The sequence below is a fragment of the Molothrus aeneus genome, chromosome 15 (genome assembly GCF_037042795.1).
Source record: "Molothrus aeneus isolate 106 chromosome 15, BPBGC_Maene_1.0, whole genome shotgun sequence".
NCBI lineage: Eukaryota > Metazoa > Chordata > Aves > Passeriformes > Icteridae > Molothrus > Molothrus aeneus.
Genome location: NC_089660.1, coordinates 12939968 through 13084146, shown reverse-complemented (window position 1 = coordinate 13084146; position 144179 = coordinate 12939968).

The window sequence follows — 144179 nt, the reverse complement described above, 5'->3', positions numbered from 1 at the left end:
AAGGAATCACAATTTTCCTCCCAAGTTTTCTTCTTCTCTCTTAGCTGTTCAGAGCAAACCTACTTTAACTCACAGGATGACAAATGGCTTTGGTTACTCAGTCAGTTACTCATTGTGTTGCAATATGCTCAACTAAGTTTCTCTTCTCTGGGTTTAACTATCACATAGAGATATAGACCACTCATTCCTGCTGCATAAATGATTTTAGGAAACCTACCAAGACAGTAATAACATCCCTCTTTTGCTAAATCAGATTTTACTAATCTCTACATGATCTCTGATTCCACGAAGAATATTGAGCATGAGACAGGGACTTGCCTACCTCTTCTACTCCAGGCAACTGTGTCAGACTAGGAAACACAGCTGGCAGAACAACCTCAGGAAAAAAAAAAACCAAAAACAAACACATAACCACCCAAAATAAAAAAGCAAATAAATAAATGAGAAAAAAAAAACAACCCACAAACCCCAAACCAACAAAAATCCCAACTCAAACTCCAAAGTCCAAATCCACCGAACAATGCAGCACCATCGATGTTCTCATGGGGCCATAAAATGGGCAGGCAACTTAGAAGGGGTCAATAACTCCCCAGGGGTTTATGAAATTTCATGGACTCCAGTGCTAAGTTGACAGGTTTCAGACAGACTGATGAGCTTTTAAACTATTTCACAAAGCATTTCTGTGCAAGAATGAACCCTGTGGAAACATCCATCATCGATGGTCCTTGGAAAGATTTCTTCAGTCTGATGGTGCTCTTTGTGATGAGAACAGACATTTTGGAAGTGGAGAAGTCACACAAAGTTGCAGAGCTCAGAAGGAGAGAGGAACAGATGGTTTCACTAATGAGTTTTCTGAAACACACCCCCTGTCCTTGGTGGACGCAGTGCAGTAGCTAAAATGTTCCAGTGATTATTTTCTTAAATAACTTGACCTTTTCTAAACAGATATACATAGCAAAATTGTATTAAATTTTAGATATCAATAAGCAAAAGTTCTGGTTTGTTTTGTGGTTTTTTTTTTTCTTCATGCCATAACCGTCTTAAAAAAATCACGAGGCTGTATTTTCACACAGTTAACAGTCATAATTTATGAAGCCTGAGCTCACTCATGTTAGGCATAAATAAGTAGGTATTATCATGTCAATAAAGGCAACTACAGCAACTTTTGGAGGCTGTATTTTTAAAAAACTTTTGGAGGCTGTATTTAAAAAAAAAAAATTTAAAACATGCTGAAGAGAGGATAATTTATTCTTATAAGAAATGCAATCAGCTGCTTTGTTAAATAAGTATCATGATATGCACTTGGTGACTTCTAGAAAATAATTAATTTTATAGGATTTAACTCCCTAACAACAAGACCAAATTAATCCCAATTTACACTTGTCTTAAATTATTAAACGTTATTTTTAATTTGAATTATGGATAAATAAGATATTGAAAAGTAATGGAAAACTTTTGAATTAATTATCTGATTTGTAAGAGAGTTCCTGAAATTTTCTTTCTTCATGTGCAATTTTCTTTCTTTATGTGCATTTGCTGGTCAGTTTTTTCATGGTATCATATCAATATGAGCATTTTTAGGAAACAAGAAAAAGAAAAATCACCAAAAAATTAAACCATGATTCAGTAAGCAATCACTGTATCTTTCAGAAAACAGAACTACTTGGAGACCAAGCAGCTTTAACTCTTTAATGTAGACTCTCACTAGCATATTCTTGCTCAAAGTATGACACTGATTGCTATTCTTTGCTTTCTCACTAAAAAAACCATAAATTGTAAAAATAAATGCAAGAAGACATTGCTGTTATGTGGTAACCACTCCTTGTATTGCCTTGGAGATGACCCCGTGCCTCTAGGGTGGAGCAATGACACTGACAGCCCTACAAATGGAGAATTCCCATGACAAAGGGAGTTCAGGGCTGCCCTGACTCCTGTCTGCCCAGCACAGCTCCTGCCAGGGTGGAAACACTTGGAAATACTCCTAAAATTCTCAGTATCCAGAGTTCCAACACGAGCCCAAGTGTCACAGCTGAGAGAGGCATTCAGCAACACCACTGCTCTGAATTCTCTGGGACAAATCCCTACCAGCAGAATGTTTGGTACAAAAAACCCTTTTTACTGATATTATTATTTTCTATCAGTTTTGAAAGAAAGCTCTGCCATAAAGAAATATTAATGAAATTAATATTAATGTTAAAATCTGTTAACTAGCAGCCAAAAGGCAAATCAGCGAAAGCCAGGTTCCACAGTGGATGGACAGCTGGGTTACCTGGCCTCACCTCCAAGTGACAGGATGATGGAAAAAAAACAAACCACCCACCAATGATGCTGGATATGTGTCCAAACTCTCCACTTCTATATCCTGCCTATTAAATATACAAAACAGCCATTGGCACTGCCAAAGGCACCACAGCTGTTTGGGAATTTAGAATATTCCATACTTCATTCAAAAATCATGACAAATAATTAAGGTGTTATTTTGGCTCTTGGAGTTATTTGTTTTTGTTTTAAAATAATAATAACAATAACAATAATAATGATGATGATGATAAGTAGCAGTAGTAGTAGTATTAGTAGTAGTAGTAGTTGCAGTGTTTTGGAGGGGAGAATCTGTTGTTTAAAAGTAGATAATTTGTATAAGTCCTTAGAAGGATAAAAGCAATAAACACTGAAGAATCATCTACACAACTTTAAAAGCCCCAACACTTTCTACAGTACTAGACTGTTTTCTGGGTAATTTGCTCAGTCACTATAATTCAAGTAGGAAATAGTTGAGCATTTCCTCAGGACACTGGCTATCTGTATGGTCCATACCCATGGTTAAAATTTCTAGAAGAATATAAGTTTCTCTTACAAACACAGACTAGTCAACTTTTGGGAATTAAGTTATTATCTGGAGTGAATACATCTCTAGAAGTTAAGAGTGCCAAAACTTTCACAATCACTTAAAAATCTAAGTGGGAGATAGTACATTTCTGAAAGAAAGATTAGTTTGACAGCATTAATCATGAATCAGTACATCATTCCATTTGTTCTTACAAATGCATTGTAAGAACATAGTGATTATTTGGGATCAACACACTTATTCCTACAGGAAAAAAAATTTTCTGAATGTTTAAACTATGATTTTCTCTCTTCTTTGATAATTGATTAATTTTACTTGATCCATTTCTGCTAGTTATTAGTTTAAAGGAGATAAAGGTTCTGATGTTATCCCAGTCTCCTCTAGGAATTTAATTTTCATTTTTTCCATTAGTCTTAGCTATGGTGAGCAGCTGACACTCATTCTCAGAGATCTCCTTTGAAAACAAATGCAATCCAATTATGAGGTTTCCAGAAAACCTCCACAAATGCAAGACAAGAACACACAAGAATATTTCACCTCTAATTAGAACATACTTGTCAAAAGAATTTGTGCACTGAAATAAAACCTCCTCTTTCCTTACAATACTTTTTAGATGTGCCATTTAGGAATGTCTCAATGTCTTAATACAAAATATGGGTTATGTTTACCAATTCATAAACAACTCACTGTGGTTTTTTTGCAAGTCTTGGAGAGCAGGCATTCTTCATGACTGTCAAAGAACCTGTCTTGGTTAAAGTACAAGCTTCTAAATTCATAAAATTTTCTACATTAATTATTATTTTATCATCCATTATCTTCTGTTGGATTGCTCTCATTTTATATAAAAGATAAAACAAAATGAAAAACAATATTTAGAACTTGAATCTCTGAAACTCTCAAGCTACAACTTAGAAGTACTGACCTAAGTTGCAAGTTTTTAGAAGTCACAGCTGTGTGTAATTTATCTGTGTAAATTATGTGCAATCTATCACTTGGATGTTATGGAAACTGCATGAATAAGTAAAATTGCATGACTAGAATGAATGAATGAATACTAAGAGAGAGACACTCCATTCCTGAGCAAGTCTTTATTGCATGCCTCGAGTATGGCGAGGAAGAAGCTGCCAAATGTTGTGTGAGTTGAACCACTGAAAAAGTAAAACAATCCTCTGAAATGTACTGCCTAGTGTCATATCATTATTGTAAAATGGAAATTACTTTTTTGGAACTCTCACATCTATGCATTCAATAGACTTCATTACATCAAGGGTGACATCTTTGACAGATGATCTGGCAGCACCCTTTGTGTCAAAAGTTCAAAAGCTATTTCAGAAACTTCTCTGAATCCTGCGCCAGCTCCTTTTGCTAACCAACAACTCATAAAACAGAGACTAAAACAAAGACTGCTGTTGCACTGAGGCTTTTACTGAAATAAGCTGCTATATTGATGGTGTTTAGCTGTAATTAGGACAAAATAAGAACTTGCCACTAGGTAGCCAGAGCAGATATTGGAAATGTTTTAAATTCACACTATGCAAAGAGGTCCAAACTCAGATTTAACCTTATTTAACACTCACCAAAAAGAGAGCATGCAGATATCATAAAAATATAGTTACTGTGAAAAATATGGGATTGGATTGTAATTGGATTAGAATCTGATGACTCTTGTAAAGGTCCTCTCTCCCTACAGTGAGAACAAATATGGAGGGCATTATATATGGATTTTTCTGCTTGCTGTGAACACTAGGCTTTGTCAGCTAAGCAGCTGCAGCAGAAACTTTAGTTAAAAGCAGTTCTGATAGCAGCTGGTTACACACAAACTTCTGTTGTGTATCTACATCCTCTGCAAACCTTAAAAAAGCACATGAAATAACCTGATTTCAGGTCTTTAGAAAAGCCCTCTTGCCAATGTATAGCCAAACTCAGGTCAGGTATGAACAACAGAACTGTTCATATTTTTGCTTAGAGTCATGAGATCTAAAAGTATAATCAATGATTTAAGAGCACTTTCTATTCATACTTTTGAACAGTTGTATTTTAACAGCAGTGTTGTTGATTTAAGGTTCTATGTGTGAAAATACCACACAGGAATTTCAGAAAAGGCCTTCAATGGATAAACAATAAATTAATTGGACTAAAGGGTCAATGTGAAAAGCTTTATAAATTGCTAAATCCATTGCCCTGGGTGAGGCATATGGATGTCTTTGTCTGTATTTGTTATTGATCTGGAGAATTGCATGAAATGACTGAAGGAAAAAACAACATTTATGTGATTTATTTGTGTTTTTCTTAATAACACAGTAAAGAAAGTTAAGCTGCTTATGACAGCTATTACAAAAATGTCTTCATAGGGAGCCCATTGCAGCATCTGATTGCTTTATGAATTAGCTTTTGATAATATCATAATGGAAAATGAAATTTCTTACATTTTTGTTTTAGATCAAACAACTATATTGATTAGAGTGAGAAGTCCAATCAGACCAAGATAAAATAAATTACAGCTTATGTTAACAATACTCTGGACAAGAATAGGAAGTTACTTTGCTGGTTTTGGCTGGGATGGAGTTAATTTTCTCCCCAGCAGCTGGTGTGCGCTGTGTTTTGGATTGTGCTGGAAATGGTTTGCTAGCACAGGGATGTTTTCCTCACTGCTGGGCAGGGCTCACACAGCGTCAAGGCCTTTCCTGCTCCTCACCCCACCCCAGCAATGAGGAGCCTGGGGGTGCCCATGGAGCTGGGAGGGGACACAGCAGGGACAGCTGACCTGAGTGACCACAGGGATACCCCACACTGGATGGAACCATGCTCACGCTATAAATTAGGGGGAATAAGAAGGAAGCAGGGGCACAGGGGATCTTCTTAATGATGGTGTTTGTCTTCCCAAGTAACTGATGCATGTCATGGAGCTGTGCTTTCCTGGGAATGGCCAATCACCTGCCTGCTCATGGCAAGTGGGGAATTAATTCCTTATTTCGCCTTGCTTGCATGTGGCTTTTTCTTTACCTGCTGAATTTCCTTTATCTCAAGCCATGATTAGGTACACTTTTATCCTTCTGATTCTCTCCCCCACCCCACTGAGGGGACAGCTCTGTGTGCCTCATTCACTGGCTGGGATTAAACCACTACAATCACTTTTACTCACTATTAGTGCTACCCCAAAAATTTAGATTACCAAAATTCCTAGTGACTTTTGTTTCTTAATATGAACAAATTTTTTATGATCATCTCTGGGACAGGCTAAGAAGTTATCAAGATCAAATGCCACATTGCACTAACCAAGGAAATGATAAACGTAATCTCAGTGGATATCGCAGTTGGACAGACAGAGATGTATTTGGTAGACTGTAGCTGAAAGAGACTCAGAAAAAAAAGAACAGAAAAAGGAAATTTTGAACAAGCATAATCTGTCCAAGTCAAGACAAAAAGTCATTTGGTTTAACAGCTTGTCCATTGTAATATCACTATTTAAACATCCCCATGGAGAAAAAAAAAAGAGACAGAGAATCACCATTATTTTCTCTCTAAAAATAAAGTGATGAAAATTCAAACAGTTAAATAATACCTGCTCTGGTCATAGCCCTTCCAGTTCACAGCCATTCCTAATAAAACTAAGTATCTCCTCTAGTATTACTGGTAGGAAATTAATATTTATGGTTTAGCATATAAATAGTATCAAGCTAACAATTGCTTATGGTGCAAGAGACAGAAAATGCAGTGAAAGAAATCTAGTTTTCCTGAACAATAGTTCATACGGAAAAACACAATTTAAAGTAAGACTGTTCAAGCAGGATGGAAACATATTCATTATGAAAGTCTGCATAACATTTGGGAGGATTCATTAATTTCCTTTCAGCTTTGAAGGCAGTACATCCTTCTACTTTTTCCTGTGGGAGTGAAGCAGTACCCACAGCAGAGGAAAAGAAATCTATAGATTGCTCAGCCTGCTTGGACATGGAGAGATTCATGGGATGATGTGAGATGTGCTGAGGGTGCTGAAGGATACCCTGGGAAGGCTTTTGGCCAGTGTCCCAGGGCTGTGCTGTCACCCAGCAGGTGAGTGACAGCTGGAGATGTGGACAAGAAGGCAGGTGGAGAATTGATCCAGGATGCCCAGTGCCTGGAGTCCAGCTGACAATCCACACAGGGATCTGTGTGGGGACTAACACTGGGAATTGCCTTCATTAATGCAGGACATGAGAGAACAAAGTGCACTCCCAGCAGAATTGTGGGTTTCAACAAATTGAGGGGCATCAGTGGATATGTGGGAGCAGGGCTGCTGTCCTGAGGGATTGGGACACACTGCAGACATGGCTTTGAAGGAAACCACAGAGGTTTAGCAAAAGCCTTACCAATAAAAGATACTGACACACTGGGATGAGTCCAGTGGAGACACCCAGGATGGGAGGGGATGAGGAATATGGAACACATGGAAGGCATCAAGAGGCAGGTTTGTCCAGCATTAAGAAGAGGGCACTAAGGAGACACATTATTGCTCTCTGCACCTTCCTGCACTCTGAGAGATGCAGACTGACAGGCAAAGAAAACTTGTTGGAAAATGGAAACCCTGATTTGATATTAGGAGAAAATTATTCGGTTTTATCCTGAGGGTGGTCAAATATACCCAAAGAGGGCACAGAATCTCCATCACTGAAGTTATTCAAGACTGTGATTCTGTCTGACTCAACTGGACAAGACCTGAACATCCTGGTCTGAAGAGAACAACTGTAATAAATGGGTTAGACTTCTTAACCTCCACAGGTCCTTCTCAAACTAAATTGTTTTCTGATTCTGCAAGAGCAAAGGATCTTAACAAAAAGAGAAAAAAACCTAGTGAATCCATGATACTGATCTACCATTTCATTTCTGTTTATTTATTTTTCTTTTCCTCCAAGTCAGTATTGTTATACTAAACATTAGTCTGAGCCTTTATTATTACATAAAACATTCCTGTATTCAAATGTAATGAAAAGCTCATTACGACTTCCCTGCTACCAGTGCAAACCATGTACTTAGCCAAATGGTAATTGTATCGGCCTTCCTTCTATTCCAACACTGCTCTGAAAGTTGTGTCCCTCAAATGAATAATTACCTACAGAATAATTAAATGTTGCTGATATGGTCTACTCATCCCACTTGTACATAGAAACAGCAAAGTCTGTCTTCCCTGAAATCTATCTCCGTCATGTTGGATAAGCTTACTGCCCATCACTCGGCTGGCATCGATCCCCACTCAATTACAGATGAACATAGCACCATATTAAAAGACAAATAAGGTTTAATTTTAATCACAGACAGCCTGTAAGTCCATGTTCCATTATAGATTAAAAGAACCAATTATTTTTAAAAGTAAAGATTTAATGAAAGGCCTTACTAATATATAGACACATTGCTCCCTCTGCATTCTAAGTCAGACTCTGCAGTAATGTTGGACATTGCTGCAAGCAATCCAAGCAAGGCATGGGGATGCAACTTGGAGAAGAATAGTTTTCCTTGAGATACAAATACACTTTCTCAATAGGGTTTCTTTTCCAAGATTTCTCTTTCAAAAGAGTAAAATCACAGACCATTTATAGTCAACAAATTAACTCTGCGGCCAGAATTTTATTGTTACTAAGACAGAGTAAAGGCAAAATAATTGCATTGAAGCAGGCAGAAATTCCACACTAATGACACTGAATGCTGCTGAAATCACTTTATCCCAGACTCAGAAAGGTAGTTAGGAACCTAATTCTCATCTGAATTCAATGGGAGTTAGACACCTACACATCTCTGAATCCAGACATTACAGCCTTCCATCTGTAACAACAGGAGCTGGCTTGCATAATGAACTCCAGAATCAAGGGCATCAGAATTCTTATTTTCTTACTATTCATTCTTTAGTACTAGTTTCCATTCCTCCCTGTTTATGGAGGTAGTATAATGTTTGTGAGACTGGGAACTAATAAAATTTTAGCTCTATAATGTTGTTGATATTAGCACGGAGAATGCAAAGATAAAAATGTACATTTTAGATGTAAATCTACAAACTGGGTAATCTGAGATTGCTGCTAATACTGCTATGAATGTAATTCCACTTGTACAGAGAAAGCACAAGAGGTTATAAACATAGATATGTGTATATATATATAAAGGTAACATCCCAATTTTTAAAGCTGTTTTTTATATAATGCCATGCTTTTTTTAGGAATTTCACATATACCGTTCAACCAGAAATGCTTTAATGCATGGTAAAGTCTCTTCATTTTTCTAAATTAGATTTAGAAAATTAGAAGGAAATTTAAATTTTCCTTCTAAATAAGACCTTCTTTAGAAGGAAAAAAAAGTTAAAGCAATATTTACCAACAGACATCGTTATATCAATCTTACAATTATCGTTCACGGTTAAAAATAAAAACCCCAAAACAAAACAGGACTCCCTTAACTAGAAAGAAGCTGTATTTTATCTGCCCCTCTAACCTTTGAGGACAAGGGTACCAAATAAAACACAACTCAGGTCTGTAGAATGAGGGTTCAGAAAAGAAATGCAGGGATTTCTGATATATTTTAAGGATCTCATATCAAAAGATCACTTAGAATACCTCTGATGATGAACAAAAGAGTTGGGAAACCTTCTCATCTACTTATACTCAGCCTTTGCTGTTTTCATCCTGCAAAATTCTTTTTGGTTTTGTCCTCACTGATCCCTGACGGAAAAAAAAATTCTCCAGCTTCTCTCCCCTTGTTAGATATTCACAAAGAGAACAGGGGAGAGCAGCAAGCAGGTGCTCCAATGGAAACAGCTCCTCACAAGGCAGGTGCACTGCAAGGATTCAGTTCAGAAGACAGCAGCTGTGCTCTGGGAGTGCTCCCACCTTCCTTACTCTTACACACACACAATTAACAGAAACGAGACACTCAGTTTACCAGGCCTAGGGATAACCAGGATTTTGCAGAACTGAATCTTTACTTTCAGGCTGGAATCCTATGCTTTTTCATTTTTAATGTTCTTTTGACTAGAACAAATTCCAGTTTTTAGGTACACCACCAAATTCGTCCAGCCTGTTCTGTGAAATACTTTAAAAGACACATGAAATAAAGATTTTTTTTAAATCTCTGCATAAAAAAAAACTTATGAAAACAAAATAAAACAAGGTACACACTGAAACTTCTGTCTTAGCATATATTTCATTAGGATATAACATGAGGATATAACAGTTCTTCAACAGAAGGAACAGGTTTCACAAAAATCATTAGAATATGCAAAGCTACAGATTGTTCTCTAGCTGATCTAATACCAGGTCAAGTCAAGACAAAGATTACTGGTCCAACTATGATTTTAAATCAGGACCATTATTTTCCTATAGCGACACCAAATATATTGCACATTAAATACATTATCAATGAATTCTGTAAACTTTCTAATTCACTGTTATGTATTCTAAATTCTGTCAGACTTCTATAAAGAAGAAACACATTTTATACACAAGAAAAATTAGTGAATATTTCCAGGGTTTTCAAAAACCACTTATGTGCTAGCTACACATTCAGAAATAGAGCCTTGTGTGTTGGAAATGTAAGCTGATGGCTCACACTGAAAATGTCACCTGCTATTTATTGTCATGTTTTCTTTTCCAGATTCAAAGGCCTCACCAATACGTTGTAGCAGAAAATTATTTATGGGCATATTGTCTGCTAAATCCTCATATGTATCTCTTCTCTGTAAACAAAACACTCTCCAAAATCTGCACACTGGGTTCTAGATTAAACTATTATAAAATGCACCTTTATAGGGACCACTGAGTACTTTTCATGTGCTGGTTTTAGCTGGAGATGATCTAAGGATTTTGCAAAAGCATTAGTCCTCCTCCAGAGTATTTGCAGCAGTGACAAATAAGATTTTCTGTTATTAGCTATCACAAAATCTGGCACAGCATTATGTGCAGAGTAATAAATGTCTTCATTCTCTTTGTGGCACACAGCACTGAGACATTTACATGAGATTGCTGTTGTCACAGACAGTAATTAAGTGCTTGATTCTGCCATGGCCTTTCAAAAGGTCTTGGGTTCCTCAAATTCATGCTATGGTACATCATATATATTACTCTGAGAAAATTTTACAAGCATGGTACTGTAATATGCAGAGATATGCACATATGAGCTTTCTTCTGAACAATACCTCAGTATAAAAACCAGTGCACTCAAAGTCTGAAATACTTCATAAAAATAGCCAGTTTTTATAAGCATAATTTTAAAATTAACGGAGTAATTTTGGCTGCATAATCATACCCCTGAAGGGATGCAATAAAATATAAATTGAATCAAATACATTTTTAGAACACGCTTCAAGCTAGGGCATGTACAATTTTGATCCAAATATCTAGTCATGAGTATAATATCAGACCTTTAATTATAATTCCTATTATAATTGTTCTATTGAAGAAAATGTAGCCAGTGCCCTTACCTGCAATTATGCACACACAGTCTGTGGAAAGAGTAGATAAAGACTCTCCTGTGAACCATTCCTTGCTGAGCTAATTCACCCAACTGGTTTAATTTCATTTGCCCTCAGTCTGCCATTGCAGTGATTACATCTAAATGAAAAGACAAGAAACACCAAAATGGAAAAAAAAAAGTCATTAGATTTATTGGGTAAATTTTCAATTTGATTTCTATTTTTGAACAATCAGGAAGTCTGGGTCACAGAAGGCATGTTGCAAGAAAAGCATTTGGTACTTTCTGATGGTAATGTGTATGAATATCTCATCTAGTGGCTAAAATGTGTGGCCTCCCTGAGACTTGTTATGGTGCACACCTGGTGTTCCGTGAGAGGTGCCCTGTAATTTACTCCTAATATATTGAGATTTATAAACCCATCAAGAAATGTCTTTTTGGGAATATCTAGTGCTAACATTGCAGGCTGTTCTACAAAGTTAGGTACTCTTAGGCCACAGTTATAAAAGGTTTTCTGTGGCACAATGATCTCAGGGAATGCCCAAATGCTTATTATAAATATCTATAGGCTAATACATAATTTCCAATATTAGAATAATATAGAAGATGATGTGTACATCATCTTCTAAGATTTATTTCAATGTAGCTTCTGCAATGCACATGGAGTTTTGGAAACTGCACTGCTGGCTGTGTTAGCAATGTCCAAAGGATGGCAAAGCCTTGCACAGGAGGGATGTGTGGATTCAACAATTCCATGTGTGAGACCCCACTCACAGGAAGGACCTAACCCTGGGGATAACTCAGTCTCTCATACTCTGTGAGTTATGGAGTAGCAGGATTACATCTCCACACAGTGCACCATGTATCAAAACCAGTGCTGTAAACACACTGAAGTTATTCCAGAAACCAAGTAAGCAGAGGCTTCTCTCAAATGGCCCAGGACTCCCCTCCACCCACCTAATGCACAATATAGGTACTTCTCTGGAAAATATCAACCCCCTGGCACATTTTACAGTGCTTCATCTTGCCCAAATCATTGTTGACAAGATTTTTTTACTGTTGTACAATAGAACTCAACCCAGTAAATGGTCAAAAATCTTATTCAGGTGAATTCCAAGCTACACAGTGCACTGTGTGGATACAACGTAAATTCTTTTGAACATGAGCCATACATTGAATTTTACATGGATTTTTCTCCTCCCTCAAAATCTACCTTGACCTTGCAAACTATGAAGTTGTTAGCTTAGTCTCCTGGGGAAATCACAGTGATAACTGCTAGGCTGTTGAAAAGTACCATGCAATAAATTTCAATCCAAAGACCACAAATAAACAAACAAAACCCTGTATGACTTTCCAGCAAAGCCCAAACAAACTATTCTATCAATTAGCCCAAAAAGCCCACTCAAAGAGGGCCTGGGGTGGTGATTATGCCATGTATCAAGAATTAGATTAATTCATTCAACTGATCAGATACATAAGCATGAAATAAAGAAAAATGAAAAAATACAATAAGCATACACAACCACATTGGCCTCTCAGGCAAAACAGTGTCATGTAAGGATTTTTTTTCCATCATGTGACTCATTATGCAGTGCTAATTACATCATCTCCCCATCTTGCTGCCTCTAGACACTCAATTGCTATGGATTGGTTGCTTTCCCTGAGGCTGCTGATACATTTATAATAAGCATGGACTAACCTCAAAGTAATGAATCCCACCCCCTTGATTAATTTATCTTAAACAGAAAATGTTAGAGAAAACCCTAAATACCTTAAAAACGAAAAAAGCAAAGATGTTCAGCTCAGCTACTGAAACAAATGTTTTGCAATTGGAAACTGGCTTGATCATGCAGATGTCTGTCCTACACTACTTTATTTTTTATATAGGGATTTAAGCAGTACAGCACCTTTTACACAAGTCCATCTAAATGATTTGGGCACCAAGCCTTTTGATTTCTGAATTAAACTTTAATATGTGACCACTTCTGATAATGCCATGGATTATATGTAAACTTTGATCATACATATTTGAGTGGACAGAGCCAGAATTTAGTCTTGTTCTGTCATTGTTCATGTAACTTCAGATTTCGAAAGAGAGATTAAAATATTTGCTCTTTTTTCCAAATACTTGCCAAGGCAATCATTGTAAAACTATAGAAACTTATAGAAAATGGAATTTTTCCAGACTATGTACAAGCACATGCAGCACAGTGATTTTAATGAAGATATGCTAATTGTCCAAGTTCTGTATAATACCTCCTAGGACTCTTGCTTGCATTGGTGCTTTACACAACCTTAAGTACCAAAAACACATTCTGGATCATTCCCCTCTTCACCTCAAGACAGAAAAAAAGCTTCCTGAAGGAATGGATGTCACAAAAAGATTCTCTGCCTTAAAATTGGTCTCCATTTTGTAATGATATGAGTCAAACCCACAGTCAGTTATGAGCACAATATTCAGCAATTTATCCATGATTACCACAAAGAAAGTGCAGACAAATGAGATCTTCAAGGTTTGAGTAGAAAAACACAACACAACAGCCTCAGAAATGTTGTCTCCTTTCTATAAATGCAAGAGCTTCATTTAAATACAACCAGGTCTAAGCAGTAGCTGCAGAGGTGGAGGAAGCTCAGAATTATTAGCATTTCTGAATATTACAGTCTTAAAAAATGCAAGTATTTATGAGGAAGAATACAGGGGGAAATGCCTGCTTGTGTGCCTTTCATGACACACAGAGAATAGATCCATAGGAACAGGAGGATAGTAGAAACTCAAGGATGTCAGTGCCTGACAATAACATAAACAAGGGTGTACAAAAAAGCAGTGAAATCAGACGATAAACATTCACCTCTCTCGGGCTTAGAGTTATCTTGCTATTAAAAGAGTGGAAAATAACTGAACTCCAGAGATAAGCTGAAGGTTTGGTCATTTTCTCTGTAAAATTTGTATACTCAAAATATTTCACACACACTCTTACCTTTTCTGATTTTTTTTGGGCTGTTCCTGTTGATAAAAGAAAAGGCTAGCAGTTTATCTGCAGCAAGAATTTACAGCTGTAGCAACACTTCTAGGTCACCAGCTTGCCAGGCTGACACTGTAAACTTCTGAGTGTCAAAGGCATGGAATCCAGAAATTCCCATATTTAAAATTTAAAAAAAAAACAAATAAAAGGAAAAAAAGGAAAACAAAAGCAGAAAAAATAAGGGAGTGGAGCATAATTATCATGCCAACTCCTTTAGCTACCAGACTTGAAATTTTGCAGGAGTAGGAGCTCCACCCTCTTCTGAAACTTTCACAATACACTGAAAATTTATGAAGATATAATAGGAGAGAAAGAGGGAAGCTGACAGAGGGAAAAATACCTTTTCAGTCCACAATAGCTTCACTGGGGAAGCCTGACAGTCTGTGGTCCATATTCAACATTACATAGTCAATATAGATTTTGAAAAGGGAGAAAAGAGAGAAATCCCCTATCTTTAAATTAAAATTCAGCTCCCTGGGTCCCAAAATTTCAATGATTTCAAGTCACTGCAATCTGAAAGATTGCAAGGGCCAGAGCAGAAAAGAAACTCCAGATCTACTGAAAGGATTTAGAGCTGCTACCAACAGCATCAAAGATATTTTGGGTCCAGATATTAAATATATAAATGATGGATACTCCCAGGGTGAGTTTTGCAGTATCTCAGTCCTTTATTTAGGTAGTTTTGACCATTTATGGAAAACAGAAATTTAATAATGGAGATTTCTTATCTCCATGATGGAGCCATCAAAGATTAAATGATTTTTATGAGCCTAAGTATCACAAATTCCATCTAAAAATATTCACTTTTAATACTGTAAATGTTTAACCTCTCCAGGCATTTATTGAGTGGCACCAAAAAATCATGAACTCCAGATATTTTAAAAGCCAGAAATTAATTTTGATCAAAGAAAAGCTCTAGATCAAAAAAGAAGTTACATGCCTGTGGTTCTCAGCATGAGAAATGCTGAAAGATAAACATGGCTGTTCAGAAATTGTTATTATATAAATTCAAAATTGATCTACACAGAAGGCCATTTAGAACACAATAATGTTAATAATGCAAAGAACTGAATAAAAATCCATAACCACTGTAAAACTTCAGCTTAAACTGATTTGGCTGATGAGCTTCAGTGGCACTCTGAAAGGATAAGTTACAAATGAGTCAAACCAATGGGCATGAAAATTCCTAAGAAATGCGATTTTTTTCTCTCAACTCTGTCCAGTAACAAGGAGGTGATTCAAATTATTCAGCAGATGGCTCAGATGCAAGAACAGCTTGGTAGAAGCAGGACAAGGCTAATTAGAGTATTATGCCTGTGCCTCTTTATTTTCTACCTCATTCCTTCTTCCCTCCCAGAGAGTGTTTCCAGCCTCTCCATTTATTTTTCAAATATCCCCTGAAACCTCAGCAATGCTCTTGTGCAGCAGCAGAGAAGGGCAGAAGAAGCAGGAGGTTTGTGCTGAGCAGGAGCCAGGACTTCCCTCGGGGCAGGGGTGCTGCTTTTCCAGCTGCTGACAGGGAAAATTCTGCACTCACAACTGCTCTGGTAAAAGCACCTGGAAGTACCTGGAAATACCTGTCAGTGCCCATGCAGATTGGTGACCACAAAAAGCACCTGGAAATAGCTGGAAATACCTGTCAGTGCCCATGCAGATTGGTGACCACAAGAAGCACCTGGAAATACCTGGAAATACCTGTCAGTGCCCATGCAGATTGGTGACCACAAAAAGCACCTGTAAATACCTGGAAATACCTGTCAGTGCCCGTGCAGATTGGTGACCACAAGAAGCACCTGTAAATACCTGTCAGTGCCCATGCAGATTGGTGACCACAAGAAGCACCTGTAAATACCTGTCAGTGGCCGTGCAGATTGGTGACCACAAAAAGCACCTGGAAATAGCTGGAAATACCTGTCAGTGCCCATGCAGATTGGTGACCACAAGAAGCACCTGGAAATACCTGGAAATACCTGTCAGTGCCCGTGCAGATTGGTGACCACAAGAAGCACCTGGAAATACCTGTCAGTGCCTGTGCAGATTGGTGACCACAAAAAGCACCTGTAAATACCTGTCAGTGCCCATGCAGATTGGTGACCACAAGAAGCACCTGTAAATACCTGTCAGTGCCCATGCAGATTGGTGACCACACTCCCGTGCACTGCTACCTGAGTTAGAATCATACCAACATATAAGATTGGAGGCCATAGATTTCACACACCTAGAAAGATGTCAAATGGATATTTGCATTGGAGTGGATAAGATTATTGACACTCACAAGGTTGCACATCTGTACCAGAGAATGGGAAACCATTTTGTCTTGTGATCTAAGTCAAACTCATACAAGGAATAAATACTATCCTATTTTGAGGGGTTTTTTTTTCCTTTTTAAGTTTTTAGAGAAATAAAAGCAATGCATTTGCCCATGTGAATGAATGACTTCTCTATTTTACAAATAGACCAATTGCTACACATGGCAGGAATTACTGTCCACCTAATGCAGAAATACAAATAATATGAACCCTGAAACCCTCTATTAATTTATTTCTTTGCCCATACAATTTCAAGTCTGATTATTCATTTTCTTTCTTATAAAAATTGTATCAAGGAAAGGGATGGGGATCCTTTCTACAAATCCTTTATATTTAAGATAATCTAAGTATGTATTGCTTAAAAAGACTGCCAGCAACGCTATCTTAGCATAACATAAATGGGCACAAAGATACATCAAGGCCATTTACTGTTGTCTTTTTCTTTCTCAACAGAACATACTACAATCAGATCTGTGCAAAGCCATTGTGAGATATGCAATCTTACAAGATTTCTTGACTACACATTGGGAGAGCATCAGTAGAGCTGAAGAAAACACCTGTGAACGAGGACACCTGGATGGCAAACAGGATTCATATATGAGAGATGATTTAATGGGGCATACATAAGTGAATTAGTAAATCAAACTATGTGAATTTTTAGAAAGCAAGTTTAATACAATATTTATTACTGATTAAAAGCTTGAGCTCCATGTTGACCTGTGCTAACAAATTTTCTAAAGCTTTCTAAACTAAATGCAGTTAGATCTTAAAATGTCCCCAGCATCACTGGACAGTAACCTGGAGGTACAGAAGCCAGCCAGGTATCACCTACCCTGACAATGCTTTTCCATAGGAGAAATTGCTAAGATAGAGAAGTTAGCAGAGTAGTGACAAGATGTTCAGATTTCTCTTTCCTGCACTCATACATGAATGCAGGAAAGAACCACAGTCATACATGAAACAGGGACTGGATGCAACCATCATAATAAAGATCAATACAAGAGTAGTTTTAAACTGTTTTTTGGATTCTGTGGATCTCAAAGAAGAATAAACATCTTCCCTTTTCTTAAAGAAGTTGTTTCTGACTTAACAAGATCAAAATCTAAGGAAGATTTTTCTTTTTTTTTTTTTCTTAAAATGTATGCAAGTGTTATAAATTACCCCAACTCGCTTCAACACAACCAAGCCCCTGCAGAACTTTACCACAAACAAAAGCAGTTGTAACAGGCCCAGTGAAATAACCAAATCCACAGTTCAGACAAGGTACACACTGATGTGAAACACTGATATTGTAAATGTGTTCCAACTCATTATTTTGCAAAACTTCAACCATCATATTCAGCAAAAGTGTTGTTAATTACATTCACTGTTTAACCTGCAGCCATGCTCAGCTGGGTCAAAATAGTTTTATGCATAATCTGAAAATTTACATAAAAATCTCTATATAACATATAAATAATAATGCAAATAGTCCAGCCAACTTTACCTTATTTTACATCAGATAATATAACTTCCAGCAGTGGTTGTGTTATCACACTGCTTTTAGGGACAGAAACTGTGAAAGCCACCATGTAAATGGAAAGAGTTTTATACCACTCTTTCAGTAAAAAAGCTTCTAGAGGGCAGGCAATCAGTACAATGCAATAATTTGGAGGTGTTTTAATCATACCATCTGGGTTGTAGAACTCATGATCTAAAGGGTGATCCTATTAGTGCCTCTAACAGTAATTGTTATTTTAATTGGCTGAAATAAACTCTGCTGCCCCCAGGCCAGTCATAACACCAGGATGGTGTAGACCTGCTTTCCCTTCAGAAGGTACAAGTGCAATGGAAAACTGCCCTGTGAATAAGAAGCTGAAATTGAGCAGCTACTCATTTTCATAAAGATTGTTTGGGGGATAAAAAAAATAAAACAAAAAAAACTCCATACCCTAAAAATAAAATGGAATACGATATCATAAATGTTCCTGGGCACTACAGCTTTCTGTCATTACACAACATTTTAATCATGCATCTGGAATGTAAATTAATGGAGAAAGGATGGTCTTGTACCTCTTGTACCTACTTCATCTTCTGGCTCTTCTGACAAGAGTCCCATGTAGGTGATAATTATAATGTATAATTTGGGTGATTTAAAGTTTATTGGAAAGAGAGGACATTAAAAATAATTTTAGAAATAGATATTTTACAAAATATCCTTGACCATCATATTCAAGGTAGAATCAAGATCCCTAACCAATTAATCACAGAAATATTGACTTAAGGGAATATTTGCATCTAATTAAGCAACATCAAAGTCTTCAGCTGTTAATAAAGGAACCATTTTTGGTGCTTATCTCACTTTGCTCTGTAGAACACAGCCACAGAACAGCTGTGCTGAAATGACTCAGGGCCCCAGTTCACACCTCCCCAAGAACATCCCAATCCCAGATTTTGTGAGGGATTTCATGTTTCACCAACCCCTTGAAACTGGAGCACCAGACAAATTAAAGATTCCCTACAGATCAGAAGAACATGAAGGTAACAGGAGGAGTGAATTCAGATTTTGTACCAACAACTGATGTCCTTCCACAGCCAAGTCAGGCTCTTTGACACCTGGGCTGGAATGGACAGTGTCCAAACGAAGGAAATCTGTAAGACACTGCTCAGCATTTCCAATAAGATATTCCATGAGGCTCAGCAGCAGGGTTGCTGCTTTGTTTTCTATCCAGTGATGACTGACTGTCCCCAGGGAGTCCTGCAGTGCCCTGGGTTGTTTTAAGCACAGAGTTCTTTCAGGTCCAGCCTTGAAGTTCCCTGCCTATCCCCAGGCCAGGGGCTTGGTCCCTTTGTAGGCAGCAGTGTCTCATCATGTTCCAATTGCTTCAGACTTGAAAAGAGTTGGGATGAGTTAATTCTGGGTACGAAAAAATACACCAAAAAGAAAATATACAAATTTTTTTGTATATTTTGAGCTAAGGTGTCCTTCCTGCCCCTGTGTCTAAAAACAATTGTTTACACTAACTTCACTGACTTCTATATTTAACTGTGTCCTGGTCTCTTCCTTGGGGATAATGATCCTAAAACACCTGCAGGATTTTGGCTAACACTGAAACACAGTGTCTGATTTACCTGTTGAGAGAAAAAGCTTTTTCTGCAGGAGATTTGAGCTGTATGAGGCCTCCTACAGACTATACCCTCCTGAAGGACTTCAGGACTTCCTGCTATTTCATTTGATATCTTCACCTCCCAATGCTTAATAACAGTATTTTAAAGGATCAGTAAAGAAACACAAGTTGTTTTTTTTAAAATGAAATAACTTTAGTAATGTCACCTTGCTGCTCATTGGCTTTGCCATATTTTAAGGTATAGAATAGACATATTGTGCTTAGGCAATTAAAAACAGGGAACAAAGATAAAATCCTTATAGTTATATATATTATATCCTTGTAAATAGATATTTTATATTTTGAAAGATGGAGTCTTGTTATCAAGGAAATAAAACCAGAATTTACATCTTAGAGGATTGAACTTTGAGATAACTGTGGTTGAAGGTCTCCAATGTTATAAAAGGTTTTTACAGTCATTATGTTCTGCCTTTATAAAACAATAGCAGTGACCATTTACAAGTTCAAGATTTGCCAGATTTTAGCAACAGTAGGGACCTCCACTTATGTTTATAGCTTTTGTTTAATGGACTTACATATATATTTTGGCATCATGCTTCCATGATAAAAAAAAAATAAAAATCCAAGAACAATTGTTTTTCGCTCTATTGGAAAGACAAGACATAGCTTTTCTCTGATTACAGGCTTTGTATCATGCAGACAGTCCAGGGTCTTGCCTGGCCTTGTTTAGCTCTGGCAGCAATTGTCTAGCAATTAGGTAATTGTTCCTTGAATTAGCTTTAGTTAGTTTGAATTTATAGCAATGACAGGTACTAATTCACCACGGAGTGAATGAAGAGCATTCCAGCACAAGTGTGCTCTGGAAGAGGGCTCAGGCAGCACCAACAGAGGCTCCAGGACATACCCACAAACCAGGATCTGTCCAGGAGGACAACATTCTTCCACTCCCATTCTTCCACTCCCATGAAATCAGTTTTAAAGGAAACAACGTAAACTAAAAGACTGAACAATGGAACCAATGGAAAGTAAAAAAAGAAAATAAATACATAAGCAGAAAAAATTGTATAAAAACCAACCAAATTCACCCTAAAACAGGGAAGGAAGAAAATGCCAATATCAGAGTTCCCAATAGAAAGAAGGAAACCTTCACTTTCTCACAGCCCTCCCAACAAAGGCTTGAGGATGCTGACAGCTTTTTGTCACCCCTGTCCTCCTGAAGGGGGTCACTGCTGGTACCCAGGGGACACCTCTGGTAAAGTTTACCCTAATTTAACAGATTTCCACAAAATAGCTCTCAAAATAGGAAAAAAGCTGAATTTAAGTTACCCTTGCTCTTCTTATGGATGCTCATTTTTAGACCAGTGCTAATTTACCCTTTTTCATCTGGAGCAGCTTCTTTACTCCAGTCAATGGTGTCATGTGGAAACATTAGGAACAGATGTGGGTGATTAATAACAGTAGAAAAGCTAAATTTTGTATGATAGACCACATAAATCTCTCCACTGTGAGATGTCAGCTCTTCAATCTGTAGCCTTTGTATAGTTTTTCTGAGGTGTTTGTTGCTTTTTCTCCTTTGAAGTACTCAGATGATAAGATACTAATTATGATGATGCACTAATTATCAGAGACCTGCAGCATTAAAGACTGATGTTTATTGCCTTTTATAATTTCAAAACTCAAAAAAAGTCCTTATAGTCAAGTTACCACGACAGTAAATAAATAAGGAATACTATTTGGAAGATGTTATTTGCAAAAGAACCCCTTTTTTAAACACAAAACTTTTATGTAAGATGTTTTAAGCTGCTGGTGAAGGAGGGAATTGTCCTTTGATAGTATTCTAATATGCCCATAAAGAAACAACTTGAGAATATTAAGCTGAAAGAAAATTCAGCAAAACTACTAATTTTAAAATCTACTAAAACTTATCTTCAGCTTCTCTCTAACTATAATGGTATTTAAGCCTGTGCTTAAATCATACTGAAGTTACCCTGTGGCTGAATATATCCTTGCACACTTGCTGAATGAGCCTGTAGGAACTAATATCAATTGAACAGATCTTGAGATTCAGAAAAATTATTGGTGATAGATTGCTGCAGTCAGCACAGCCCCATCACATCCTCTATTAATCTGAAGCTATGAAACACTATATGAACTACATTTTACAAGAATAACCCTACAAATTCTACTCCTTTACCTTTGTAAACAAAATCTTTTTTTTTTTTTACTTAAAAAAGAACCATAGTAATATCTGTATGTAAAATGTGAGCTTCCCAGAACCCATATTAAATTAAATATTGACTTAGCAAGTACTATGCCATTCATTATTTACTTTATCCCATCTGTGGGATTTATTAAAAAATTGATAAGAATGGCTACTGGTAAAATCCCTCCAGGTGAGCTCCCTAGCCAAGCCAATTATGAATTAAGTAAAGCTACAGTTACTACAATAAAATGACAGTATTGGATTTTAGCAGTTGGTGATATTTTAAAAGGACGCTTTGAGACACTTACTTGAAATGAATTAGGTGCAGTTTCATATAGAAAAATTTAAGATTGCTTTTATTCTGTTATTTGCCAGACCTTTCTGTTCCCCTCTGCCCTTTTCTAAAAGTTGATTTCTCATTTTATTAAAAGGGTTTTTCCCCCCCTGTATTTCAAGAGTTCTCTTCCTCCCCCTTATGCTCTCTATTTTAAAGCCACTCTGTATATCTGAGGAGGGCTCATCAGAGTGCTACAGACCAACCTGCAAGGAGCTGTGAAAATACTTTTAAGTGTGAAGACAAGTTCATAGGGAAAAGGACATTCCCAGCTATCTTTTCCATTGGTGCTAATGGTCAGAGCGCTACAGTGTGAGCAAGAATGAGTTTTGCATACAATTTGTTATGCATGCAATTCCACGCATACACAGTTCAGGCCTGCATAGGTTTCAAGGTCCTTAATTCAGATTTCCCATTAAACCCTAAACAGTGCACATTAAAGGAATAATCAAAAGCATTCTCAGTATTGTTAACTACAAAAAAACACAGCAGGGGAGTGAGAGGTACGGAATCCACAAGCATCCTTTTTTGGTTGGTGCTGGTTTTAGTTAATAGATTGTTTTCATTATTAAGTCAATGGATAAACTTTAAAGTTATGAGGGAGCACAAAAATGTTGCGTGATACATTCCCTGTCCTCCAACCTCAATTTCTTTTATGTTCTGTGGGCCTGTGGTTGCTTTCCAACAGGGATACACTTCACCTGGTTTTGATCCCCAGACAAGGCCAATAACTTTCCAATATAAAGAACCTGTAAATCATACAGGTAAAAAATATTGCAGCCTCAGATGGTAACTGGTCACATCCTTGCTTTGAAAGACTACAGGTAGCTTGGACACAGAAAATTAAAGTTCATAAAATTTAACCACTTAGAAGGTTTTGATCACAGAGAGCTCCTTAGACCCTGAACCAAACCAACCCCAATGTCTCTGATTTACACATCAACGCACTGAAATATCCTGTGGAAAAAAACACCTTAATTCAGGTCACCATTAGAGACCTCCTTGAACATCAGCCTCTACCTCTAACACCCGTGAGTGTTCCTGGAAGAAAAGGAACTTCCATTCTCAAACGGATCCCTGTGGGACCAACAACCCAGGCTGAAGTCCCCAGGCAGGATGTGGTGGCATTTTGACAGACAGCGCTGGGGCACGGGGCCATCAGTAAATGAAAATTACCTGTTCCTGACCTTCTGCTCACTCCTAGAACCAGTCTGGTCAGAAAAACTCTGTTTGTTCTGGCACAAAAAACTTTGCTCAAGCTTTACAGAGATCCAGAAGAAACCGCACAGCATGAGAAGCTAAGTTCATGATTTTTCATTATGTTTGGATGCACTACTAATAAAGATTTCTCAACAGAAAATCCTCTGCAACATCATATCTATCAATACCAGCACTCAGACACTAAGTCTATCAACAATAAAGGAGTGATCATAATCTTGCACCTGCATATAAAGAGCTTATGGGCTTTTATTTGATAATGAGTTGCAGAGGTGCTGTGGAACTGCAAAAAATGTCTCTCCAGGAGACAGCTTAAGAATTGACACACCTGTAATCATAACTGGGGGAGATGGTGCTTCTTTTTAAATCAGTGTGTGTGAAGGAAAGAAAATGAAACCTGACATATAAATACAAACACTACTCAGATAGTAATTCTGGGTCTTGATACAAAGTGGACAAGATCAAATATGTGAATTTTAATAACTACTCAGGTAATTTTAAAATTTTTTGCAAAGCTCAATATTATTTACCATGTCAGCATCTTACAACAAGGAGATGAGGACTAAAGCTTGGCCTTATGCTTGCACCAGCATAAAATCTACATTTTAATTTTCTGAAGGCCGAGAAAAGGAAAAGGAAAGCAAACCTATCCTTTCAAAATTTTGATTTAACCCTTGTGATTTCATTTTAAAACATCCACATGAGTTATGTTCTTTAAGAGTAGTACAGAGCTTTTATAAGATATAATCAAATATTTCTTAAGCCTAAGCAAATTATTGAACTTAGGGCTGAAGCATAATTGAAGGATGGGCATAAACAAGAATCTTGCTAACAGGAATTGGGAATGTTGGGAGTCCTTCTCATTAAATGAGCCAATGCACTATAGGAAAAAAAAAAAACAGACTGAATCCTCTTCTGTAATATTTCATTTTGCTTGTGAGAAACACTCCTTCCTTCATAATTTCTCTTTCAAACCTTTCAGAAGCAGAAACTGCCCAACATCTTTCTGTTCTTTAGGAGAGATTTGCAGGAGGGGGACCTCCATGCTGATCTCGTGGAGACACGTTGTCTCATTTACACTCTTTGAAATGCCTTTTTAAGAGCTTGGGAAGCTTCCAAAAGAAATCTAAAAAGTTCCATCTTAAGAATTATTAAGGTATGAAGCAAATGTTATGGGAAGAAAATGTTATGTGGCAGTTTGCAAAATAATTGGATTTTATAACCATTGTGGAAAAAGGATTAGCTTTTAAATTCTCTACAATACTTGTACGAGCAAACAGCAGATGTTTCTTATATTATGAAAAGGATATCTTATACATACAGTTTAAAATATTCATCTGAGACATAGGACTGTATTATGTTTAAAGCTGTGGGTCTTGACTTGAAAATTTTTAAAGGTTTTTTTAAGATTTGAAACCTTTTAAATGTATTGAAATGTATTTTTTTATAAATTAAAGTAATTGAAGGAGCTAGTTCCAGACAGCAAATGAAAACACCGTCATTTAGCTGACATTAAGTTATGAAAATATTACATTTTTCTGAATGCTGTCCCATGTGTTTGCTACAGATGGGTGCTTTGAGAAAAGATCACTGTGAATTTTTACATCAGAATCATCCAAGTACCCCAAAGAATCTCTTTTCACAAGGAGTCACATGGGAAAGTGGAAGGGTAATGGATACAAGTGACTTCTGGAGAAATTCTGATTACACACAAGGAGAACACTTGTATCAGTGAGAACCATCAGCCATTGGCATAATCTCCCCAGGAAAGTGCTCAATTGCCCAATATTGGACACATGCAAGATTCAGCTGGGCAGGGTGCTGGCCCATCTTATCCACCCCATGTTTTTACAGTACTTTTGCCAAGAGAGCTTGAACCAAATTATCCCTGAGGAACCCCCTCCATCCTCCTTACCTGTCCATGCCGTGCCATTCAACTTCTAAACACAAAGAATGCCACAAAGGACTTCCACTACAAGCATGAAAATTTAATTAGCAGATACAAAGGGAAAGGAAATAATGCATGATAACTGTTTTTCCTCCTTTAACCTAGAAAAATCCAGGATATTTAAAAAATCACATGAGTAAAAAATTTAAACCTAACTTGTTCATCTAGGGATTTGTTTTCTAGTTTATGTTTTATGGAAGTTGGAGTGATGGACATTTACCCTCCAGATACAACCAAACAGCCAGACAATGCTTCAAAGAAAACCACCACAGACACTAATTTTACCTAATGCTGACATAAAACCAACAGCCCAAAACACATTACCCCATTTTCCTGTATTTTCTGTGAGAATACATTGCAGCTTGTTCAAATATCAGTCAGAGAAATATCCATTTTTTTTTAATATATTCCAATTTTTTTTCATCTGGTTTAGTGAGAATCCAGTTTTTTCTTGCATCTGCATGTTTCCAGAAATTTATGACATGCATGAAACATTTGCTCTTTTTGTTTGGCTCCTACTTATCTTAGGGGAAGGAGAATTAGGGAGACCCACAGGTATTTAGAGTAGATTGAGACTGATATTCCCACTGTGAACATTTTCATTAGGTGTGTAATAAAATGAGAGTGAGAGAGGAGGGAGGGAGGGAGAGGTGACATCCTTGCTAGGATGGACGCTGCGCATTCCCAGCCAGCCCAGGGGCTGCAGGGCTGAATTTCTGACCTCCCTGGGATAGTGTGGAGCTGGAGCTGGGATCCAGGCTCTGGCAGAGCCCAGCCAGCCCAGGAGCCTCTGTGTGAACTCCTTGCCAAGCGCCTGAACCTTCCCTTCCCATCCCAGCAGCCCAGGTGTGTTGTAGATCAGCACAACTTACAAGCAGAGTGTGGAAATTTAGTATGATAATTGTTGCTTTTATTTTTTATTTCCCTGAACTCAAAGATAATTAATGCCAGTATGTGTCCTGGTGTCTGACTCCCTTAATTGGCCCTATGGTGCCTTGGGTGTTTGAAAATTCACTCACTTAAAGCCTTTTTTTGTTTCTTTTTTTTTTTTCCTTTTGACTTGTTTTCCTGGAGCTGTTCATTAGTGCCTAAAATATTTGATTACATTTAATTGTAATGTCTTCAATTCTGTGCACCTGCTGCAATTTATGCAGTGGGGGAAAATAAGACCTACAGAAGCTAAAAAGTGACATGAGGAATTGAATGTTAAAAAGAATTCCCCTGCAAAGGGTAATTGGGGTTAAATATGGAAACAAACCAGGTGGGGTTTCCTACCTGCTACGGTAACACCAAAAGGATTTATTGCACAATGGTTTCCTTTTCAGTGCTCACATTCAAAGGTTTCATCTCCATTTGAACACTCCTAATTATTTTAAGCCATATCTCTAGCACGACAAAGACCACGTGGTGTTGGTCTTGCAGAGCTGCAGGCCTGAGCCCCACTCCAACGTGAAGATGTGCTGCTTTAGTACATCTTTTTACAGTCCTGCCATCTGTCTTTTAACAAAATATGTACATTTTGCTACCTTTTTTTTCCCCTTAGACTGACTGAAATTGTCACAATTTTCCTGGCTGACGCTTTCGTTTTCAAACACAACTTACAGCATTTGCAAATCAGTCAATAATACTGATACAAATTAGCATCACTGAGTACTCCAATTCCCCTAACATCACCGGAGATGGAATAAGGGAGAGGGCAAAAGAGAAAATTCTTGTGTATTTTTAAGAGGGAAATTACAAAAGAAGGTATTTTTAAAGCTGTATCATGATTCCTCATTTACTCCAAGGGGTGGTATAACAGGTTCTAAAACATATATTTTCAGAATAAAGCCAATTAGATCAGTTTTAACACTTCAATGTTAGCATGATATGAGAAATTCTTATTTCATCACTGCAGAGGAGAAGCAAAGAACCAAACTCTCACCTGCTGATGTCTATGATAGCTTGGAGCACAGAGCTCACTGCTGTGACCCATTAAGCACTCTTTGCCAAGGGAATTCCACAATTCTTATGCAGTAGCATCCCAATGCTTTTATTTGTTTCTCTGTTTGGTAAATATTACCTGGGGCATTTTAAAGCAACAGTTAGTGATCCAGACAGATCAAGGTCAGAAATAGATTTATCTCTGCCATCTCTTACTAAGCATGGCACAGAGTGAAAAATACAAGCACTGGTATTTCTGCTTTTAGAATAATATTAGTGATAATAGTCACAAGCTGCAATAAACTGTCGGGGCTCCCAAGAATGTTACCCCACAATGAACATTTTGTGTTAATATCTACATTTCACTCCATTGGGGAAACCACAGAGCTGTCAACAAATGCTAGAAATTAATCTTAGAGCAAATCAGAGGCAGCAATACATTGATGAGAGATGTGATGACAAACACCCCTCTCTAGTCATTCCCAACAAGCCTTTAAACAAATGTTACAGCAAATGTGTGGCCTATTTTTACCTCAATTCAAGAACTGTCCCTGACGTCAACCACAGAAGACTGCTCTGCAACTGAAGGCATGGGACCAACAGTGAGCAGGATGCTATTTTATTCCCTAGATTCAAGACAGATTTCCTGTCAAGACACTTGATTTATGTTTCCCTGACCTCCTGTGTAAAATGGAAATAAATGATGCTTTTTGCCAGTTTTTAATCACAGCACATGTGGTAGCCCCAGAAGCCACTGCTTTTGAACTTGCTTACAACCACACTCCCCCAGTCACACTGTAAATTACAGGGCTTCTCAGATGAGAGTATCAATCCAATGTTTTAATTCTGTTTTTGCAAACAAGCCTGAGTAATTACCTCAAAAGAGGTGATAGGATGAATTTGATGGATTATGATCAGTCTCATTATTGCTATTTTGGAATATTGAGATTGGTTGACACTTAGAGGCGAAAAATGGAAAAGTGGTCAGAGCTGTAATGTCCAGCAGTTAGGGATGGCACAGAACCGTGACAACCCTGGTACATAAACAGGATCTCACAGCAAAGTGCCTGCACATGCACAAGCGACATCCAACTCTTACTATTTCAAGTAAATATTTTCAATTTTAGACTTTACTGTATCTTGATAAAGCAAGAAAAATTAGATTTTTGGGATTCAGATTCATTATTCAAATAACAACAGGATGTAAATACTGTCTACAAAAGAACATTGGTTTCAAAAAAAGCCAGTAAAACAGATATTCCATGCAATTAACGGTGAGGGAAGGAAAACAAAACAAAACACCCAAAACAGGAAAACCCAAAAACAAAATGTATTTTCCTCACATGATCAAGTAAAATGAGAGACAGGCATGTCTGATTTACAATCATTTCAGAAAAGACCAGGAGTTTCCAGCTCAATATTGAAGCAGGGCAAACCCCAGGCTGTGAAACATCACTTTCAGGCACTTGGTCCTGCATCAGCCCCTTAGGTCTTACAGGACTTTGGGTGTTTCTTTGTAGAGAAGGTCATGCTTATGCTGGATCAGACATCACATTCAACATAAATATAGAATATAATCTCTGCCTAAGACACTGCACTGCAGTCTTCTGTCTTAGCTATTGAGAGAATCTGAAGTTTATCAGATTTAGGAACTTTGTGCTGCTGGGCTTGGGGCCATTCAGGCCCCACATTTTTCCTCTGCTCCCTGCAGCCACAGGGCCAACAGGCAGCAGGGCTGGCACAGCCCCACCCAGCCTGCACTTCTGCACATCTGTGACAAACACCTGAATAAAAAACTGCGTAAAAACAAAATGGACAACAAGAGTTTAAAGCTGAAATAGAAAAAAAACACTAAAGGTTTCTTGCAGAAGTGAGGAGCACAGTGACAGCTGAGAATATGTTCCTGCTGAAGCTGCAGGTGAGGCTGGCACAGAGGGGAGCACATTTACACACAAAGGACCTCTCCATTACTTGCAAACTACCTGGAATGTAGCAACAAGGTTACATAATGAGTATTGGTAGGAAAGGTTTAAATATATGTGCATTGTCACAGCTAGCGAAGATTTTGGAGCTTTGCTTTTCAAACCCTTCTATTAAACTCATCATGATGGCATCTTCTGCACAGCTCATTCTACAGAGCTCTCCTCCATGATAAAAAATTTCAGATTTCAGCTTTCTCATCTGAAATATTCCACCCTTTTGACCCAGTGGCTCACACAAAACTCACTCTATGATAAAGACTTAAATAAACATTGCTGTATATGGCTGAGAAAAGGAGGATAAATTCCATCCTGTGACTCTGCCTTCAGGTTTTTCTCAGTTGCAAATACCAGCAAGAGTTCTTATATCTTATTTTTCTAGCTTCTCATGAAACTTTGGCAGAATCTACAAGCCCTTTGCAACAATCAGTGAATTATTGATTTTTCAGACCAATGCTCTTTTAAAATATCCTAGTGCAATTTTATGATAATCAAACTTAACAACAATCAAAATAATTTCAAAGATGCTGTGATCTTGAATATTTAAAAGAGCATATGTGCTATTTTAACACTAATATCCCTCTAGCATATAAAGCCATGATCAAGGATTAATGAGGTTTTTTTATTACAGCTTCTGAGTTTTGAAAAAATATTCTTACTAACATTTCAAAGTGAATAAAGAACCCAGTAATCTTCTTTTGTGAGCATTATGAATATTTAGAGATGCAGAACAAAAGTCTTTCCTACATGAAAAAACCTGAAGGCTGTTAGACTCCTCCCTTGAAAACCAGGTTCAACCACAGAAGTTTAGGAAGAAAGGAATAAACATAGTCCAAAACCAATCCATTACTGATCTAATTATAGAATGTCTCTATGCATTCTGTTCTTTCTAGGTAAATCAGCCAGATCTTTGTGTTGTTTTATTTACTCCAAGTATTAAAATAATTAAAGAAGAAGATGCATGAGACACAGAGCAGTGAATGTCAAGAACACTTGATACAACACCCTAATGATGATTGTTACAGCATGCTCAAAGAAAGAAGTTTCTCTAGAGATTGTTTGAATGAAAACAATGCAATGGCACAAATAGCATAAGCTGAGTGTGTGTGTGCACAAGAGAGAAAAGGAGAGACAGGCAGCAGCCATGGTTTTTTTGTAGCTGGTGGTGTGTGGTGAATAATTGATCATCCCTTCCCTGCCTCTGATGAGCTCACTAATTCTCCCAGTGCCACACTCCTGCAGGCGTCACGAGCACTATTAAACCAGCAGAGGAACCCAACAAGCCCCTGAGAATCCCTTCTGTCTGGGATGCCTTTTCAAGCACCAACTGAAAAATTAAATGTGAAAAGCAAGAACATTATTCTGGAGTCCCCTTCACCTTTGCTGTGTGCTCTAATGCTGTACTTGATAGGCACTGTGCCACAGCCCAACACTGAATTTATGGTGCCTGCAATTTGTAATAAAGGAAGGGAGAGTAGATAGAGTCATTCAGTTTGCTGAAAAAATGGCATTAACTGCTTATTTTATATGCAGTCAATTAACAGCACAATTTACAGACTTAAAAACGATTTGTGAGTTAATTTGCACTTTTGAAAACGATGGGCATATAACAGCCAAAAGTATTCAGTATGATTTCATACTGAACAAATTCCCTTATGAGATAATGAATTAAGGACATTGCTCATTTCAAAACCTGAAGACAAAGCTGCCCTGTGCTTTAGTCTGTGGTTACAGATATTGCAGAAGATAGGGGTTTTGTCTGCTTTCAGTCAGCCATAGAAACTACTCAAAGGTAAATTCTTGTTCTTGAACTCAGTAAGATGATCACTGCCTTGTTTTTCAAACTGTAAAGGAATCCAAGAGCTCAGATGGACAAAGCTGTGGGTACACACCTGAGCCACCTAATAGGATTCCTGTATGAGTAAGGGCAGATTTGCCTGAAAACACTTTGGTAAATAAAATACTCCCAGCAACAACAGCAATTATTGTTTACAATATTTTAAAATATTTTTACAATATCAGCCCTCACATAACTGGAGGCAAGAAAGCTATTTTACAAATAAAATGGGAATTAAAATCTACAGCACTGCTAGGTAGGTACCCCATTCTGTTACAGGAGTTCTCCAAATACAGAAAGAAACCAGATAAATCAGGAAAATCAAACCCAGAACTGGGTTGACAAACAACAATATGGGAAACAACCTGCACAAAAAATAAGCAACGGTGAGCAGAACAATGACAGTAAAAAAATGTGCAGCATGTGTACAGTCCATGTGCAGAACGAAAAATATGCCAGGTTTTGAGTGAAAGGCATTCACCTACCAGTCTGTCAAAACAGAGAAGCATTGTCCTCTAATCTAAAGCCTGGCAGGTCACTTTGTCAGGAAACAAACCGAATATGGTACTGCTGAGTTTATTACTGCTCAACATCATCCCCTTCTTGTTGATATGAGTTATGTCCCTTTTTGCCCATGGAGGGTTTATGGCACCTAACCAATAGTAGAGAAGCCGGGGGCACAAACCAAAAAGCTGTCTGGGCACTGACAGAAATGGTGGAAGAAGATATTTTGAACATACATTGGACTCCATGAAACCACATTCTCATGTCTCACAGCCAATGCAAAAGGTTGGAATTTATGCTAAGACTGTGCATGGACAATTCCTGCTTGGCACCTCCAGTGGGTGAGGAGCACATCCCTGGTCTGTTACCCTGGCCAATGGGGATGGGACTGCCTGCCATGGCCTGTGTGTACCCCCTGCTCCAGCAGGAGTGCTCAGCACCCATGGACACACAGACATTGCTCTGGCAGGAGAAGACCATGGGAACTGAATTCCATGGAGAACACAGCACTTTTCTGACATTCATAGACAAATGAGCAGCAGAGCAGAACACGAATGTGTCACACACTTCCTTCCAATCTATGATCTCCACCATTTTGATATAAACCTTGAAAAAGAAATTTATGTAGAGACCCAACCCTGGCCTGCCACCTACAGCCACCTGTGGGACAGGGCACAGGTGGGTACACCGCAATCCCAAGCCACCCTTTCGGTGACACTTGCACTTGTTCCTCTAAACAGGCTTTGCTCCTATTCCTTATTCCCTGTTCTGCATTAAAGGCCAGGTAGGGAAGGCTCTGTAGGCTGTTTATACATGCCTGATACAGTTTTGTCCTACTGACTGCAGGAATCCTTCATCCTTAACCTGAGGATTAATCAAGGGAGTTATCTTAATGTTCTTTGCATCTTACTGGAAATTCCAGGTCAGTTTAGAGAAATCATTTACATGCTGATACTTTGCATAACAGAATATTAACTGAAAAGTAGATATGCAGAGATCATTTTAACTGAAAGTAATTGCTATGTAACCAAGCTTTCTTTGATGTTGTTCACCACAGCATTTTCAGCTACATTATATCTTATGTTCAGCATTGGAAATTATGATGTTTATTAAGAATGTTGCTGAATAAAGGTTAAAAGGAAATACTTTTTCTCTCTCTGAACATTTCTGACATATCAAACTCTTCTTCATCTTGCATTCAGAGAAAGAATAAGAAAACTAAAAAAGAAAATTTAAAATCATCTGAATGATCCAGAAAACCTAATTTCTGTTTCAAAATTCATTATTTGTAATACTACAGGTTATCTTAATTTAATACAAAGTTGTTTCAACCAGAATAAAGAAGAATTTTGATTGCAAGCATTCAAAAGGGATATTCCTACACATTTCATTTTTTTTTATGAAATAGAAATCATCAAAGCTTATCCTTTCCTACAAATACTAATTTTGATTTCCCTACCTGATCCACTGCAGTAAATCTAGCTCCAGCTATGATCAAGAGTCAGAAATTTGCAGAGAAGCAGATGTTGCACGTGAGAACTGTTGCTTCTTGGAGATATCATTCCTCCATTCTAAAGGAAGACATCACATAAATGATTTGCTCATGCTTTTAGCTGACATTGCCACAAGAATTTAAACAGGTACATGAAGCTCAAGGATACACAAGCAAGGCAATTGAGCACAGACTGAACTAAAACCCCAACAAACCCCAGCATCCCCAACCCTACCATGGCAGTAAGAGCACAAGGCACACTCAGAAAAGTAGATTCCAAGTAGGACATGATATAAGAGTGCAACAAACAAGAAATCTTGTTTTCTTGGGAGTAATGCAGAGGGATACAATATTCCTCACAGAATGGCAGCACCTAAATTAAGCTCATTTCCTCAATCTTAGCCAATGAAAACTGGAAATGTATAAAGATTGAAAACAAGCTATGACCGTTCATGCACAATAAGGAACTTCCACAGAAGTTTTTCCTTGCATTCACTGCTTTTATAGCTACAAAACACTAGTTATGGCACACATGAAGTACACACTAAATGTCTAACCTGGAAAACATACCCATTTTTTGAAAGACTTCCTTCAAAAATATGTTTAGGAAAAACACCAAACCCAACCAAACTAAAAACCCCACAAAGCATACCCTGGTCTGGAGAACTGGAAATAGAGCCTAACTTTGCCAGTCTTGATTTTTAAAGAGGACAGAGAACACTGTCAAATGCTTTAACTAAAAATGTACAAATAAAACCCAACAGACTGGACAGTTATACAGTAATAATAGCTGTAATGAAAACAATTTAGCGTATTTATTTTTAGAGATGCATTGTTTGGAGAAAGAGAGCAGGTAGCATATTTACACAACCTGATTGACAATTGTTTATTTCATGATGATTCTTTTGCTTTCCCCCAGGACCCTGTGAAAGGAGGAGACTCAGCTCTCCATATCCTGCAGTAAGTGAACTTGAATACTGCCATTCATATTTATTGGCTGATCATTCAAAAGCTTACAGCAAAGAAACAAATGCAGGATTTGTAGTACAGTTTTCAAGCCCAGGAAACAGAAAATAGGAAAGACAAAGTCCTGTTGGACAAAGACATTTCCTTCCTCTCCCTCTGCCCTGCCAGGAGTATTAAGAGGAATCCTAGATAAACTGAGTGGGTTTTTTTTCAAAGAACTTTTTTACAAGTCTCTATGCATACAGTTGTGTATCAGGCAACAATTTTAAACAAGAGTTAATCTTACTAATTAGTCATAAGCAGGCCAAGCAGGCATTTCTTCGGCCAAGTGTTACAAAAATTAACCTGTAAAATAATGAATTGAAGCAAAGGTCCCTTACCCTTTTTAACACATTCTGTGTTTTCACTATGTACATGGCTAGATCCCCAACACCTCCATGCCTACATAACTTCAGCTACTTGCACACACAAGCACTTATAGTGTCTCTCTGGAGCACAAAGTGGAATCAAAAAAGGACCTTAAGAGAGACTTTTCCCCCCTGTTACAGGCTGGGTTCTGAGCAACCTTCTCACACTGAGTCATCATTTAATGAAGGAATCCAAAATGAGCTGTAATGCCCAAAGAGCAGCAGTGTGTAGTTGCTTTTGTGAAATATCTTTCATGGACTATTAGGGTTCAGACACTCTCCCCACTCTTCCAGACAATTTTCTTACTTAAAATGCAAACCCTGGGGCTCTGCCCTCCCACGGGGATTCGTGCATTGCTCACTCAGCCGGTGTAGCTCCACTTGGAGGGAATTTTGCTACTTTTTGAATAGTTTGGAAAATGTGTTGAGGGCTTGTACATATATTAATATGTTCCCCAACACCATGTTTAAAAATGCATAAGTGATCAGATGAAAGAAAACCTGCAATTTATCTACTTGTATCAATATTATATCCCACAGGATATTTTTTCTCTGATTCCAACTGAACTGCTATACTCTTAACTCTAATACATATTCTATCTGGAATTTACCCCCAAATTTCAGTTCTTCCTGATTTCCCTTTCCACTTCCTTGAAGAGCAACTGATGCTCTGTTGGTCTGGGTAGCATTTGTTGTCTTGGATGGAATAACCCAGAGCTCCTTGGTTCAGTAAAAAGGGAAAAGTCCCCACAACTCCCTCATTGGCAATTCAAATTCTCCCTAGCAATAAACATCCAGCAAAGCAATTCTGTTCACGAGATACATTTATACCACTTTGTACTCTACTGGAAAAGTTAACATAAACATGTCAATCATATCAAGTGGATGTAATTTACCACTTTTTTAAAGCAAAACTATACAAAACTATTTTGAATGACTTTTGATCAAAATTGCATACAACTATAATCAATGACTATGAGAGTCACTGAAGATTTAGATAACTACAAAGGCCATTGCACTAATTTCAAACATCACTCTTTTTTTTTTCCTAGACGTTGTGGATTATTAAGATCTCAATTATATATTCATTATTAAACATTATAGACTGCTTAGACTTCACACACCATATCAGTAAAATGTTATCACTTAAGCTGTCACACCTGGCTCACTGCAAATTAGTACTTTTAAATCTTTTTACTCTAGAGCATATAATTTAAAAAGGTCAATTACTTCCCTAAAGAGTTTTCGTCATTTGTTTTGTATTTTCAGAGAATTTCTAAGCCTCGGTGCTTGTTTTTCTCTACACTTACCAGTAGCACTTAAGTTCTTCACTAATCAGCAGTGCACACATCCTTCAGCTATAGAAACCAATATGAGATATAATTTCCATAAGCATCAAGTACAGTTCACTGCTTCATAGTCCCTTATTTCAGGCCAATGGGATTTGTGGCACTATTTCACTTAGGTTCCACTGAAAATTCTACCCATGTCCTACAGGAGCCTTTGCTATTTGCTCTTTACAATAGCATTTCTGTTTTCCCTTTTTTTTTTCTGTTCTGCTCCACAAAAATCCACTCCAAACAGATCAATGCTATGTGACCACATGGAGATAGATCTATCAGCAGGATTTCCAGGACAACATGGAAGCTTAGGTTATCAAGCAACAAATGAACAGATGGTCCTGTCATTCCTTATTTCAAAAAAGGTGATTGCAGTGATAACATCTGCTAATAAGCCTTTCTTGAGTATCCTTTAGAAAGTCAGCAAGCAATGGTGTTAGAAATGAAAGATCAAATTGGGTCAGACATGCTCTTCTCAAGGTGCACTGTAGCTTTCATAAAGGTAATAGCAAAATGGATTGAATGTTCACTCCACATCAGCTGCTCTGAAAGGACTGAAAATATGTGAAGGATGCAGCACACAAGACACGTGGATTAGGGGGGGAGAAGTACCTGTCCTATGTAGAATGCTCAGCAGCATGGAAATGGCCCAGGGTTTATTGCATGGTGTAATCTCAGCTTTTTTGTTTTTTTGATTTTTTGTCAAGTTTAAGATACTTTTTTCTACTGCTGGAATGACTGAAAGTCTTTAAAGGAGAGAGAGAGAAATCTGAATTCCAAACTTCTCTGTAAATGTTTTACACTCTAAGGTATTCTAACTATTACATTATTTGACTATTATGAAAACAACACTCTACATAATATTATAAAAAGCAGCTGAAATGAAAAAAAATACTTGAAAAGAATTAGCTTTGATTTAAAATGTAGCCTATCAGAGATTATTTAATAGACTTTTCATCTTTGAATATTCTGATGCAATCAGACTTTCAAAGTATTAGACAACTACCAGATGAGTAAGATTTTTCCAACTCCCAGCTATTAATATCCACAAAATTCCATAGGCTTAGGCCTCTATGTACTTGCATAGTTAGATAGGTAATCCATACTTTTTAATAGAAAGAGTTTAGAGATCATTTTAAATATCTAGCTATCTATAAAAGCCTACAATTCTGGATTGTCCATTATCCATGGTGAAACACCATGAATTCATAAATTTTGTGTTTTGTTATGGCTTTGAGTTTGATGTTGTTTGCTTTTGGTTTTTTTTTTCCATTATTCAAAAAAGACAAGGGATATATATATATATATATATATATATATATATAAAACTTCCTATAATATCCTCCATTTATTCTCCCTTCAAGGGGACAAGACCTAATTGCATAGCAGCTCTTCAGCAGGACTCATATTTCAGGACAGCTGGGCCTTCCTAATCAGGTTACCCTCTGCTGCTCAGGGAAAGAGTCAAAGAATTACCATTAAGGTAACAATTGAGTAGAGTTCCTTTGAAAATTCTGAGATTCATCCATATAAAGAACACTGAAAGAGGCTCTGCTCAGCATTTTCACACAGATCTTCCACAACAAATACCTTTTAATACAGGTTTTTGTAAAGCTAGCATTAGCGTCTGAGCTCATTTAGCAGTACAAGCTGCATAAACAAATGAGGTACTGCTGGCCTAAAGGTCCTCATATTCAGCCATGTTCTTCAATTCCAGAACTGAGATGCTTCCCCTGGAAACCAACCTGTCTCTGGTTCCTTGAGCTGCCCAGCTTATGCCAAATAACAGCTCTGAGGGTGGATTACCAAAGAAAGGTTTGCAAACATTACCAGTACCCACTGCCCAATGTGTCTTCTTACCAACCCTGGGAAGAATAGGATGACACTCACTCAGACTGTAATGAGCAAAGACAATAAAAACTGCCCCCATTTCCAGCTGTGGCTTACACTTCTATTGTCATTTTACTGCAGGGGTTCCACACTGCTGTCTCCTTATCACCAAAGTTCCAAACCTTCTTGGTGTTTCTCCTGGGCAGCTCCTCAGAGCACTGACTCTTTCCTCTTCACAAAGCAGCCACTGACTCCAGTTCCCCCCTCACCCTACCACCCCCCCACTCTTTTATAGCATCTTCTGCTCATTGCTTACAGCTGTGGCCTGGTAAAGTCAGGCCTGCTCCTAATCTTTGATAATTGGCCCAGCTGCAACTCCTTAGGGGTGAGATTACTTTCTACACCATCTTTATTTTCCTATATTCTATCCTCCTACACACTTCTCCAAACAGTGCTGTGTTCTTGTTTATGGAAAAGAGGTACTAGAGAAAAATTGTCAGTAGCTGAACATGCTTAGCTGCAGTGTTTACAGCAAATTCTGCTGGTGGCTTTGGAGAAGCCATCCTGACTCTTCTCAGCTGCAGCTGAAGTGCTATATCCTCTGGTCAGATTGAAATGAGGACAATTATGCATTTTAACCAAGACAGATCAGGGATACCCCTGCTGCTCTATGCCAGCACAAACTCACCCAGTCATATCTGAAAAGGCTTCTCGGATAATCTCTACCATAACCAACTGCTTTTATTGCTTAATTGTTCTCAACATGTCAGCGTTCAATTTTATTTTACAATGAATTGCTCTTATTATAGGAGTGAGGAACCAGTGGTGAATTCGAGTTTTTCTTGTTGTTTTTTTCATTATTAGGATGCCATTTACATTCTATCCAATCTTCTGTTTTGCTTATGTTTTATGGCAGAGAGCAGGCTAATACAGTTATTTCTTCTAAAATGTTTTAACTACAATGGGATGAATTACAAGCTTAATTTTGTTTAGTTACCACAACTTGTGGAGGGTAGGATGGAAGGCTGCTGAGCTTGTTTGTGAGATCATAAAAACTGAAATGGTAATAAGTAAGCTTATAATCTGCTATTCTCTTTACATAAGATAGTGAAGCCCAGGATGTTCAGTGAGCCGTGAAATACAAACCCCAGCAGATAAAATATCAAAAGAGGCTTTTTTAAAGAACATACTTTCACTTTCCTGCAACTGTTTACAGTGCATTCATGTGTTGTGGGAGACAAATAAAAGTATGTAAAACAGTGTGTTATTGCTATGCTACACAACTTTAAAAAAAAAAGATTTAAAATAGACTACTTTAGAATTCTGTTGCAATACTTTTCCTGAATGTTAATATATTCATAAATATATATGTAAACAGTCAGATATCTTGAACTATTTATAAAGTAGTATACTTTACTAGGGAAATATCATCTTAATTATATTACCATAAAATGCAGTCTGATTAATTTATTTACTTAATAACCTCCTTTGGAATTAGGTGCTTCAATTACCGTCATTACAATCCAAAACAACAGGTAAATAAAGACAATAAAATACATGTGTCCTAAATCAAGCCTCAGTGATTGCAAACCCAAGCTCCCATTCAGTGAAATTGCTGGAAAGGTGTTGGTTAGAGCTGGGTCTTCAGACTAGAAATCCCTTCAAACCCTGTAAGAGAATTAAACCAAACAAGGCAATGCCAAAAGAAGCAAATCTCCAAATACCAAGAGCCAGAACTCCCTGCCAAGCCAAGTTGCACATTTGCATTTCAGAGCTCCCACCTTGCAGTGGACTATCAGTCAGAGACAAGGAGAGGCAAGGAGACCCTTGTTACGAATGAAAAAAAAGCACAAAGTACTGGGTATCTTAAAGAATTATATGGGGCCAATACACTTATTTCCAATATCCATCTGTTTCATGAAAGATAAATTCTTTACCAGCCTATATTAATAATAATTATTTACATTTTGTGGAATTAGAATTTAAAGTTTCACTCCTTCAGACACATGGAAGAAAATGTGGTTATTCCTTCTATATTATGCTTAGCTATCGACTAATAGGAATAATGAGAGATTTCAGCAGGTGTTTTTGTTTTTAATTTAAAATTTGATAAATATCTCCCAGTCTTATCATTATTTTTTGATGTGAAATAAATGCAGATGTGCTTGAGCAGGGAGGTTGGACTAGATCACCTCAGTGATGCCTTCAAATCTTAAACGTTTTGTGAATCATTGGCACATAACACCAAATGTAAATGCAGCATCTGAAGTAAATTCCTTCATTCTTTCTTAAAATAGATTATATACATGTAACAAAGGGAAACCTAGAGAGATCACCAAATTAATGACTCACACAATTTTTAAGATGAGAGTCTAATGTTGGTCTCCTTTCACTCTTAAATGTATATTAAAAAACCCCAGATCACACTGATTGTCAGCCTCAGTCTGACTGTGTCAATACTCTAATGGTCCTTAATACACTTTGCCACTCCGAGTCAGGGAAGTGCTGAAGCACTCAGCTGAACTGGGGCCAATAGACAATAATCAATAACAGATCTTCTCATCAGCACAGTCCATTAATAAAAGAGTGCCAAAGGAGGAGGGTAAGTACATGGCCCTGCTGCTGTGTGTCATTAGCAGATGTAGGTCACAGCAAAGACTCCTGCAAAATGAAACAGCATCAACTTGGCTGCAGCCTAGACACAGATCCGAGGAGAAAACACTGCAGCCACCTGCCAGAAAGCATTCCTTCTCTGAACACAGTTCACCATTCTGGCTAAAATTCCACAGCATGGGCATTCTTCAACTATCTTTTCAAAATGATTTTTTCATGACCAAACAATAAATGAAAACTGATATTTCAATGCAAAGTAGGTACTCGTAAGGCTTTATTCCAAGCTAGTGAAGACTTAGCAGATGCTTCAAATATTCTTAGGGATAATATAGCTCCAATAGTCGATTTAGAAACCACTGATAGCCCCTCAGTTAAGAATTTGGAATGTGATTTTTAAAAGAGCCTGCAAGATCCATATAAACAGAAATACAGGAATACATTATTAATAATAGTAAGAGTAACAATATTCCACCATTTCAAAAATATTTGAGAGTGCAGTTGAAGATTTTAATGCCACCTAATATTGATTAAAGAAAAAAAAAATAATTCTAAGGTTCATTCACATTGGCCAGACTGGAGAATGCTTTAATCCAATTTTCAGAGAGAACAAAAATACTTCCACTGCTAAAACCCCCTTGATATTACTGCTAATAAAATTTAACAGATGGAAAACTCCATTAAATTTTGTTTAAAGTGTTGTCCTAGATGTAATAGTAAATTCTCACAAGACTATTGTTAGAAAGGCAAAAATATAACAGGACAACAGGGCATTAGAGTGTTCCTAATTCATTCCAATTCACAGAGGAATGCATCCTGGTTTCCAACATGAGAATCCAATCTACTTGATGCGTAGCTGAGTTGAAACAAAATTACAGCAGCAGCAAACTGACATTGGCTATTTTGCTAAATAGAGAAATACTATAAAAATGTCTTTTCTCTGTTTTTCTTAAATACTAGTGGGCTCTATTTATCAAAACACATTATGGCAGTAGATCTAAGCTATTCACCTCTTTTGTTTGACAACCATAGTCTAGTTTGTTCTACACTTACACCTTGGAAAGCTGTTACTCTTTGATATCTGTGGACTTGTCACAGAGATTTATTTTGGTTTTTTTAGTTGTCTTTCTTACTAGGTTTTAATATATACCTGTTTGTTGTGATTTATACAGCATAATCAATATGCATATTAGAAAGCACAAACATAAATAGTGGTTTAGCACAAATTGTAACAAGCTCTAGGAGAATCCCAGTTTAGATTACCATTCTGCCCCTGTAATACTGTGAAGACCTTAATAATATCAGCAGAAACCTGAAGTAAAAGTAGCATATTCTTGGAACTGGACTCAAACTGCCCTCTTAAATGTTCTTCCCATTTTTAAGTTGATTTTCTGAAGAAAATATTCAGACCCACTTTTATTTATGGTGTACCATGCAAGAATATATCACACTCTTATTTGAGACAGCAAACGAAGCCAGAAAAACTCTTTTGAATAATGTTGGGAATGTGGACTTTCAATGGGACTTTGGCTTCTAAAGACTTAAGTGCATTTGCACATTCTTCCTCTAAGTGTTTGCCATGTAGAAAATATCACAATTTTTAATCACTATCCACTGAAACTTTGCATGCTCATATAACTAAGCTGCCTTTATATCGAGCCATCTACTCTGGCTTCAGTATGGCATAACTCTAATCTCGCTCTCTAAGGCTCTTCAAAGTTCTCTGGTGGGTGATTTCCCATCTGCCCTCTTTGCATGATTAAAATAACAATACCTTTGTAGTATATATTATTATTAGCAGGTATAATCAGTCTTTCACTATGCACAGGATAGCACAGCACAAACACACATTTATCTGTATTTTATGCTCTTGCTCTTCTAGTACAAGTTGGAGTTAGCACTGAGCAATTTACAATGTCCTGAACTGTGTATTAGTGTATCTAATACATATTTAACACCTTGAAAGAGCACATAATTTTGATAAACAAGACCTAAAGATGAACAGAGATATAATCACAGGTTTATTACAGAATCAACTCATTCCCACAAAAGCAAATATGTCTGTGTCACTGAATTCCAGTCAGGATTTACACTTCCAATTTCTCTGTACACCTACTGTAAAAGCCAATTTTCTGGATTATGATGCAGAAGATGAACTGGGGAAGAGATCTTGCTTTCTAAGCCATTTTTCTAGATCACCATTTTTTTTTATTACAATTTTAGATTAAATATGAGGACTAAATGAAAGAACCTCTAAGAAAATACATTGGATTCTTTATTTATTCATTTCTTAAATACTAGGGTTTTTTTCTGTGCTGCAAGCCACGAGTCAGTTTTTATATATAATAAGATAAATGTTTGTAATTTAACTACACTATAATAATTAGACAAATATGCTCATTAAATGAATCTGCGTTTAAACCAAATTCATTCTCATGCAAACCCGGCTCAGCCCCAATAATATTCCATTTATAGAGCAAACCACCCAGAATATCCTGCAATTAGAACACTGAACTTGCTTCATCTTAAACTATCCTATCTTGGGGTCACGTAAGAAACTAAAACACTGAAATTCACCTTGAATATTAGTACATTACTAGCCCTTTTTATGACCTGACATTTTAACAGTACAATCTAAATGCTATCAGTAAGTATTAGTGAAAGTGTATCCTTGATCTGCACTTATTTCAGTTCACTAAAGGTCCCATTTGTTTTTATTGAGGTTAATGGATCTGAGAATACAGATCCATTAACCTCAGAATTTTTAAATGTTAAATCAGCAGCTTTAAATAAATGTTAACATGAGGCAGCAATTACTGATACTGTAATCCCAACTGGAGGGCAAAGTTTGGAGCACAGGCTCCCGAGAATGTGTTAACCAACCCAAACTCCTTTATTAGTAAGATTTTAAAAAAAGGACCCAAACAATACAAAGCTGAATATTCTCTGGAGCTGCAAGCACTAAAAGCATATTTCCTTAAATGAAAAATAGAACCATGCAGCATTTAACTGAGGGCTTACATATCTGCTAATTCATCTGCTATTTTGGCTTTGAACAATTGTCTTAATGCAAAAACTGTGTCTGCAAAGTGCTAATTTACACACTCACCCTGTGGTTATTATAACTTTCAAAATTAACATGTCACAATCAGCACTTATGAAAGAAAGTTTTTTATCTCCCAGATGATTATATAGATTTTAAACAGCTTGACATTCAGAAGCAGAGTTTATTGCAGACCAGCTATTTGATATCCGTGGCAATTGCTATGGGGAAGAAGAGCTCCCAGGGAAGCTGGAGCTTTATCATTTGTGAGAACTGTGTTGTGCATCTACCTGAGCTGTAAGACAGGTCCTTGAACAGTGACCTGGGAGCATCCTCTCCCAGATTCCCACTGCTCTCAGCAGAAAGAGAGAAGCAGCTGCCACAAAACACACACTCATGATTAGATAGGGGTATTTCAAATTTAATGACAAGGTGGTCCTTTAAGGGAACACACCTGCTTTTTAGCTACTAGAAATAACATCTTTTTTTCCACTAGCAGCATGTATTGACTGATAATAAACCAATAGAAAGTAATGGCTTTTCCTGGAGACACATATTGAGTCAACAGGGTTTTCTACAGTTGTGCAGCCTCCTGAATTGCATTTACAATCATCATGGCCACAGAGCCAGAGTAGCAGACCCATGGGCTATTTCCAGCTCGCACAGAAGAAGACAAACACACCTGCAGAGGGTGTGAGAAGTAACCAGGTGAGGGTGAGAGCTAACCAGGGCTATTCCATGTGGGAAGAGCACAGAATGGCACTAAGCCGACACTTGGCATATCGTGCATAGGCCAAAACATGTGTTTATCATGGTAACATGCTTTCACTACTTGCAAATGGTTCCAAACATAAAAATGGGAAATAAAGAGAAACTCATTATTAACAGATGGCATCTTCCCATTCTTCTGTTATACACAGTCAGCCTGCCTCCTAACATCATCTGTGAGCACACAGGACTCTTTAGGTTGAATTCACCTTCATTCCTGAGCAAGGGAAGTGTGGTACTTGTGGATGCTCAAATGGGAAGAACATTTCCAGGTGGAGTCCTGGGATGGAAACCCACATGTGGTGTCAAAGGTTTGTGCTGGACCCCCCTGCCTTAGGTTTCATTCAGAGCACATAGGAAGTGTTTGGTCTCATTCCAGCTCTCTAATTGTTCACCTCCCTGTCAATCAGGCCAACAGTATGTTTTGCATTCTATCACCATGTCTTAAGTTTGTTTTTTTTCCCCAGTGAGGTACCATTTCAAAATTGCCATATAGACTGTGGCCTCCCACAGTGAGAACTTTTGATTTTGTTATTATACAGTGTAAGGGATGAGCCTGGATGAATAAAAATGGTACACAAGCCACTTGACAATATTGCACAACTTTGCACAGTAGGTCATAATAAGAAAAGTAAATTAATTTTGTGAGCTTCCTGGTGTAGAGCAGACATTCAGCTAAACAAACACCAGTATGATCACAGAATAAAGACACTTAGTTTTGAAGCAAACATTGGTCAGTCCCTATAATGAACACAATGAAGTAATTAAAAAACTCCAACCTACAAAAAGCCTCATTTCCACTTAAACCTCACAGATATGAGGCACAGCAATAGTACTTTATATTGTGAGTGCAGGGGCTGCTTTATTCTAGAAGCTCAGGGCAGCTTCAGCAGAGAAGAATAACTGGGAAGGAAGGGATATTTGCTGGTTTCAGTCTTTTCCATTAGCTGGTCATAGAAGGGCCCTTTTCAAATTTTCAATATTTGTGAAACAATTTCTTCATATTAATATAACAGCTTGAAGGAAAGCATCCACTTAAGTTTTTTCTCCCTCAAGGAAAAATATAGCAAACTACAATACAATCAGTTTCTTGCTTTCTAAGGGTCTATACAGGCATTCACTGCCTGTCTTCACAAAAGTGCACCCCTACAACCTCATGTCTCTTATTACTACCTTAGCTATTTACCAGCCTCTCAAGTCTCAGCAAAATCCCTATAATTTAATGTTCAAACCCACAACTATTGATAATAAAAAAATAATTCTCTAAGCATCACTATGAGAAAGAAACAAGGCAATGAAGAAGTCAACCCAGTTTTCTCCATAAGAACACATCCTCAGCCAGAGCTCCACTGGCTAGAGCACAGAACAGTTTCTTAAAAAGATAACAGCCAGTCCATAGTACTGAGACAGCAGAGAAAACTATACAGTAATTTCAGAATATATTTTATTTAGGTAACCTTTCTCCAAAATAAATACTGAAATTTATCCTTCACTTCAACACAGATCTCAGTGACCAACACTGACATAAAATCATGGTTGATATAAAATCTATCTAATATTATCTTTGGGAATTTATCTACACACTCATTTGGCACAGGCTGAGACTGGAGCCACGTTCAACTGAAATAATTTGTGATGACATTATACACAAATAGGGCCCACTGGAGTAGTCTGTATATAGAAACTACACAGAGTAAGCTGAATATATTTGATATCAAACCAGTGCCTGCTACGCATAATGGAAAAAAAAAAAACAACAAAACAGTAGTTTAAGAGAAAAGTTTTTATGCAGGAAATTACTTCAATCCCCTTTGCATCTCCTCCCAGGCCCAGAACAGAGAGTAACACTTCGTTGATAATGAACAAAGCAAGTAAATCAAGCCTAATACAAAACCACTGGCTGTTCGACATTATCTGTAATTAAAGTTAAACTGGAATGGGAGTCTGTTTCTTCACACAACTCCCTCTCGCTTCCCTTCACCCCAATCAACCAAAGCACAGTGCTCAAGTCATCCTCTGGCTGGGGATCTTCACACTGATAAGTAAAAGTCCTAATTACATAAGGTGCTGTAAAGTAGGTGCAGTTGTACCTAGTCCTTGTACATGATTTGGGAGAAACTGACCTTGTACAAAGAAAAAAGGGAGAGATCCCAGAATATTCTGAATTTGAAGGGACCCATAAGGATCATTAAGTCCAAGTCTAAAGTGAGTGGCCCACACAGGTGTCCACCCCACAGCTGTGGTGTTATGAGCACCATGCTCCAACCAGCTGAGCTGATCAGGAGGTACCTTTCACACCCTCAATACCCCTAGCATGGAACATTAAATAGAACTAATTTTTATGCAGTACCTGTTGTACTTTATAGGATAAGTTACAATGTAAAGGGAAATGGTGTTTGGTGACAGCACTGCAGACTTGCCCTCTTGCTCATACAGCCCATAGAGTAAAACTCTGTTCTAAACCAAAACAGCTTGGTCTGCCAGCAGTTTCACAGCCACCAACCACACCATTGCTATTTTCTCTCTGGAAAGTCAAGTGGATGTCTGATAAAACTAACATCTACTCATTCCATTGGGGATCTTTCCACTAGCTTTCAGAAGGTGTTTCACAGAGTATCTGCTGTACTAAAAGAGGTCTTGAGAAATGCACTTGAAAGCAAGCAGGAGAGGAGGGAGACAGCATTCCCACGCTGATAATACAGACAGGAGAGAGCATGAACATTGTGTTAAGCAATCCCCTTGAACCACCTGCACCTTCAAAATATAGTGGTTAATTTGGGAAAGGAACTTTTTACTGAATTCATTTCTGAAGATGTTGCTTTGCCAGAAAATTTAGAGTATGAGTTTCAACAGGTATGTGTGGTGAGGATACTGTTGTGAACAATATGTGCCTATTGAAAAATGAAAGCAAGCACTTAAAATCAGAGTATTTATCTATCAGAGAAGAAGAAAATTATTTTTATGGCCCCCAAACATGATGGATGACAAAACACAGAGTTTAATTTCCAAAGGCACTGCAACTGAAAGATTGCAAATCCTCTGGCAAAAACCCCAGAAAGAGGCCTGAAGATGGCAGTAGACATTGCAGGTGCACTGATTTGCCATTCCTACATGCAGAACACAGCTATTACCTGTGAAGGGGACCTCTGCAATGAAGGAATTGGTGATAGATGCAGTACTTTGCTCTTTGCCCACTGGCACCAAGACAGGTGGTGCAGTGCCTGAGCTGAGTTCCAGACACGATATTTTGTTGAGATTATGCATGTGCCATTGTGCTCTCCAGGTGAAATACTAATGATATCACAGAGTCTCTAACACCTGATTGGTTCCCCACATGGGAGGAGTGGATCCACAGCCTCTGCACTCTCAGTATCCTGTGTCACTGCTGCCCATTGCCAACAGTCACATCTGCTTGATGGGGGGAAAAAACCCCAACCTATTTTTATCTTAACAATAATCAGCAGGATTTAAGAGATGAGAGATTGAAAAATATTGGCAGTACCAAAATCTACTTTGTAGAACTCGCTGCAACTGTTTGCTTGTATCCTGAGCAAATTTTTTAATGCCATAGATTATTTTCTTTCCCAAAGTACCACTAACAACCTAAGTAATCAAGTACAGACCTAGGGATCTGAAGGGTATGACTTGTGCTTTTTCTTGCTTAGGATATATTAGCATTGCAACTTCCAGTAAATATATCTTCAGTCATACAGTGAGTTTTCAATTGGCTGTATGAATTTGTGGACTATAATACATACTAAGGAAAGTATGGGCAAGAAATCACAAAGACTTTTAAATATTAAAAAAATAGGAAGCATGAAATGAAATGTCAAAATGAGAACATAAAATTACAATGTAATCTTAACACAAAACAAAGTATTTTTTTAGAGCAGTCTTTTGATTTGTAGAAAAAGAGTAACAAAAAAAGACCTAATTTCATGTGCATATAATCACAAGTTTCTGATTATTTTTCCAGAGTTATTAATTCAACTTGCTCTGAATCTCCTACTTATATTGGAACCAGCAGCTTGTAATGAACTGAATTTTCATTTTTCAGAGATCCCAGGAAGGAAAGAAACAGAATTCCTGCTGTTCAAAGCTTGCAGGCAAGTGACATCAACTCTCCTGTGTCACTTCACTACAGATGGATTCACAGTTCAATAAGCCACAGGCTCTTCATTACCAAGTTCTGCTACCTTAGGTTGGGGATGCACCAGCAAAGTCAGAGCTTTCCCATCCAACCTTGTCTCATCTCAGCCCTTTTCATCCCAACAGACCCTGAGAGATGCCATTTCTGTCAATTTTATCATTTTCTGTTCAATCTCTGTGAACTGGAACAAAAAATCTCTTGCACTGGAGGCTCTTGGAGGGGCTTCCCCACCTGCAGTGGGTCATTTTCAGGAACTGGCTTCACCTCTCCAATGCAGAGTCTCATGCTCTGAGGTGGGGAATGGGTGTGAGCTTACAGGGAATAGGGAGCCCATGTGGGCAGGGGTTATGCAGCAGTATACACCTTTATTTTAATATATATATATATATATATATATATATATACACACACTTCCTGGCTATCAACATTATCCAGATTTTTTATACACATATAAATAATATATGCATATAAATATATATATATGTTTGTATGTATATATATATATATATATAATATATGTATATATAAAATTTATATGTGTATAAATGTATATAATATATATAAAATACATATTATATGTGTATAGATATATATATAATTATACATATAATGATATACTGAAATATTATTTTTTTTCTTATGAAAAATAGTAGTGGGATATTTATGGCTTTAGATTAGGTCAGGCTTTATTACAAAAATCTGTTAGACATACAAGTATATTTAAATACATCTAGCAAAAAAAATTCTGATAACACTGAGGATTAGGAAATAAAATCTATATAATGAGCCTAGACAGAAAGGAAAAGAAAGCAGAGAAAAGTGATTCCATTTAAGAAAGAAAAGGACACAGAGAAAAACCTTACTAATTCTTTTTCCTGCAGCCATTTTTTTCTATTTCATATGTAAAGCACCCTATCTTTTCAACCCTAGACAAAGATCTAATAAAACCACTCAGGTGTGATGCTCTAGTTCATAGAGACCTAGGCAGATTTGGTAGATGCAGTGCTCCAGCTTAGCAGGTAATTGGTAGCAAGGATGTTCTCCACTTTCTTTCTCTGATAGTGTTAAACATGTATTGACAGGATGCCTCTCTGTGCTGCTCTATGTTTGGCACTTAGGAGAAGTTCAATTAAGCAACCTTTCATCTCTGTTTCCACATAAAATCCAGCTTAGCTTTCCTGTGCTAATTGCTGAGCCCAGAGTACTTAGTGCCTCCGCGATTCTGAAGCCTGGCTGTTCACTTGGGAGCACTAAGCATGTTCTCTGCTGCAAAGAGCTGGCACAGATAACCTGAATAACTTTTCACACCAGCTTCTTGTCCTCTCCCTCTGGAAGCTTTTGTCCACGCTGGCTGGAACAAAGAGTGTGCCTAATTTACAGGACTCCCTGCACATCTGCATTCAGTGAAGTTAACACACCGTACTTAATCCTGAAAGCATGTGGGTACTGTATCTCCTAGCATGAATGAGATTTCAAAACATTCACATTTTATATAAGGATAAAAGCCAAATCATACTTGTAAGCCAATTAAAATGTTGTCTCAGTGCTCAGAGGTTAACATGGTTGGGAGCTTAGAAGTGGATACTTCTGGTAGAAATAATGAGTGGATGGCAGACAAAGAATAAAGAAATTATCTTAATCTGTATTTGTTTACAAATATACAATCCCTGCAGATGGTTTTGAACAGAAAGGGGTTTTAGTGGCATAATTTAAGAATACACAAAAGTGATTATCAGCCAACACTTCAATCAGCAGCTTCTTCTTGGACAATTCCCTGCATGTCTTTGTTCCTGCAGAGAACAGATTATTCTCTGAACAGCTTCATTTATATTGCTCTCTGTATGCTTTTGCTCAGAGTTCCAAAATACAACTAATAACTAATTCTTCAGTCACATTCAAGAAAAATTTGAATTTTCTCCAATATTTTGCCTGACAAAGAAGTAGAGTTTTGTACTGTCAAATTTAGCTTAGGTAGTGCTGCATGGTAGGCAGCATTCTCTTAAAAGTACCAGCATCTAAAAACAACTGAGGAAATACAGTTTTTCATTTCATGTAAGAAAGAGATTCAATAAACATTCCTAGCAATGTATCTCTGGACAAAGAGCAATCCTGAAAAACTGAGTGAAATCACTTTCTGAAGTTCAGAAATCAGAGAATAAATGTATGAAATCCAGTATTTTATTATTAATGCAAACAAGAAGGTGTTATTTTAATACCTGAATTAAGGAGCTTGTAATTCCAGGCTGCACTGACTTCAATTACAGAAACCACTCAAGTTTCCAAGGTTGAGAGTTTTCTGACCCATGGTCAGATTAGGAATGGGATTTCAGGAGCTGTACTGAGTACAGGTTTTTAGATTGTTTGAAAAAGCCCTAGAGGGTTCCTTTTGCTGCTCCTTTAAGAGTATGTAGCTAAAATAAACTAGGCAACCTTAACCCAGCTGTATCAAAAAGCACGCAGAAGATGATGCTACTGAGCATGTTACCAAATACAGCAAAAAAAGTTTTAAAAAGCACAAAAACCGACTTGTCTGCCACACAAGATGCATAAAAAGGATGAGTTATGACTAAAAAAGTTTGGTTTTTTTCCTCCTCCTTAAAAGAGGAAGAAAGTTTCCTGAAGTGGACAAAACATCAAAAACCTCACTATAGATCTAAGTTTGGTCTTTCTCAAATTTTCAGCATTACAACAACAGAAATATTTTATAGTTATACCAAGTTCAGGCCATCACTAAACTAGACCCTTTAGGAAGATAAAATAAAAAATAACCAACAAAACCCCTCTCCTGTGATCATATACCCTGACTAAAAAAGTCAGGAAGTTAAAAGTACAGAAAAATCACATTTGTGTTTTGAAATGTGAGTTGGTAGATAATTGTTGGAAAGTTCACACCAACAAAAGTGTTAGGAGGAGCCAAAATACACCACACAGCCTTCAACATAGCTTACAAATTATTCTTCAGGGGAAGAAAACTGTGACAGTGAAATGCAGCTTTTTAGTTGCATTAAGGTTATGAGAATATTCTTCAGAAGACCTTCAGCAAGACTGAACCACTATTGCAGGCTATGATTATAGAAATTAAATAGGAGCTTCATTGCTTCATTGAAGTCATTCAAACCTAACACATTTATCAGCTCTGTGGTGACAAAGAAGGAAATAGTATGATCTAATCTTGACTGCAGTCTACTCTACTCCAAAATATTCTCATTTCACTTAAGCACCAGTTGCTTAAACCAACCTTGCCATTATGGCTAAACAGCTTCCATCCATTTAACGACACAAAATAATTTTAGCATTTTTGTATCTTAGCTATCAAGTAGAGTACTATATGGCATGAACAGTAATTTAGCATGGAAAATCCTGCATGAAACAAGTGATTTATTCTTCTTTGAAAAAGGACATTTTTATCAGCATTTCCTCTTGTCATGGAAACAACTCCATTCATTTCCACAGAAACAGTAGGAATGGGTTGTATATGTTTTTTTTCATTGCCTCTAGCTCCTATTATGAGTCAATGTTTTCACAATTCAGTATCACTAAAGTATTAGCCCTGTTCCTGGCTCTTTAATCATTAGATTAAAGGATGTCCCTTTCAACTTCTCTAGCATAATTGTACAAGCTAAGTTTACTTTCACTTATACTTCATCTGCATTTAATGCAGGCTTAAAAAAAAAAAGAAATTGCAGTACAAGTTCAAATTATTATTAAATACACATCACATTTGCTTACATTCCACACACCTGAAGCACAAGGGGTTAATTGCAAGACAACAATCCAAACCTGGAGTCTCAGATTCCCTGTCCCCAAACATGCCTTTTCTCATGTCAGTCTCTCTATCTTCCTTGCCTCTGCTGTTTGCTATTTAAGGGAGATATTTTCCAAATGAATTTATGGCATAAGTGACCAAATCTGTCAGCAAAGATTGATTAACAGTGGACAAAGGGAAAGACTCAAATGGCTTACAAGATTACAGATTCCAAAGCTATGCCTCTTCTCAAAAAAGACACTGCTTAGGTAGAAATGAAACAAATTCTGTAACATTGCTGCTATGGTGAATTGAAAGCATTTTCAAGTGACAGAATCTGCTCAATGTGTAAAATCATTCTTATTTGTCAATTCTCTACATAGAGCAGGAACTAAAAGATGACTAGTAATTTTTTTCCCCTCAGACAAGAGGATGTATTATATAACATTTGGTCCTGCTCAAAGGTTTACAGACAGTGTAGGAGAAAAAAAAGGAGTTCTGGAAAAAAAAAAAAAAAAGACGAAATTTTAAATTGCTGCCAACTATTTGTTTCCCAATTCCTCTTTAGTCTCCGAAATTTTCTACTACTCAGAGACTGGATAATAAAATTGAAATTGATATCAAATGAACTCTACAAAATGACAGTAGCTATCTATTAGTAGTGTATTTTTAACTGCACTATTTTCCTTTAGCCTGTATTTTAGCAATAACATGCTGTATGTGTTTAATGATTTGTTTTGTTTTAAATCAAGATTATATTAGTTTAATTGATTTTCCACACATGTATGCTTGGCAGACTAATTTGTTCTGAGCTCTTTTGGGGAGATACATTTGAGGCTCTGCTTTGTGATTTGCATGACTACAGAACTGCCTGGAATCAAAGCTTAGGAAAAATATATCAGAATTACTATACAAAGTAGGCTAATTATCCCAAAGCAGCAGTATGTAGTTTGGCCACCCTTGGAGCTGGAAGAATACCTCATTTCCCAGGACTGCCACCTCCCATTTCAATACTCCAGTATATTCTCCACCCAGGTAGAAACAGGATGGAAAGAAGAAATACCAGTTAACCAAATTCTGGTAGTTAATTAGAAATCTACTAGTTGAATAATAAATTCCCACATCCTTGAGACCTTTTATTACCATACATTTAATGGGAATAATTGAGTTATTGGAAAATGACTTTTACCTCCTCAGCTTTATTAATGCATCTAGGCATATTTCAATTTAAAAAGTCGCTATCCAAAACCAGCATCAAAACAAATCAGCTGCAGGATTTAAATCCAGTGCAGAAATGTATTAGATGGATTATGATAGGAAAAATGTATCATTAGATTAATTAGGCAATTATCAGAATTCACAGCTGCTCTCTTTGACAACTGATTCAGTGGCTCTGAATTAATAAGAGATACTTCCCATACACTTTCTACAAATAGAAGTTTATAGAAACATTTGTTTTTTGATGTTTGTCAGGGAAGCTAATAAGACAGAGACTGTACACTCAAGCTAGGCTTCTATTTGAGAAGTATGATCAAAAGGTGCTTCTCTAATACACTGCATTCTCTAATGAATTGAGAATGCTTATGATATCCATTTACTTCAAGAGAACTTCTCTGTTTTTAAGCTTCACAGAAGACAGAATTGGGCCCAATTTGATTTTTATAGTCAGTGTTTTCTTCAAGCCACTTCATTCAACAAAACAGAAGTTTGTACCACACCTTATTAACAAGATATCTAAAATAAAGCAATGAAACGTGGGAATCTGATCCTCACAGTGCAAGGCAGATATAAACTGAAATATCTCAGGTCATCACCTGTTCACTGATCCTACTCAAACATATTGATCAAGTTATGGGACAAAAATCCTCAATGATAGAATGCAGTTGTTTATTCAAGTCACACTCTTTGAGGTCCAAAATAATCTTGTAAAGCTAAGAAACAGAATGGGATCACTGCTATTTATGTCCCTTTGGAAGAATCCTTCAGTTTATCCTTCAACTTTTTATTTCAATGCAAGTTGAATTCATTTTTATCATCTACTTGTACTGAGATAAAAAATACAATCAGTTTTTCAAACAGTGAAAGCATCCCAAGAAAAATCCCTGAGCAAACCCAACCCATCATTAGTGTTTGCTTTCATATGAATTTTCAAATTAACATCTAAATACAAATTCAAATAATTTTCTTTTATTTTTCATTAAGTGGGATTGATATAAGGGTAAGGATGTTCTGCTCTAGTGCTCTGAGAATAAAATGAATATCCAGAAAAAATTATCCAAGCCAAAAAAAAGCCCATCATTAATGTATTAGTGAGAGATGAACACAGGACTGACACAGATGAAATGAGGAAAGTTGAGTTGACTAATGGCCAAACAAGGAAACTGAAACGTGTCATAGTGAGAAGTCCTTGCCCTGGGAGAACTCAAAAGCTATTTATTAATTTTCTGCTAGGCAGAGCCTTTGCAAGCTCTCAGCTTTAGTCAGCATTTTACATAATCTCCTTACTTAAAGCTACACAAGCCTCTCTAGCAAATTCTGAAAGCTGCTTTTAGATCTTGTACAAACAGCACCACCCTCCCAGATTTAAAAATTTCTTCTCTGGGAGCAATGATTCAACTTTCTTGGCCAAATCCCTGCTGAATTTTGTGGATATTCATGAAGGATAAATACAGCTCATAAAGGACAAAGCAAATTTGCTTTTCCAGTCAGTAGGAAGGATTGCTCAAATACCATTAACAGAACAGAGAGAGGGAAGGGATACATTTCTTCAGAGAAATTCTCAAGAAACTTCTTTACAAACTCAGAAAGGCTGAGTTCCTAAAGAAAAAGCTTCACAGGACAGTTAGAATTTCATTTTGTAATACCAACAGAAAATAGAGAGTGATTCTACACTTAAATTTATGTTATCTAATTTGACTGAATTATCTTTCAGAATATGAGACTCAAAAAATAACATGTAGAAACAAGCAAAGAAACCCCAAGAACAATAAACACCTGGAGAATATAATTTGTGACAGCTGTAGCAAGATTTAAGCATTACCTGTCATTCTTTAAACTACTATAAATATTTAAATTGCTACGAGTTTGCCACATTATAATCTAGACAGAAATGTCTTTCTTTGCAGTTACTGCTTCACATGACAGATCTCATGTTCCACTTATATTTTTTAATCCTTAGCCTTAGTGTTGATGTAACAACAACATTTGCTGCAGTATTTGCTGCTGTCTGTTCTTCCCTGCATCTCTGCCTGTATGCAGGGTATGTCAGAAGACAGTAAAGAACCCACATGACTCCCTGCAATCTTCAAAGGTGTTCCTTAGCATGTACAAAGGCACGTGATTTACCTGACCTCATGCAAGCCCTAAACATACAGACAAATGAAAGACAGCAAGGAGCAGGGTAGAAGATGCTGCACTTCCACTGCTACAGGAAAAAACAATCCCACTAGTTCTTGGGCTGAGCTCTGTTCTGAACATAGAACTATGCTCTCTGGTCCGAAATTCCACAAAGACAATAAAAAGGGGCCCTCCTGCTCAGATTTTGGCTAACCCAGCCTGTGTTCAGGTCTGATGGATGCTGGGAGCACCATAGACCAGACTTGTGGCCAGGAACACCAGGATGAAGGATTCAAACACTGCCTAAACAAGGAAGGCAATCTGCATTAAGAAGCATCAAGGTATCATCACTAGGTTATTTTTACTTTTAGGGCATTTTAATCTTTAATAGTAATATAGCCACATAGTTAAAATTGCAAACCAACTAATTCACTTCTCTTTTCCATTAGGGAAAGAAGCATTATTCATAACTCAAGAATCCAATATAGTAAAAGGATTTCTTTCTGTTCCCTCTAAGAAATAAAGCACAGTCTCATATTATATGATGGCACTCCATGGAGCATGTTGAGATGGATGAGCAGTTCTAAAACTACTTTTGCTGTCACAGGACAGCTTGTTTTCATCATGGGATAACTAATACCCAAAAACTTTCCCTTGCAAGAGAACACTGGAGTCAAAGCATTTCACACAAGGTAAGCTAAGCAACACAAAATGAACACATCCAGAGGAATGCAGTTTATCCTGCTGCTCTTTATAGCAGCCCCAGAGGAATCAAAGAACCCTGCTTCTATTTAAGATTTTGCACAGGCAGAGCTGACATCATTTATTTAATAACAAAGTAAAACAAACTATCTGGAGCCCATGAGGAAAACACTGAGGGTTACAAATCCTGCAGATAGCAATAAGCTTTAGAAGCAGAAAGAGTATGTGTGCAGCACAGCCACCAAACAGGCAAAAGGTAGAATGCCAAAAGCAACACAGAGAAACAAGCAGCATTATTTGTCAAACAAAACTTGGATGGATAGCAAGAAGACAAAATGCATTATTGTCTCTTGATTTATGCCACAACATATTTTTTCCACTAGTCACAACTACACAGATATTAAATTATTTCTACTGTCCATAGTGGTTTCCAAATCCCACCCCTAAATCTATTCAAGTGAATTTCCAGGATACCTGCCACTGCACACTTGCTTGCCAGCAGCCGATGAGCGAGGTAAGAGTACTTTCCATTCTCTAGGTTTGTGAAGGGAAATCCAAAAGCACAACTGAACAGGCTGTTTCTGAGCTTTGCAACATTTCATAGCCATGGCCACATCTCCTGGTCTCTGCACATGCAGCTACAAGCTGTTATCTGCCTTTCACCCTACTAAAATGTGTCCCTCTCTACACAATCAGGGCTCAAAACAAGAATGTGGTCATTTGTGCACAGAACTGAGGAGCTGGGGTGAGGTCCAATAACGTGTGAGCAGCTGCATTTGGCCATATCAGCATCTTCCTTCTTCCCTCTTTATGCCACCAAAGAGTTCTGATGTTCCATGGTACCCTGAATGAGAGGGTTAGATGGTAACAGAGCATCCAGAGGGTGCATTAGTGGATAAATAAATATATGAACACTGATGGGAGTCTTATCTGGTAGAACTGATGTGCTGACTTGGAATCTGGGGCGATTTCAGAGTTGCTTTGGGTGGGGTTTTTTAACCAGTCTTTGAACAAGGTCTGAAAAGCTGTCTCTGTTCTTCCAGGAAGTATTCCCACTGGGAAGAATAGTACATAGATCTAGCCTCAGAGGTAAAACCATGCTCCCTAATACACTCTCACTCTCTTCTGGTCTACTAAACCAAAAGCAACTTCTGCCTTATAACACTCTATAAAAAGAAAAGTTAAGTGTTGCAAGCTCCTTTTCTTAACCTACAGCTGGCTGAAAATACAGCTGATGTGGATATAAATATCTTGAAAAGGAGAAGGCACTGCAACAAAAGCTGTGCTTCAACCATGGCATAGCAGGAGGACACAATAATTTTTTGTGCAGAGAAAAGCAAAACAGTAGCTGATGACCTGTGCTAGGTGTGTGACAGCAAAGATCCAAGCTGTTTGGTCCTTTCAAGAAAAGGCTTTAGAAAAGCAATATACTTTGATAAACAAATCCTTCTTTCTTTTTTAATTCCTCATCACATACCTATGAATTCTGATCACTGAGACATAGAGGAGACATTTTTAGGACTGCACATTTGGCCGCATATTTCATTTCATCACTTTTCCACCTTCTAGCACTCAAATCCCATCTCCTCTTCTTATCCTTATGAAGTGGATTTCTCACTCCTAGAAGTGAAAAGATGGTATTACATAAACCTTGACTAATGCATATCTAGACCAGACCCCCACTTGGAATGAAGAAGTTGAACTATCTCTATATATCTGAAGAAAGCAGATCTCCTACTTTGGAACATTTTTGAGACTCCATGACATAGCCAGTACCAATCTCATTAGCCAGTCCATTCTCTATAACCCCTTGAAAGCTAAATTATGTTTTTCAAAAGAATCACTTCAATTACTTAAGCTTCAGCCTAGTCAAGTAATTTGCACATCTTTAATTATGAGAGATTAATTCTTTCATCTATCTTATTTTTGGCCAGCTTGAAAAATGGCCTAATCTCTCCACACTCTTTACTACCTTCCATTTCATCCTTCATCACACTGGACATCAGTTCTTCATTACTGCTGAGGGGTTTTTAGGTGGGAATTCTTCATCATTACCTTCACATTGTCACCCTCACTATCAATTACTTGGATACTTTTTATTTGATTGCCATCATCAGCCCAATGCACTTCTGCCAGTTACAGAATCCATGACACTCCCTTAAGGACATGGCACCTGGAATAGGGCCCTCAGTTGTAACTTTCCTTGGGATTCAATTCTTTCATTGTTTTCTTGTATAGTGTTTTGGGGTTTTTCTCTTTATAATTTTAACAGCATAATCATACCTTTCCAAAAATCAATATTCAATTTAATCCCTTTCACTGCACATGATATAAAAAGAATTTTTCTTTTGCTCCTGAAACCCCTCTTTTTAAATCATGTTCACATTCTCCAAAGTCACTTTTCTCTAATGCCTTTCTTATTCCTCAACTTTTTACATTAATATTCCTTTTCCTTTGGATACTTTAATTTTTTTTCTATAAAAGATTTGCCCATTAACAGCTGAGTTGCATCTGTCCACTTCAAGAAAAAAAAAAAAATCTTATATTTTTAGCCCTTCAGCTATATGTTCAAGGAAAGAAATATCAGTTCAGATTCTAAAGTGTTTTCTGTGAAAAAACATGAATAATGTCAAAGGAGTTGAAAATTAATATTTTCAGAGAGAACTCATTTGCATACACCAAGCTATTTCTTGGCACATGGTTGAAGCCACCACTTTACTATAATGAAACTCCCCTGGTGAGGATTTTTATTTATAAAACTATAGTCACAGATGCATATAGAATTTCACAGATCAGTGACTGCCATCTATTCCAAACTTATGAGAAAGAATCATCCAGAAATATATGTCATTTATATATGTACATAAACAAGCCCATAATATATGCAATTGAAGCTTCCATGACCTTGGACACACCAGATTTCCATTAACCCTCAGTAGGAAGGAAATGGAATAATTGCCAAATTATGAAATAATAACACCATGAGTTTTTTATCCAATACAGCTGCAAGGCACAGAACAAATCAGGTTTTGGTGATAAGAATTGACCTTACAAACTAATATCAGGTGAGGAGACAATTCTACTAAGCCCATCCATAGCTCTCGAAGTGTGGGGGATGTTGTTTGGTTTTGGCTCTTTTTTGCTTTGCTTCATATCATCAGGTAAATTAGCTTATTTATAAAAAACAGTTATTACAGAGATAGAACACAAGGAGATTTTTGCACTGCAAAAGTCTGATTGTTCAACCAGCCAATGAGATGTGTGTGCCCTTGATGAGACCACCTGAATGAACTGCTCACAGATCCTTCCGAGAATTTTTTCCTCTAAAATATCTGCATGAAAGTGTACTACAGTTTAAAGCTCTGTGGAAGGTGAAGCTCTGGAGACACAGAAGGAAAGATTTTAACCAAGTAGATTTATACATCTCACAAAGTTTGAGCCAAATCTGGACTCACACGAAGAGAGAAGAACTCTGAATGCTGTAGAAGGCAGGAAAGTTCATCAGGCACAGGAGAGCTCAGGAGGGATGAGCAGGAGGGATGGGCAACACTGCTCACCAGCAGCAATTAGGAACCCACCAAAGACTGATTTATCTCGTCCTAAATTGAGCATTACAAGGTTCCTCCTTGCTGCAGGAGGAACGATGTAACCTGACACCCACAGCAGCGCCTGCAGATGGGTCACACTCAGCTCAGAGCACAGGAAACCAGGGGCTGGCGCCACAGCCCTGCGTCCTCTGCTACAATATATGTTAAATAGAATGAATAGATAGTACATTTCTAATTAGACCAAGCGGCCTGAGAAATGTTGCTGCTGCAGACTGTGTCTCACTGCCCTTGTTTGTTCAAATGTTTGTAACACCATGCTGTAAAAGTGATCAATAGAGTTAAACCCAGCAAGCAAACAAAACCCAGAAAAAAGCAAGAAAGTACTGACAAAAACAAAGCAAGGCACCTCTATTTATATTTTTCTATATTTACCTGTATAATTGTCTAAAATTTTTATAAAACTTTTATTCTAGAAAATGTCTATTCCTATTTGCCTGTGTTTAGGGTTGTTATCAAACTCTATTTGCATCTCCCATTGAAAACATGCCTTAATAAATAACTGCATAAGCAGCAAGTGTTGCAAGAATGACTTAAATAACCTGCCTTCAAAATTCCACCAACACTATACAAGTGGAAAATCTTTAAGATAAGTGTTAATAATTTCCAATAATTTCACTGTCAAGACAGATATGTAGAACTTTCCATATCCTGAAATGCAAAAGTTTAAGTTCGAAATTCCCAGATTTGCAGAAATGCACAAGATATTTACTTGTTGCTAAAAACCTCCCCATGTATACATGTAGATGTACCTATATATATATATATACATAAATCCAGAGTACAAACCCTCAAAATAAAATAAACTAAAGTAAGAGTAAAATATGCCCCTCTTATCAAGTTAAAATATGTTAATTTGCATATTAATTTTTCCTGTACTGGGTTTACAAGTGCATCAACAACTGAGCTAAGCAATCCTGTATTTCTTCCTCAGTTCCAAGCCTCAGGGCCCTCCATGCTACCAGCACAAGTGAAAGGATGGAGAGCCTGAGTGCTGCAGAGCTGACTGGCTCCTCACAAGTCCTTTTTAGTCTGCATTCCACTTCTCCATTCCCAACATACAGAGCAAACATCACACCATTTCTTTGGCTTTATTTAGCAAAATTTTAAATAAACTCAAAAGTCATGACTTTTTATTTCACCACAAATGCAGCAGTATTCAAAGAAGCTCTAAAACAAGCTCTAGATCAGCCCAGGAGTAATTCAGATATAAATCAGCTTTAAGTGGGTAAGCCCTCCACGTGACTTTGACCTAGACTAACTTGTCAGCACACAATATCTTTGCTGAATAAGTAAGAGTGTGCATGAACATCAAGCTTCCAGAATATTCATAATACTCTACACATGAAGATAATAACAAAAAATACTATGCAATTTTAAGAAAAATAAAACAGTATTAAGACTAACATTATTCTAAATACTGCTATTTGATCCAGCAATTAATGTAATGATACAAAAATACAGTTTTAATTAACAGAAATTCCCACATGATTCATTTATTTGAAAAAACTTAAATTATCCTGCTAAAGGGAAATTTCCATCAGAAAGTTCCCATGTTAAAACTTAGATAATGCAACATTTTGAATTAATTTTCATATTTCTCAATGGTATTTTAAATTCTTTAAAGAATTATCTTCAGAGCCAATATTTCTTTAGATATGTTTTACCCCCAAGATGAAGCTTTTCTTACAATTGCAGGCAGAGCCCATACAACAAAAGGTAAAATAAATACTGTGGAGTTTCATTTGTTTCTCTCATTGTAGTTATAGACATATTAAGAAACACAGCTTCTATAGTTTTAAGTCACCTAGACAGCTTGTCAATTAAATAAAATAGATTCTGTGTGTGTTTATTTAATTGACCTGTGGTCCTTAAACTTTTGAGAGGCATTTATAGCTAACAGCAACAAGAAATCATAGGAGGTTATAAACCTCACAAGCTAAAACAGTAAGATTATTTTATAGCTGCAAAATAAATTAAAACAAGTCCACCATAGATAAAATTTGGAAATTTATTCTAAAGAAACCTTGGGATATTCTGCATTCCACAGTAATTCAAGTGAGAAGGGGCATGAAGTTAAAAAAAAACCCCAAACCAGCAGGTGCTGAAAGGAAGAGTACGAAGCTGTACATAACATTCAAAGAACAAGACTCCCTACAAAGAACAATTATCCATGAGAAACACAGTCTCAAATTATAAAAGGCTCCCAAATTATAGCAGTGTGCAGTCTCCAGCAGTACCAAACATGACAAATAAACAATAAAAGCACCTTACTTGCATTACACAAAGCCTTCAGAATATAATTATTCATACCACAAAATGACAAACAAAAATGACCTTATTTTTCCTCTTTGTTGTTTTCTCCATTCCTTGGTACATGGTGTCTTTTCTGGCACCTGTAACAAGTCTTTTATTTGAGGCTAGGAGTTTATTCCTGGCTATTCTATTCTTGTCCCAACAAAATGACCATTCCTACCAGACATTACAGCTTCTTTGACACACAAGGGCTTCCAGAAAGCTGCATTTCCTTGAGAAAGGAAAGTAAAACAACGGGAAAATATTTAAAATTATGTATGAAACCAGTTCCCACTGTACCTGTTAGCTAAAATTTCAGGAGTGAGCTCCCTATCACATAATCTTAATGTTTTACTTTAAAATTTTACAGGCAGTCTCCTGCCATACATTTTTTTTTTTTTTGAGTTGTGAAGGTGTTGATGGTAGGAAAATCTAACTGGTAAGCATAAGTTTGCAAACAAGCACTTGAAAAGATTATCTTAAAGCTCCACTGAGTGTGTTTTTCTTAGTGATATTTAAACTTCTACATGAAAATTAAAAATAAAATTTTTCCATCAAAAGTCAAGATCATGAATTTAAGATTGCTGATTACATCCTGATTAAATACAATTAGACATCAATGGCACTTGAGAATTCTTTTTCCCGAAACAAAGCAGCAAAACAAGAAACAAGCACAGACAAATAAAAACGTGTATAAAGGTTACTTCAGGTTTAACAGCAGCAATTTTGTATCCTACTCACTGTTAAATATTGCTATTATTTTACACAGACTAAGTTATTTTTCTGTGGATAAGTTGGTACAAGTGAAGTGCATGTACTTAGTTGTTTCTTGAGCATTCAGCAAACCGATGACCCATGGTGTGCACACGCGTGCCTACATAGACACTCAAAGTCTGAAATATCCACCTTACACAAGACTGTTTCCAAAATTACTTCCCTTTTGGAAGCTGTAAACTTCAAAACCCACATATCAATCTATGAAAATACATATACTTTATACTTCCCCATTTCTTCAGAAATTAACTGGTTTGCAGCATGGGGTTACCTTTAAATTCATTCACTTTGTTCAGGCATATATGTGGAAGTAGGAATGCATTTTTCCCTTTCATGCAGCATTTTTTAATCCTTCTGTATTATATTACATATTCTCCTCTTGAAAATGTAATCCCTTCAAAGAATTATCTAGCTAAGTAAGGCATTTTCTTTTTTTTTTTCTGTTATACAATTCTGCTTTCACCAGTTCCAGCAAATGAATTCATTCACACTTTAGCTTCCCCATTAAATGTATGTAAAATACATCGGCACATACTCATTTTTTCACTTACTGCACTGAAATTGCAATATTGCAGATATAAGTGCAATAATTTTAGATATTTGATGTAAAAATGTTAAAAATAAAGACTCTTACATTCCCCTACAGATATTTATTCCCACTACTAAACCTGCAGTTAGTGCTGTACATTTATACCACAGTGTGCTTTGCCGTGGTGTTCTGTAAGTAGGCAGATCACACTTCCACTTAGAAATAGTATCTTTAATTAGTCCAACAGTTACACATGGAAAATTAGAGAAGCACTGGAAAAACTAAGCTCTTTGTATGTTTAAAATAAAGCCTATTAAGAATGTTACAGGTTTAAAAATGATTCATTTTAAAATGAGGATGGGTTTGATTCAAATCCACAGGAAAGTAACAAAACTAATAGGAAAGTGCTACCAGCAACAGGAGCACAACCAAGCTATGAATCCAGCAATGCTTCCTTTGGAGTAGAGACTGAGCTGGAGTCAAGATCATCTCTACACTCACAGGTCAAAGCCAATACAGAAAACAAGAACAGAGGAAAAACAGACCTGACACAGTCAGTTGTGTTTGCTAGCAAAGCAAATAGGAAAACTCAGATTAAACAGAACATAAAAGTGGCAGCAAACCTGGATCCAAAGTGTTAAACAGCTTATGAAAAACCCCCACAAGTAAAGGGACACTGGGAATATAAAGTATCAGACATAAAGACGGGACATTTGATTGAAGTGTACAAAAAACACAAATAGAGCATTAACCCGTGACGTGCAACATGGATAACTGGTGAAAGTACAAAGAACAAATTGAAGAAAGAAAAAAAAATTAGAAACTGAAGCAGGTGAGAGCTTCAAACTCCAACATGTGCAATATCCACAAGGGATGATGTTACAGACCAGAAAGCTGAAGCCATTACATAAAGCCACTCATACTTAATGTACCAGTCTCTCTGAAGCCATTGGAGTGAGCCCAAATTTATCTCTTGAGAAGGGAGAATAGACAGAGGATCACAACAAACTGGATTGTCTTAAAATATTCAAAAGAAAATGTCACTAAACCTAAACCAACCAAACCAACTCAAAACTAACAATCCAAAGTTACTTAGCTGGGAGATTGCAGCAAACTACAGATGACAGAAATGGCTTTGGGTTCATTGACTGAGCAGTGAAGAGGCCCTCAATTCTAAGTCAAAGAGCCACTCCCTCCACATCTGATTTCCACAAGTTTGGAAAAGGCTCAGAGCCTGCTAAAAATATGCACTCCCCATATGGTATCTCTCCATGAGGCATCCTGCCTGGGTAAGAATAAAACCTGCCTTGCTGCTGCAGAAAATGTAGTCCTCCACTGAAGAAGACCTTGCATTAAATCTTGTGAAAGTAAAACTACAGCACATGACTGAAGAAAAAGCCCAGCTACATAGCAACCCTTATTCACTTCCTTTAACTTGGTGGCTATATAAGATAAAGAGTACAGCTCTCAGAAACCATCTCCAAGGTTAATTGGAATGTGAATGGAATACAATACAGAGCACTATATCCTTTTGTAGTTTTATTCTCCCCCTACAGTAATAGATACAGCATTTTTAGCTTCCTTTTGCATCTTATGAATATACCAGGACACTCACAGAACACAGCAGACTATTGTTTTTCACAGCCTTATTTACTCAGCTTTTGTTTATTCAATTGAAGATAGCTGGGGAGTTTGCATTCAGCATGACATATTTACTGGTGCTGGTAACAGGATACTCTGGAAGATATTAAGTGTTGAAATAAAGCAACTGCTTTCACTGCTTAAGTGTCCCTGGTTCACTTACCATGTATAACACATTTCAAAGGCACACAAAGTGCACAAGCTTACGGAATAAAATCTTCTACTGAGCATTTTCACATGCGTTGGAGAAACTGATTCCCATCTCTGTCAGAGTAAATCAATATTTATACTATCTAAGAACTGACTAATAATAGCATTTACTGAATGGGCAACGGAATTTTAGATACAAATTTAATAAAAGTAATACATGACAGGAAATAACATGGGTAGGAAAAAAAAAATTATTTCTATTTCCTTTAGGCTTCTGCAACTTGAGAGATAGATTTCTAAGTAGTTGTAGATGTTATGTGTTCTCTGGCATGTAACTGTTCAAAATTTAATCACCATTTATTGTTTTCCCCCTCAGAACATTTACAAGCATGAGGCAAATGCATGCAGATAGAACTCACTAAAAAATTACTTACATAAAAAAGCAGAAGCTACTGAGCAAAGACATGCAGGGTTTGGAGATCTGGATTCACTACTCTGATTAAATGGCCTCAACCTCCTGCAGTTTTCATCGTTCTTGCTCATGTTCATTGCATTTAAAAATGACCATGCCATAGTAGGAATGGGAGAGTCAGCCTCAGTGCATGTAAATTCAGCCAATCAAAGCTCCAGACAGCAAACATTTCTGCATGCTATCACACAATCATTTAAGTTTTCCAAAATGCTACTGTTGTACACATCCTTCACCTGGCACAACGTTCTCCCTGCTCCTTGACTCCCCCCACACACCAAGGTTCTATGCAATGATGCTTCTGCTGTTCTTAACTCAATGTTCTATTTTCCAGCTAAGACCATCAAATCCTTGGCTGAACTAGGATATCCTCAAAAGATGTTCCTGCATAACCATGCTTCCTGCTGGACTCCAGACAGCTCTTGGCACGTGTACCCAGGCAGCCCAAAACATGTGCCTATCTGATGGAAAGGACCCTTCCCTGAGGAAGCTGAAAGAACTCTTTAGGACACATCACCTCTCCCCAAGACACATGGAAGCATCCTCTGTGCAGGATCCAAGTCTCAAAGGATCACAGCCACATAGCAGGAATCTCAACATCCAACCCTTCTGGAATGCTGGAGAATAGGACCCCTTTGCCTCTGCTCACAGCTCTGAATTCCCCAGTAGAGCAGCTTCCAGGCCTGCTTCCAGGCCCCACAAGTCACTCTGCTGGCAGCTGAAGACTCCTTTGGACCCTCTGCAGAGTCTCAAAGATTGTTTACAGGAAGATTAAGCCTAAACCCAATCATCTGGCAGTTCCAATTTAGTCCTAGTGCCCACTTCAGGGTCACAGATTATCCAGTACCCTGAGTAGGAAATGCATTCTAATTTGGCATTCCTTGTTACAAGGTGTCAGACAGGACACCCAAAAAGACATTCATGTTGCAGTTGATGGAAGCTTGTCTGAAATTGTACAGAAAATTCCCTGGAGAGCTTTCTTTTAATCTGTACTACTCCAAAATTCAAGTTGGTTTATATTCTCAGACATTTTTATATGCCTAAAAGCCACAAAGATTTTCCTTTCCAATGTTGCCTGAGATCTAAAAAGCAGTAGAAGCATGACAGTTTTATTAAATGTTTACCTAGAGCATTCACTGCACTTGAGATGTTTTCTCTGCATAAGTTCCAGCAACACTCTGATTCCAAAGGGATTCAAGCAGGGCTTTAAACACCCACTGCCAGCAGAGCTCCCACTGCCTGTACAACACAGTGTACACATAGAGAAAAGAAAGGTAAATCTGGTATTAGTCAGGTCTTGTGGGACTGAAGAGAGAAAATACGGTTTTGAAATACCTGTAAGTGGAAACATTGCTCCAAATGCTCACTCAGAACATTTCAATCAATGCAGCTTTCAATAGATGTGCCAAATGGGACAAACACTTCACCTCCTTTCACGATTACCACTGTTTCATATTCTACTTGAATAAAATGAAACTCATTTTGATTAGTTTCCTACATTACTGTTAATTTATTTTGAATAATAGAGTACTAGAGTGAGAAATCAGAGTCCTGTTTCAGAGGAGGAACAACACTTGACCTACAAGAAACAGAAGCAAACACAAAAAGTAAATGTCCAACTTGGCAAGAAGGGGCTCCTTCCCAGCTGGGACCATGACTACTTCTAACATCTGAAACAGGTGAGCTAGTGATCACCAGAAATGTCACTAGAACAAAGTAGAAATCTTTTATAATTAACAGGGCCAGAGGAAAAGGCACATCTCACTAGCTGTTCATCTCAGAGAGGTTCCTCAGTTAGCATTTTCTTCCAGTATCTGCTTCACTCCTGAGCACGAGTCTAGAGGAAAAACTTTATACTTCCTTCCAGTTTTTCATAACATTGACCATTGATTAGCCTGCTCCTATGCCTCCTTACTTCCAAAATATACAGTGGGATTGATTTCTAGTTTGGCACTTTGAAAGTACAAGGTAGATTCTGCCTCATTTTATAATTTGTCAGTCTTCACTCTATACATCCATCCATCTCTTTATGACTGCCTTGCAAGCTCTCTCTTTCTCTTACATAGCAAATATTGCTACTTAGACAATGTACTGACAGCATTTAATTTTTTATGTGCATCTCAGTACATCCTGTGTTTCTTACTGCTACTTTATTCCATATATATATATCTTAGACTTCTTATGTACCAAACTACTAGTATCACATTTCTTTAATTTTCACATGCCTTTATTAAAAAGCCAATTGATTTCGACATCTGCTTGACCACCTACACTTTGACACACTCCCAACAAGCACACATACAGTCTAATCAGACTTGGTTACTGTCTGAAGCAGATATTGCCTGGTTTGTTTATGATTAGATTTTCAGCAAGATATTTCCTCATGTATAGCCATACCCAAATTTATAAATTTTTCACCCTTTTAACCCATCTCCCACCTACACTTATAGTTCTCAGTAGAAATTTCAGGTTCTGCTGTGTTGGATGTCATTTCTCCAAGCTCTGGAGCTTTGGAAATAAACCTTCAATGCAATTTACTTAGACTGCCAACCAATGTTATCATGGACCAGTACAACACTAAGACAGAGGCTCAATAAATGATACAGTTGTGCAATTCATTACAAAGTCAGATGAGCTCTTTGTCATTTAAGTAGACTGGAGAGACTGACATTAAAATACAGTTCATTAGAAGTGAATTTGAGCCTCAGCATTCACTGTACCAAAACATCTGGAGACAGCCTAATTCTTACTGGAGTGCCTCGGAAAATATTTGATCTTCTAACTAAGCACAGGGGATTTGCCAAGTAAAAGGCTGCCTTTTTTGTATCACTTTATACTTGAGGAGGATTTATTTCATGAATATCACAGTACCTCACATCAACTGCAAAACCACGGACCCAGCACTGTGGACTATTTGAATTAAGACACATTATTTCAGAAAACACTGCAAACTGTTTGCTTTGGCAGGTTGTCCAGGAAAATATGCAGTTAAGCTCATATGTTCTTTAAGTTATTTTAGATATTTATCACTTTTGTCTAGAAATGAAAGAAAAAAATCAGTTTATTGCTTTTATGTATTCTGAACAGATGATGATATTTTTGTGATGTTCTAATTTCTTGACCCTCAAGTTTCATTATTATTTGGTATCTTCTTGGATAATGAGGCCCACAGACAGGTCAGATAAAGCAAAGGAGAAACTTTAAAGACTTCAGTAAACAGATCACAGTCTAGCTCAAAGAACCCTTATAGATTGATAATCAGGTTTTCAAAGTGCCTTGAAAGCAGCTAGCATCTGTTTTTTAATGCTTTTCCCTTTTTTTTTAAGAGAAAACTTGTTACTTTTTTATCAGAAAGAAAAGCAAGGGAAAAGGAGTGAGAAAAACATTACAAGTGAAATCAGCACATCAAGGCAGGTGGGTATATGAATGAAATTCTATACTTCTCTCTAGACACACGTTTTTTGTGATTTGTGAATAGATCAGAACTGTTTATTCCAGTTGAACATATGTAGCTTCACACTCTCTTTTGATCAGGAAAGGCACCATGAGAGGCAGAGCCATGGATGCTCATGTAGGATAGTGAGGGCAGTTTGCAATGCCAGCTGATTTCAGGAACCAAAGGAAAACACTCCAACAACATAACAAAGCAAACAATGATATGTAGCTACACGCCAGGAATACCAAAATCTTTCATTCCAACCTTGATTTGCACTTGCCTATTTAAGCTTGTTTAAATCATGAGATCTTTCCTGAAACCTTTTTTTGAGAATTTATATTTTAAAGTATTTTAAATCCATGCTCTATCATCTATATTCAAATATATTCCAATTTATGTAAGTTTATAATACTGAAAAAATGTAGTATGGGTTAACTTCTGATCAGGAATGGAACGTCTTGGGGTTTTGGGGTGTTTTATTGGTTTTTTGAAAAAATAATCAAGCTTCATTATATTTCATAACTCAGTCTGTCTTCCTATAGCTATTTTTCTAGACAGTTATTTCCAAATGTGTTTACTAGTAACTGTTAATTTTAATTCAGCAATTTTAATGATAGGCCTTGGCATTTTTCAAATTATGGAGCATGAAACACCCAAATTCACTGTGCTAATCACTTCACAGTTCAAAGGTAAACCTCACACTTTTTACAACAGTATCAGCTGTTGTCAAGATGTAAAACATATGTGAAAGCAAACAACATAATGCAATTAGTTAATTTTGGTAGATTTGCACAAGTGTTACCAAAGCAGAGTTTGATCCAAATACATTACAAAATTACAATGAAAAAAATTCTGCAATTCCTGAATGTGCAAATATCACATTTTCTTTTTGATATCACTTATTTCTACATCACTGAACAAAGGAAGAAGATAAATTGTTCACTATTGGTTCTTGAAGTGTTGGACAGAATGACTCCCTATTGATTTTCCTGCTGCTGTTCTGTTCAGGGTACAATTGAAAGACATGCAAGTACTTCACAGTTTTCTAAAGGAAGTAAACATTTTGACACTGAAACACAAAATGAGACCTTGGAGGTAAAGTAGCTGAAGAACATAGAACAAAGTAAATCAGTAGCCTTAACACTGTCTACCTGAGAAAGTATTTAATTGAAATTTGAACAGCCATGTGGGCTGTAGATGTGATCCAGTATCAAGGAGCATTAGGGATTTTACACTGTTGAAGTGAATGTCACCGTTTGAAAAATGACCAAGTGAGATTTCTACCCACAGATCCACAGATTCTCTCCTACCACTCCCAGTTCTACTATTAATGACTACTCATTGCAATTATTAGCAGAAATATAAGTGAACCTAGAACTGGCAATTTCCTGTGGTGTGCCTTGATGCCTTCCAAAAGCACAGTTGTGAGCACTACTTCTTCTAATTATCAATGCAACTGATAAAACATATTCAGAGCTGTTTAAATATCAAAAGCATCAAAAACTGCACTTTGGTTCAAATGCCTTTTTCCATGATACTTATTGCATAAGCCTTAGAGCACAAAGCTACTTTTATTGAATTTCCAAGTGTGGCTTCACAGCTGTTGCCCTCAGTAGCAGTCAATATTTGTATATTACTTTAATGAGTTCCTAGTAACCCAGACTCCTAAGGCACAGCTGTGCTCCTGGAACCAAACATGCAATTCCCAATGATTTCAGTTACCAGAACTACATTGCTTCTTCCCCATCTCTTTTATTTTACTTTTCTGGCATGTCAAGTTAGGGGTTTTTTTCCCCCATCCTTCTCAAAGACGCCCAGTGAGAAGAGAGGGTGTTTGGTGGCTCTGCTGAGCAGCTGGGAGACCTTGCTCTCTGCAAGTCCAGCTGTAAATGTGCATAGAATGGATAAGTCAAAGCCCAACAGACTACAGTTTTTAAAATGCACAGGGTTTTTTCCAGGGAAACCTGAGCTTGTTTATCAGAGCACAGCTCCAGAGAAACAAACCTTAGCAAAACCTGTTAATGAGTCTTGACCACTCTCAATTTTTGTGAGTTTGGGGACCAGTTCACACACTCTCCTTATTTTTCATTTTTCTGTGTGTGGAAAGGTCTTGAGCACTAAGAACTAGTCATATAATACCTAGAGATTTATAAATAACTTTTATGTTTACAAGAAGTGCTGCTTCTTTTCACTGCTTAAGAAAGTATTTCCCCTTCCTTGTTATAGTGAGAGGTCAATCATGAATTCCATCATTAATGAAGCTCAGCAGTACCCAGCACAAAGCTCAAAGTGAGTATCACTTTCAGGCATCCACAGCAGGAGCAAATGGCCAATTCTGAAAGAAAAATCTGCTTAGAAAATGGGAAGAAGGAATTCTCTCACAGTCTTTCCTAAGCATATATATATTTACTTTTTGATAGGCAATGTTCAAGCACTTCTTCCAAAGATTAAATCTCTGTTTTCATTAAGATCAGTGTCAAATACCTCATAGTGCAGGGTGAAGGACACCATTGTTTCTCCCATAATAAAGGATGTAAATTCACATATATTCCTCAGGTCTTTCCTTGCTATTCACACCACTATAGAAAAACCACAAACCCACAGGGTGACACTTATGTTTGTCTGTCTCCAGTGATGGTTGTGCTTAGCCAAGACCTCCAAAACTGTCAGAGCTGTGTCAGAAGGAAGACAACTCTGAGCACATAGAACAGAACTGAGGGGGGAAATGCTTAAGTTTCAGAAATGGAAAATGTAGTTGTACACCAAAGTGAAAGACTTTTAGTGAAATTTCTCTTTTTATCTACAGATTCACTTCAAAATTGCCTATATCTTTCTGCAGGCTTAAGAGGTAACATATTTTTGGTTTAGGCTTTTTTAAATTAAATTTGGTTTTATAATTCCCAATAATGCTTCTGTCAAATGTGGAGTTCAATGTCCTGTCTTTCACTAATACTATTACACCAAACATTAACAATATTTCAGTAGATGGATACACAGATGCAATTCTAACAAGCAGGGACCAGTTAAACAAATCCTAGATTATTCCAGGCACTTTGAATAGTTGAAAAAATTTTCTTGGATAATCAATAAAGCTGTTTTGAAGGAATATTGCCTCTTCATCCACACAGGTTTTATTTAGAAAAAGCAAGGCCTGAGAAAAGCTAAGCCATTCAATAGTGATTAATTTTGGGGGAAAAAAAAATCTAAGCATATATCTAATTTTATGGGAAGTCATTGTAGGTTTTTTTGATGCAACTTAAAATAAAATGTTATTTGGAATGCGGGTTCCTCCTTCTCTAAACACCATAGAGAAATACATATCAGGTTTCACCATAATAAAAAAAAAATGTGCAGGAGGAGAGGGGGAAGGGATTAAATGATCTTTTAAAGGAATACTGAAAATCCATCTAGAAAGTTGGCTGCTTCATTTAACATAAGCTGTTTGCCTGGCTAAGCCTGGGGAAACTCATCAACGTGTGGCACTTTCTTGACTCTCCACTGCTGATCAGATTTCCACCAAAAACTCGAGCCAAATGAACTAGAAATCCTCCTCATTGCCTAAACCTGATCATCACATAACAGTTTCTGAAAACACCAGGCAACCTGTCATGGGTGTGACCTGTGGCCTTTAGTTGGATTGGACCAAGCTGCTGCAATCAGCCAATCCCTACATCCAGACTTGTCCTGTTTCAAAGCAAGGCTTTTAAAATTCAAGCTTGAATGCAGCACCAGAGCCGCTTGGTGACTGTGAGAAGGGACAGGAAAACAATTCTTTTTTTTTGGTTTCAGTTTTATTCCCTTTGCCCACATGAGAGGTACTTATATCATCTACTTGTCTGGCACTGTTACTTTTCAAAACTAGCACAACTTCTACCTCGATTCACAAGCAGTGCTTCTGCTGTCTTATGGTTTGTTTAGTGATGAGAAAGATGATGGGTAAAAACAGACCATGGATTTCATCAAAGACATCATGCAAGTGCTCTTTTACAAAGGACTTTCAAGACATGCCTGTTTTCAAGTAATTTAGGGCTTGCTATAATCAGAGTGTTAATTAATTAATTTTCATGTGTTATTTTTTCTTATCACGTTTTCCTGTGTTTGTACTGGGTTCTCCCACTCTCCAGAGAACCTGCACCACTAGATGTCACTGCAAGCAGAACATTGGGAATCACACACTTAAAAAGGAATTTACAGTCCCCTTCTATATTGCTATGTTTTGGTTTTTGAACAAAAGTTAGAAATAAGTTATTTTCTAGTCATATTTACTTTCTCATTTAGTTGAAGGTGAACAGCTGCCAAATTTCAAATCTGTATTAATCCCCAGTGTCTGACTCTAAAGGTATGATGAGTAAAAACACTGACAATGTAAGAGTTGAAGGATGGCAATGATTACAAAAGCTACCAGAACCTTATTTACAACCTGATAACTTCCTGCACAGCAGTCAGTTTATTATTATTGCTTAAAAAGCATTTCAAGCCTCAGTCTCATTAGAGTGCAGAAGTAGCACATCGATTAATGTGCATATGCTACAACATTCATTAGAGAATAAGATTTTGTAGAAGATTGATAATTTCATAGTGACAATTGTAGCTGCAATTAACTGAATCTTTTCTGGACATCTTCTGATGAGAAAAAATGAAGAGAAATTAAAAGAAAACCAAAATCCAGCTTGAGGTAGAAAGAAGGTGGGAATTATCTTGAGCATAAGACAAAAATATCTCCCAACAAAGTGGAATTTGCACTATGATTTTGCAATTATATTCCATTGTCTGCACTGGCTTCTAATGGAGAAAAAGAAAAATCAGGCCACATAAAAAAAATCCCAGCTTGTTTTTAACAACAAACAAAGGTTCCAATCAGTAATATAAGCAATCAGCAGTTAAAATATCCTTAATAATAGGATAGTGGCAACAGAATAATAGTAGGGAAAATAACTATTCAAATTACTCTGCTCAACTGACATTTAATAAATTCATATTTAAAAAATGACATTTAGAGAACTAGATGATAATGCAAATGAGGGACATATTTATGAAGGGGTGAAAAAAACAGCTTCTAGTCTCAAGCATAAGAATATCCTAGGTTATGGTACCTGGCAAAAAAAAAAAAACAAAACTTGCTGATGGATAGTGACCTAGTGCAATTATATACTATTATATACTATTCTGAGCTAAATGCCATGTATTCTGCATCTGCCCTTACTGTCATGGCAGAAATAACTTTCTAGCACTGGCTCATTCCTGTTTATCCACATCACCCTCATGACATGAGGTGCTGTTTTCTGAACACAAAATGGTCCAATAGGCCAAAAGGAGCTGCTGTAATTTATGTGCTTGGACACTGCACTGTTCCAAACAGGAGTCTGGCTACTAACTTTCCTATCACAATTCAGAATTGCATGTCTCAGTCCCTTTATGAATATGTATTTTACATTTCTATCCTGCCTCACAGTCCCCACTATAACAAGGATATTACATTTCCTTAAGAGCATTTTCACTGTCTGAAACGGGCCTCTCAGATTTAGCAGAGGCTTTGTGCATTCCCTTTTGCTCAACTGCAAAAACAAACACGAGGAACATTTTGAGAGTGGCAGTAAAAGTTCCTTAGTAGCCCTCAAAATGCAGCACAGTGGTAGTACTGCCCTTGATCCCCTCCCCTGTCTTGGAGTGAGGAACCCAAAGAATTCCCTCGAGCCAGCTCTGGTTTTGTTTCCCTCCACATTTTTCCAATGAGTATTTAAAAAATACTCAACCCAACCCAGATGTTTGACACTCATTTGCATTTCATTGTTACTGACAACAATGTTGGACTCCCAACACTTCACTGCTAAATGGGAATACACTGTTTTTACCTGAATCAAAATTCCAGATAATGCCTGGAAATGGATTACTTGGTCTCACATTATGATATAGGTGCCAGTTTGCTGCTCCCCCACTATCCCAAAAAGGATGGTATTGTTGGTCTTGGGGGGGTGTTTTTTGAAGAAAAGATGTGTTTATTTAGCACCAGTAAGTGACAATGACATCATCTAATGTGGGGTTAAACACAGAGTCCATTTAATAACTATATTGTCAGACAGTCTCTAATTTATTTATTCAAAAACAAAAGTGGCTCATCTTTTATTTATACCCTTAAAATGTATTACAAAAACAGAGATGAAGTCAAACATATGAAGTCAAACAACCTTAGGTTTTCCTCTGGGAACACTGTAATAAAATCTTAAACAAATTTTAAGAAGCCTAAGCCTTGCATCATACTCAGCTTGCAAGTCCTCTCATTACACAGCTGAGATTATATCTGCTTCATAGAAGAGTCACTTCCACTTTCTCAGAACACAAATGTTAATTAGAGCTTCAAAATGCAAGTTTGAATCTCAGATAAAAAAATCACCAATACATAAACCAAAACAAAGTGGTCAATACTGCTACTGTAATATTTGTGGCATTCATTCCAATAGCTAGATAAAAATCCCAGATAAAAACATCTCAAAATGAAATCATCAACATGAATCTTTTAAATCAAATTGAAAAGCTTTCAGACTGTTTGACTCATGACAACAACTGATTAAGTGGGAACTTCAGGCATACCATTTAATTGCAGAAACAAACCCCAACCTCTTTGTTTGTGTTTAACTTAGTAATTTCTTACTTCAAATTACTAATAGAGGAGTATTCAATTAATATAAAGCTCTTTAAATATAATCTGTAAAAGTCTGGAAATCACCTTAAAAACCTGCCACTTGAGAAGAAGGGAAGAATTCAATCTCTCACAATTAACCCTACAGCACATTTTCTAGAGATTCTTGCAAGTGCATCCTCAGGTGTGACCTCTACCAGGGTATGACTGCAATGTTTTTTTCTTTGGAGGAGTTGGAATTCTGGTTGTGTTTCACGAATGGATTTTGAAGCTGTTCCCTCCCTCCACCCCAGCCCGCCCCCCTCCCCACAGAGTCTTTCCCAGCTCAGATGGAAACATTATACATGACTGTTAAACCTTAGATTACAAAATACTGTATAGGACTAATCATAGATATTTATAGTCTGCACAAACTTTGTTTGCTCATCCATGGCAAGCATTTAATAAAGCTAGTTCATCTGGAAAGAAGTTAAATTAAATAATCCAAAATGAACGTGATGCATATTCAGAAAAATATGGTGTTCAGAACTAACAATAATGAAATTTAGGCCTTAGAAAAAAAAAAAAACAAAACACAACAAATAATTTGTAACAAATAATAAATGTAATTTGTTTCATCCTTTCCCCCATTTATTTCTTGCTACAACAAAGGGGAAAAAAATTCAAGGCTAATATTTTACCAGCTTGGTAATTTTTTATTTATTGGAAGTTCTTATATTTGTCCCTTTCTATTTCAGTGCCAGCTAAGATTAGAAGAAGGATGTAAATTATAAATTGAGAAATTCAAAAGTATGATCATTTTCTTCCCAGGAAAAGACCCAAAATGCTGAAACTTGTCAACCCATTCTCTGCCATAAGCACTCCATACTGAAACCGATAGAGAAGAAAAATTGAGCACATCACAAGGAAAAGGTTACAAAATAGGACATGTGTGGTGCAGAACAATTTTAACTGCATTATAGAAACTCCTTATGTTCAATAACACTCATCTTTTCTGTTTTCTGTAACAATTAAATCCATATCAGCAATAATAATCCTGCAATTTGACTTTTAGGCTTTGAATACAATAGCAATATACTCATCTTTTCACATAAGGTGCGTTTCCTTTGTGACTGTAACAAGATGGATGACATCATGCTGGGCTGGCTGCTAACTCAGTCATGAACTTGTTTGCATACACTGAGCTCAGGTAGAAATTCCTTAAGGCCACAGAAAGGCAAGGATTTAATTTCCTAGACTGTGTTAACAAAACACAGGTCACAATTATCAAGCTTATGATACTTTCAGGAGAGCACACAAGAGTGAAGACATGATAAATATTAATATCACCCTACAACTTCAGAGACCTTAGAAGGCATAACCTGCCACCAACACTCCTACTGCTCTACGCTATTTACCATAGAACAATTTCTAACTTATTGTATGGTGCTCCCTGTATTTATAACTTTAAACCAAGGCTTACTTCTGCAGTCCTTGTATCATACTATCATAATATAAAATACATAAAGTCATATTTTATAGGGTAAAATCTAATACAATTGCATAAGACATATTTTTTACTTTAAGAGCCTGTTGTTTTTTGCTGTGATTCATGGTAACTTTAGGAGTAACATGAAAATCAAGAGTTAGAAACTGAATATGGAAGTTCTGTCATTCAGAGATGCAGACATTTCATGCCAGAAATGGGGGCAATCTGAACTGAGAAAATGTCACTTTTCCTTCAAAGAATTGGAAGAAAAGAAAGAATCATCATGACCCAAAAGATACCTCCACATTTTTGCAGCCAGGATTGGGGAGTTAAAATGACAGGAATTATTTCATTTCTGATGGGTGCTCATGAGACCTTCAGCATACTCACACTTCCCAGAAGATGCTGAGACATTTACACCAGCTACAGTTTGAAAAACAATGTCAACGTTACTACGGATTTTTTAAATAATTTTTTTATCACTTTCTCTTAACAACACATGCATTGAAACTTCTGTGCTTCAACATTTCTCTTTGCTTCTTGTGTCGGTTTATCAGGATAATAAATATCCCTAATATTGGTTTAATTGCATTGTGCTCATCAATTCCAAGCTTAAATTAATAGTGATACCTATACATTTTATAGGTGGTGAATAAAAACATGCCACCTTATACTTACTGACAGATCTGAATTTTAGATTAGCTTGTCTCATTACATCTGTGGTAGATCTGGGCAATTCTATCTACTCTGACAGGTTTAGCTTCTGCTGAGCAACATCCCCCTGAACCTGCCAGTGTTCAGATTCAGGGCACACACTTGCTGCAGGTGGCTGGAAAACTATACTGGGATTTGTGGGATTTATTTCCCTTTAATTTAAGGGATTTAAGGGATTTATTTTCCTTTAATTTATTTCCCTTTGTGGGCCCTTTTTCTAGAACCTTAGTTTTTTGATTGCATATGCATAATCAAATTAATTTTTAATGACAAAAGTGAGCCATTCTCACCCCAAACAAACCTGTTCATACTTTTTTGGGTACAAATAGCATGAGCCCTGTCCCTCATAGTGAAAGGCACTTGAAGTGCCACACACAGATTTTCCATATTGGCATTGGATAATCACCTCTGGGTGTGCCTGGGTTAGGACTCTGTTTTGGATCAGGAGTGTTGTTTGGTTTGTTTTTAATGCTAATTTCACAATTAAATCTGATGCATCATATGAACCAAAGTACAACCAGGAGACAGAGTGCACAAACAAGATGTGTTTCACCTGACAGGAAGCAAGAAGGTGTGCCAGATTTACACATAAATTCTTCCCATCCAGAATGAGTGTTCCATTGGGAAGGCCAGCCTAGAAATAGCACAGAGCAGAATCCTTGTAAAAAATATTACTGCAAATGCCATGCCCATTTCTTTCACCATTTCTTTCACTTTGCACATTCATTCTTAAGCCTGCACTGCCTCCTAACGCGAATGTGGACTTTGTCACTGAGTATTATCATGACCTATAAAGATGGGTTTGGCATTTTTTCAAAAGCACCAGAAAGAAAGGTGTAATGTTGGTTTACAGATAAGCATTATTTTTTATATCCTGGCAGAGTTCCCGTTGCAGAAGCACAGTCTGGTCTTGAAACACGACTTGAGTTTCCAGCAGTCTCCCTGCTAGGAAAGCAGTTCTAGGGGTAGTCTTAGCACTACTGCTCAAAACCCAAAAGATTTGGTTTGCTTCCTTACATTCACTTCAGTCACATCCCTTGTGAAAAAAAACCCCAAACCCAAAACACCAACAAAACCTGAATATGGGTTTTATTGTGCATAAATTATTACTTGAAACTGGAAAAAATGTGCTTTCATTTAGGATGCTGGAGTAAAGCTTAATATTTTTATGAAGTAATCCTTGTATCACTGACTTCAAATTGGCCATGAAATATCATAATTCTAGGGATCTAAATACTGTCAGAGCATATTTTTCTAATTTAACTTCAATATCCAGCTCACGTAATCTACAATTTAATGATAGTGGAGAAGATAATCTTGAACTGTTCTTCAGGAAGATCGAGAGCACTTTTAAAGCTATTAATATCATTAGTATTTGCTGTGCATGCTAACACATCATCTCCTTTATTTCTATTGCTAAAGTACAACTCTCCAGAAGGGGAACAAGTGAACTACATCCAAAACTTCTAATATGCCAAAACACGAGGCAGATTACCTACCAACTGCCCTTCAGACTCAGGGGTAACCTAAATCAGATCCAATACCACAGAAGCACAGCACAACTCAAATTCCATATTTTGCCTGGGACGTGGCATGACTAAAAGAATGCAAAGGCCCTGAAATTGTGGAAAACTGAGGACCATCAGGTATGTTCAGTTCCCAAGCTTTAAAATTCTTTTTAGCATTTTGCTTGTCATCTCGACTCATTATGGTGTTTTTGGTAATTTTCAAATGCAAGCTATGGAAAGCTTGTCTTTCTTTTCCAGGCTATTGCCATACAAACTTTCTCCTTAGAACTTTTATTTTACTTTTTTCTTTTCCCTCCATTCCCAATTCTTAGGGAAACAGAAGTAAGGAGCAAGAGAGAAATTACAGGCAGCCAAGTATAAGAGACACAAAGGATGGGAGAAATAACAGGTGTAAGAATACAGAGAAAATATCTAGTTTTTTTCAGTGAATAATGTCAAATCCAACATCTAGTGAGCTATTTATTTGGCTTTATATAGACAGGATATGATCCCTCTGAATTGCCTACTAGGCTTCATATTCCTGAGTAAAGGAAAATAGAATGTGTGTGTCCTGGTGTAGATACCCAGAAATTAAATTGCATCTACATGGAAGCATGCAAATAGATGTAATTGCAAGTGGTTAACATGCTGAGCAGGTTCCTAGAATGTTTTCCCAGAATGTTAGTAAGATTAAAATTAAAACCAGCCATATATCTCTCTATCCTTGCATCTAGGGGCAAAAACTTCAATGTTATTCACCTCTCACGGTTATACACTATACAGCTACCTGCATGACTTGACTCATTTTCAGCCTGTTGTCCAATTTACAGCTCTGTTTCACTCTCCCTAGCCTTAATTTAAAAATGAAGGAGTCACATGCACATTTTTCTGTGTATCAGTATTCCTTGTTAAGCTCACAATCCTGGAAATCTCACCTTACGGACATCAAGACTGAGGTGGATAAGCCATTGTTATGTTGTTAAAAAACAAATACAAACAAGCAAAATGACACATTTTCTTCTTTCTTCATTCAGTTATTGTTCTAGCAGAAGTTAGAAGTCCAAATGTGAAAGATGTGGAAATAAAAAGGAAACACCATTCTGTAAATTATACTATAAACAAAACAAATGTCTCCTAGAATCTTGATAGTTCTGAAAAATCAGGACACGAAAGGATACCCTTTGGATGTACTATGAACAGTGCAAACAGTACCCTACAGCAAAATACATGTTTAGTTTTCAAGATGAGTTTTGGTGGGGTTTCTCTTATTCCTTTTTAAACTCTGATTTGTTTCATAAATATGAAAATGCAAGCAAAACTACTTTTTTTTTCCTTTAATGTTACAAGTATTGATAATACTGCCAAAACTTACAACATGAGATCATGAAACAACCCTACAGACACAAGTGTCTCCAGGGGCATTATTCTATATACGGGTCATATCCCAAAGTGTTTCTGCATGGCTAACTTTAAAGGTGAAGTGATATTCCTGTTATTGCCAGCACCGAGGGCTACTCAAAGAAATAAAACACGTATATAAAAGATACACACAGAGCAAGACAACTCCCTGAACTCCCTTCTAACACAGAAATAGCAGCGGGCAGCCTCCTCCTCCACTGCTATAGCTTCATGTATCTGTTGGCTGGAACACGCAGAATTGTCCAGCTGCAGTGCCAGAGCACATCTGCACACCAAACCATGTGGGTAAGGAGCACAGACCGACCACAGCACTCTGCAAAGCCCAGGCTGTATTTACTAGGGGTGGTTTTCAGCTTTGCCAGCTCTGTACCCAGCAGTCCCTCAGCAGGGTCACTGAGCACATGACTGGGAACAGCTTTTTAAAGCGCTCCTGCTTAGGCTGCAGCACCTTCCCAGCAGCTCTGCCCGCCCAGCGCCTCCAGCGGCTGCTCCTGGGGCACCGGGGCTCCCGCTGAGGGCCACACCGAGCCCGGCCCTGCAAGGCCCCGGCCCTCCTGGCCACTGCCCTGCACAGCCCGCATGGACAGCCCTCCTCAGGGACACAGCCACCTTCTGTGTCCCCGTGGTGTCCCCAAGCCCTCCTACCATGGCAGAGACCCCTCAGCGCTGCTCCCCTGGCCTGCGCTCAGCTCCACCACACACATTGCCCAGGCCTGGAGTAGCACTCAGTGGCACATCAGTGATTACTGTTTGATACTGACTAATGTTAAAAGGGACATGAAATGCTAGCAATGTCAACATTACACGGAAAACAGTGATCTCAAAGGGCTTTCTGACATGGATAACTGTGGTTCTGTGAGCTCCCTCAGGCAGCAGGTGCGATCCAAGCTGCCACGGTTCCAGGAGGAACCTTCTAGAAGGAGACGTCCAACAGCTGCTGTTGAACGTGTTAAACTCTGAAATGTTCCATAAATGCCAACTTAGTGCCAGGCATAACATTTGCAAAAAATTTCAATATAAATGCTTTTTTTTCTGCCTCTCTCCCAGCTCACACGTCGCTGTGCAGCCGTGTGCTGCCTCAAGCAGGGCTGGGTGTCAGCCCTCACTGACTCACTGCAGGCACTCACTGACCTGAATCACAGCCACACCAGACCTTTTCTAAATTACACTGCAGTAAAAAAATGCTAAAATTTAACATGCAGACAGCCAATTCCTGCTTTGCTGAGTAAAAAATGGAAGAACAGGTAAAAGAACACTAATTTCTGAATAGCGCTAATTAAAGCAGAGACTGCAGGAATAAATATGGTGCAACACTGTGCTAAGAATGCTGAGGTTTTTTTCAGCCCAGCCAAAAACTCCAGGGATCTAAAACCAACCTAACTTCTAAAAAATAACACAAACCACCACCTTTTGAAGTTTGGTAACTCTTTTGCTGTATACCTAAACATTACAGCCTCTAAGGAAAGCTGCAGCATATTTTAAAAGATGCTGTGAAGATATTGAAAGAATAAAAGGTCATGGTAACCAGTGATTTAACAGATTGTAGGTGGAGAGGTTTTTGTGCTTCTGATAATTAATTGGCAGGTTTAGAGAGCACAGTTCTTAATTAAACTGTAAATATGTGTTGATGAGCATCGTGATTTAATAATGATTAATGGCTTTATCCTGTTACCATAAGAACATACAAAATGGATTTAGTTCTTCCATAATTTAGCAGACACATTCATAATTTTTCTCACTAATTTCATAGAAATAAGGAGTCTCTCTGTAAATATAAAGGCTGTGAACTTCAACAGGAAGGTTTGGCAGGAATCATGTACAATGTGGATGGCAAAAACTATTAAGCAAGATGCAGAGGGGGAAAATTAAGTATTTCTGAGGCCTTCATGAATTTTCCTGAGATGGCATGTTTGTTATTTTTCTTTCATTTCCTTCAGAAATTTATTATTGGTGCTCAAAGACATCAGCCTTCTGCAGCAACAGAATCTCTCTTTTGGTGGAGAAGTTGTTAGAAAGGAGAACTAGCATATCTAAACCTCATGTCTATTTTCACATGCAGAGAGAACCAGATCATGCACCGCAGGAGACAGTATGTGGGGGATATTCTCGAGTCTCAAGAAGCAGGGGAAACTTCTGCTTTTACAGAGATAAGTCAATAAAAGCAAAGGTTCCACAGTTCCAACAAATCTTTTATTCAGCCTGCACAGAATTACTGATTGCAAGCTTGTTGGAAACAGAATTGCAAACACAGCTAAGTTTTGCAAGAAAAATTTCTGATCTAATTATTCTAACTCAAAGGACTGTTTTTTACACAGGAAACAATAGAATAGTCAGTGAGAAGGAAAAGGAATATTTCTCTCCTTCCCAAAGATTAGTAGGCAATTGATGCAACGCTTAGAATTGTCTCCCAAGACACAGCATCTTCCTTTTTCCCTAGCAAAATTGAAGAGAATGAGACTTTTGGGTTGTTGGTTGCTGTTTGTTTTCTTTTTTTTTTTTTTTTTTGGCAAAAGATGATACTGCTAAAGCAAAAAAGGAGTATTCATTTGGATTACTCGAGGATTATGCTCTAAAAGGAACTGGGATCCTGCAATTTTTGCAATTACAAAGGGTATGGACCTGGAAAAAAACTCCAAACAAACAGAAAAAAATGTATAGAGGCTTGCAAATTGCTTAAGCTTCTAAACTGTAGCCAGAATATATGTTTCTTTTAGCTAGGAACTTCCACACGTACTCTTCCTACTGGAAATGATACAAGTTTTCTGATGGGATCTTTGAGAAAGTTTGTGTCAATCTCAAGGATTTAAAACCTGCTTGAAGAGTATAACTTGAGCTTAACTCTGGAGCTGCTAAGGTCTCTCTTAATGAATTTTACATAAGTTTACAATGCCACAGCGTTGTCTGGTGGCTCACACAGCAAGTTAAAGAGCAGCCCTGCCCACACCTCACAACCACAATTGCCTAGGACAAGACAGCTTGGAGGGGGTAGGAGGGGAAGACAAGACTTAGCAAAACCTCCCAGTGGTATCTCATGGTAATTTATTCTGAGAAATACTGAGCTTTTTCTTAGGAAAGCAGTATTTTAAACAACACTGCCTTGCAGTGCACGCAGACGGTGAATAGAAAGCAGCAGAACATCTCAGAAGCCTGCAGTAAACAATTCTTGTTTGGCAATACTTGTGGAAGAATATATGAAAAGAGTAACTGAACAAATCTTTGACTTTGACTGCAAGAAAAAGCTTACTTTACTCTTGGACCATTTGCAAAAGCTGTAGTGAAGATGATTAAAAAGGAGCAAAAAGGAAACAGTATTTGCATTCATTCTGATAATAGAATATGAAATTAAAGCATGAAGGGATTAATGTTTTAAAGCTTGACTTGCAGTGATAAAGCTAAGGTATTAGAAGAGACAACATAACCGTTACAGGATAGACAAGCAAAGAAAAAGCAGCACATGCCTTAAAGATGAGCAAGGCAACCTAGAATGGAATTACAAAATGATTAATCAATACAAATGAGAAAGTGTACAAGGAAAGAGAGCTTGGTGAGGCTTCTTATGGGACTCACCACTGCAGCCGCTTAAAGATAATGAAAGGAGCATACCAAAGCCAAAGAAATGCTTTCATTCAGTAGCAAAGTCATTTGTGAACAGTTTAAATTACCCTAATCACCTCCCCTCCAGCCGTCAGTATGCTCTGTCTCTTTAGTTATTTAAAAAAAAGAGTTTGGGGAAATGAGTTCTGCAAATCTAAGCTGCAAAATAATTATACACACACCGTTTTAGCATTTTAACAATGCAATCCCAAACATTTGTTCTCATTAGAATGCAAATCGACTCATTTAATAATCCCACATGAGAATTCCACCACACTCAGCTTAAAAAGCGCAGTGGTATTCAAAATATTATTAATAAATGCCAAATATGGAACAGCCAGTTTGTTTTGCCAGCAGCTCAGGGTAGATAAAAGACATATAGAACATTTTTTCCAACCAAATTTGTTTAATTGAAATTTAACAGTGAGAATGGCCTGGGTTGGTCTTTAAAAATATGAAGGTGACAGTACCCTCTTAACACAGATACATTGACATTCACTAAAGCCTGAGCACTACAGCCTGTCCTACAAATCAATGGCATCAATTTGCTTCAAGTAGTGTCCAATTTCAGCAAGGTACTTCACTATTAATAGTTTTAACCTCTGGTACCAGTTCAAAGCACTGGCCTGAAGTGTGTCATTTCCGATTTATCAATCCAAGTGCTGGTGTCATATTTTTAGTACTACTGCAGAATTTTGATAATTAGAGGACTGAAAAAACCCCTTAGCAGGGGAAACAAACAAGCAAAAAAGGCTTAGCAATACTATAATAATCAGAACTTTTCTATGGTATTTGCCATCCTATTCTTATCCTGGCATGCTATACACTTCTCTTGCTCAATAAAGTAAAATATTTCATAGCCATCACAAAGAGATCTAGTTTAGAACAGAAATCAGATATATTTAAATGGCACTTTCTAAATAATTAAGAAACCAGTAATGACCAGGACTAATATAATTAAACAAAATCTGACCCTGAGGCATCTGTATTAATGAGCAACTCTCATGTCAATATATATGAGAAGCAAGGTAGATAGCAATAATACTTTCTCCAAATTCCCAATACCAGTAAGAAGTTCAAATTAAATACACCCTGGGCCATTCCTGGAGTGAGCATAGAGAATTTTAGTAGATAAAAATCAAAATGATTGCTCTGATCTGCTTGCAAGCCCATGATTCAGGCCTGATTCACAATGATTTAGGGAACAGTTTGCTTTTTTTCTGAGAGGGACAAGTTGTGTCCCTTTACTCATTCAGAGCAGCATGTTCTGAACATATCTAACTCCACATCCCACACAGCAGGGCAGCAGGGCCATAGGCATAAATGACTGGATATGGTTAGGAACACCAACCAAAACTGCTGCTCCCTGCTCTGTTACTCCGAGTTTCATTCGTGTGGATTCTGCTGCTTCCAGAAACTAACATGGTGCACAGGACCCTCGTCTAGGGGTGAGCAGGGAGTGACCCAAAGAACATGTTTGGCATGTTGTGTATACTCACTATTAAATGTTTTCTCAGTACTGATTAGGGGAATGCAGCAGCTGCTGAAATATTAAAAGTCTTTTAGAGTTAATACAGTATGACAACAAAAACAAATTAAATATTGTAATATGACATGGAGTATAAATTGTCCTTGACACAAAGTTATAAATATCTGGAGAATCTTTATTTGTTTTGAAAATGTCAGCTTGTCAGAAATTTTCTTCCGACTGTTTTAATTACCTCTACACTGATGCACATTTAAGCCACAATAAACATTTTTAGAAATCTCAGCTTTGGGTTACGCAACTGTGCTGTTAAGTACCCACTTCTGAACATTTTAAGACAAATTAAAAGGATTTCAGGTTTTCTGCCTCAGAATGCTGATATAGAACCCACTTCTTGCTGCTACATAAAGCTCTCTATCACATGCTGATCACTCAACTAGGCTGCAGACATGTACAAAACAATCCAAAGCATTCATCTACAGGGAGGCAATACCAACTCTCTTTCTGTTAATCACAAAGTGTGTAATGAAGTTCTAAGAATGGTGTTTAACTCCTTCTGAGCCTTGGCTGAGGAAGACAAGACAGTATGATGGATGAGGAATGCTGTGCCATGAGCTGCACCTATGCCACACCTCCAAATTCATTATTCAGTCTTTTAACCACTAGGTATTTCTGCTTCACATGAGTAAAAATATACTGTAATACAATTAACTGAATATCCTAGAGAGACATAACCCACAGATGGACTAATTTAATTCACTGGCAATGTAATTGCCCAGTAGCAGTGAAGCAATGGATACTCATCCATTGAAAGCTACTGTTAAGTATGTCCTAATAGATTGATTCCACTGATTTTTTTTTTCCTGGGTATTTACCCAACCTCCTCCATGACATTTTCTGAGCACCTAAAACCTTCAGTGAATTTGTCCTCACAATTCTCTTAGAAGGTAAATACCACAATTCTCATTTTACTGAGGAAGAAATAAAGAAGTGAATTTATTCCAAAGCATTCGTGTGCCAGCTGGGAACTGAAACTTTGCACACCCTCATGTATGGCAGTAGAGTTTTCTAGAAGAAGATGGACTGTGGCCCACTGGGATGAAGTGGCCACACTCAACATTTAGAGTCACATAAAGCACAGGCACAGCATGTTTGAAAGGACTGTGCTTCTGGAGTTGGGCACAGCACGACAGCCACAACTCCAAGTTCTGTGCCTGTCCTTGAGAAGAAAAAGCATTCACAATGGACCAAATCATAAAAATCCACTCCTGAGGTTCATGGAAAAAGACAAATACCAGCACAGCAGTGTTTTTATTTAATTAAAGATGCCTGCTTGCTTATGTTTTGTACACTTTGTGTAACACTTAGCCAATCACACATGACAGTATACAATTATTCTAGGAAAACTTGCTTAGGCTATATTTGCCTCATGCTTTCAACCATTCCAGACATGCAATTATTACACAGTTGTGTCTGGGAAATTATCAAAACAGTATGGTATTTATAAAAGCGAGAGCAAGCCCACATACACATTATCAAATTAAACTGTGGTAATGTGCTTTTTCACATGACTAAAATTTTTATAACATAATTCTGCAATATCTTGTTGCTTCACGGAGTTCTTGCACTTAGTCGGTAAAAATTTCTCATTCCCATTTTTATGCCCAAAATGTTGCAGGTTTAAAAAGAAGCTTTTATAACTTCAATTACTTGATTGATATACAATGAAATTATGAAAATCATGATCTTGGTAGCCTCTGAGCTTAGTCCATCCCAGTTTCCTGGCTGCATTCCATGCCTCACGGTTTAACACATAGTTTCATCAAGAATTAGAGAATTTAAAAAGTGCATCATAGTTTTCCCACAAATTACCTCCAAGAGGATTTACAGATTTCAGTCATGAAATTATACTAGTCCTTTGTTCTTGCTGTATCCACACCTTTAGCTTTACTCTTGCTATACCCTTGGTGTATGCCTGGATACAGCCAGTATGCAGTGCCTTAATACTGTCAATATTAAAGTCCGCGGTGCTGGAATTACTTTTCATGCTATGCAGTCATGACTATAACCTCTACTTGAGTCTTGCACATAATAATCTCTTTATCACACAGCATTCACATGGCGAAGAGGAGGAGGAGAAACAGAGCAAAATGAATTCTGTCCTCTCACACCCATTTTCCTCTGTCCCAAGTCAAGTAACACAAACTCCACATTGGTTGAGTGAAGCTGCTGTGCACTGCACTCCAAGCTCAGTTCAGCAGTGTCCTGAACTGGAAGAGCAAGAGTTTCTTGAGGTCTGTCATCTAAACCTCATTAAATGGAAGGAAGTCCAACTGTTCTTTGCCCCTGAGGGAGTAATATACTGGATTTTTTTAAATTTTGTTTGGGTTTTCTTTTGGGCGAGGGGTTTTTTGGGGTTGTTTTTCAGAGAAGCAAATATCATTCCAAAGGGAAACACCAGCTAAAAGTATAAAGTCTAATTTGTAACATTTTTTTTAAAATTACTATTTTCCTAATATTCCACAATAAACATGGCATTTTTAAATTGAAAGAAAGGTGCTAAGGTAGCTTACTGTTTACTTTTCCTAGCTGAATTGCATTCATGTAGTCTAACTTAATATAACTCTTATAACTTTTATAACTTAATCTAGTTTTGCTTATGCATCACTCCAAGAAGAAAAAAAAAAGATAAAAAAGATTTCTTATTGGAAAAAATTACATGTTAACATTTGCCAGAGTTTCTCACTATTGACCTCTTCTCCTGGAGGAAGTTCTGCTGTGGAGATTTCATGGCAGGCTTTGACTGTTAGTCCTTCACTCCCATACAAGAAGCTGCTAAATGCTTTGACAGTTGCTAAGAGATTCATTATTTACAGTCACAGAACATCTAACACACTGATATTCACCAGGATTCCCAATAATAACAACACCATCAGATTTTCACATGGGAACCTACCAGAGTTATTGTGAGAAACAGAAATAAACTGTGATTAAGTGTTCTCATTCTGTTTCCAAAAGTGGACATCCCATCATATCCCAGTAGGACTTTTTTCCTACATTTGTTCTACTGCAAAATATTTCTCAGCAAAATTAATACCAGTCAGCTGTAGCATGATGCTTCCTAATACAAATTGGAAAGGTCAGGGTTGTTCAAAGGTGGTAGGACAGATGCTAATTGTCAATTTTAAAAGTTAGTATGTCCAGAAGTTGTTCAGGTAAGTGAACACATAGAGGGGCAACGGGGTTGGTTCTGCTCTCTCTGAATCCTCAAAAGAAGACAATTTGAAAAGGATTTTACACATCCTTTTCTTTGAGAAACAGGATACAGACCTCAGGAGCTCAGAAGATGCACCAGACAATTAAGAGTTATTAGACAGACCTATATTTTCTGCCAATTGTCACCATTTTTTACAATTACTATTAGGAAATAAATTTCTCAAAAGAAAATGTGATATTTAAAGAGCATCCTTACTCACTGTGTCAAATATATTATTATACATGTAGTGTTTTATGGTCAGGATTTTCTGAATTTAGTTCATTATAATCACGTGACATAAAGGCACTGGTTGTGCTTGAGTTGCTGTGTAGCTATTGATTCAGAATGCACAGAAAGGCATCATGGATAAAGCAAATATAAAAACACATATGCCTGTTTCCATGAATGCATGAGTAATTGTTTTGCAATTCTATTAATACCCCTCAGCTGTGTGCATGCCTCTCCATGGTAAATATCTGAACACTGAATGTCTTTACCAAAAGATCAACACAGACCATATTGCAGTAACCTCAAGCTATAAACAAGTAAAAAAAAACCAAACCTAATCATCTAAGAAAGAAATTCTGACAGGTTCAATAAGTGCCTCTATCATCCTTTATTAGATTAGTTATTCCTGTTATAGTTTTGTTAACTGTGTAGTTGCTGGTGGGTTTGGGTTTGTTTTTTTAAACATACATATTACAAATCAGAAGGCTCATAGGGAACTTTAGGTAAAACTAACAAGCTATTTACAAATCCCTCATTTCCAGCAGCATTAAGATTCTGAGGGCTTCTGCTTCTTAATTGTACATAGGCAGGACAATTTGCTCCAAGGTTTTATTACATTAATTTTGTATAACATTGTTATGCATTATTAGATTCTTGCTAAACTACACAATGCTGAAGCATGAAGTAGAAAGCTCAGACTAAAACCCATCCTGGAGTTTACACTACTGGTCTAAAAAATTTCAAGTATTGCACTTGTATTTTAAATACTCATAACCATGTAACTTGGGGAAAAGAGAATGCATGGTTGAAGGAACATCAGTGCAGTAGAAGACCTTGTAAAAAGAACAGAAAAAACTATTCTAACTTTGGAAATGCATGCATATTCTCCTGTAACTAGTTTGAAAAGGAACAGTGCTAATATATGCTGGTATAATTGAAGATATCCTTGTAGTCTCTTTGGAAAAGATAACAGTTCTAGGCAAATTCGATGTTTCAGAATAAAATAGGAGATTACTTAGGAAATTGAAAAATATAGGAGGAAAATCCCTGTTCTGTTAATTGCAGCATATCTATTTGAACAGTCTTATTAAATTCTTCATGTTTATTCTTAGGGTTTCTAATGCCTCTACCACCCAGTGGCCTAAAGGGATGATTGTATTCAGCCTTCACCCAGTGATCTGAATCTTCACTCAGAATGATCTTGTCTGGTCCTTTTGCCTCTGCAGATCTGAGCGCAGTTCCTTGAGGAAGCCCAAACCTCCCTAGTGCTCTCTGTTGGGACAGGAAATTAGAACAAGCTGCCACCAAAGTATTGCTGGGAGAAGCAGGGAGAGGACGGAAGGTGCCAGGGAACAGACAGGGGAAAGGAACCAGACTCCTCCAGCCCAACACATGCTGGGGTCCAGTGGCTGCTGTGAAGTTCAAACAGCCCAGCTGAAATCAAAGTGCCCCAGAGAGTCCCTGCAGCCACACTGATGATACATGGACAGGACAAAAGGAGGGAAAACTGCCTGGGCTCTCAGGCTGCAAGGGTCAGCTTTTGCCAGTGGTGCAAAAGGCAGTTGGGGACTGGTGTCACTCAGACACTCATGCCAATACTGTTTAATGTCCTTTTTTTCAACCTGGACAATGAGATGAAGCTCACTCCTTGGCAATTACACTTTCCAGCTGGCTTGGGAGCTTTTTTTAGAATTGATTGAGGAAGTCTTATTATTAAAAACACATAAAAGAAGAAATGAGATGATTGGCCTATTTCTCTATATATACATTTTGTAGAATAACTAACTGATTATACTGTCTATATCAAATATGGCCACTTACATGTTTCACTGTCAAATAGTAAATTATTATGTTTATTTAAAATGTTTATAATGAGCACCTTGTACTTGGAAATCAGTGTATTTATTCAAGTATTATCTATTACTACAGGAAGATAGGCTGGTATTTAGAACTGTTTTTGCAGAGTACCTTCCATCATCACTTTTGCAAAACAAATGCAAAAATAGAATTTTTTTTACCAGTATCTATGATATACTAGAGAAATGAGAAGGTTCAATGCAGAATTGTGGTTTGATTAATGCAGTTTTATATATATATATATATTCAGAATAAAAGCCTATTTCAAGTACCTGATATATGATGCTCACTCATTCACATTATTCCGAAAATGGTAAAAGAAACCAATGGTAAATATGATGCTGGAATCTCTGTTTCAGTAAAGAACCAATGAGGATAAAACCTTGAAGATACTCTAAATCAATGAAGAATCAAAATCAACATTTCCAAAAGGTTGCTTGGTAAAATTTTTGCTGCTAGAACTCATACACTGATGGTAGCACACACATATTAACTACAAACCCGGAATATTTTCAAGGGAAGGTATAATAGTCCATTACAGCTTGTTTTTTGATTGAATGCAGAAATCTCATAGTTCAAAGTAGAATGCAATCTAAAGAAACCACTGCAGATATTTTCTGTAACTGAGATAATTACTGGTTAATGCTTTAGGGGAGATATTTGACTTTTGCAGGTCCATGAATCTGTGGGAGGAGGACAGATGAGGGGAAAATGAAGGAGCTGAGGTTACTTTTTACAGGACCCAAAAAGGAGTTATTTTTCTGAAGCTGTGCAGGGAGACATTCTCATGAGGAAAGGTGGCCTGGTTGTGCTTCTTCAGATTTGAGTCTTCCCATTGTCAAGGGAAGCAAAAGTTTTAGAAGAAATCTTGGAAATTTATCCTCATGGTTTCTATAATACTTTTCATTAACAGAACTCAAACAACAAAACAAAAACACAACAGAAACAAACCAACAGAAATCCAAACACTTCTGTTTCAAAAAGACTATTTGGTAACCAATTCCCATTACTGCCATCACCCAAAGGGAAAAGAGCATCAGTATTTCATCTAAAATTAAAACAGATTTGATAATTCAGGGATTATCCAAGGATAAAGCTCAATTGAGTCCCTACTGATGAATAGTGCTCTGAGACACAACTAATGAATGGGTGGGGGAAACCACCTGTGCTGAAAATGTGCAAACAGCAGCTCAGGAGGTGGGAAAATAAGATCAGGCTCACCCTAATGGGAGCTGTGTCAGTAGGGAGACAAACTTACTGCCAATTTTGTAAAACAGGAAGGATTTCAATAACATATTGTAATTTATCCTTTCAAAGAATTTCTTTGAAGAATACCCTAAATAAAGGCAGTCTGAAAAGGAGTAAATATGCAACTTTCCTGGATAGTACTGGTTTTCATGGTTTGACACTGGCCAAGTGCCAGGCACCCATTAAAGTTGTTCACTTCCCCTCCCCTACCACAGCTGAGCAGAGGAGAGGAAAATTTAACTAAGGGTTCACCAGTTGAGATAAGGACTGGGAGAAAACACTCCAAGGGCAAAACAGGCTTGGCTTAGAGGTACAAAATGAATTATTACTAACAGAGTCAGAGGAGGATAACAAGAAGTAAAAACAATTTTTCTTCCTCCAACCCTTCGCTCCTTCCCACCAACAGCACCAGGGACAGGGCATGGGGGTTTTGGTCAGTTCATCACCCAGTTTCCTCTGCTGCTCTGGCAGAGGAGTCCTTCCCCTGCTGCACCTTGGGGTCCCTCCCACAGGGAAAGTTCTCCATGAACTTCTCCAGCGTGGCTCCAATGTCACAGGCAGCAGCCTTCCCTGAACTGCTGCAAGGTGAGTCCCTCCCAAAACTGCTGCGACTTGGGTCACTCTTCCACTCCATACTCACACCTTGGGGTGCAGCCCTCCAAGGACAGGCTGGAAGCCAGGCCCCCTCTCTCCTCCAGGCATCACCTGCTCTGGCATGGGAACTTCCTCCATGGGCTGTGCATGGATCTCTGCATCCCTGTGGATCCCCAGGGGCTGTGGGTGGATCTCTGCATCCCTGTGGATCCCCATGGGCTGTGCATGGATCTCTGCATCCCTGTGGGTGGATCTCTGCATCCCTGTGGATCCCCAGGGGCTGTGGGTGGATCTCTGCATCCCTGTGGAACCCCATGGGCTATGCATGGATCTCTGCATCCCCCATGGATCCCCAGGGGCTGTGGGTGGATCTCTGCATCCCTGTGGAACCCCATGGGCTATGCATGGATCTCTGCATCCCCCATGGATCCCCAGGGGCTGTGGGTGGATCTCTGCATCCCCCATGGATCCCCAGGGGCTGTGGGTGGATCTCTGCATCCCCCATGGATCCCCAGGGGCTGTGGGTGGATCTCTGCATCTCCCATGGATCCCCAGGGGCTTTGGGTGGATCTCTGCATCCCCCACGGATCCCCATGGCTGCAAAGGCACAGCTGTTTCACCATGGTCTCAGCACAGCTGCAGAAGAATCCCAGCTCTGGCCCCTGGAGCACCTCCTGCCCCTCCTTCCCCTCCTTCCCCACTGACCTTGGTGTCTCCCAGTTGTTTCCCTCACATGTTCTCCCCTCTCCCTGCTCTGTAGCTGGAATATACACTGCTCCCACTTTGTTTTGATTTTCTTCTCAAATATGTTATCACACAGGCATTACCAACCTCTCATTAGCCCAGCCTTGGCAGGCAGCATGTCCATCTTCAGAGCCATCAAGGATTGGCTCTGCTGGACATGGTGGAAGCTTCCAGCAGCTTCTGACAGAAGCCACCCCATGGCCCCCCACTACCAAAAACCAAGCTACGCAAAACCAACACAATTACTTAAAAAAGTTATTCTAAAGCTAATTCATTGCAGAAAGAACTAGAATAATTGCTCAATACTTTCTTCAAACTGAAAGGTTCATTATTTTTTTACATCACTAAATGCTGAAAACTTGACTAATTATGTATTATTTACTTGTCATATTTTAAATGGCTTTTTACAGGCTTCCTCTGAAAGATTATGCTGTGCTACCTACCATTATCATCACTGCTAACACGGAGGTGAAATGGCCTTTCTTCCAAATAGAAAGAGCAATAAAGGGCAGTGGAAAGGGCAGTATTTTTTTTAATATGGTTTTGACTTCCTAGCATTGTTGAGTAACTTACCTTATGTATTCTAAAAAGCTGAACAAATTATCCTAACAGAAATAACATTTTCAACTTCCACATTTATATTCTTTTGTCTTCATGCCAGTAATAATTACTAAATTAAGTGTCTTGCTTATTAAATAATTGTTTGGAGTGTTTTTCTTCAAGATATAAACATTCAGAATGTAACCTTTCAAAACACACTTCACACAACATGCTTTAATTCAGGCTTTACCATAAACTCTCAACTAATTCTAATCATGCTTTTAGAATTCTCTCTTTACTTCAGCACTGGTACTGTCACTTCATACGTTAGGACAGTATTGCTGGAGCACTGATTTAAATTTCCTATCAAACTAATTTTAGTTCTCCGGTGGGGGAAATAACATCAACGGAAAGAAATTAAGAGATTTAGAGCAACATTTTCAGACAACTAACACAAACATTTTGGGAACTGTGTTTAGGAAGGAAGAGATCCACTGGATACAACTCTAGCCAGACTTGACACCATGCCACATGGAAGTCTCCCTTCTCCCAAACTGCTGCTGTACTTTTTCTGGAATAGAATCAGAATTCAGCCTCTAACTCCTTGCAAGTCACCAGAGAAAGCAGGGAACTCTACTGGCACTCTTCTTGTTCATTTTCATCTCCTATTAGCTCGACTGCATGCTTGCCTTGTCTTACTGCATCATTTTGTGCACTTTTATTGGAAGTAAACTAGAAGCAGGCTCTGTCCCAAACAAGTCAGTGCATGAGAATAGAAGCAAAGGGCATCTGATGTCTTACTTCCCTGAGGAAATGAGCAGAAAGAGTTCTCATATGCCTCGTAGTAAGAAGAAAAATTCCATATCAAGCAGACTTAATGTTAAATAAATCATTTGACAAGGCAATCAATTCCAAGATGCACACATTTTTGGGAAGGAACACCAAAAGTTCTACTGAGTAGGATTCTGCCTCCAAATGTATCCCTCCCATGAAAGTGAATAAGTAAAATGGTTGATTTTTAAATGGCCAATTCCCAAGCTCTATGAAAACATCATCTCTAAGAGGGAATTTGACAGGAAATGTCAGATATGCCAATGGTATGGAAAAATGGTAAGCAAAATCATAGGGAAAAAAAAATGGAAATTATAAACTTCAGGGAAGTATCTGAAAAAATACAGAAAATGCCATTGAAGTAATTTTTTAAGAAATAAGAGGCATTAGATCTGACAGGGTAAAAAGCACTTTGGGGAATGTAGAGGTCAGCAGAGCAAGCAGCCACTACAGGCTGTTTACGCTTTCTCCTAAGACACTTGGCTAATGGTTTCCCATGACAATATTGAGCCAGCATGGTATTCAACAAGGGAGAAGATATTACCCAGCAGAGCCACTAAGAAAGATACTAAGCACTTCACCAGGACTTGATTCAGGTCTTACTCGGGTGAAATATGGCAAGATTTCATCCATATGTTTTTGCAGTACCTAAGAAAAGGCTTTGTGAAATCAGATACTGATAAATGCCAGCTGCTCATTTTCACGACCTTCAATTTATTATTGTGCACATCAGTGACCCATAAAGAAATTTAAGACAGTTGACACTGCTGATCTACTTTTAAAACTTTTTTTACTTATTTAGCATAAGTACATCCTCGTAGTACACCTAAATGTACTTCTAGTGCACCTAATAGTTCTGTGCCTTCAAAGAGGTAAAAAAAAAAGAAAGACAAAAAACAGTTGTGATTTTTAACTTGCAGGGAAACATTCTGCCAGTGTGATTATTTACTCTTTACTTAGAATCACAATTTGCCCTGCTGGCTTTATGCGAGTGGCTTGCAGTAATGGAAAATCTATTTGCTTTTAGTAGAGCATAAGGTACTCAACCATCATAAAGCTTATTGTCAAACTAGTGCTGGCTCTGCACAAAATGATTTCTAATGTTCTTCATTTTACTATGTTAAATGAATTCTCTAGTGCAATTATTTTGCAGTGGATCATGGGGGTAATAAGCTAATTGTTACTTGTTTTAATTGCTTAAGTATGAAGTGTCAGTGATTTATAAGTAATGAAGAAGCTGAGATGAAGTCATAAAATACTAAACGCCCATAAGATCAAGTAGTGCACTTCTGCAATGAGGAAGACTTTATTTCCCAATGGCAAAAAATGCTGTGTGCTCAGCCTCTCAGTAGGAAGCTAAGGACAGGAGAAGGAAAGAATTGTGGCTCCTCTCTTCAGCACAGATGATTCTCAAGCAATGGCAAGTTCAAGTTCCCCTTAGTGAAATCCCTGCTACGGTGTTTACAGAACACATTTCATACACTGCACACAAAAAGGATGACATGAACATTACTCTGCAGGAACTGGATGAAAACATTTTTGCAAAGCTTTATGCAGTCAATGGACCTAAACCAGTGTTCAATTTGTTGCACCTGTTCTGAACTGGAATACAGTTGCTTTAACAAGTGATTTATATTAGCATGATCAAGTAGAGTTTAGCTTTGCGTGATACAGAACAAAGTCTTATTATATGTTCACACTGTTTATAATGAAGCTGTCACACAGTGTATGCTTCTCCTTGATCCAAAATATATAACTATGAAAATCAGATGGAATGCATAATTCCCTATTGCATTGGTCCACAGAGATGGATGAGGGAAAAGCTGGTTTGTTTCTTGACTTAATATTTTAAGCAAGGTTCTAAATTTCAAAGACTTGCCATAAATAAATCTCTGTGTGTGAATTTACAAACTATATTTTAATATATTAGAGGACTGATGTTCAATAACTCTTCAAAACTGTGCAAATTACAGAAAGTAGAACAAAATTTTACAGCATCAGAACAAGTTGATAAAATATATCTTTTAACTTGCTTATCCCTAGTGCAAGATGTAAACATACAGAACACAGAACTTAGACTCTAATCCATAAACTCAAGGAACATGGGAAACTTTCATCCCATCTAATCTCAACTTCAAGAGTTTAAGGCTTGATCATTTCCAGAAATCAAATTTCTGAAATATCATCAGAGTATTTTTACATAGACTAACTGAAAGAACATGTTGATAAACTGATCTGATATTTCTCCTCTGTTAAAAAAACAAGAATCTTCTTTACAATCTTTGGTCAAGTAAAAATATAAATGGAAACTTGTTTGCTACAATAAACAAGATATTTTTGGTCGTACAGGTCAGAAGATTTCTTCCCATTGTTTCTGTTGAGAATGGTGTTAGGCTCTCACTGAGTTTTCATGCCCAAACTGATGTATTTTGTCTGTGCCCCCATCTCAGGGTAAATAATGAACTTTAATATCACAATAGGCATAAAAGCCAGGAATTTTTGGTTTTGTTTTCTAGGGGGTTTGAGTTCAAAAGGATACCTTTCACACTGCATAATTCCTAATTCTTTCAAAGGTATAACACTGCACGTGTCCAGAGCAGCGTGAGCACAGCACGATACCTGAACAGCTGTTTACCTTCTGTTATAGTGCTAAAGAGGAAATTGAGCTATATATGTTGTTTATTGGCTTGGGATATCTATCTACTATCTGAAATTACTTCCATTTCCATATCCATTATGTGAATTGGATGTGGAAATTATAGTCTCAGGTTTCTTGTGGCATCTGCACACTAATGCTGATAGCATGTGGACTCAACACCCCTTGGAAATAATTGTATGAGATCACTCACACCATTACATTTGATGCATTAGGTCCATTACATACTCCCAGAGATCTCTGTCCTCAGTACTGTAAGCAATATCCTTGATAGTGCTGGTATCAAGGAGAGAAATTCACCTCTTATTTAATCATAATAAATGTGATATTTCAGGGTAAAAGCAGTTCCTGACAGAAATCAACTTCTTGGTCACAGCAGATCTGCTGATCTCAGCCTACACAGGAGAAACATCCTTTCTCTCTTTTTTTAATAACGAACATCAAGAGGAAAAGACCCTTACTGATCATCAGGTAAAGTGTTTGGGGTCTCTTCAGCCAGCAGAAAATCATACACATACATTAGTCATGAAATGGTGCACAGAGATAACAAGCCAAGGTAGAAGTTCTGCTTTAGGGGCTGTAGTACCTAAACCCAGCCTGGACTGAAAATGAGCTGCAGCTTGCTGTGTTTCAGGCTGATCAGATTACCAAAACACAATGTACTGGGAGTGTAACTGTGTCTGTGTACGTAACTACTCAGATTGCACAGGAAAATTCTAATAGTTGCTGGTAACACATGGTGTTCCCATGCCTAACCCTTTAATAACAAGGGAGGGAAGTTTAAGTTATATTTTTTTGCAAAGGAGTTGCAAACAAACTTTTCACACAAAATATCATTTACCTTCCCTGAATTTCCTTGCTCCTGCTTTTTCTGGGAAAGTAACACCACAGGCACTGCTTCAGGCTACATTGATTTAAGTCAAACACATACAATAAGTCTCCTCTGTGTTACTTTGGTGGCTTGTTTCAAGTGTTATAAGGATTTTTTGAACTTTGCAAAGGCAGAACAGTAGGACACAGAATATACGTTCAGCCACTCCCGCAGATGAATCAGGATCTATCTGAGGATAATGGCTTCATTCATCAAATCCAAAGATGAAAGCCACATGACAGAACAGGTACCAAAGTCAGTGTGGGACAGTTCACAAAGCACTGTCAGTACCAGGAAGAAGGAAGAAGAATACTTGAGCGAAAGTGAATTTCAAAATTAGTAGTTGATTTTGGACAAGTATCTGATAACTGACCATGGTTCAATGTAAGAAGATCAACTATGTGAGTAGATATTTTAGAAAGACAATCTATAATTTTCACATCTATAGTGTTTAAGTCCTAAAAGATGACTTAATTTTAATTTCCTTCAATGAAGCTAATTTTCCCCATTGGAAAATGAAAGGATGTGCTACATTTGACTAAATGCTTTGCATTCTACAGACTGCAGTGCAGTGTTGCTGTTTTCAAAGCCTTTTCAATAACACAAATGCCAAAATCTCCAGAGTTTAGGATGAAGCAGGAAAGGGGGAACAATTTGGTTTTGGCTTCATTTCTGTGCTGTTCTGTACAATTGCATGTCCCTTTACTTTGCTGAGTGTAAAACAGATGGGTGAGAATAAAGTCCTCTAGTTCCTCTACTGCTTTGGTAACCAGCAGGATTCTGAGATGGAAGTGGTTCTGAAGTATTTATGCTTTCATTCTGAATTTTTCAAATTCTATTTATAACAGATCATCCTAAACACATATACAATAAACTATGCAGATGGCCCATACAAACATAGTCCCCTTTGCTCTCAAAATTATATAACGTTACGGGTAAATATTGCCAACATTTAACACAGTGAGGTTGATTGAAATAGAATGAGAAAACTCAAGATTGCAAGGCTCTAGCAAACCCACTGGCTTAGACACTAATCATGATTCACAGACAAAAACAAACAAAACAACGTTGAACAAAACAAAGACAAAACAGCAATCCATGATCAGTAGTCCTAATCAAACCAAGTCACCAAGATCAGAAAGACTTCATGCAGCTTTTATAGAAATACTGAAACTCAGGCCAAGAATATCTAGTGAACTAACAGTGCTTATCCTAACAGTGAGTCTTAACCGCAAGGATTTATGGACTGGGGAAAAGAAAGGGAAATGAGAAAAACAGAAACTGGTGTATAGAAATCATGTTTCTTTTCCAGTCACATTGCATGTCAAATGCAAACACACAAAGGAGCAAAATGCAGTTTGTTCAGAGTACAGGCTGAGAGGGAGTCTGCAAACTGAGACCACTGCCAAGATACTTTGCATACCGTTTGGGCTTGATTTCTTTTCCAAGCTTTCTAGGGAAAAAAGGAAGTGATTTTCTCTAGAGAGATTTTTATTTAGCATTATTTTTTGAATCTCATGTTAAGAGGAAAACATCACAGAAATTATTGATGAAGCTGCATTATTTCCTCACCATATGTTATTAAGTGACAAAACATCAGTTGAATGTCTTTTCAAGAAAGATTTTGAAAGACTCAGGAGCTTTGTCAAACTAGTATAATCCTCTTAGATGTGCCAACACTGAAATAAACTTTATTGCTTCTGGAATTAAGAAGTATAAAATTGAATGGGGGAAAAAATCATTAGATGGTTTGATTCAGTGTCTTCTTTTCCCCATCAATCTCAAATGTTCATATTCAGAAGAACTCTTATCTCTCAGATTTTAAGTACTAGCCATCTGTATTATCCACAGTGTTTGTGGATAGACAGATATGAACAGTGTTTATATGAACATCTTAGAAGACATGATTTGCACTTTCAGCTGTTGGAAAATATTAGTTGAACACGTTAGGCATGATAATATGAATTCAAAGTAGATGTCAGTTCTTATCATGTGCTGTCATCTAAAGAGGAACCCAAAATTACAGTCTAATGAGAATAATGACTAGGTTAAATCTGTGCCAATGCCCACTTTCATAATAATTTCATCTAGTTTTGACATCCTGTTTCAAAAAGCAGACCTATGCTAGTTACATTTTCTGCTTGATATTCTGACTTAAACCTGCATGATATTACTTGGACCTTTCAGGAATCTGGGGAGGCCATTCCACTTGAATTGGGGGTTAGGTGGTAATGTGGGCACAGGCAAAAGGAAGAAAGGGATGGACAGCAAACTACAGAAAATACAATGAGAAGCATTTTCTGTTATATTTCATAGAGCATATTAGATAAAAATTCAACTACTTTTTAGTGAGGGACTGCTACTAAAATGGAAGACAGCACATCCATTGCAATGAGAAATATTTAAGGGGTTTTTTTTAATGTTAATTATAAATGAGCATTCCCTACAGATATCTCAGGAGATATATCTCAGTCTATTTCCTATTGACAGGTGGTAGTGTAAACCAAATGTGGTATTATGAATTCAAATTGGATTTCAACTGCTCATCATTCATACTCTGGCTTCAGAACAGGCTGAAGCTATTATTGCCTAAAAGCCATAATGAAAATGAGTAGCTTCTCTGCCATTTTCTAGTCTCTTTTCCTATTTTTTGAAGAGGGCAGATTTATGATGTCCATTTAATATTTACCATCTCAGAAACGTATTATTCTGGATTGTATACATGTGTTACTTTTGATTAGGTGAAGCAATAAATGCATACTCCATAGTACAAGTATAAAAATACAGCATTTGGGTGGGGGTGGTATTTCACATGGACAAGTGTCAAATCCAGAGGATTAGTTTTCAGTCATTAGGCACAGAAACCTTGACATAATGTTACAGCAGGGGTTACTGGTCTCAAAATAGCAATAAGTCCCTTGGAGAAAAATAAATTATATGTATATACTCCAAAAAAGGCTAATTTTGTTAGCCCTATAAACACATGACACATGCAAACAAACACACTAAATACTCCACTCCTTCTTTCTCAATTTGATTTCTATCTTCTTGACCTTCCAGTTTATTCCTTAGTTTAGAATTATGCAACCTGTAACCACATTATTATGCCAGAGAATATAAACAGCAACACAGACCCAGAGATGTCCCTGCTAACAATGCAGAGAGGGCATGGAGAAAAAAAATCACTTGCCTCTACCAATAAAGAGAGAAGCTACTGTCAGAAAGAGGGAAAATATCCCCACTAAACTTCTCTGTCATGTTCACTATGGAACTTTTGCCCTTATCCTCTTGCTTATCTCCGTGCTTTCTGCTGCTGGCTAAAGCAGCAGTACAAAGTCCCACCATAACAATACAGCCTGGACAGAAGCAGCTGCAAAATGTGCTGGGATGGCAGCCCTGGAGAGGCAGGAATCAGTGCAGACACACAGAGCCCACAGAACCAAGGGTTCGCTGAGATCTGCTCTTCCAGAAGGAGCTAAAAACAGCAAAGCTTGAGCATCTCACAGGTGTGAACCATCCAGGTGAGTCTGGTGTGACTATTGCTATGCATGGAGTTAAGCTTATTGTTTATACACCCACACAAAGCTCCAACCAGGAGTTTAAAGCCAACCAAGCCAAAATTTAGCTTTGCAGTTCCCCAGAAGGTGTCTGTGTACAGTCTCTGCTCAGTGCAAAGGACAGACAGACAGTGCTAGTTAATACCAGCAGCTGTGGTGATTTGACAGCCACAGAAGCAACAGTTTGTTATAATGAGCCTCCCTCTCATATTAATTTGTAAATAGAAAATTCCCGCTACCAAAGTATTCACCAATTTTTAATTATTTGACAAGGAATCCATTCTTAGCCTTTCATAGGTCTATACAGGATAACTTAATCTGTCATTTGAAGATCTTTTTATTAATATCTTCATTAACCAAAGCAAGTGAAAACTATCTGATTCAAAATTAACAATAATAATTAAAAAACATCTCTGTGTACAATTCAACTCAAAAGATGAGGGTGTTTACTGTTGATAATAAAATACAAGTGTTCATGACATTTGGAAAGATTAAACATAAATGAGAGAATAGAAAGTTCTGCTCAGCCTTTCTAAAATTGCAAAGAGCTCATGTACCTTTCTAATAGCCGCCTAATTTAATTAATATATTCCTTATACCATCTGGTCTGATTCACTCAAAATATAACAAAGTAGATCACAATTAAAGCATTATAAATCTTACTCAACTTTAGAGTGAACACTTTGGATTATACCATCATGGTTAAAAGCTGGGCTGTCAGCAACGTGACAGATGATTCCACGGAAGCTAATTCAGCAGACACTTGACAATGCTCTCTTTGTAAAAAGCATCTGTATATTGATTTCCATATTTGTATTTTAAGGCAATCTCATGCTTAGAAAACAAGATCTCAATGTACAAATGAGGCATGGAATATCTGTCATTTGTCAGATCTGGACGAAAATTTGGAGACATAAACTGTCAGGAAATCAAATGTTTTACATCTGCAGCAATTAACCAGGCAATTATTACTCCATTTCTTTTCTGGAAAAAATGGCAGAAAATGGGAGGAAAAACCATATTTGGCTTAGTTTCTCTAAGTCTTCTCTCTTTCCTTTTAAACATCAGCATATTTGAAAAAAGCATCATTTTGAGATGCACATACCTCCTTTCCCATTAAGTTTTACTATAATTCAAAACTCATTTTGCATTTTTCAGTATTAATTTAATTTCCATCAAAATTTCTACAAATGGGCCTTACATTATCCAAGTCCATGACCAGGTCAACAGCTGAATGAGAGACATATTAATTGTATTTATCTATTTTTGGTCAAAAGTGACTCAGGTCACACTGACAGAACTAGAATCAATTTGTAAAAACCCTTTCTTGTTTATTCAAATGCAAAATAAGTAAAATCAGAATGACAGTTATAATTACTGTTATTTCTCTGGACCATCTATTTGCAGATAGGATGCGAAAATATATGGATAAAAACATTTATTTTTTGCCCATCCCAAGCTCACCCCTCATTTTAATGAAATACAGCACTGGGTTCTGTCACAAGCCAGGTCATTTTTCTACAAAGTGGGCAGAAATCAGTAATTTGCAAACCATGATAGTCTTGGGAAAATGGGGGGATTTTCTGTATGATTGATCCCCCTAAGACACAACAAGTCTCCCACACACAGGCAGCTGGGACTAGTTCCACTGTAGAAATGATCACATGCTTCCCCAAATTGCTACTGAAGAAGAAATCTCCTTAATTTTGATGAGATAAGTAACACAAGAAGAAAATATCACTTAGAATAACCTTAAATATCACATCTTAATATATCTATACCTTAAGACTTAACAATATATAAGGAGTGATCCTCAATACTTATTACAGCATAAGTAATAAATTCTACCCTGGTCTATCAGAAGCAGTAAACTTGAGGGGGGTTTTTGCCTTTTATATGCACATCTTTTTCTGCTCAACACCTTTCACTAGAATTAAAAACCTTCAGTCCATAGGGTTTGTGAGAAAAATAAAGTCCTTTTAAAATAGGAAATAAAAAATGATGGATGAATTGATACCAGATTTATATTTGTATGGGACACAGAAAAAAAATCTCTCTCCAGGGTGTGATGCCACCGACTGAGAATCTGCAGGGCATAAATGGAAATATTTGCTTTAATTTCTTTTTTTTTTGCTTATTCTTCAAAGCACAGAAAAAAGGAGAAAGTGAAATTACAGATGGACATACAATTGTCAGCAGCATCCATTTCTGTGCTGCAGGTCCATTTCCCCAGTCTAACTTTGACTCTGCTTGGGCTATAATGGAAGTATATATTTGCATATTATCACAACCCGTCAGAGAATCAGTCCTCCCATACCCTGCCAACCCAGGGAAAAAGAGGTTTCTCTTTTCTACGAACATCAGTTAATCTATCCTATTTAAAGTACTACAGTTTTGAATTAGATGTAATTGAAAACCTGCAAAACAGGGTGAAATGGAGTTTTAGCTGAAAATGTAAATAATGAGAGATAAAGTGATGCATGCTACCAAGTACCATCTATCTAGATTCCCACCAGTTAAACAAATGTCAGGGTATTGATCTGTTCATACAATAGCTCAGGGGGCCCTGTCTTGAATTTCCTGTGGCTCTCAAGAAACCCAGCAGCAGCTCTGGTGCCAGGGCTGTGTCCTGTGTCTGCCACAGAACTGTGCTGGTGGAGGCTGGGGCTTTCCACTGAGGCCTGGCTGCTGCAAACACACAAGATCCTATGGATTTCTTTCACAAGCTTCACAGACTCAGCTGCACACTGAGGCAGGACACACAGCATCCTTGGAAGAGCACCAGCCCTCCTCAGCAATCTGTTCCCAGAGCTCTTCCCTCTCCCTGTGACCGTGTTCACAGGGGTCTGAGGATGAGGGAAGAGATGAGGATCTGACTCCATGTTTCAGAAGGCTGATTTATTATTTTATGATATATATTATATTAAAGCTATACTAAAAGAATAGAAGAAAGGATTTCATCAGAAGGCTGGCTAAGAACAGAATAAGAAAGAATGATAACAAAGGCTTGTGGCTCAGACTCTCTGTCCAAGCCAGCTCACTGTGATTGGCCATTAATTAGAAACAACCAACATGGGCCAATCAAAGATGCACCTGTTGCATTCCACAGCAGCAGATAACCATTGTCTACATTTTATTCCTGAGGCCTCTCAGCTTCTCAGGAGGAAAATAACCCAAGGAAGGATTTTTCATAAAAGATGTCTGTGACATCTCCCCATCCCACTCTCTGGTGCAATAAATGCACGGGATGACTTCATTGCTTTAGGGACCTTTTGGACTTTGTCCAGTTCAGCACAAAAACTTGGCCACCTCCACATAAGGCACTCAAAACTGCTTTTATGTCCTATATTCATAGCTACTGAGGATTTAATAAAAGGAGCCAAATTCAGAGAGTGGGTTCCCAAGAAACAGACTGTGACAAGGACAAGGCAGAACCCAAGTTGGAAGGAGCTCCCCAAGCCACTCCCTAGACAGTGGGACCAGCTTCCCCCTGCTGGGAGCTTCTTCATCCATCACACCCAGAGCACATGTCTCCACCAAACTTCTCTGCATGACTGTGGCACTCAAAACCCATTCTTTAAGGACTTCTGTGAATCAGCTACTAATTTATTTAGGGGAGCCTGGATTAAAAAGTATATATCAATTATACCTGTGACTCAAACCAGTCTATCCAGGGCTGTTTCACTTAAAAGGAGCCAAATCCAAAACATCAGCAGCATCTTATTTTGAATATCTCCTCAGCATTTTTATGAGCTATATTTTACTAACTCAGGCAGGCACCACTTGATTTGTGAAGAGAATTTAGAAGCACAGGAGATATGCTAATTTCCCAGCTTATTATCCTGCCTGACTTACCCGTTATTTTTTCCTTTTCTTCCTGTCATGAACTGAGAAGGTCCCAGATGGAATTTCTAAATGAAAGCATTTGTGTCCACTGCTCCCTACAGAAAAAATGTTAAGGGAGAAAGTCTGTGGGAGTACAAAGATTGAGGAGTTAAAGGGAGGACAAAAGGTATCAGTGGGAATATAGATGAAAACAGGCAGGAACTGAGAAGAACAAAGACAAAGCATGAAAGAATAAATATTAACTGCCCTCCTATACATACATGCCCTTTCCACAGAATATGGAGCTCCTCAAACTACTTTTCCCCCACTTCCTACTGAAAGACTCAAACCCTGTTTCCAGCTTTCATTAAAAAGTAGATAAATAGCTCTTTCAACAATTAATCTGAATCTTTTTCAGTTATATTTGCTTACAATAAATGCATTTCTCATTGAAAAATATATTCAGCTGCTTTGCACCATATTCACTTTCAAATGCAAACAGAGTGGTGTTGGGAGCAGGGGGAGAGGGGAGCTTTGCTGGCACTGGGAGTTCTTGCAGCTGCCTTCAGCAGGGCTGATCCCAGCCCACAGCCCAGCCAGGCACAGCTCTGCTCCTTCACTTCCACCTCCTTGAGGTTTATTGCTGAAAACTTCTGCTTATAAACATCACCATATTTTTATTACAAACACTTAATGTAGGCAAAGTGCATTAGGGCAGTACTTTGCTTTTAGCTCTCTTGTTACTTGTAATGACCATAACGGGCAATAAAATCTGTTATTAATGTTTAGCTTGGTTTAATCAACACCAGACCGCAGCAAAGCACAGAACTGCTGATCCAGTGACCTCACTGGGCTGGGTTTAGGTCCTGCTTGCTGCTGATTCCCAGCTGCTTGTTCCCTGGCCTGTATTCAAGTACAGTGAGCTGACTACTTCCAGATTCATAACAGTAATTGAGAGACTATTCTGCAGCCTCCAGGGAAAGGTAAGAAAATGGATTATAAAAGACTCTTTTGCTGAAGGGCAAGTGCTAGGGCTTTGTGTAGTAAACTTGCATGGCACCATGGAAAAATTCTGCCTTTCCCTGTTAGACAGACACCCGGTCACCCTTTACCCAAAGGCCAGTGCTTGAACCAATGGTTCTGCTCTGTAAGGGAGAGTGTGGAAACAAATGGGATGAACCACACAAACCAGAGCTCCCTGAAATCACTGCAGAGCTGGAGGAGATGAATGAGGGACATCCACACTGATCTTACTGCATCTTACTTTTCTCCTTTCTGACAGTTGAAGGGAACACATAATTACAAGCAGTGATTTGCTTTAGAGACCAAATATGTGTTTCTTTCATTATTCAATCACAGGTAAGATTAACTCTGTGTATGAAGACATACATAAAAATGTAATCATTTCATTGTCAGGAGCCTAAAGCTAACGTTAATTACAGTTTGAAACTTTGATTATTAATGCATCTTTACCTATTGAAGTGTGAAATAAGCAATAGTAGTTGGAATGCACCAATTAAATTAGCTTCTGAGATTAGAATTCATAAATAGGATGCTATGTTGTATTTACAGTTAAAACTGTAACACAGCATGCAAGAGGTGGAGGATTCTGTATTCTAAACAACAATACACCTTAACATTCATTCAAAGAAGGAAAAATGTTGGCCTTTTTCCATAAACTTATTGCTAAATTTAAATATTCAAGCTTTATGTCCCATGGAAGCAGAGGCTATGTTTATTCTATCCAGTCAACTATTACAAAAATCAAATTCACCTTTTTCATCAATCTTGCATAATACACAAACCCATGCCCCTTATGAAAGCAAATGGATTCTATAGCCAGAACTAAGCAAATATTGAATACAGGTATTCAAGAACAATAATTCAAAGAATTAATAGAATTCTCTGTTAGCTAACAACTTTTTTTTTTGGTCCATTTTCTAAGTTTGTTCATTTTACTTTGTTGAGTTGGAAAGTCAACAGTACAAAAATGTATCACCTAATAAGTTAATACCATAAATACTTGAAGGAGAAAATGTGTGTACAAACTACAGGGAAGCAATAATGTTTTACCTGTATTGTAATTGTTTAAGGACAGAGGAAAATGAAATTTGCTTAAACAAATAAAGCTTTAAAGATCAACAGACTTCAGCTTCAGTAGAACATAGGATATCTGTTTCAATTCCTTTGAAAATTCCAATTCACTTGTGCCAGTTCTGGCAGTTCTGAAAATGCACTGCCTTTGGTCCAAGCACAGAACAAAATTCCCCTGATGTCTTTCTTTCCTCATAAATTCTCTCTCCCTTTGTACTAACAAATTTACTGAGTGGTTACTTCCCTCTCAGTATTTATTCCAGATTATTGCTTTTTAGTCTTTAATCAATTTTCATCTTTACTTTCCCAGTATCCCTCTCTTCCTTCAGCCAACATTCCTTCCAATAGAAGACACCTAGGAAAGGCAGTGGGATTTCTAAAATGCTGCAAATAAACAGTTTTAGTGAACATTGGAAGATCTTCCTGATACTACCATATAAATTAAGAAATCCAACATCACACTGTACATATGATGAACTTTTGGACACATGCTTTGAACAAATGCTCACTTAGGAGAATGGACTTAATAATGGGATCATAATTTTGGTCACCTTTTGTATTATCTTTTACATGTGTGCTACCATTGAAATTCCCAAATTATTATTAATTCAAGTGAAATGAAATTTCTGCAGGAAATAAATTGTTACAATTTCATTCCAGGGAGAGATTTGAGCAATTAATTAATTTTCTTTTCTTCCTAAAGGACACTTGGCCTTCTTAAATGATTATCATTGACAGCAATGAACTCTGCACCTCAGTACCCCACGAACAGCAGACAAAGCACTGTTTGCTTAACTGACTTATGTGCCATCAAAAGCAGCACCTTTTTTTGGACATCATGAGTCCTTGCATGAGTCCATACATGTTTAAGCCACAAGCAGTTTTGAAGGTTAGAAATCTTCACCATGCATATTTTAAGTTTTGAGGTTTTGTTTTTTTTTTTTTTTAAGAAATATTTTTGTGCAATAAATCAGTCATTATTAGTTACAGACAGCTTTAATTACAGGTACTGACTTAGACTGAGAGAAAAATTCTGCACAAAGTAATCTAATAAATTAGATCTGAACAAGAATCATGAAATGACAACCTGAAATTAGCAACATAAAAGCAAATTGTTCTCCAAATTTTCAAGTAGATCATAAGCTTAAACTTAAACAAAGAATATCTATTTTTAGTGCCTCTTAGAAAACTCACTCCTTTGAAAGTGACACCAGAAAACTTATTATTCATAAGGGACCAAAAAATGAGGATGAATGAGCAATAATGAAGTAGCAGTTCAGAGAAGGATTTTCAACAGCTTTCTGAAGGCAAGAGTACACTAGAGAAAAATCTTCAGAGAGTGGAAAGAGTGTGGAAATAATTCAAATCCTACAGAAGACAAAACTTAATCCAAGATAACATTAGTGACATGCATAGATGACATTTTATCTCCAAAAATCCTCATAAAAAATTAATCAGTCAAAACAACTTAAATGCTTTTGACTGGGAATTATTGCTCTTGGTGTTTTGTTTCACTGTGTTACTGCTCCCCAGTTTCAGCGGATGACAGGCAGGAGGCAGAGTCCAAAGCAGAGCTGTGGTGGCAGACAGGGGTTTCGGAGGAGTCAATGCTACACTGGATTATTGGCACACTGACTCATTGGTCAGTGTGCTGGGGACATTGGGGGAAATCTGCTGAGGGTCTGAGGGATCCAGGGCAGAGCTGCAAACTGGCAGGTCTGGCAGAGATCAATCCCTTTCCCCTCCTAGGTACTCCTGTGCTATTTCACCCCAAACAGCCAAAATTCAGGATTCCAAGTCTGTTGGGATAAATACAATTCCCAAACAACAATGATTTGACACCAGCAACCTTCTTTTAAAAAAATATTCCATGTCCTGTAAAACCATTCAGGAAACAGATTATTTTTTTCCTTTCTTCAGAGTTTTAGGTTCTCTGATTTTGCTCCTTGGGGCCATAATGCCAGTGTTCTGACACATCCTTACTGCCTTCCCTGTGTCCCCCTCACGTAAGAAACATCTCCTGAAATAACAAAGCCTCTGTGCTTATATAAATCACCTTCCTGAGCAGCCCTAGGCAGAATCTAAATTTTGGTTAATACCTCCAAAGCTTTTAATAGTTCCTTGCAATTTGGTCAGATAGAGAAGCATAATCCCCTATCCCAGCTCCACTTACACCTCTTCCTCTTAGAATAATCCAGTAATGGACCTGGACAAAGAAATGATCAAATTTGATCACAGACTTTATTTTGGACCCAAAAGGACTGTCCTAATGAAAGAGAAAAAAATAAAATGCCTTTATAAGAACTCATATCTTTCAATAACTGAAAATTCCAACAAAAAAATCCTATGACCTTTCAAAGAACTATATAAATATTTTTCATTGCTCTCCTATACCAGTCCAGCTCAGGTTAAACATCTCCTGACCTGAAGATGTTAACTTTTCTTAGGCTTTGAATTAACTTTAAAAATTATTTCTTTTCTGCCTCACAGACCAGCACTGTGGCTCTAACCTTGAGTGAGCACAAAAGCCTTCAGTCAGTGATTTCTGTGTACAATGATTTCAAGTTGTTCAATCTTGAACACAAAGCTCCTAAGATATGCCCCCTAGGTTGTGGGAACATGATCATTTAAGTTAAATCTTTCAAACTTTGCCATACCTGAGCTTCATTTCTTCCATACCTGCTTCTCAAACAAACCCTTCTTTTCCTCTTAACTCCCAACTTAATGTCTCTTCAAGCCACAATCAAATTTTCAATCCTTCTCATCTCTGCTGCCTGCTCAGAGCAAGTCTTTTTCATCTGCTACTATCTTATTTGCCAAGTTTCATCCCTTTTGCCAAGGCCTTTGCTAAGTCTGGCAGTTCCATCCTCTGAGCCAGCCATGCTCACTAAGTAAAACTACCATGGAAGTAACAGAATATTTTCCCTGTTTTTATCAAGTTCTAGTTTCAAAGGTAGTCTGTGTCCAAGAGAGTAAGCTCAACCTTTAAAACACTTTTGGGGGGGAATTTGGTATTCAAAACCACTGCTGAATATCTCATGGGACCATACTTGAGTAGCAGGAAATTATGTGCTGCACAGAACTCCCAATTTGGAAAAACAGTTTCGGATCAAGTGAAAAAAGATAAACAGAACACTGCTACCAAAGATCCTTAAAACCCTACAAAAAATGCATGTGGTGTTTCTGCATTTATTTGAAGGCCTGGAAGCATAATGCAACTCTCAAAGGACTGCAAAGGTTTCAGTAGATTTTCAGTCAAGCAAGTTTATAGATCATGTGTTTATGCTCTGCCTTATGCAGGTCAGTGCCATACACACACTTCTCAAAATGCTGAAGGGGTTCATTAAATTTTGGAAAAAGAAAGAGGCACTCTAAGTCCAGCTTTTACTGGCAATTCTTGTGATTTTGCTGCATATTTTATCACCATTCATTGACGAATAATTCAGTCACAATTCGAAGCCATTACACTCCTAACAACCTGCTATTAAATGTAGCAAGAAAATACCTCAGGAAGACTTAGGAGTTGCTGAAGTCATGACCAATTTTGAAAAATGACAATTAAGATAGACAGAAGTTAGAAACAACAGTAATGGATGAATAGCAAAATCAATGAGGGCCGCTCCATTTTGGACAGAATTTTAACAGCTAGAGATGAACTTAATCTTATATAAACTAGCCTGTCATGGAAATGAAAACCATTATTGAGCTCTAATGTCTTCACCAAGCCTAGTGTGAGTGCACGCACTGGTGTTTTCAGGAGATGCTGGATGGATTCTCTCAGCAGCTCCCACGTTGTCCGAATGCCAAAAACGCCATGGCCAGCTGTGTGTCGGACTGTCCTGAGGGTCAGAGGGCAGTGGTGCAGGCACAGAGATAACACAGGAGTGAAGCTTTGGCTTCACATGGTTTTTTCCTTCCATGCATTCTCCTGGGCACACAACATGACTTAACAATCACAGAGCCTTGGAGCTCATGAAGGTTCACAAAGAGTGAAGGAAGAAACTTGGGAGAGACAAAACTTGTTTCGTATCTGTGTTTTCTGAAAATGCAACAATGTGCATCAAAAGAATCAATAAACCTCATGAATAGATGTATTTCTCTGAGTAGCTTTTACTCAAAATCACAGACCTGAATTATTTCCTTTTTTTTCACTATTGGATTAAAAAAAACCCACGTTTGAAATGGGGAGGAAAAAATGAAAAATTTTAGAAATAATTGATGTTCCATAATATACCCAAACTATGAACAAGAAAAGTGAGTGATGCTTCCTTAAGTTAAACTCACTCATATGAGAAGATGCCTGGTAGGAAAGAGCTCTTCTATTTGGAAAACAAAGCAGAAATCCTAAGTTCAGGTTTCAGGTGGAAGAGGGAGCCAGGTGTCACTTAGAAGTGATCAGAACAAGCAGAATATCTTAATCAGAAAAACAACCAACACAACCCAAATCAGCAGAAAAGGAACCAATGCCACAGAGCAGCTCTGCCTCTTAGCCCAGTGAGGTTCCTCCTCCTCTGAGCACGTAAACATGAACACCTTGGTGACAGTGGCTCATTAAGGTCTAAAATATCTCTGCTTCAGAGATGGGTTTTAAGACACAATAAGATAACATATCATATAGTTATATAAGCCTAGATAAAATGTACAGTTTCGTCAAAATCTTCTTCAACAACCAGGAACATAATGTGACAAGATTTTAATTATTTGAGGTATTGTTTGTAAATTCTTACTATCAACTATGTATCTAACTTTTCTGAGTACTACTAAATAACCTGGCTTTCAGGATAATTTCTTTACAAAACTTCTGTTTCTTTTTTAACTCCTACTAGAATGTTTTAGCTCAGAATTGGTCCTATTAGAAGCAATATTTTCAAGACAGAAAGCCAATTGCTAAGGTTCAAAATGCAGTGATGATAGAAAAAAATCACATTAAGGTATTAATTATGGCCATCAGTTAGTATCAAGTGACTTCAGAATGTATTTCCTTTTTAATTTCAGCATAAATTCAAAGTAGTACTTTGTTCATGATTTAGTCTTCTACAGTTACACCACCATCTTGGTAACAGCAATAAGTGATAAATGGGTCTAAAACATGTATTAAAAACCTGAATTACATCCAAATTGCCCAGCCTTCTCTCAAAACCACTGTGAATCAGTAGAAGAGATAAAATCTTAAGTGAGTACCATCAATTAAATGCAGCTGTAATGAAATAAGCTGTATAATAATGTCATTTGAGCAGCACAAACCTTGGAGGATGAAGCCAAATGAGAAAATGGTGCTGGGAGAGATTTCTAACAGGATGTAGACAAAATTTGCTCACTTCTACCTGAAATGAGGAATTAAATCCCATTTTACTCTGTAGTACAACTATTCTAGCTTCTCCACCTTCTTCCTTCATGCCCCAAAAATTTGTGAAACACCTTCAAATGAGAGTGCACCTACAGCAAACAGAATGGGACACACTTCTGACTATAAAAGAAAATCCTCAAGGAAAGCAATCATTTAGCATTTTCTTACAACTCTGTGTTTTGCTGCTTCTATAAGAGAACAACTCCAAAGAAGGGATGCAGCTGTTTGAATATTAGGGGAAATAATGAATAGATTTTATTCCACTTGTAAACCACACTGGATCACTGATCAGAAATAAAACCAAAAAGTGGAAATCATCTCAGAGTACTGATGTGGCCTCAGAAGATTTCCTTCCCCATATTTGTTGCTTTGGGTTATGTCAGTTTGTTTTATAGCTGCAGTAATTTTAAATGCATTTTTCTCTCTTGTGAGATGCACTCTTTCAACCTTCCTTGAGGAAGCTCGAGGCACTGATTTATGGTCAGATATGTGTGAATATATCTGACCATAAAACACACTGTAGTTTAGTATTTACTGCTAGAAGACAGACAATATTCCAGATTCAGCCGCTGAGTTATGTCAGCCCTCTCTCTTGCTGCATGCAGGTACCATAACATCCTGTTAAAAACAAAACTGCATCTGGTTTATTAAATTATTTCTAAAGGTTTTGCAAAGATAGGATTTCAACCTCCATTAGTGGTAAAAAGGAGACCTGCAATATTCCAGTTTTACTTACAAAGAAGTCTTAAGTTTGGAATTTTCAACCTGTTCATTGTTAAAATATGGATGATGAAAACATTTGAAATGTCCATTCTCAGATTTAAAACAGGCAGTTTTCTCCTCATTATAACTAATAAAAAGGGAATAATGGTATTAAGGAGTCAGAAATGTGAAGCTGTACCTGAGCTCATGCTGGGAGGTTCTTTGGCCATTGTGCTGCATTTGCTGCACGGTTGTGTGGTGGGTCTGACATTCTTGGTCAGTGGAAGGGTAAAAGTAAATTATTTTCTTTGAATTCTATTTGTTATTTAATGTAGGAACATTTGAATTACTAGGAAATACAGACTCATCCATGCTATGTGACTACAAAGAATGAAAAATTGCTCTGACTTTGTAATTATATCCTCAGATTTCAAATACTGAACCCTAGATGTGCTGTATGATCTAGACTTGTGACTTCTGTGAGAAAATAGTGAATAATGCAGCATGAGAACTTGAATCTTAGGAAAGATTATTAAATATGTGAGGAAAAGATGTTCTATTAGTAAGATCTCAATACTGTTTAGAATAGCAGCTGTAAAAAAACTCACAGACAGTAAATGAGACTTTCACAGAATCAAGGAAAAAGCACCAAACTCTCATAAGATCTCCAAAGGATCAGTCCCTGCCCTTCCTGTCATGAGACTATGAATCAAATAGCTGTGACTGCAATGCCTAAAACAGAGGTAAACTCTCCAGCACACCAAATTCATGTTTCTAATCATCTATAAGTTTTCAGTTCTGCTATATTCTTTTGAAAATCACAACTGAACTCATATCTGATAGAAAGCATCCACAAAGCACCATTTTCAGAGCTGCTTCCCTGACCAGCTGTTGTTCCTGTTTTTATTGATCTGTCAGGTGCCAACAGTCATAGATGGCAGTGTTGCAAAGTGCTGCTTCTAGCAGCAAGGCAGACAAAAATTCTCCTTAGTGTCCACAGGCAGCTCAAAAATTGTCATGTGCCTTGAGCAGCAGGACTGGGTGCTGATGGTTAGGGCCAACTTTCAGGCTGCTTGGTTGGAAGCAGGCTTGTCCTGTAAGAACCATTCTCCACAATATTCAGAATATTGTCCTTTCCCTTGCCCTTTTTCTAACTGAGGGACATTAGAAAGAAATGTGGACCAAAATAGGTCCAAAAGTTATTGGGGGGATACTGTATGGATAACCCAAGGCATGTCTTAGGTGTGAACTTGAGGGTAAACCCTGATGACCCATTCAGTTCAAAGCCTGTTCCCTGACTCCTCATAAGCTTACAGGTATTTTCTGTGAGAGAAATAGCTACAGCCAGCAGTTTAAAGCTGGAATGAGACTGCATGCTTCATGTGGAATAAATATTGCCTGAATTCCAACCACTTAACTGCTCTGCATTTAACTGCCCTGCTAGCTGCACGTGCTGAGACATAACCATTTATAAACCAAATACTTCTCCTTAAGTACAGTCAGAAAGAACTCATTTTGGCACCAATGTAGCTAGTTAATGTTAAGGAATGAGTCAACAGCATTTAAAAATACCCAAACAAAGCACAAACAAACAAAACGAAAAACCAAACCAAACCAACAACAACAAAAAAATCTTTATAAAATAAATTTAAATTTAATTTAAAGACTTAGCTACTGAAATCACAGAGACAGTAATACAGTAATTTGAACAGCTATTGTGAGCTGTCATTTCTGTGCTTCCCTCATGACATGCATGTCCCAGCACTGTCTACACACTTGCACAACAAATTCCAAATTCCTGAACCTCCTGAGGTTATCAGGCATGCAAAGCAACAGAAGCACATGGACATTCATGATTACTGACTTGATTTGGATAAAAAATTCACCTATACAGGAGAGAAGACAGGCCAGAATTCCACAATCTGGGGAGGCTGGAAAGGGGATCAAACTTTCTATAGCCCAACTTGAGCAGAACAAGGGTTCTGTGTTTGCACCTCTCTAACATCTGCATTACCACTGACAGGACTGAACATGACAGTGATTATATTAGTAAATGCCTGCCTTGCCAACTCAAGGGTATTTGGCTTAGAGCCTCTGAAGTTAAGATTTGACGCACAAAAAGTGACACAGTTTGGCCACATGTGCTGCCATAAGGATTTCTTGTCTGAAGAGCAGTCCCCACAATACACCTTGTTTAGCACACAATACATATTAATCCCTTTTTTTATGTTACAGCTAACAAAGTTCAGGATTCACTGCATCTGAGCTTTTATGTGTACAAGTACCTCATGATTCAGAACCTTTTCAAATATAAAACCTACTGTCTCAAATGTAGACATCAGGCTGACATTTAGGCAATTGCCTGCTTTGTTTAGCCTCTAATCCATTAACACAAAAACTCCTTAATTTTTTGAATTGTACCTTCCTCATTCCTCCAAGTCTTGAAAATGCTAAAGTGATTTTCTAACCAAGAAGCTGATAGACTCTTATAGAATACTTGATTGAGGCGTGTTTCTAATTTACACAACCCCTCCATGATGTAAAGGAGAGCAGTGTAAGTGGAACAGTTTGCATCACTTAATGCAAGAGAGCATTATGGAAGCCAGAGCTTGGCTGACAGAGAAAGATTCATTAACAAGGTATCTGAGTAGCAGCAAGAATAAACAGGCTTTCTTGAATTGTTCATTACCTTTTAAAGAAATCTTCAAGAAAAAAGTTACCCCTTAAATTTCAAATTGCAGAAAATACCAAGGGACCCTTTTCAGCTCATTTGAAGTCTGAAGGCTATTGTACACATTTTTTAAACCTGATCAAAATTCAGTCTGCTGTTTGTTACTAAATTATGTATCTCTGAAGCATAAATGTGTTAGCTTTAGAAAGTTACAAATTAGTGTATTTCCATACAGCTTGGGAAAAGATAATTTTAACCGCTTTGTTTTGGGTAGGAAAAATATTGCTTGCATTATAAACACAGGGGAGCTGTCAGTAAACATAGCCAGACAGTTTTTTTTGCAGCAAGATTCTCAGGACCTTACAAGCAAATTACCTAGAATTATTAACAGTATTTCATATAATGGCTGGTTTCATCAATTTTTTAAATACAAATACACATTTTAACATTGAATAGGCTATATAAAGACATTTTATTTTAAGGTCCATTTTTTTTATTTTCAAAGAAACTATTTTGACCCAGACTATTTGCTTCCTCTATGTCTACTTGAGTCTATAAACTGAGCATTTGTATCTGAATATTTTCCTACTCGTTTATCTTATAGTGACAATTTGGTTACACTGCCTAAACTCTTCAAGCAGAACTGATGACTTCTGAAAGTGCCATCAATAAAAGAAATAAGGGCCAACTGTTACTGTAATCAGAAAAGGTTGCCATGGATTTCGTGGCTTTAGGATCAGGACTTATGGCAGAAGGTAAGAAGCAAACTAATTTAAAAAGATGACATCTATGAAAAAAAAAATAAAGGAGAGACAGATAAAGGGACCAAAGGGGAAAGGAAGGAATTAAAAGAGTTAAATCAGAAGAAGCTGAATAAAATCCAGAGGAAGAACACTGGATAATTGCATTGTTCAAAAATATTTGCAAAATGAAAGAAAACTAACACAAAAGTATGAGACAAAAAGACAATTCCCCTCCTCAAGCATATCTTTTATCAGGCTAAACAGCAGAAAGCCAGGGCATATCATAGCAGTTTTAATTTCTAGTCTTCAAAGCTGTGAAAGGAAACAATGACTTCAAACTGGAGTAACAAAAGGAAAATTTGAGATTAGACCACAGCTTTTATGTTACCATTTGCACTAATGACTACAGTATTAGAATCCACCCCATTTCTGACACCTGCAGGATGGTTTTCCTCACAAGCATGTGTCAGCCATTGTTCTAGAGGCTGGATATGTTTTTCCTTTTTATCTTCAGGATTTGAAGGAATAATGTGATTTTAGCAATTAGTAGCTGCGTAGACAGAGGATTACTGATGATGATCAGAATTCATAGTTTTAACAATAAATCTACTAGCTAGCAAACAAAGGACTTTCTTGAACAAAATCTGGAAATCTGAAGGATGAGTAAAAGCTACAAATTTCTTTGTATTTATCCTTTTCTGTCCATGGAAGATAAGTAAGCTAGTAAGTATGATGGCTGATTTTTATTTCTGACATGACAATTGCAGCTCTATTCAAAAACATTTGAACGGCAACAACAAAATCAATGACAAGGATATTTTTGTTCCTTTTTAAGAACTCTTTTTGTGTCACAACTTCAGCTTCTTTGAAACAATTTCCTAGTGAAAACTATTTAAAACTGCAATCTGTCTTTGCAGACTCATCTTGCTAGCAAGATAGGCAGTGACCTTGCATCTTCTTTTCTGATAGAATATTATTTAATTTGGAAAAGTGCAACTGCTAAAGCTTTGCCTCTCACTTTTCTTGGCTATTTTTTAAGTAATTCAATGCTTTTAAGCAATTTTTAGCTTTCACTTGGTAGTGTTGCAAAGAAATGCTTAAGTGTAGCATTTGAAATAAGTTTTCTTTTTTGTCAGAAATGGCACCAATGCCATATCACATTTTCTTGCTGGTCCGAAGTCTACAGCAGTTAGGAGGAAGGCTGTAGTTCACATGGGTTCTATCTCCATGGTAACTTGTTTACAGGGACTGAAATACATGCTGAAAATTCAAGGTTAGCTTTCCCTTTGTTCCTGTTTTGATGTTTTTGGCAATATGAATAATGTGGGCATAATCCTAAATTCAAACAGTTTCATGGCAGACTGAATAGAAACAAAACTCTAAACAAAATGTGCTTTCATCACCCTCATTAGAAAAAGGCAATTCAAAAGGGTGCTTAATCAGACCCATCAGGTTGCCTCTTCCTTTCAGTCTCCAGAACAATAATCCTTATTCTGCATTTCAGTTTTATATCTCAGGGAAGGATTCTGTCTAAAGATTTATATTTTTACACTGTCTGAAGATTTAGACTTTTATGACACGATAACTCAAAGTACGTGAGTGTCTGTATTGCATGAATAGCATAATCCAGAGAATTTCCTTTGTCTATAATCATTGCAGAAGTAAAAATGAGCAGGCATCTTTTCCAAACTTAAGCTGAATCACATGATGGGAGTATTTTTTGTTCAAAAATATCAAACTAATAGCAACATGCTGTAATTCTGTAACTTCTTATGAGAAAATTCTCATAAATGTTTCAGGCAGTTTCTTTATCCCTCACTCAGTGAAAACAATGATAGGAAGCTCCCCCCTTGCAAGAACCTTCAAGGGCTGAGGTGACCTCCCTGTCTCATGTGATTAGTTTAGGTATGATTAGAAACTCTCAGCATTCATGCAATGAAATGTTGGAAAGAAGCATCCTTAAAAAAGAAAAAAAAAGTTTAAACCTTCTGAGCTTTTTTTTTTACAGGTTAAATATAAAGACGATGAATTGTGTTGTGAATGATGTGCCCCGTTTGCAGCAAAGAGCTTGGATTTTTACTCAGCTGATAACATGGTTGTTTACTGTATATTGTCCCAAACAGAACTTTACAAAATCAACTGAAAATCATACAATACTTGTGATGGCACAGAATGCAACACATTATGATAAAAGGTTTGGGGGATTTTTGCCAAAGTTCCTTTGCAGTACCATTTTTTTTAAAGTGACCTTACTTCTCCTTCCTATTCATTAAAACTGGAAATTCCTATCACTCCCTTTCTGTTAGAAGAGAAATGCTATAAAAATGGCTAGATAAAATTCACCTTTTGAACAAGGCAGTTATTTTATAGCTGCTTCATCTGATATACAGTGCCTGCTCTTGATGTACTCATTAGACAAAGAGTTAAAAGCTGTCAAGCTGCTGGATAGATAAAATTCTGCAGGATTTGGAGCTAAAGGTACAGAAACAAGGAAAGGCATTAAGAATTCAGCCACTACATTAGGATCTCTATCTGAAACAGAATATTCTGTGTGTTCACAGCTACACATGCAGAGCTCAACTCTGGCTGGCAAAAGAAAGGGAAGAAGATATTCCTTTAGTTCCAGGTCTGAGAAAAGCAAAAAGCCTTTAAACATTACTGTCCAGTTTTAACCTAGACTAAGAAAAGCTGGTTTAATGCCATTAATGTTTTTAGCATTACTAATAATGCTTACATCACTTTTGTAAGCCAAACAAGTGCATTTGGGAGAGAAGAGTATGGAAATAGCTTTACTATGTGTTTTGATAGTACAAAATGAGTACTAATTATAAAAATCAATGTAAGTTTGAAAAAAATGTGTATTTGTTCTGAAAATTGTTTATAATAAAGCTTTCTAACATCTACTTTACCTAACAGAATCATAATTGCCCTACATTAGAGATATTAGGCATTTTAATTAGCATTCATGAGCTGTTGAACAGATATCTCATAGATAAGTAGGAGACTTGAGTTTTTCCTGATTGGTACTGACTGAAACACTGAAGGTTTTGCTCTGTAGAGGAATTCTTATATCACATAGTTAAGGTGTAGCTCCTGTTCCCATTGCCATATTCCTTGAAACATTGCTCATTGCATGGTTCCTAATTGCCACAGGGACTGCTGGGTGCTGCTGCCATCCCACGTCAGCAACCTGCACGCAGCAGGACTTGACACTTGGCCCAGCAAGACTGACTTGGACAGGTCTTTTATAGCAACAATATTAGCAGAACACAAACATTATTTCGTCCTTCCTTTATAAATTTCTTGATAATTTTAATTGAGGTTAAAGAGTCAAATAAATTTGATGTTGTTTGTTAACAAAAAACATTTTTAAATAATTGCCTTTTTCCAGATCTAGCTTTTCTTCCATGTTTAATCTTCTGTATGGCATGGCTGAAATGTGAAATAAAGTGCTGTGGAATTTCTTCATCTGCTAAAAGTTGCTACCCCGGCTGTATATTTTTTTTTGTATTGCTAAGAAATCATAAGATCCAAAGCTTTTTAGCTGAAGTGCAAACAAAACAGTGAAAGAAAATAGCTTTTGGTCCCCTGATGCAGTGCCTGACAGCTGACTCGGCATAGCACAATGAGCAAGACATGCATCGCTTGAGAGGAGACAGAAAATGTCAGCTGGGGCTATTCATATAGTGAATGGGATGTGATAACCTTTAAATACATATAAACAATGTGTCCTCACACACTGAGCTCTGCTGTTCTCTTCAGAAAGATACTGTCCAACAGTTCTGCCTTTGGTACAGGAAGCAGCATGCCTGCCCATGGAAAGTTAATGGCTTGCTTCAAACACAGAAATAAAGCTTCCTAAAGGTCCAGTTAGCTATCATGGCAAGGGGAGGTAGTCAGAATTTTGATTATTGATGTGGTTCAAGCACCAGACAAATATAATTCCAATCTAGATCAACAGAATCTACAGAAGGAAATGCCAATATGCACACACAAATCCATGATTTTACACAGCCTCCCTCCACCTCTGTTTACAGAGGAAAACCAATCCCAGAAGCTCTGATTGGTTCACAAAGTTAATGAGTGAAAGTGAAATTCCAGGCAAGCATTCTAGATTTGGCCCTGAAACTTGGCCTGGGGTTAGAAATCCATCAGTCATGCTCTCACTATCTCTGATATCCACGGTCACTCATGAAGGAGCTGTAATAGATTCTGTGTCTGTAGCACTCACCCCCCCCCCCACAATGACCAAGAAAATCTCTTGTGCTTATCACTGTTTATTAAGCTGTGACTAATTTAGGATATCTGGATTATTTTCATCCTTAAATGTATATACAGATACTGATTTTGAGGCAATCTACACTTTTCCATCTTCAGATAACATGCTGATGCCTTCTGTAGGATGAATCCTTCTCACTCCCATCAAGCATTTGTTATGCCTGGGGAAGATAACAGTTTGCATTCATTTCTATCATAATCATTTGGAAGAGCTATATGAAGTTGGGGATACCAAAGTCTGAGAAAAAATGTAGTATTTTAAATAGCTGCAGCTAAAAATTTTTGAAGAGATGTCTAAGTGACAGTATTTGCTCTGGGAAATACAGTAAAGTGACTGATTTACAGAAAATAGTGTAGGATTGAAGTGCTTTAAAATATGGTAATGTAAAAGTGTGAATATCTACATATTCAAATAAAACCGCAATAAGATTTTAAGTAACTAAAATTAAACCACTGGAATAAAAACAAACAATATCTGGATGCCTTCTGATCTGTTGATTAACACTGGTTCACGGACTATTTTCCATCAAAGCTAGGAAGCAGTCACAAGGTTAGGTGATAAACTGCTCATTACATTTTCATTTATTTTGCATAAATTCAAATACCTGATGCAAAAACAAAGGAATGAGGAGGAATCTTGGTCATCAAGTCCAATTCCAGACTGTCACAGACATTCCCATTACATAAGACCAATCACAAAATTTTTAAGGTTCATCACACAATGTTTCCTTCACCTGAAACACTATTCCAGAAGCCACCATTGTTATGGTAAGAAATCCTCTAATTCCTGCCCTGCTTTTGTTCAAGTCTGATGATAGTTATTTACCACTCTGCCATTACCACCCTTCTGCCAGAAGAGTTCCTTCCCTTTTCACTGTGTTTATGCCCTTGATACATTTACAGACAGAAAATCACTCTCCATCTCAAGCCCCTTATGCTATTTAGGCAAGGCAAGTTCATCCAGTTTGCTGTGGTGCCGAAGCTCCCCACTCCTCAGGTCATTCTAATAACCCACTTGGGTATTTCTCCAGTCCCCCATCCTCTGCCTGGGATTTACTTGTGCCTGTAATTGTTGCAGCATTGCTGACCTCTGAGCACCTGCAGGTAACTGCTTTCCTTCTGCCTCTCTGTTGTGAAGAACCAGAAAATATTATCTGTTTCTTATAAAACGTGCCATACCTATGTTTGGGTGTACCTTTATTCCCATAAAGGTGGTGACTGATGTTGTACAAATAATTGCTTTTCTGGTTTGGTGCCTAAGCCAAAACACATAAGGAAATCCAAGCAGAAATGCTTCCTGCCCGAGTTTGCTTCTAGAACATAGAATAATTTGTTACCTTCCAAAAGAGCAGAAGGAATTAATCCATGTTTCTGTTAACAATAAACTAATCTTTACTAACATCATCTGCTCTAATTCCCTTCTTGCTTTGACACTTATGTCCTGCACCCCAAGAGAGCCTCCCAAACACAACATTTCTGCTGGGCTGAACGCTGCCTTCAGCATGGCTCAAGAGTCACAAACTCTTCTTTTGACACATGATGACACTGGGGACTCAGGTCCCCTCCCTGACATCTAAATCAGACTCTGTAATTTGGGGGAGCAGTTTCCCTCTCATTCCTTCCTGACAAACCTGTGTTTCTCCAAGGGGAACACCTGTACTTTAACTCCCCCCCAGCAGTGAGGGAGCCTGCAGCCTCAAAATTTCACCAAGCTGAGACAAAAGTTAAGGTCCATTTTCTAGCTGAGTCAGAGACTGAAAATTGTGCCTCAGAATGATAAAAATCACAGTTTTTCTTTGTCAAATTTACACATATGTCATGTCTAATGATGTATACATCTGAAAAATACTACTAATGCTTAATTTATAGACACATATATATGTACACCAGCATAGATATATTTTTTCTTGCTTCTAGTGGGTGACTATTTCAAGCATACAAATACTATCTCAAGCATACCTTGAAAAGTAGGCTTATCAAGCCAATTATTTCTAAATAGTGACATATTCATACATTTCACACAGTTTTGCACTTAAACTAAGACAGGAGTATAAATCTTCTCTTTCACCTGGAAAAACTAGAAATTTAAACCACTCTTCAAACAATCTACTTCTTTCCAATTGAGGAAAAAAGTCTGACAGTATTTTTTTTTCCAGAATAAAAGGGATTATGACAACACCTCTCTCATTTAAATAAGGTTTTACCACAGCTGACAAGTTTAAGTATATTAAATTAGGCAATTATATACTTTACTTGCAAATGGAGAAATGGCACACAACTCTTAAGCAGGACTGAGACTTTCAAATCTATCTCAGAATTCTTCTTGCCCTCAGGATTAAGTAAAAGATTCGACCTTAAGCCTAATGATCCAATGTAGCTGTATAGATCAGAACTCTTTCCAACCTTTTGGCAATTGTACTTTTGTTTTAGATTTCACAATCACCAGATGTCATCTCATTGCAGGGGTTCCATGCTGTTGTCTCCTATCACAAAAGTTCCAAACCTTCTTGGTGTTTCCTGTGGGCATCTCCTCAGAGCACTGACTCTTTCCTCTTCACAAAGCAGCCACTGACTCCAGTTCCCCTCTCACCCAGCCCCTCCCACTCTTTTATAGCATCTTCTGCTCATTGCTTACAGCTGTGGCCTGGTAAAGTCAGGCCTGCTCCTAATCTTTGATAATTGGCCCAGCTGCAACTCCTTAGGGGTGAGATTATGTTCTACACTATCTTTATTTTCTTATATTCTATCCCCCTACAACCAGATTCAGCACTTCACTTTATTTGCCCAACCCCTGGCCTGCCACCATTCCCTTCTCCTGTCCATCTCATCAGCATCTCCTGCCTGCTCCCAGGCTGGCTCTGGCACTGCTGCAGAGCTGCCACCATGGGTTTGTCACTGATGGAAGGCACACAGCCCCCAAAAGCATGGCTCTGCTCTCCTGTGTAGCTCTCTCCCTGTACTCCAAGTTAGTTTTGAGCCCTCTAAGTTCTCTCACCCAGCTGGTTTCACTTACAGGGCTCAAAATTGATTTTTTAGGGTTGGTTTAGTTTTCAGCCTTACTGGTGCTGATCCACAGACTGAGTCTAGTGGGTTGCAAAACTGCACCCTGGACTAAGCAGGTCTGGCTTGCTCTGATCACCTTTTCGTCCTCTGTATTGCAGCACCCTCTGCCCCTGCGCCAGCCCAGCTCCTGCTCACTTTGCTGGATCCATTCCTTCCACTGAGACACCACAAAGAGCTGTCCCTCCTCTCAGTCCTTCACAGAAAAACTGACACACAAAGCCCCAGCAAGCCTCCTCCTGTTCCCTCTGCAAGGGCACAAGAAGAAGCAGAGCCCTGCGGGGGCTGTGCCATCCCCAGATGTTCCTGATGGCCAGAACGAGGGACAAACAGTGCTGACCTTCTTCTCAGCACACACAATTTGTGCTTGTGCACACACAATTTGTGTTTGTGCACACATAATTGTGTCTGTGCACATACACCTCATTATATTCTCTAGAAATAGACACACACCCCTAAGGATGGCAAATAAATTCCAACAGTTACCCAAATGTTTTTATTAGGAGTTCAGGGTATAAAAAGGTAATAAATTACTATGATTTTCTATTTAAACAGCACATATTCTGCTCTCTTCAGTCTGCTGTTTTCACAGATTTGAAGATTTAATGGCACCCACTATAACCCCCAATTTTCAATATTCAATGTCCTGTCTTGCTCCTGTTTTAGGCAGTGGGAGTTTTGCTGTTATCTCAGAAGAGCAGGGGTGAGCATGTGGTTAGCATGGCATTTGCACAATATTAAAATAACCTCTCATGATTGGAACACTGTGCCATAGTTAATTAAATATATGAATGACTTGTTTGAACAATCTTGTGTTTGCATTCTGGATCGTAGCCATACAATCTGCTGATGGTGCCAGGGTTATCTCTGCTGCTGCTTAGACTTTCTCTGGTTTGTTCTGCTTACTGTGGTTTGTTAAGCATATGTTCTTGCAAGTGTTTCTAACCCCAACCTCCACTTTTTTTTTATACTTATATAAACTGAAAGTGACAAGCCATTTGTTTACTGTGGTTCTAAATTAATTAGGATTCTCCAAGGCGTATTTCATACTGTTTGCTGCAGATCCAGTTTACTAAGCACTGCAGTAGCACTTTGCACCTTACACATAATTGTACAAAGGAAAAATTACATACATTTTCAAAGAACCTCAGAAGATTTTGTTATAAAATGTAATTACATTATAAAAGGGGGAGATACACAAACACAGAGAGATGAGGTATTAATGTGAAGCAATTCAGTGACACTACTGAGGAAAAAAGCTTGAATGTCTAAATTATGTTCATTACTAATGAGTAATTACTGCAATGATGATGCCACATGCTTAGTCTCATGCCCCTAAGCACATCATGCTACAGCAAAGACTCTTCCAGATCAATGAGATGTAAAACAGAAGATATTGAGGTTCTTAACTTTGTTAAATCCTTTATTTCAACCTCAGCTCAGCAGCATTTGCCATTTCATTGACACAGTTTTAAGGGACATCATGCAAGATCTCTTTTGCAATGGTTAGATCTGTACAACCCTAAACTCCAATGATTAAATTCCTGTTGGGCTCTCACACCCAGACACATAATACTGCTGCTCACCTTCAAAGAAGTCTGTTAATGAAAGGAGAATTAGACCATCTGTAGAAATAGTTTGGGATTTTTTTTTTATTTTGCAGTTAGCTACACAGTCAATTATACTAAAAGTACAGTTGTCAGTAAGTATAAGCAATCATAAAAGCATTCCTATGTACTAGTCCTTAATAAAACAATAATTTTGCTCATTTGCTGTGGTTCATGGTTCCAGAACAATGCCAGGCAGTGGAAGTGACACAGCAAATCTGTCTAGAACAAAAGAAAATTATAAAACTCCTTGAGAACTCTTATATGATTACTGGTGGATGTTTTACCCCTCCCACTGAGCAATCCAAGCTACCTGACAACTGAAAATCTAATATTAGCAACCACTTAGAGCCTAATTTGTGGAACATCTGGAATACCTCTTCCAAAAGCTTTTCTGAGCCCTAAAGCTACACTGCTGCCATTCTTATGGTAGTTCAAACAATGGAATTCTCACATTGGAAGGAGCCATGTGGGAGAAGTCCATGAAGGGCTGTGTCCCATGGGAAGGACAGGGAGAAATCACTCCTCACCATCACAGGCAAAACAGTTGACTTGAGGACAAATGAATTTAAGTTATTACCAATCACATCAGAGAAAGATAATGAGAAAAAAATCAAATCTTAACACACCTTCCCCTCTTGCTGGCTCAGCTTTAATCCCAGTGGAGCAGGGGAAGTGTGCGAGGAGCCCTGGCCCTGAGGAGCAGCAGGAACACCCGGTGATGGACTGGGGAATTGACTATTCCCTATTCCCTGCTCCCCTGTGCTCATGGGGAGGAGCAGGGAGGGAAAACTGGGATTAAAGCTGAGCCCAGCAAGAGGGAAAGGGTAGGGGGAAGGTGTTTTAAGATTTGATTTTATTCTCATTATCCTCCTCTGATGTGATTGGTAATAACTTAAATCCATTTGTCCTCAAGTCAACTGTTTTGCCTGTGATGGCAAGGAGTGATCTCTCCCTGTCCTTATCTCAACCCAGGAATCTTTTGCATATTTGCTCCCCTGTGTAGATGAATAAGGTGGGAAGGAGTAGAAGAGTCTTGGTGAGCACCTGGTATCCAGCCAGGGTCAGCCCACCACAGGCTGTTACTAAGTACCAGATCATTATGTGTGTTCTAGCAGGAGATAAATTAAATATAATATAAATGCACATTTTAAATAGGTATTATAAATGAAAAATTCTGATTGAGTACTAACCATCCACTTAAAAAAAAATAAAATTAAAAAAATTCTATTCAGTTTAATTTGCTTTCTTTATACAAGAATGGTCCTATCTCTAGGCTTTAAGCTGTTTGCTCAACCCAGACAAAAGGCACAGCACCTGTTAGTAATGAGTGTATCTCTTCCTTCTCCATGCAGGATTAGGTTGCACTAAGAACATATTTACATTTTTCCCCTAGAGCTTGAGTTACTCATACCAGTTACAAGCTTGATTCAGACACTGAAATCAGCTCAAAAATGAAACCCAGATTGATCAGAAACAAATCTTAAATTGTGTAATACCATAATAGAGATTATGTGATAAGGAAGATCCAAAATGGCTAAAAAACCGTGGGGAGGGATTCTTTATCCAGTGGATACAGTTAAAGAACAGTTTTCTAGTAAATTAAAGTGTAATTATTTTCTGTAAATTGTGCAAAATCTGTCTCTCAATGAAACCCTTCCTGCCATGATGCCTTAAAATGCAAACACTCTTACCATCATCATCAACCTCCACCCATGAGCAGAGATTTCATTTCAAAGTGAAAAAAATAATAGGGCTCCATACACTCTATGATAAATCATTCTACTGGTATATAGGTTAGATTGTGAAACAATTGCTATGTAGAATCATAGAGGACACAGTGATTTTTGCCTTTAAATCTCTGCAATATCTAGTAAAAACCTCACTGGAATGAGCTTAGTGAAGCCTTCCCAAGTAAACCTCAGCCTTTAAAAACATCTGCACAAAACTGAGTCACCAAATGAGCCAGCTGTTCATGCAAGCCAATATTCTGGCTTTTACTCTGAGCTGTGCTGGTTGCTGAAAAGAGGCAAATACTCAGCAGGGCAAGCAGAGCAAAGAGAAACCCTCCCCACCTTTCAGGAAGCACTGAACTCAAGCATCTTTAAAACAGGAAAAAGCACTTGAAGTGATATGGATAAAGTGCAGACATTCTTCTCTTGGAAAACAGCTATTTGTCCAAAGCAAATGCCCATGGAAAGGGTGATTCTGACAAAATCACACAGAGAAAAACAATTCAGAAAAAAATTTTTGGAAGTGAAAGATATTATTTTCTAAATCTTTTAGGAACATGTGCATTTCTTTTTCAGAATTTTTTCACCTCCTTTTTCTAACAACATAAGTCATAGAATTGACTGATACTTTTGAGCAAAATTTCTCTGATATTTTAACTATATTTTAGAATAGAAGAAGTGCAATTATATCCCAAGAAAAATACAGCAGCATCTGGTTTTAGCTCTACTTGAACTGTAGATGTCAAGTGTACTTAGCTGTTAAAACCACTGCTGCACCTCTTATGTCTATTAACTTTCTCAATTTTTAATCTGGCCTTTTTAATGAAAAAATTATATTAATAAAATAATATTATTGGGATGTTACTCCTAATGTCCTTAGCAATGACTTGAGAACAGAGGAGAAACAGCCTCTAGCAGTGATCCAGGCTCTCACAGTGCAAACTACACACAGGGACTCTATCTGATTAAGATGCTGTTCCATTAGCCATTTTGGAGAGGAAATCTCTTCATTATAATTTAAAAATCAGTGTCAAAAGCCATTCATCAAGATTTCTCTTCTAGTTTAGTTACTTATACTCAACTTTATATACACAAATCATCACCATTACTGTCAGAGCAGACGTGAGCTTCTGCAGCAATACTCAGCTTGAGAGTATTTATTTGAGATTTGATCCAATTACTACCTAGACTGCCTGTAATAACAGATGTCCTGGCTTGCTTCTACACTGCCTCATTCTGTATGCTCACTAACAGCAAATGCCTCCACTCTGCATTATTTTCTCTCCAGAAAACCCAGCACTGTTCCCGGTCTTACAGTGAACCAGGAAATTGCCTGTTTGATCCTGGATGCTGCAGAGCCCTGGAAATGGTGATGGCCCAGCCTTTGACAAGAAAATTTGTCAAAGTTTGGGTTCATTTTGAAGAACCCAGAGTCCAGGCTGTGGTGGCATGTGAGCCCCAGCAGGTGACTGTTAATGACATTTTCCATTGCACTGCAAGTTAAAACTAAGCTGTGAGTTGTAATTCTCCTTTTACAGCCCTTCAAACTTTTTAATATTCCTGTTTCATAATTAGGTTTCAAAGATCAGATCAGTTAGGGATGAAGTAGTTACTGTTAGAACTTTGCATTCAATGCAAATCAAAGGAGACAATATCAGGGAAGGTGTTCTACTGATAACAATCATTGTCATTGCACACTGGTTTGATACCAGAAATGTGCTGGAAAAAACTTCATCAGACAGTTCCCAGTTACCCTGCAGTTACACACAAGGCTTCTTACATAATACTTCACATGTATTTCCAACTTTGAAATTCTTAAATCTAGTAATAGCCTGTAAGCATTTCTGAGTGCAGTTGTGCCCATACAACTATGTCTAAACTTCTAAACTAGTTAATGCTTCATTCCCAGAACCAACTGGCACAATCTTGATGGGTTTTGAAGCTCAGCTATAATGCAAAAATAGGGTACTTGTCTGGCATTCATCTGCTATCTGTCAGCCTCCAGTTGTTTTCTAACACAGTTCATTTTCTACCACTTGATAGAAATATAGAAGAGACAGGCAGGGAGAATGTCTATATACCAAGGGAGAATAGAAAAAGAATAAAAGACTTATTCACAATTATGGCAAGCTTCACTGGAGACAGCAAGTGAGAACCTTGATTGGAGGCTGATGGCAGCATTCCCCTGTATGACAAGTCTCAGGTAAAGACTGTTCCAGAGGCCACACAGAGATATCTGGAGTTTGCCAAATACTGTCTGTGGCATAGCTAATGGTTAATAACAACAGGGTGGTTTCTATTTTCACCATTAATGAAACAGAGCAATATTAGGTACTCCAGAAGCAGAAGCCTTGCTTCAAGAACAAAGGAGATCTTACGTGGCCCAGAGCTAAAACATAAGAATTTTCTTTGCAAATAAATTCACCTTCCTGGAACTGGGTAGGAGTGATCAGATTTTTGAAATTAAGAGTAATAGAGACCATTGTACTGTTACTGATGATTCTGGCTGGTTTCTGAGTACTTCATCTGCATCTTTCAAAAATCCATTGTAATAAAATACAATTCCAGTTTCTTTTCACACTGCACCATATTTATTGAGCTGGACACCTGTGCTGCAGTGTGAAAATAAGAGTATACAAGTTCCCTTTCCTTAGAAAGGTAAATAAAAAAAATCAGCTATGCTATATTCCAGAACTTAAATTTGCTGGCTGTGAAATTTATACATCCAAATTGTCTAGGTGGTTTTTTAAATATTACACTTGTAGACTTATGTTGAATTTTTTATACACCTGGGGAGAAAAGGCTCCTGAAGATTTGAAGGCACATTCAGGACACTCAACTGTACTTTTTTGGATACTCAAATAATTCCTCATGGGTCACAGAAAACAGCAAATGAACCAGTACTGCCATCAGCAAAGACCAGCAGGCCACAAGATGTACCTCTGTACTTCCTCAAATGGTTTGGAACATCACTCCTGACAACTTCAGACACTCCAAATATTTCTGAGCAAAATGGACTTCATATGCATGAAATCATTCACCAAAAAACAAAAGATAATTAACAGTATAGCAAAAATTACTTTGTTTACAAACTACCAGGGAACAGGCTCCAATTATGCTCCAATTCTAACTACCACCAAAATATTTATTAAAACTATTTATGAATTAGATCAGACTTGCATGCAACAAAATGCAGCACATAGAGCAACATGTTGTCACACTTGGAGTGAGGGGGAATTGGGGATCCAGGGCAGATATTAGAAACACATTGTGGAGCTGATTAAGTAGCTCTAAAGCCTTCACAGGTAAAGGGCAGGATGAATATCTATGGGGAAAAACTGCTCTGTTGTAATGCAGAGGTATAAACCCTTCAGGTTCTTTCAAACTTCATTTTAAACTTAAAAATGCTAAGGCACTCAAGACACCACAGAAAATAATTTGATTAACATTACAAGCTCAAAATTTCCTAGTCATCAAAATTGTATTAATGAAATTAACATTTAAGTTCTTTAAAGCAAAGATCCTGACTACATTATTTTATAAGCTTCCCAGCTTAGAACCCCAAAATTTTATCAGCAGTTTTATTACCATTTTCCATCTGTAAATTTATATCTGTTAAGAAGCTATTTCCTTCAAACTAAATGGTTAGGGCTGAGGAATGTTCAATAGACCATAAACTTAGAAATCATTGTTCATACAACTATTGTTTCTAAACAAAATTGCTGTCATTTATATAATTGCTCTAAAACTCGAACTGTGTCAATTGGAAAGCAAAGGAGCATTTGCTGAGTCTTAAGATCATTTTGTTGTTTTTATCTCGGCAGGCTCCTGCAGGAGATTGCTTAAAGCAAATGTCACATAATTAAGAGTGTACAAATTAACTTCTTTAAAAAGCACTTGCTCAGAACTCAAAACAGCAACTGGGGAAAGGAAAGGGGAAAGGAAAGGGGAAAGGAAAGGGGAAAGGAAAGGGGAAAGGAAAGGGGAAAGGAAAGGGGAAAGGAACCCCAAACCAAGCGTTCCACGTGATCATAGTTTTCCCTGTTATTTTCAATCAGCCCACAAGGGCCAAACCCAAGGGGAGCAGTCCCTCTCCAAACGCAGCCCTTCTGCCAGCCTTAGGGGCACTGCAGGCTCTGCCCTGGCCGAGCAGTGACAGCTCACACAGCATTTACAGGTGTGAATTCCCTGCTCCAGAATTCACAGAGCACATGGGGAGCTCACTCCCAGGCTCTGCAGAGCACGTACTCCCTTTATGCTCTTTGCTCCCTTTCAAGTTCAGCTGTTTGCCAAAGGGTGGGTTCCAGGATTTCCAGCCCCCAGGGCTCCACACACACTCGTGTGACTTTTGTCTTTGTCTCTCTCACAGGTGTCAGCTAATTTATTAAATTAGTTTAACCAACTCTTCAGCCCAATGCACTACTCAGACCCTTTTGCTGTGTTTATATTCCAAACAGAGAATTTATTAACCAACCATTCATCTAGACTACTGTGAAAAAAAAACAAAAACAAAACAAAGAAAAGAAAAAATAGGCACAGACAGAAATTTTTGAAATTTTTCATATCTAAATGTAGGGTATCCAGTTGTACAGAGACAGAAATTTCGCTTTGCATAGATTGTTGGAATAATTTATGACACTGTCTCACTATTGATACACTCATGATAAATGCTCTTAAAAACTGCTAGAAAATTCTAGAAAAAATATGAACATGATATTTATATGAAAATGTGACACTAGAAAAATAGTATCATAGGGAAGCATTTGTTCAAATATATAATCTTACATATTGGACCTTTTTGTTGCTGGTGAAAGAGTTTGGCTTGTGCTCCAGAGCATTGTCCTAAGCATCACATGGCCTGTTATTTCTAATGTCAACATGTCACCTGCCGTTGCAAAAAAAAAAAAAAAACTGAGGAAAAACCCCCCTATTTTTTGTAATTTAAAATTGCACACATCGGAAATAGCAAACTGCCCAATCTATTTGCAGTTGTGATTTCCCAAATCATAACTGATTCCTCTGGCAGACCTCTGGCTATGCAACTGCTCTCAGGGCAGTGAGGACACAGAGCTCTTACTTGTTTATAACACTTAAAAAAAAAAAAAAAGCAGTTAGAGGTTAAAAAATAGATGACCAAATAAGCTTCAAATTATGCTGCTATAGTAAGAACAGGAACCAAAATGAAGAAATCCTACACACAGCATGTTAAGGCAGTGTAAGGACAGTAAGGTGTCATCAGCCTCCTTATCCTAGTGGGTCAGCACAACTCTGACACCAAGACAGTGCAGAACTCAGAGCAGCTTGTAACTTCTACGAACTGGAGTAGTTTGTTACTCCAGAGAACTCTGCAGGACATGTGGCTTCAAATGTTTATTCTCCCATCAGGTAAGTGAAAGGAAAATAAAGGGCACTGTAAAAGAAGGTTCATCTAGCACACAATACAAAAATAAGTGCTCCAAAATGAGACGTTTTTAAAGAAATCAGACTTAGTTTCTCCCCAAATTTGTTTTAAATAGGTGTCTTGTTAGCCATGTCCCTCACTGAGGCACTTGCAAACCGAAGTGAAAGGTCAATTTTGCCACACAGATCCTCTTGTTTCAAAATACATATCTGGCTATAGAGAGTCTGGCAGTAAATGAATAACATTTTTACAAGTCAGACTATTAATCATTTGCTACCATTCTGAAAAATCCTGCTCAGCTGAGCTGAGTGCGTGGACTCATTAGCTGTGTCACCAAAAACTTCTGAAGTAAAATGCATTTCAAATTCAAGTTACTCTAAATTGTGATGTCTGTAAAAATAATAGGGGTTTTCTTGGTCATCTCTTTTTTGAGTCTTTAACATTTGGCTTTCAACATTCTGGAAACTCAAGATGGATTAGAGCAACTTCTACTTGAACCAGAGTATAAATAATTAGTTAAAATTAAATTGCTCTTAATGCAGGTATTAAAGGCTCTTAATGCAAGTTTTAAAGGCTCTTAATGCAAGTTTTAAAGGCTCTTAATGCAAGTATTCACACTGCAAAAGATTAATGAGAAGTCTAAAAGTATTTTGAACCTGCAGGGGCACCCATTTTATTATCGGCAACAAAAATATATATATGATGCCAGGTGTAAACAATCATAAACAGCTAGAAATTATTGCAAAACCCCCTAGTATGGTGTCATAAAGGGAAACACATGGGTTTATAGCCGAAGGAGTGCCAATAAAACCCTCTGAGCACAGAGCTGTGCAGTGCCTGCAGAGCAGAGAGCAGCTTGGGCAGCTCCGGGTGATGCTGCTGGGCTGTGTCCCCCAACATCAGGATTTCAGCAAAACACCCTTGGAATATCCAGTGCCAAACACCAGCAGCTCACCCACATCCCTGGGTTGGATTGCAGGGGATGTTCCCTCAGGCCCAGGTGAAAGGAAAAAAGGTGTGATGACAGCCCTGATGACCCAGCCAAACCCTGGGTGGTTTTACTGTGTTCTGATAGAGGACACCATCTTAGCACTTGGTGCGGATCACTGTGCACCAATATTTGCACAATTAATTCTACCAAGACAAGCCAAGAGTTCAAATCTATAAATATTTACTTCTCACCTCATTGACTTTCTATTTATTCCTTTGGTGCTGCCATGGCAGAGGTTGAACACTGCTTTTCACTGCCTTTGCCTGAGCAGCTTGACTCATCATGCTGTACCAAGGTTCAGGGATCATTACAATGTAACTCACAAAAGGCTTCTAAGGGTAATAAATGCCTTTTCATCGACTTGAATAGCCTAAGTGTACAACAAGAGTATTGCTCTCTCCCACCTAGAGCCCTGAGCAGCTGAGCATTCCTGGAATAAAAAAGGAGATAGAAAAATTTTTTTTTAATGGTTAGGGCCAGATTTTAAAGACATTGGGATTGTCTTGCAGCTTTAAAAGATTCCCTGTTTCTGGACAAAATAAAAAAGTCTAACTTCTCCTCAAGTGTTTGTGCAACATCCAAGAGTGCTTAGTGCAAATTCAAGGTAGTTGTTAACAGGTATTACAAGGAGAAATTATTGTCAGCAAACCATCATTTACTCCAAACACAGACTGTTCTACTCTGACATTTGACAAAAATTATTGCAATTGTCAGTGAAACAGATTAAAAAATGAAACTTCTACATGTAATGGAAGTCCATCTAAACACAGAGATGGTGTTTTGGGCATATCCCTTCCTTGAGCAATAGCATAAATCTTAGTAACTTTGGTACTAATAGGCTATTGAATGTCAAGAAGGGATGGAAAGGCAGTAATTTCTGCTTGAACTATTGCACAGCTAATTGTTACTGTGTGGTGTCTGGAGAATATCTTTACAGAAATTAAATATAGACATAAAAGTTAGAGGGTGAAAAAGAATATTTCTTTTTGCCTGATTATGCATTATCTCATTAATCTTATATTAAACTCTTCTTCCTAAAGTAATGTTTAAAATATGAAACTGGCACTGCTACTGAGGAACGATGCAGAGGACAAAAACAAACCAGCAGAGAAATTCAAGTACAGAAACAACACTGACTTTGGAGCAAATGTTCCTGTAATGGTTATACAAATGTAGGGCATTATTTTTGGCCATGATGAATTCTGCCATCTTTTCCTACTAATGCACTTATTGTAGTTACAAGGTACAAATCTTGTTGAAAGTGCACCAATTCTTTTAGAGGGTAGCAAGCCTTGCCAGTAACAACATCTGCTTAATAGAAAGGTCTAAGCTGAATTTTGAATATTTATTGCATGGAAAAAGCATCATTGTGAAATTGTTTCCAGCTTTTAACTGGCAGTTTTTTCTTTTCAGTGTTGAACTCCTTTTATTTTGCCATTTTAAAGGGCTCCAAATGGTTGCTGCTCTATTATGACTCACAAGGGAAAAGTGCATGTTTGAATTATGAAGCTCAGCCATTCTCTGGGGACTGTATATGTATTACAAGAGTGGGTTTTCCACTGATTGATTGAAAACTATTGTTTCTGAGCTGCTGATTGCAGGATATGTCAATTTATGGACCCGCTAAAAGGTTTGCCACAAAATTATACACTGCATTTAAACTAAGCCCACAGTAAGTACTTTAATAAATTAGCATCAATATAATATTACAGAGTGGTTATATTGACACCAAAAATTGCATTTGTGAAATTCTAAGGAAAAAAAGTCTAGTGACTGTGGCAAGCTAAAACGAAAAAAATTCCATTTCTTTTTCAAATGAGGAATGGAATTATTGCAGTGTTTCTACAGTCTGATCTTGACCTGTAACACTCAAGTCCTTTGTACTAAAAAGTAGAGTTTCAATGCAGAAAGCAAAACCATCACCATATGTGCATTTCTTTGCTCTGAGGTGGCAGTTTACATTATATGTCAACATTGATGTAACCTTGCTCTGATCCTAATAATTCTCTACAATCTGGAAAAAGAAAAATCTGATAGTCTATTTTACAATGTAAATGCAGTAGGAAAAATTGACTAATATATTATCTAACTTGAAATATAGTTTTCAATTTAGACTTTAGACAGAAATATAAATAAGGCACCATAGAAATAACCTTTGAATTTTATCAAAAATTCATGAAAAAATTACTAGCACTCCATCTTCCCATGTGGTCAGTTTACAAAAGATATTTTAGAATCTCTGGTTTCCAGTATTTTATAAGTTTGAATGATCTCAGTCCTCCTAGGATCAGTAGTTTTGTACTGATGCTTTTAGCAAATATGCTGCACACTGCATTCACCTTGCCATACATGCAGGAGGTTGGTAGCAGATAAAAACTCAAAAACTCAAGTGTCTTGTGACCATTTTTCACATTTTTCTAAAATGTTCTGTTACAGCATTGTTAGCAAAGAGAACAGTGACATAATTCTCTCAGTGCTTTAGCTCATGGACTTTAAATGATTCTCTTGTTCAGCTTAGATAATACAAAGTGGAAGAGGTCAGTTGCAGAAATGAGAAAAGATTTCTAGGCCTAAAAGAGAATAGGAGATGACATTCCTCCATTTCAAGAAAAGAACAGAAGGTTTGAACTGTCCTTTGACTCATATATTTACCAATTTAATTTAATAAAAAGAGGGCAAAAGGATGGAGAATGTATAATTCAGGGAAGTGGTGATGGGTTAAAGCTTCTCTTCATCTGCAGAAGTTACTTTTTAATAAAGAAGGTAGTGCAGTTTCTTGTAGACTTTATAGAAAACACAGAATATGTGAAAATAAAGTGTAAAAAGAGAGTGAAAATTCATCTGAAATGCCAGCAAGACTTGAAGAACTCAGTTTTGCACTGTGCATTAAAAAAGAAATAGAAAAGCATATGGAATGCCAAGGACGCAAAGAAATCTTAGCATGAAAGCTATCAAATAAGAGATGGCATTTTATGACTAATTAACTTCTCTGACTAAAGCTGGTATATCAAAGTGCAAAGAAAGGCACTGCTAGAAATATCTCACAACAAAAACCCTGAGTTCAGCCCCCTTGGTGCAGAGTGAGTGGCTTGCACTGCTCCCCCAGGGCTCACTGGAGCCTCTCTACAAGAGCTCATTGCACAGGGACTCAAAAAGGCTCACAGGCTCAAAAAGGCTCACAGGCTCAAATGCTGCTGTCACCTGTACCAAAAGGTGAGAAGGAGACCAGGCCAATTGTAGGTGTTTTTCTTTCATCACAATGCTACCTCTGTAAGAAAAAACCCAATAAATTCCATGGATTTATTAAAGAGGGGCCGCATCATGTAAACAAAGCACACTTGTGCAGTCATATAGAATCTGGATTAATTACTTTTCAAATTTCACACGTCCTTCACTTCTCAAAGATGCACTACAAGCTAAGAAAGGCAACATCTAAGTTCAGCAGAACTTGGCATCATTAACAAGTGTTCACCCACTATAAATTCTACACTGCACAATCTATTTAGCTTGGCTGTACATACATATGGGTAAATTTTTCCATTTCAGTGATTTCAAATATATATATGTAAACAAACTTAGTTTAGAGTTGGAGGATGACTACTGTTCAAAGTGAACTATGTGTAGGAAAGAATCCCTTAATTTGCTACAGTAATTTGAGGGCTGATTCAAAAAAATCAGAGTCACGGTTATAAATGGCACAGCAGAGTGTTTCTCTTTTGTGGACCTCGTGAGCATTTTGTTTTTCTTGATTGCTATACTGGTACTGCTGCTTGTTTCCAAGTTACAGAACACCATTGCTGGAAATTCATGAATTTCAAAACATTTACGGTTTCCTAAGCTTAGGCAGGGTTTTTGAATTTTACATCCAACTGTGTTCAAGGATTATTCTGTATTATGTTTTCTGCATAACAAATTTAGCTAACATCCTTGCACTTTTCTGCTTTCTCTTGATCACATTGTAAAATAACCACAGCAGTTTAAATACAACTGTGGGAATAAATACATGAGATTTCCAGCCACCATCTGAGATAAATATTTGCATAATGTTTAGTTAAATCTCTACTGAAAAGACTAAAACCTCTTATCACTGTCCAGATGGAATCCTGAATTTATCAAAGCATATACACCTCTACTGATATTAATTTAGGTATTTAGAGAATCTAAAGCCAGTTTCCATTCACTGAGGTTTTCTAGAAGTGAAAGGGCACTGCAATGGTCCTTAAAAATCATCAGAGACAGTTTCATCTCCAGGCAATGCTTAAAACCTTGGTGTACTTCATTTTGCCATCTAAAAGTGCAATATTAAAGATTTTAAACCTCTCTGGATAAAAAAAAAAAAATGTTACCTTCTTTTAAATAAAAATATATAATTAATCTAATGTCAAAAGAAATGGTTCTTTATGAAGTTGATAAAGACAGCTGGTTTCTTCTGGAAACTTTGCTAAACATCTGATTACCTACCTAGAAATGTTATAGTCCCTCAACACTCACTAGACATCCAGCAATAAACTAGAAGAGCATTTAACTCAAACACTTATGAAGTCCCAAAAAAGAAAAAACAAAAGAAAATGTGACTAAATGTCAAATGCATTGCTTGTCCTCCCTCCTGCAGCTTCTGGAGATAACCTGTTCCATTAATAAAGACAACCAACAATGCAAGTGTGTGTGCTGGGAAATATCCAAACTATTCCTTTTCCTGCAACAGCACATTGCATTTCCAGACAGAAAAAAATATCCTTAAAGGAACTGAGGACAATTTTTTAATTTCATTCTCAGATTTCCTTGGTTAAATTCCTCTGGTGGCAATGGCTCTGTTGATTCCCTGCTATATCCAGCAGTTCCTACTTCAATGAAAAGTCAGTCAGGAAGCCAAGCTACCATTGGAGTATTTAGTACTTTCTAAGGACAATATTTGGATTACTATTGATAAAAGGAAAAGGAGCAAGCACAGTGAATATTTCAGTGTTTATTTATGGCCACTAATGTTTTGGGAATAATTATTGTCTTTTTCGACTGAACATCCCTCTGGAAGGGCAGGGCAAAGAGCTAAGAAAGGGACTCAATTTTCATCTAATTAAAAGCCTTCATAAATATTGTATAGAAAGGACCAGAGTGATGACTGCTTTGGTCTTGGCCTATTTTTCCTGTAAATATTTGAGTACTTGACCCTGTAAACCTTAATGTTCTTAAGAGTAGCACACATTTGCACAGGATAGACTGCAATGGGATGGGTAATCCCAGCATCAATGGCAGAAATTGTTTTTGTTATGTTTACACCCACAGTGCCAAGGACAACATCACTGCACAGGATGGAGAGAGATAAGATCACAGCCAAAGGCTACAGAACTAGGGATGGCAGAAGATTCCTTCTCTAGGGTGGAATTCAAAGCTAATGAAACCTAAAGCTTACCTCCCCATCAATTCTGCCAGCAGGTGCACCAGAATTTACAAAAGCACACTTTTGTACATTGTTATTTTTCATTTCAAAGCTTGTAAAAATATTTTGATACAGAATTTTATTTTGGGGTAGGTGAAAGGATGTAAATGATTTTGTTTAAAACTCTGTATTTGAAAATTACACCCTATAGCACAGTTAAATAGAATATTCTATCATAATGATTTAGTAACATGCCACATTTATTTATCACTGCTAAACACCAACCACACAAGCTGCAGAGCACAAAGGACTGAGGCCCAGGATTTTTTTATGAAAAGAGCAGCAAGACTGACCTCAGCAGGTAATGAGCCTTTCTCTGTACAGACTTCCAGAGGTTTGCATCCTACTCACTCACCTCAGCAGAACACTGAAACAATCTGACTGTTGTTTCACCAGGGCAACTTGGACATATTTTGACCTTGGACTATCCTAAATATTAAAAACTAATGCAACAGACCCAAATTAAAATAAAGTCTACTTCCCTTTTGAGTTCAGCACTGCAAATAGTTATATTGTTGTGTGGCTACAGGTGAAAAAAACATCTAAAACTGTACCATTATTTCATTTTATTAAAGCTACAGAGAGAATAGATACAAGCCAGAAATGCATATATGTACATATAAGTGTGTATATGCAAACATAAATAGCTTACAGAAATGAACAACAGCCAGTCAATCTCACAGGGCTGGTTTTGCAGCCTCGTCCCAGTTTACTGGTGGCAGGCACAGTTTAGGCTCTTGCAGTTCCCTGCAGGTACATTCTCCAGACATCCTCATCCATATGAAATTATTTACCCTCCTGACCGTTCTCTCATCTCAGTGAGTGTGTCAAATGCCAAACCCCAGCAGCATTCACCCTTGTTAGAGGCTCTGTTTCATGGCTCTGCCTCAGGGAGGCACTCTGCCCAGAGCTGAGCTGGTCCCCTGCGAGGGTGACCCCCGTGGCCCAGGAGCTGACAGCAGAGGAGCATCCTCTTTGAGGAGGAGTTCCCAAGCCCTGAGCCCACTGCAGGAGGCCAGGCTGCAGCCTGCAGGGTGTGCTCAGCCCAGGCAGCCCTGCAGGGCAAAGGAGCAACCACTGCAGCAAGGGCTGAGCAGTCCTGAGCAGCCCCCTGTGCTGTTCCTGTGCCACCAGACACTGCCTGGGATCTGTGAGACGCGGCAGCACAACCACCAGAAATGATCTGAGGCACCAGAGTTTCATGTGAGCAGGGCAGGCTTGGATTCTCTTGACACAAATCCCACTGCCCTCGACTCCTGGCACTCCTGCAGTGGTGCCAAGGCCAGAGGTCTTTGCAGTCCACGTGCACAGGGCACTTTCAGTGCCTTGCCAAGGGAATTCCTGCTCAGTCATAGCTGAATGCAGAACTTCCAGGTCATGAGGAAATCACCTACAAATGCTTCATTTTTAAAATCTATTTACTATTTAAGTCATTAGATTTTTCCGGTAACTTAAAACCAGGCCCAAAATATATAAGGTTGAAGGAAATGGATTTACATTAAATATGATCTGAGCCTTGAATTTTTATTTTTTTTTTCACAACAAAGTTTGGGGTTTGAAAAATGTAAAGCCCAAGAGGAGAAAGAAGGCCAACAGAAAGTCCTGCTTCTTCAAGAACTGTGAAATTTGTTGAAGTTACCTCTTCCTGAACAAAGAGGGGACCTGGGCTCCTTTAGAAGCAGGAAGAAGTCTCCAATTAGACCCAGGTGCAGGTCACGCTGGGCAGCACAGTATATGCATTTACCCCCAGATCCATGGGCAGAGCCTGGAGCTGGGTGCAGCAGTTGTGCAGAGCCTGCAGTGCCTTGCACAGGTCTGGATTTGTCATTGATTTCCAGAATTATGATTTGTACCAAGATGTGTTGTTCTGCACAGGGGACAAGATAAATGCAGTGACATTTTGTACAAGAGGTGACTGTGCTCAAGGAGGTGGACAGATGCATTGTCACAGTGCTTCCAGCCCTGCTAATAACCCCTGCCATGGCAAAGCCTGGCTGTGCTCCCTGGTTCCCCTACACCCACAGCACAGTTCAAGTGCAGGCTGGATAATGCACATGCCTCTGAACAGTTTGTGTTTTACCCCTGATTATTTGTAAAACCAATGGGTGAAGCCTTTCTGCCACAGACACGAGCTGATCCCTGTGACATCTGATTTCATATGACTGGAATCAATCATTTATGTGCCCTTATCACGTAGCATTATTTTTTCCTGCCTTCCCCCACTGAACTTAAACCCTGACCTCTTTTCAAACAGCTGCAACATTTTCATTTGGTGCTATGAGCAATCTCAGAGCTATTGCCACTGTTTGAAGATAGCAGCATTACTCATTACCTCTCTCCATGTTCAATATTAAAATGTATTTCTGGACACTCAACAACTTATTGTTTAAATTAATCATGGACAGATATACTGACATCCATTTTTTCCCTTTGTTTCACTGAGCTGAACTTCCTTTGATTCATGTGCTAATGGAAACAAATGATATAATCCACAATGAATAATTTTGCTCTGCTTGAGATGTGCAAGCAATAATAAAAAAGTAAACACAAGTTATCAGAATTCCTTGTAAATGCTACCACTGCTTCCTTTGTAATTACAACAGATATTTATCTGCTGCCTACTTTTCATTTATATGCAACATAATGAAGCAAGTGAAAGTGTGTTTCCTTTCGAAAAATATTTCCAAGATTAACAATTCATACCAAACCATGGATGATGATTTTCACTGTGTGTATCAGGACTGTCTGTCAGCAGGTTAAATAAACTTCATTTAAAATTCTTCTCTGCCTGTCACTTGCACTTGCATGATGCAGATTTTGCAGTAGGAGGATTTTCAGAGTCATGTTTATCCATATATGACTGAGACCTAATCTAGATCTAATTTTATACCTAGAGTGAGATAGAAAAGGGCTTTTCTAGGGTGAGAACATATGCAAGAGTTTTTATATTACACTAGAAACAATATTAAAAAACAAAGCTCAGAGAAGTCAGAGACTGTTACAATAATGCAACTTCCTCCCTTCAGGGTGAGAGTACAAAGGGAATATTGGCTGCAACAAACACAATCCTACCAATAGTTCCCATTCCTGCAAAGGCCCACACTACAGAACTCTTCAAAAAATACTAACAAATAGCAAGTATAATGAACTTTAATGTCTTATGGCAACAAATGTGGCTGAAATGATGCAAACCCTCTTAACATCATATCAGCATTTGTTCAGGGGGTCACCAAAGTACCCAAATATCATAAGCATTGAAGGCTGTTGAAAATGTGCAGTGCCCTGGAATTCAAAGATGATTTAAACAAGTGCTGGTGCATCAGGCCCCTCAGTCTTATTCTACAGTACAACAAAGGTGAATAACTGCAGGCAAATGGGAAGAGGCACTTGGGGATAATTTTTTGAATCATCACAGTTAAATTTGTCATAGTTCACCTATTTTCACCCAAAGATCTGGTTTGTAAAACAGCACTGCCAAGAGAGCTTGGACATCTTCCTAAGCTGTGCCCTTTAGGCACAGAGACCAGCCTGGTGACTTGGTTTCCCCAGATCACACTGCATCCACTGTCTCCCCATCTTTCAAAGCTCCCCAAGCCTGACTTAGACGCTGCTGCCAGAAATACCTGCTCACATTCCTATTTAATGAAAGAAACTAATTTTTGCCACATGTATTTGCTGTCTAATTCACTGTCTAAAAATGATTCAAATTCAAAGAGCACATGACCATGGACAGTGAAAAAATGCTATCTAATGTTTGGCCAAAGAATTCCTCTTCCTCCCTATCTCTCATTTTTTATTTTTCAATATCAAATCATTCTTCATATTTAAATGAACCAGACTGCTACCTCAAATCAAACAAAAACACTCAAGTAATAATTATAAATTAATGAGTCTAAAACAAGAGCTTGGAAAAGAAGCATTTAAGTGGTAGAAAAATGCTCTTGAATAGAAAGATATGCTCTACTTATTCCAATCAAAATGCTTCATAAATCTGTTTAATATTCACAGGAAAGCAGACAGAAATAAAACTAAGTGTTTTGGTTTGAGCGTGTATAAAGGGAAGAGAACATGCTGCTGAGGAAAGGGGAATAAACAAAAAGTAATCTATGTCAACTAACAAAAACTGATTTATAT